We start from the raw sequence: 117,510 nt of genomic DNA, 5'->3' as shown, positions 1-117,510 counted from the left end.
GCCAAGGCGATGGCCACCCTCCCCACGCCCCCCTTTTCAGAAACTGGTGAGGGCAGCCTAAAAATGTCAGTTCTGACTACATCTAGTAGCAATGGCATGTAAAAGGTCTTAAAAACTGAGTTTTGCGACTGTTTAACGACAAATCCATGGGTTAGGGAGATTATAAATCTCCACATAATTGTCCTCTTTTGCAGCTAATTTCCTTTCATTGACCTAATCCAATATGAAAAATGAAGCAACCTTGCTGATCGGATTAATTAATAATTAAAATATCCTGTTCTGTGGCTATAGCTCCCATGGAGACCTATGGGCGAGATTTATCAAAACTGGTGTAAAGTAGAACTGGCTTAGTTGTCCAAAGCAACTAATCAGAATCCACCTTTTATTTTTCAGAGCTCCACTGGAAAATGAAAGGTGGAATCTGATTGGTTGCTATGGACAACTAAGCCAGTTTTCCTTTATATCACATTTATAAATCTCTCCCTTTGTGTCTATGGACACAGACTACAAACCCTAGGTAGATCTGATCCTGCAAGCATACTGCCATCCATCTGTACACTAATTCTGGCTTACCTTTCGAAATGTAGTAAGAAATAAAGGACAGATGGGAGAGTGACCGCAAGATTAGACTATTTAGTGTCTGTAGTCTGGTACCAAGGAGATTTATATCTGCATAGAAATTATAGACCCAAATGATTAATAACTTCACTTTCACAACCACTGTTGTGCATTTAAAGTGAACTTTACCTTTTAGATCCCCTCTTTATCTGAAAAGTCTCTCATCACTGCTCAATATGTACAGCTTGGAGACATGGTATGTAAGGAAACTCAGTAGAATGGCAAGTTGGTTGGAGAGGTTCTCAAAAATCCAAACAGCAACATGATGCTAATTCTTGTCTTTTTATTGTGCAAAATACAGGAAACTGAGATAGATGAGTAACGTTTCAACACATGTAGTGGTTGGGTCTTTTCAAGCTGAAATGTGCACAATAAATAAGACTTGAAAAAGTATGCTATAGCCATTTGGCTTTTTTGAGAACAGAAGTGGGAAATGAGGACCATCCCCCTAGCATCCTTTTGTACAATTAAAGGGGTTTTCCGAGATTTTGACACTGATGACCTATACTCAGGATAGGCCGGGGTGCTCACAGGAGCGCTGGTGCCTTCTTTAACAGCTGATCGGCAGGGGTGCTGGGTGTTGGACCCCCACCAATCAGATATTGATGACCTATCCTGAGGATAGGTCATCAGTATCAAAATCTCAGTGGCAAAGGGAATAGTACTACCCAGTTATCAAGGCATTTGTAGTTTTTCAGGAGAAATTCAATTAAGTCAGCATTGTTACATTTAGGGTGCCTGCACATGGTGCGGATTACATGAGTTTTGTTTGTGCAGATTTCACCCTTTTCAATGGGAGAGTGAGATCTGCAGAAAAACCATATCGAAAACCACACAAAAACATGATAAATTGTACAGATTGGTGCATTATTTTGGTGCAGATTTTCTGCACAATGTGCAGCCAGCCTTAGGCCTCTTGCCTTGGCAGTCATCCATTTTGATTTGCGGACCGTCGTGTGCATGTAGCCTTAGTGATAGATTTTTCTGCAGGCAAGAAGGTAGGACTTGTGAACTACATAGAAATACCTCTGCATCAGAGCCTGCATTCAGCAGGAGCGCAAAGTCCGCAGGATCACTGATCTGTAAGTATGCAGCATTTTTCTGGTAGGTGCATATTGTAAAGAAATGCAGTATATGTGTATATTCTACTCAGAGGTGGTAGGACTAGAGCAGTGTACAAGTGAGCGGCGTTTATCAGCCAGCATTTTTATGAAAAAATTTGAATAGGGACACAAAGTATTAGTTTTCTCTGTTTGCTGGGCAATTATAGTGGAATTAATAATAGGAAGTTGAGGACAATGTTGTACTTTAAAGGGAACCTGTCATCAACTTTATGCTGCCCATACTAACGGTAGTATAAAGTAGAGACAGGTGAGTTGATTTCAGCGGTCTGTCATTTATAAGTTAATAGTAAGTGGTTGCCGAGAACCAACATCACAATCCTTGCAGACTGGGCCTGGAAAAGAGTCACGCCCACCTGAGAAGAGTCCTGGTTATCCATCAGTTCCTGCTCTCCTGCCCACCTGCTAATGACTGACCGTCTTCTACCTAGTTTTCTCCCTTTCTCTCTAGGAGAGAACTGCCAATCATCAGCAGATGAGAGTGCAGGAGATTATGAATAACCATGACTCTTCTCAGGTAGATTTGACTCTTTTCCAGGCAAAGGGCTGCAATGATTATGATGCTGGTTCTCGGCAACCACTTACTTTTAGCTCATGAGTGGCACACCACATAAATCAGCATTTCTTTTACTAATTTATGCTGCCCTCAGTGAGGTCAGCATAAAGTTGATGACAGGTTCCCTTTAAGGGCTCATGCACACGACCGTATGTATTTTGCGGTACGCAAATAACAGATCCGCAAAAAATATAGTTGACACCCATGTGCATTCCGTATTTTGCCGAACGGAACATCTGGCCCCTAATAGAACAGTACTATCCTTGTCCGTAATGCGGACAATAATAGGACATGTTCTATTTTTTTGCGGAACAGAAATACGGACATACGGAAACTGAATGCACACGGAGTAAGTTCCATATTTTTTTGCGGACCTATTGAAGTGAATGGTTCCGCATACGGTCCACAAAAAAACGGAACGGACACAGAAAGAAAATAAGTTCGTGTGCATGAGCCCTAAGGCCCTGAGCCCATGTGGGACTGATTTCCTGTTATGGAAACTGCTCCTTTCACAGGACCGCACGGCATTATTATTTATAATGCTGTGTGTCTCTAGTCGGCTTGCATGTACTGAATTATAGTGACGGCATTATGTCAGTACAATTCAGTAGACGCATGGTCAGGCAGAAACACACAGCATTATAAATCAGCATATTGCTGTGTAGACCTGTGAAAAGAAATTACGCTCCCATACATAACGTTTTCAGCAGTGGCCACACTCGTCTGAATTTACCATAGCCTAAGGGCTTGTCTGGGATTACAAAAAGGGTCTTGCCACTATTGTAAATGGTCCATGTCTGTTACTACAGCTCACACTCATTTACTAGAATGGGGATGAGCTGCAGTACCAGTCAATGGTCAAGGCTAACTGTTTCTGGAGGGAAAGTAAGCAGTTCTATGTGTACATGCACCAGCAGGAGACACTATAGCAGGGCTGGCCAACCTGCGGCTCTCCAGCTGTTGCAAAACTACAACTCCCAGCATGCCCAGACAGCCTACAGCAGGGCATGGTGGGAGTTGTAGTTTTACAACAGCTGGAGAGCCACAGGTTGGCCAGCCCGGCACTATAGACACAGAGGCTTCTTGACATGATTGTGACACCACTTACTTCCACCCAAAGAGGGATATTTATCAAGCTCTTTACGCCATTATTGTGGCATAAAAAAAAGTTGCAGATTATGAAGCATGCTATGTTCCTGACAGGAATACATTGGCTAAAGTCTCAGTTCTTAACATCAGCTTGAGGGATTAGCCAGTGTTGTCAGTTGCATATCATTGTGGTGCACCTTTCGCAGTTATTTTTGTATTTTTATATTTAAATCCACACATTATTCCATCTTGTGTAGGATGCCATTGTGGTGCATGTGGTCCGCTGCCGACATCCTCCACTGTATGCATTTTTTGCTGGGGACTTCCGCTAGCAACGGATCACATGCGGAGGAATTGCTCCCCCGGGTAATAAACACGCCAAAGTGTTTGGGGTTTTTGAACATTTCCTTCCATTTAGGCCACTTTATTTCAGTTATTTTTCTTAGCATGCTATGTGTGCACCATAATTTGTGACTTTTTGAGCTTCTCTGCACTTTTCTAAAGTGCTCCAAATTGGGGTGGCGCTTCACACCGCCCACCGCATTTACTAGAACTTTTAGCAGAAGCTTTAGCTGAAGCCTATGCAAACCTGTAACTGCCATAGACACTGCCATTTCTGGCGTACAGCAGGGCAGAGATGCACCTAATTTGTTAAGAGGCATCTTAATAAACTAGGCACATCTCACACCAGTGCAGGGAGATCAAGACTGGCGTATGGAGGAGCCAACTCGGAAGGAGGCCATTTTAGATTTAGTATTCACAAATGGGAATTTGGTATATATTACTGTAGGGGAAAGCTTGGGATCTAGTGATCACCAGTCAGTGTGGTTTACTATAAGTACAGTGACTGAGTCACACCACACAAAAACAAAAGTTTTAGATTTTAGAAAAACCGACTTTTCTAAAATTAGATTAGTGGTATACGAGTCCCTATCAGTTTCATTGGAGTCCAGGAGAAATGGGACTACTTAAAAGTGGCACTTTTGAAGGCAACAGAAAATTGCATTAGGCTTGTCAGTAAAAGCAAAAAAAGGAAGAGACCACTGTGGTACTCAGCAGAAGTGGCCAAGATCATTAAAAACTAAAAGATTGCATTTAGGAATTATAAAAAAAAAACTAAACGAGGATGACAGGCAAATTTATAAGATTAGGCAGAGAGAGGCCAAACAAGTTATAAGAGCTTCTAAAGCACAGGCAGAAGAGAAATTAGCTCAGTCAGGGAAAAAAGGCAATAAAGGCATTCAGATACATAAATGAAAAAAGGAAACTAAAACAAGGAATTACCAAATTAAAAACAAAAGAAGGAAGGTATATGGAAGAAGATAAAGAACTAGCTGATTGTAAAAACTGAACAGAAGTATTCATTGAGGCAAAGGAAAATGAAGGGAAAGGACCTCAGTTAGGAAAGAAGACTAATGAATCTTTTGATGCATGTGTCTTTACAGAGGAAGAGGTTCTAAGTCAGCTGTCTAAAATTAATACAAATAAGTCACGGGGCCTGATGGGATACACCCAAAGCTATTAAAAGAGCTCAGCAGTGAACTAGCAAAACCATTAACAGATTTATTTAACCAATCACTGGCAACAGGAGTCGTCCCAGAAGATTGGAAATTAGCAAATGTTGTGCCCATTCACAAAAAAGGTAGTAGGGAGGAATCGGGCAACTATAGACCAGTAAGCCTGACATCAATAGTGGGGAAATTAATGGAAACCATACTTAAGTAAATCCCATGGATTGAATGATGAAAAACAGCATGGGTTTACTTCAGGGAGATCATGTCAAACTAATCTTATAGATTTTTTTGATTGGGTGACTAAAATAATAGATGGAGGAGGTGCAGTAGACATTGCTTATCTGGACTTTAGTAAGGCTTTTGATACTGTCCCACATAGAAGGCTTATCAATAAATTGCAGTCATTGGGCTTGGACTCCCATATTGTTGAATGGATTAGGCAGTGGCTGAGGGACAGGCAACAGAGGGTTGTAGTCAATGGAGTATATTCAGACCAAGGTCTTGTTACCAGCGGGGTACCTCAGGGATCTGTTCTGGGACCCGTATTGTTTAATATCTTTATCAGCGAAATTGCAGAAGGCCTCGATGGTAAGGTGTGTCTTTTTGCGGATGACACAAAGATTTGTAACAGGGTTGATGTTCCTGGAGGGATACACCAAATGGAAAAGGATTTAGGAAAAATAGAGGAATGGTAAAAAATCTGGCAACTAAAATTTTATGTTGATAAGAGCAAGATAATGCACCTGGGGCGTAAAAACCCAAGAGCAGAATATACAATTAGTGATACGGTCCTAACCTCAGTATCTGAGGAAAGGGATTTAGGGGGTCATTATTTCAGAAGACTTAAAAGGTAGGCAGACAATGTCATAGAGCAGCAGGAAATGCTAGCAGAATGCTTGGGTGTATAGGGAGAGGCATTACCAGTAGAAAGCGGGAGGTGCTCATGCCGCTCTACAGAGCACTAGTGAGACCTCATTTGGAATATTGTGCGCAGTACTGGAGACCATATCTCCAGAAGGATATTGATACTTTGGAGAGAGTTCAGAGAAGAGCTACTAAATGGTACATGGATTGCAGGATAAAACTTACCAGGAAAGATTAAAGGACCTTAACATGTATAGCTTGGAAGAAAGACGAGACAGAGGGGATATGATAGAAACTTTTAAATACATAAAGGGAATCAACAAGGTAAAAGAGGAGAGAATATTTAAAAGAAAAACTGCTACAAGAGGACATAGTTTTAAATTAGAGGGGCAAAGGTTTAAAAGTAATATCAGGAAGTATTACTTTGCTGAGAGAGTAGTAGATGCATGGAATAGCCTTCCTGCAGAAGTGGTAGCTGCAAATACAGTGAAGGAGTTTAAGCATGCATGGGATAGGCATAAGGCCATCCTTCATATAAGATAGGGCCAAGGGCTATTCATAGTATTCAGTATATTGGGCAGACTAGATGGGCCAAATGGTTCTTATCTGCCGACACATTCTATGTTTCTATAAATACACCAGTCTTGATAAATGTCCCTCAAAGTGTTTACATACACCATTATACAACAGTGCCTGTTACCAGTCTTTATTAGAACTGGCCAACTCTTAAGGCCTCGTTCACATCTCCGTCAAGCAAATCCAGCAGGCTGTTGCACTTTGGTGTGGTTTCTGAACTCCGCTATATGGGGCTGTACTGTATATTGTCACTTAGGAGACTAGTTGTAGACATTTCTGCAGCTGTCTATTTCATCTGAATGGGGCTTGCAGATATCCACATCCTCCAAAATAACCCCATTGAAATAAATAAGTGAAACTGATTTTCACACAGAGAAATTTTCACCCAACAAATCTGGCACTCGGTGATCTTTTATTTCAACATTTGAGGAGATGAGGCTGCAGAAGGCAAGCTAAGCTTGGAAGCAGAAAAGAAGCACATGACAGCCATTTGTTCGAACATATCTGTAAAGTAAACCTACACTACTCTAAACCATCCTCTAATTTCTGTAACTCATATGGGAGCACTAATGCACTTTTGGTCCTGAAAGATGTTTCCCTTTTTAATGTAACAGTGAAAAGTAAATTAAATGCACCTAAAGGCATTTTTTTCATATGTTCCTGATTGTATACTGGACACTTGTGTTTCCAGCAACATTATGTACTTATCCACAGGATATACCATAAATGTCTGATGCAGGCCCTACCCCTGCAAGTCACTCCTTTATCTAGAACAGGGGTCTCACAACCCTGTCCTGTCACTGAGCGGCTAGAGAAGGCCAGGAATACGAACGAGCCAAGCTAGCTGATCTACGTTGTTTCCGTAACTCCCACTCACTTCTATTAATGGAAACCACACAGCATGCCAAGCTTGGTTGTTTCTGTACTTACTACGACCTCTGGCCACTGTATATCATACAAGATGGGGTCTGGTCTAGAGAAACGTGGGTCCTAGAGATGGGCATTTATGGCAAATATGGGCTTTTTTTTATTACAGAAGTGGCAAAAACAGAACATCTAGAACATACTTGGCTTAAGGTTTCAGAAGACCTCAAGTTCATATACACTGGTAGTGGAATGGACATGCTCCTAGAACTGCTTCTGTGAATAAATGCTCTGCAGTACTAAAGGTGTAGGTGGGATTTTTTTGTGTTGACTATAGCACACTGTAGCATGTTAAGCCTGCATTTAAGGGATTTGTTCTGCAGTACCTTGGGTGCCACGCATACGTAAAAATAAAAAAATAAACCTACTCGCGTCAAGGATTCTATGCCAATCCTATACCAATGATACCCAGTCCCTGTCTCCCTCTGCTTTCTAGTCTAACAATGGTGTTACAACACTAACATGTGACTGCTACGGCCAGAAAATTACAGGGAACGTGGGAGCAGAGGTGGATTTGTGAGGCAAGTGCTGCTTTAAGCTTGCTCAGCACTATAGAACTTTAAATGGAATCCCTTTAATTAAATAATATGGTATGTATGAATTCATCCATACAACAGTTCACATGCTCCTGAAATTTCCACAACAGTGTGCATGGGACTTCGCCAGTATCAGTACAATGGATGCAGTCTTCGGGATTTCTGAAGGTCATCCACAATGGACAGGGCATGCTCTATACTGTAATTTTCACAGTTTTCTAAAATGCCATGGACTTTTATTGTACACTTGTAGTGATGTGCAGCTTTGGGATATATGTACTGGATAGATTTTCATTAGCAAAAATTTCTTGTGTGAACATGAGTGGGGTTGCTTCTGTGGCATGTGTATGAATTTTTACAAACTCCATTTAGATAGGACTGTTGCAGAAACTTCTTTCCATACAAACAGAAATGTAGACATAGCAAAACAGAGCCTCTGTTCTCATTAGCACCTTGCTCAATAAACTATGCCAGATCAGTTTTCAAATGGAACTAATTCTGAAATATTAAAAAAAGATATCAAATATAAAACAAGACCCATCAGAAAGCAGCTTTATTAGAGACGTATTACAGTGCATACAAAAGGCAGTTCTGCTAGGCTAGACAAGTATATATACAATCTCCTGAGAACCTCCCATTATTCTCAAGTTTGTCATTTCTTAAGCTGGCATCTTGTAGAACGTTGGAGATCTCATGGAACAAGATCTTAAAGAGGAAGTTTCATGTTTTTTTTAGTTTAATTAAATACCTTTTCTTCCGGGGTACTACTGCCACCCTGCCTGTTTTTTTCAAATATCGCTCGTATGCCCCGCTGTGCCGCCCTGCAGTTTTCCTGCTCAGTATGTTAATCCTGAGCATCGGTACAGGGAGGAGGAGACGCCAGGGTTTCTCAATGGGTGTCTCCTTCTCCGTGGCTGTGCCGTAGTCTAATCACAGCGGAGAGCGTCACAGCCAGGGAGAGAAAAAAGCTCACCTTCTCCCTGGCTGTCACGCTGTCATTGGACCACGGCACAGCCAGGGAGAAGGCGACACCCATTGAGAAACCCTGGTGTCTCCTCCTCCCTGTACCGATGCTCAGTATTAACATATTGAGCGGGAAAACTGCAGGGGGGGGGGGGGCATACGAGTGATATTTGAAAAAAACAGGCAGGGTGGCAGCATCATCCACTAGGAAAGGTATTCATCTAAACAAAAAAAACAACATGAAAGGTCCTCGTTAAAGAGAATCTGTCACCAGCAACGTCCCTATCCAACTGTTTGCATAGACACATAGCTGTGGTTCACCCAAACTCTGTTCTTTTTTTGATCTGAGGCTGTGTTCCAGAGTTAAGCCTCATGAACACGAGCGTTGTTCGGGTCCACATCCGAGCCGTAGTTTTTGCGGCTCGGGTGCGGACCCATTAACTTTAACGAGGCCGCAAAAGATGCGGACAGCACTCAGTGTGCTGTCCGCATCCGTTGCTCCGTTCCGTGGCCCCGCAAAAAAAAAAACAAAAAACAACAACATGTCCTATTCTTGTCCGTTTTGCGGAATAGGCATTTCTTCAATAGGCCGCCCATTCCGCAAATTGCGGAAGGCACACGGGCGGCTTTCGTTTTTTGCGGATCCGCGGTTTGCAAAAAACAGAACGGTTGTGTGCATGAGGCCTTATAATACTTTCTTAATATGGAATTAGGTTTTTAGTGCAATTAAGGTGTCACCATTGCCCTTGTTGCACCAAAGCTCCTCTCCTTTCTGTGTCCAACCCCTCCCTCTCAGTTTTGATTAATAGAGCCAGGTAGTGGCCAGAAATGAGTGAAGCTTGGGTGTAACAAGAGCAACGGTGACATCCTCGTTGCACTAAAGACCTAATTTGCACATTAAGAAAAAGTACTCGGAAACGGAGTCTCGGATCAACAAAAGACAATCAGGTGAACGACAGCTATATGTCTATGCAAGCACTTGGAGGTTGCAGTTTCCTTTAAAGGGGTTGTCAAAGTTATTTTTTATTGATGACCTATCCTCAGGATAGTTCATCAATCTGATCAGCAGGGATCCGACACCTGGAACCCCCGCTGATCAGTTAGTGAAGAGAGGCGCATGCCGTGCCAGTGCAGCCTTCCCTTCATTATTTACCTGCCCACCATCGCAATAGCAGCGGTGAGCAAGTGTAATTACAAGAAGCCATCCCATTCACTTCTATGGGGTGGCTCCTTATTCCAGTGAATGGAATGGCTCCTTGTAATTACACCTGCAAGCAGGTAAACAATTAAGAGAAGGATTCCCTCGCCAAGTGCACATTCAACCAGCTAATCGTCAGGGGGTGCTGGGTGTCAAACCCCGGCTGATCTGGTATTTATGACCTATCCTGAAGGACAACCCCTTTAAGGACACCGACTCAGCTATCATTACTGGTCACTAAACTTGTTGCTTTCATGTTTGTTTCCAGCAAGTGACCAGTCTATTCAGCGTCTCAGTGGTCATGGCACCCAAGTCCGTCATTAAAATGTAAAATAATTCAATTCATTATTGCTTCAAAGAGTGCTCTCGAGGAACTGACAAGTTTTGTCTTGTGCAGCAAGAATGTGCATGATAAGAGGGAGGACTATGAGTAAGGGTCCATTCACACATCCACAAGTATTTTGCGGTCCGCACATGGCCGGCACTTTAAATAGAAATGCCTTTTCTTGTCCGTGTCTGCGGACAAGAATAGGACATGTTCTACTTTTGTGGCCTCATTGAAAATGAATGGGTTCGGATCAGTTCCGCAACATTGCGAAACAGATCCGGACCCATTTTGCAGACGTGTGAATGGACCCTTATATTCGTAACAGCAGCAGCAGTTGTAGTAGAAGCACACAATGGGCATGTGTTGCTGGCGTCACGGAAAACAAAGTGAACTAAGTGATCCATAACGTTGTATTAGATGTAGAAAAGAAATACATTTGATGGGCTTTCTTTGACACTGGATGGACAAGCTGTTGAGCAGTCACCTGCAGAGCAGAAAAGATAAGTTAATCTTACCAAGCAAACACTGAAAAACATCTATTAGGCCTCTTTCACACGAGTGAGTTTTCCATCTAGATGTGATGCGTGTACCAAACGCATAGCATCTGGAGGGAATACTGACCCATTCATTTCAATGGGTCTGTGTACATGACTGCCATTTTTCACACATCTCTGCTTTCAGGAGAAATTGCATAACGTTTTATATCAATGATGGCTAAGCTCCGGCACTCCAGCTGTGGTGAAACTACGACTCCCAGCATGCTCCATTCATTTCTATAGAGTTCTGAGAACATCTAAGCAAGGGGGCATCTTGGGAGTCATAGTTTTACCACAGCTGGTGTGCCGGAGGTTATCCATCAGTTCTATATTGTGTTTTCACAGCCTTGACACACTAGAAATGAATTGGGCTTGCATGAAAAACGGACTTGTGTGCATAACCATGTTTTCCCTGAACAGACCCTGACTCATTCCATATCACTCATGGACAACAGGCCTTCTAGTCTGTGTCTGTGACATAGAAGCTACTGAATCTATTGCCTATGGGAAGCTAGTTTCACTCTGCCTCCCTATACTGAGTAATGGCAGTATGGATACTGGGCAGGTATTCATTAGAGAATGGTTACTGAACCATATAACAAAAATGGATTAGGAAGCAAGAGCTGCACATTGTTATTTTTCAGGGACGGGATCCACAACATTGGTTGCAAGCCAAAACTGTGGGATTGTCAGAACTGTGCCACAACTTTAGTGTTTTCCAACTAGGTCACATTTTTATAGTGTGTAAGGATGACTTTTTATACCTAAAGAAATACTGGAGCCCTAGCCTTAAAGGGTCATTCCCATCTAGAGATTTATGGCATATCTACAGTATATAGCTAGGAAGCATGCTTGGCTATTTTCAGAACTCGCATAGAAGTGACTAGAGAGAGACCTAAATACACAACCACTACTCCATTCACAGCAGCCATAAGGTGGGAATTGGGGAGCCCCATGTCGAGATACATGCAGATCCCAAAGGTGGAACCTGAACCTACCGGACATTAGTAGCACATCATTTAGATATTTGATAAAAGCCTATAAATATATTACTCAAATGCTATAGTAATCACAGCTATTTCTTAAAGGTTTCCTGGGACTTCCTAATGGCCTATATTTAGGAGTATTTCTGTGCCTGGTACTGCAGTTCTGTCTTACTTGAAAAAGACACAACAGCAGTATCAGGCACTGCTACCCATAGGGGTGAGCCACGGTACCTGCATAAACAAAGGGACCCTTTCTAATCAACAGGGGGACTCTGTGGTCCAACCCCCCCATCAAAACAAACATTGATGGCCTATTCCTAAGGATAGATCAATAATGTCCAAGCCTCAAAAACACTTTTAAATGATATGTCCTCCTTTGAATGTCATATTGGAGACTTGACTTGATACATACACTAAATTAACATACACATTTCAGGAACCTTGTAATTCTATGCCTTATCTTATACTGTGTTACAGTTTGATTTATAATCCAGAGCTGCAATCCTAATTCTGGTGGTTGCTACTGGAAATAGTCAAGAAGCTTGTGAAAAAGAGTCATCCCTAACAGCCAAGTATAATGCAGTGGGCATGTTGACCATTTTGGCAAACATTTGCAATGGCCAACTACTGTCTTCCTAAAATGTGGTCTGTCAGGTTAGTTTTTTTTTTAAACAGTTTCCATGATCTGCCATGTTGATGGTCAGATAATTCATACCAACAATCCTATGGACAGCTGATTGGCCACAATCTGGTTGATCACAGCTTAATACAATGTACTTACCAAGTTACTCAAGCTTTCATATATGACACCTAAACCTTTGGCTGTTGATTTTTAGATATTCTTTCATGTGTAATATTAGGCTCTTGGTGGTCTCATACTGGTTTTGTCAGGAGAATTTAATGGTCAAGAAGGGTTTTGGAAGGAACATCATGCAGTAGAAGCATTAGGTCATATGAAAACATGTCTGACTTGTTGGGAGATTTTCTGTATGGATTCTACAGTGAAAATGCCTAGTTAAAGTAAAATGGAAATGCACAGGGGCTGTCCAAAAATCACATTTTCCCGTGCTGCAGGGATAGAAAAATCTACAAGTTAAAGCATGTTGAAGATTTGAGAACGCTTTAGTCTGCCACATATTTGCCCTGGATTTCACTGCAAATGTCACCCTTGGAATTTCAATGGTGGAATCTAGGACCACATCCAGTTGTTTGCCGATGTGCTGTCCAGTTTCATCTGCATATGAACATGGTCTTATGGTTTGGGACTGATTTGTTCTGTCATTATTCTATTAGGTTCTGTTTAGATCTGCAAGTCACATTAGGAGTCTGAGTCACAGGATCTGTCATTTTTGAGCGGAGAAATGCATGTACTATGTCTCCAGTCGAGGGACAACTCAGCAGAACCTTACAGATCCTATTATAAGCCATTGGCAACACAGATGTGAACAGCGCCTTACTAACCAAACAAGTGTCTAAAAAAGAAACCGATTCTAGAGCTGGTTCACCAAAGCTGCCTTCCATTCAGAGCCTGTGTTTGATGTGCTGTTTACATGCACACCCATGTCTTATTATTTTACGTAAGCAGCAGCCAGTCTAATATATAAGGCAAGTTGTCATTACCTAGCTTCGGTCATGATTTATCATCGGTAATTTGAGCTCTGCAATTTCTGTGTCTGGAGAACTGCTCCCACTTCTGTCACTGTACGTATCTCTGAAAAGCAAACGGCATTATCAATTTGATTCCTACTGATAATGTGAAGGCTTATTTGTTCTTAATGCTGAGAGCACGACACTGTGCAGTATACTGTGTATCACTGCATCATCAAGAAAATCCCTCAGACTGCACATTCATCGCTGTGCGAGAAAAATATATTCAACCCCAATTCCAAAGATGTTTGGATACTGTAAAATGTAAATTAAAAAAAAAAAACAATGATTTGCAGAGCTCATACCTATATTTTATTCACAATAGATCATAGAACACATCAGATATTTAAAATGAGACAATTTACCATTTCATGAAAAAAATTACTTATTTGATGGTAGTAACACATCTACAAAAAAAAAGTTGGGACAGGGCAATGTCTACCATTGTATAGTCTTTAAACATCTGGGAAGTGAGGAGACCAGTTGCTGGAGCTTTGGGAGAGGAATGTTTTCCCACTCACATCTGCTGCGCCTCAACAGTCCTTGGTCTTTTTTGCCAGATTTTTCCTTCATGATATGCCAAACGTTTTCTATTGGTGAAAGGTCTGGACTGCAGGCAGGCAAATTCAGCAACCAGAATCTTCTTCTGTTGTGATGGATGCAATATGTGGTTTAGCATTGTCTTGCTAAAATATGCAAGGTCTTCTCAGAAAGAGATGTCTGGATGGGGGCATATGTTGTGGTAAAACCTCTATATACTCTTCAGCATTGATAGTACCTTTCCAGATATGCAAGGAGCCCATGCCATAGGCACTAATGCAACCCCATACCATGAGAGATGCAGGCTTTTGAACTGTACATGGATAATAAGCTGGATGATTCCTCTCCTCTCGAGTCCGCAAGACACTATGTGGTTTCCAAATTTTCATTTATCTGACCACAAAAGAGTTTTACACCTTGTCTTAGTCCATTAAATGAGTTTTGGCCCAGAGAAGAGGACTGTGTTTTTGAGGTTGTGTTGACACATGGCTTCTTCTCTGCATGATACAGCTTAAACTTCCATTTGTGTATTGCACAGTGAACAGTGTTCACAGACTATGATTTCTGGAAGTGTTTCTGAGCCCGTGCAGTGATTTCCAGTACAGAATCATGCCCATTTTTGACACTGCCATCCGAGGCTCCATAAAGCACCAGCATCCAAATTCAGTCTGTCTTGTGTGCACATGGATTTCTCCAGATTCTCTGAATCTTTTGATGTAGTCATATTTTGTGTAACATAGATGGTGGGATGTTCAAAGCCTTAGCAATTTTACAACAAGGAATATTTTTCTGAAATGTTGCAAAATATTTAGACAGTTTTTTAGCAGACTGGTGAACCTCTGCCATTTTTGCTTCTAAGAAAATCTGCATCTCTCATATGCTCTTTTTATACCTAGTCCTGTAAATAGCAAATTGTTCCACTAGCTGTTCTTTTTTTTTTTTTTGTTTCAATCATTTTTATTGGATTTTCAAAATTTAAAGCATAATTACAATAAAGATGCATTTCAATAACATCTGTGGTAGTTGGGTTATTTAGAACAAAATAACATTACAATGACATAACTATTGTCAAGATATAACACCACTAATTTGCGATGATCACAATCCACGACTGGTGCACATTTTTATGTAGATACTTAGAAGCTGACCAAGAGCAAAAGCCAAATATAACTGGTAATTAGAGGACCACCACCTCCAAAGTTACTTCTAATGGATAATTGTAAAAAAGATCGGGGAATCCAAAGCGCAAATATGTGCATAGCGAGAAACAAAAAACACATCCCATTCATATTTCCTCATTATAACACTTTACAGTGTGGAGATGTCATCCAAAATTGCCACTGTTTTATAAACTTTTGGAAGGAACCATTACCCAGAGCTATGAGTAGTGTTAATGGCAGACAATAAATCCCCTAGTTGCAGCACTTCTTGAGATTTCCATCTCCGCAATAGCATCAATTTGGCCAAAACACAAAATATGCATACCAGTTTCCTACTTTCTACAGGGAAATCATCCGCACCAACTAGAAGTAGGGCAAGTTGCGGGGTCCACCTAAACTTCTGTGGAAGTAATAGGCCCAACAATTCTCCACATGCTTTCCAATAGCTTGTAATCAATGGGCATTGCCAAAGGATGTGGAGAAGCGTCCCCCTACAACCACAGCCTCTCCAACATTCACCAGACACCCCAGGAAACATATGTTGTAATGTTTCTGGTGTGTAGTACCAATGCAAAATTGTTTTAAGAGCCGATTCTACATGAGTGGAACATTGTAGGTGAGAATGGATCGCCTTGATTGTTCTCAGCCAATCTGTGTCCGATATAGAAATATTCAAAAATCTTTCCCATTTACGCATGGGATGAGACTTCTCAAATTGGACTGGTTGGAGCAATGCTTCATATAGCGATTTTAGCCCTTTAGAGTTGCTAGAGAGGTAGATCATACCCAATTGGTTACAACCTAATTTTGCAGGGCGTAATGCTTGTAGCAGATGCCGGATTTGTAGGATATTTAAAAAATTCCGACGTAGGGAGCGTCAGTTGTTCCTTCAAAGATTGAAAAGACTTCAGCGTCCCGTTCTCATACAACAATTCCACTGTGCACGTAGCCTGAGTGCCACAGATAAATCTGTGTGCGGGAGTAAAGCTCTAATAATAGAAAACGGCAATGAGGCTAGTGCTGGCGGGTTCCCCCAATGGCTATGCTATGAAATTGGTTCCAGGCTTTTATGGAAGCCCGCATTGCTGGATTTAGGTTGCCTGGGACTGGGATGTCCCAAAAGGGCAAATGCAATAGGTCTGACAAGGTGAAAGGCGATGCTTGTGCCTGTTCGACCTGTACCCAAGGGATCCCCACCCTCTCCTGCTTCCAATTTCTGAGCATGGAAACTAAAGAGGCTATATAATATAATTTCATGTCCGGTACTGCAAGACCTCCCATTCCACGGGTCCTCCTAATACCTCTAGCTACTCGCGGTTTCTTGTTCTGCCAAATATAATTAAACATTAGAGACTGCACCTTACTGAAAAAACTATTTGGCAACAGGATCGGGAGAGTGCGGTACAAATATAGGAAACGGGGGAGAATAAACATCTTAAATGCTGCAATTCTGCCTAGCCATGACGTTTCATGTTTGTGAAAGTTTTCCAGATCCCTACCAATCGCTAGTAGCAAAGAGTAATAATTGAGTGTATATAGTCTTGACAAAGAGGGGGTCATGTTGGTACCCAAGTATTTGACGCTGTCAGTACACCAATCAAAATCCAATTTTTCGCGAAAAGATAATGTTAAGGCCCCTGGAATGTGGATTGGCAATGCTTGGGTCTTGGAGAAATTAAGGTAATAGTACGAGATGTTACCGTAAGTTTCTATCTGACCCATGACCGCTGCTAGGGAGGTCTCCGGATTTGTTAATGATAGGAGAACGTCATCTGCATATAGTGAGATTATATGTTCCTGACCCCCAATTTTGACTCCAGAAATGTGGGGATTCAACCTTAATGCTTGAGCTAATGGTTCCATGGCAATAATAAAAAATTAAAGGGGACAGTGGGCAGCCCTGCCTGGTACCGTTCGTCAAATCAAATGCCCCAGACAGGGCTCCATTCACATATACGCTGGCTGTGGGGTTGCTATATAGAGCCTCTATTGCAAGCATGATAGGACCACTAAATCCCATAGTAGAAAGCACCGAGAAGGCAAACGACCATATGATCCTATCGAACGCCTTCTCGGCGTCCAGAGCCAGGACCAGCAGAGGGCAGCTCTTTTGCTTGACCTGATGAAAAATACCCAGCATTCTTCTAGTGTTAAAATAAGACTGGCGGGATGGAACAAAGCCGGTTTGGTCTGTATGGATTATAGATGGGCTAACCGAAGGGCTAAAAGTTTAGCGTATATTTTAATGTCTTGATTCAGCAAAGAGATAGGCCAAAAATTTTGGGGTCTGTCAGAAGGCTTACCCGGCTTAGGTAGGGTGATGATAATGGCCTGTAGGTTTTCTTTAGGAAAGACTCCGGAGGACAAGGCGGGCTGACAAAAGTCACGTAAAAATTTACTTAGAATATGTTTAAACCATTTATAGTAGTGACTAGCAAATCCATCCGGGCCTGGTGCTTTATCCCGGGGTAAGGAGGCTATTACGGTTTCAACTTCCTCAGTGGTTACCTGGGCATTAAGGGTTTGGAGCTGTACATCTGTTAAAGTAGGTAAGTTTAGAGAGCTGAGGTATTTATATATCAAGTCAGTTAAATTTGGGGGAGTTGGTATTGAGTAAGTTTACCTGCCTTATTCCCTTGGGAGTAATAACGCGCTGTGGTTTTAGGAAGCCCTTTCTCAAAGGACTCTAACATGTGATTCCTCAGATCCTGCCTTACTTGTTTCAGAGCATCTGCAGTTGAGGGTGAGGGGTGTGTTTTATTACTGTCCTCCAAATGTTTTAGTTTGGCGAGCAGTTTTGATGTAACCTCCTCCAATTTCCTCTTCCGCACCGCACCTTGTTGTATGAATGACCCTCTAATGTATGCTTTGTGGGTATTCCATAAGACCACGGGGTTAGTAGAATCTAGCTTATTTAGGCGAAAGAATTCTTTCAGGTCTGATTCAATGCGCCGACCATGCTGGGGACAAGATAGTAAAATGGGGTTGCTCCTCCAAAGATATCTTGGGGAGTAATTGTTGTCCTCTGAAAATGTCATGGTAATTGCAGCATGGTCGGACCATTTAATCTGCTCTATCGCCGTATCCACCGTCCTTGAAAGTGCTGACCTGTCAGTGAGGAACATATCAATACGGGAATAAACATTATGTACCCCTGAGTGAAACGAAAAATCTCTGACGGATGTTGGATTCGCCAGATATCAAATAGTTCTGCCTTCCACAAAGTGTCAGCTAAAGATGGAACATTCCTACAGGAGGAGGAAGAGGTATCTAGTTTAGGGTCTGAAGTGATAGTAAAATCTCCAAACATTAGTAATTGGTCTTTCCGTTTCTTATTGATCAATTTCAATAATCTAGTAAAGAAGCGGATTTGGCCAGTATTAGGGGCGTATATGGATACTAGAGTAAAAAACGAGATTTTTGTATAACTTACCAGTAAAATCTCTTTCTCGCTCTTCCTTGGGGGACACAGGAAACCTTGGGTATAGCTCAGCTCCCTAGGAGGCGTGACACTAAGTGGAAACTGTTAAGCCCCTCCTCCAGCAGCTATACCCTCAGCCTGGAGAGAGAGACTGCCAGTTGCGTGTCCAAGTAGTAAGAAAAGTCAATGTCCAACAAGTGGAAACAACAAGCCAACTACCCACGGGGTAAACCAAGTCCGGAAACCGTGTAGAAAAAAAAACAATGCTGTGTCCCCCAAGGAAGAGCGAGAATGAGATTTTACTGGTAAGTTATACAAAAATCTTGTTTTCTCGCCCATTTTCTTGGGGGACACAGGAAACCTTGGGACGTTCGAGAGCAGTCCAAGAAGGGGGGGGGGGGGGAACCACAGCTCCAAGGCGAAGTACCTGAAGGCACCAAGGAACCGCCGCCTGCAAAACCCGGCGGACCAAGCAGCATCCGCCGAAGCCCGAGCATGCACCCTGTAGAACATGGTAAGGCGTGCAAGGAAGACCGGTGGCCGCCTCGCACAATTGCACGGCCGAAGCTCAATGTCTCCGCCCCAGGAGACACCGACTGCTCTGGTGGAATGAACGGCGACACTGAAGGCGGAACCCTGCCCTTGGCGCGGTAACCTCAGCAATAACCATTCCGATGAAGCGGGCGAAAACCACCCTGGAGGTCGTCAAACCGTTGCGCGGACATCCTAGAACCACAAGAGCCGGTGATCTCCAAGTAAAACTGCAAGGCCCGAACAACGTCCAATCGGTGAAGTAGGGACGGGATGGAGAACAGCCCTGTCCCGGGGAAGGACAGGAGGCCCGGAACAAGAAGGGCCGCCATTCAGACACCCGTCAGAGACACGATAGCTACAGAAAAACAACAGTACAGGACAGAAGTATAGAGAACTTCTGTAACGGCTCCAAAGGTTGGAGCGCCGAGAGCTCAGTATGTAGTTCCCAGGGCGGTACCGGGGACGGTACAGAGGAACCAATGAGCCACTCCGTGGAAGAATAATGTCTTGACAGGCCCAAGAGGGGCCAGGAACGCTGGAAGATGATTGACAGCGCCGATACTTGACCCTTCAAGGAACAGAGTCCCAGTCCCAGGTCCAGGCCGGACTGGAAAAGGACAGAACCATGGGGAGAGAAAGGCAGAGTGGGGAAAGCTCAGCTTCCCACAGAACCTCAGGTAAGGACTCTAAGTCCGATAATAGATCCTGGACAAAGCAAGGCCGGGATCGAATACTAGAGCGCCCGCTAGAAACGCCTGGGCAAGCGGGGGAAAAAAACCAATGTGATCAGGCGCAGACCAGTAACACAGGCACAAGAGTCCGGCAAAAAACTGGTCCCGTCAGCCCCCGAGCAACGTCATCCTGTACCCACCCGGAGTGGGGGAGCAAAGGACAGACGGAAGGAACCGAAAGGGTCATCCCAGCATCCGACAGATGTTAGGACAAGACAGGCTAAAGTCCACGTCGATGTTGCCTCCAGAGGAAGGGGTTCTATAGTCCCGGTGTGGAAGATCTAAAGACAATCTGGACCGAAGGGTAGTTCTCCCAAGTTACCGAGAAGGTAAGTCTACAGCAGAACCATCGCCAGGAATGGAAAAAACGCAATCTGCACCCAAGCGGGAGGACAGAACGCGGTAGACCCGATAAATGGGCGCACAGCCAGTGTGAACGAGGGAGACGGAACGAGGCCGCAAGAAACACCGGAACCATCCAAGCGAACAACCATGCTCACCCCGGAGGGGAGGGCAGTGAAGTAACAGCCTCTGAAGCCTGGCTGGGGCAGACGCCACATCGGAGTGATATGCCCCGAGCGGGAGCCAAAACAGAGCAGGCGAGAAAAAAGGTTGAGACAGAGGCTGGCATAACACCCTCCGACGGAAAGGAGGAGTGGGCAACAGAGAAGTCATAGTAGGACAGCTCAAATGCAGAACACCCGTCACACTGTGAGACGCCCGGCTCACCGCCTCGCAGAAGGCGATTACCCTGAAGAACCCAAAGTAGAGGTCCGCCGGACCTGGACAACCGAGCACCCAAGAGAAGTTGGGTGACCTTCCTGAGAAGAGCGACCTAAACCTGGTAGCAGAGCAGAACTGAAGCGCAGAGGGCACCAATAGAAAAGACTCATACCACACTGCATCCGAAACTGAGGAAATGGTAGTAGGCGAGGGAACCGTAGTCCCGCTAGAGTCAACGTAGTATTTGAGGGGCGCTGCAGACAGCACTATCGCCCATGTGACCGCTTGCACAGGAAGGCAATGCCGCGGGAGGACGAATGGAAACGCATCTAGGAACCACGAACACTCCTCAGGTGGAAGGGCCAACAAACGTGGTGGATACAGTCGCAACGGAACCCCAAACCCGAAAAACGAGTACCGCCTAGCTCGGTGCAGTAGAGCGCAAGTAGAGCCCATCCGGGTCAGGTGGAAGCAGAATGATCTCTTCAGAAAAGAATGCAAGGCTGCGGCCAGCATCGTATCCCAAGAGAAACAAGTATGTCGCAGGAGGAAGGGAGGCATACGTACGAGCAGCCCCGAAGCAGTGAGAAGGCCAACCCACCTACGGGAGGAGAAGGCATACACGGCCCAAACAACGTACAGAGCGCACAAAAATGTCCGCTCACTGCAAAATAGTCACTCAGCGAAGGGGGCTAGACACAGAGTCACACAGTATCTACGGGAGTGCAAAGTGCAGCCTGAAAAGGAGTCATGCACAAGACTAGTACGGCATGCGATGGAACGCAGGCAGTCCGCCCAGAAAGAGGGGAACATACCTGGCAAACACTGCAGTTGGCAAGAGTGCAAAGGCCCGCCCCAAAAGGGGGTGATGCCCAAGGTCAGTACCAACTTCAGAGAAGTAGAACATACTATATTTCGCCCGGAAGAAAGGGGGACATGCACGGGGTTATCCTAGCATTAAGTGATTGTGCAATAATCCACCTAACACCGAATTCCGTGAGAGTGCAACTACTCCGCCAATGAAGGGGAACATGTACGAATCCAGTACAGCATATACAAGGACAGCCATGAGTCTCGTGAGCATGCAAAATTCCGCCCATGGAATGAGGAGGGCAATGTTCATGGCCAGCAACGTATCCGGCGAGAGTGCAGTAATCCGCCCCGAAAGGGAAGTCATGCACATGGCCAGCATTGCATCCAGTGAAAGTGCAAGCACCCCGCCATGGATGAGAATCATGCACATGGCCAGCAACATACTGGCGAGAGAACAACCACAGTCAGTGAGAATGAACGTATGCCGCCTGAGGAAAGGAGGCATGCCCATGGCCGGAAGCAAATCTAGTGAGAGTGCAACACACCGCCTATGGAAGGGGGGTCATGCACATGGCCAGCAGCGAATCCAGTGAGAGTGCAGCAATCCACCTATCGAAGGAGGTCATGCATATGACCAGCAGCAAATCCAGCGAGAGTGCAGCATTCCACCTATGGAAGGAGGTCATGCATATGGCCGGCAGCGAATCCTGAGAGCGTGCAGCATTCCACCTATGGAAGGAGGTTATGCATATGGCCGGCAGGGAATCCTGAGAGAGTGCAGCATTCCGCCTATGGAAGGAGGTCATGCATATGGCCGGCAGCGAATCCAGCGAGTGCAGCATTCCACCTATGGAAGGAGGTCATGCATATGGCCAGCAGCGAATCCTGAGAGAGTGCAGCATTCCACCTATGGAAGGAGGTTATGCATATGGCCGGCAGGGAATCCTGAGAGAGTGCAGCATTCCGCCTATGGAAGGAGGTCATGCATATGGCCGGCAGCGAATCCAGCGAGTGCAGCATTCCACCTATGGAAGGAGGTCATGCATATGGCCGGCAGCGAATCCTGAGAGCGTGCAGCATTCCACCTATGGAAGGAGGTTATACATATGGCCGGCAGCGAATCCTGAGAGAGTGCAGCATTCCGCCTATGGAAGGAGGTTATGCATATGGCCGGCAGGGAATCCTGAGAGAGTGCAGCATTCCGCCTATGGAAGGAGGTCATGCATATGGCCGGCAGCGAATCCAGCGAGAGTGCAGCGTTCCGCCTATGGAAGGGGGGTCGTGCACATGGCCTGCACCGTATCCTGTGAGAGTGCAGTATTCCGCCTACAGAAGGGGGTCATGCACATGGCCGGCACCGTAACTGAATAGGGTGACGAATTCTGCCTACAGAAAAGGCGGCCTGCACCTGGCCAGCACCATATCCCGGGAGAGGGTAAGGGTCCGCCTAGAAGGGGAACATGGACGGGGCATGCATATGGCCAGTGCTACTGAGGCCAGGCTATTTTACTTTTTTATATATATTTTTTATTATTTAAAAACACAGCCTCTCTGAGGCAGGAAGGGGGCCACCATATAGGGGCACAGCCTCTCTGAGAGGCAGGAAAGGGGCCAGCCATCTTAGGGTCCCCTCCAGATGGGAGCCAGCCGGTACTCAGAAGGTTAATAGGGATCCGGCCAGGGGGCGGCGCAGCGATCCCCTGGAGGCGGGGGAACCTCCAGGCGGGAAGAATTTGCGCTTGGAGAAGTTCCCGCCCCCTCCAATCGAGGCCAGAATTTTGCGGCCTAGTAGGTCGCGAGCCGGGGCCTAAATTTTAGCGGTGCCCGGGAGTATCGGCCGGGATCTGGAGGGAGCGGAGTGGCGCATGCACATACCGGCCGCGGGTGCCCACCCCGCGGGCCGGAAGAGGCAGGGGGCCCGGAAAGGAGCGCCGGAATTGCGGCTCAGCAGGCCGCAAAGCCTGGGTCAAAATTTTGCGGCGCCCGGCCGACCGGAATGCACCGACGGTCGGCCGGGGTCTGTTGGAGCACCACCCAAGTCCATGCCGGCCGCGGGTGCACACCCCGCGGGCTGGAAGCGAGGTCCTGCACGTGGGCCGTCAGTTGCGGGCCCCTGACCCTGCGCACCGGCAAGTGATATGGGGAGGGATCCCGACCGGGTACCCGTGAGGACAGAGGCAGCTCCCCAGGAGGCGCGACAGGGACGCCAGCATAACCCCTCCGTCATGCCCCGCAGCAAGTGCAGCATTCCTGGCAGGGAGAAGGGAGGCCGAGCGGCTGAACCCGTCTCTGCAGCTGCCTTCAGAAGCGGTGGGACAAAGCCCCATGGAAGCCAGGAGGGGAGGAGAGGGAGAAAACGTGCAAAATGACATCCCCCACAATAAAACAAGGCTAACATGACTATAGTGGGCAACAGAAGAGCTCAGCCGATGGAGGTCAGGATAGGAAGACAGCCCTCATGATCCAGAAAATGTCCGCCCACCCACGGCACCCCAGGGACCAGCCTAGGTCCAGCAGGGACAGAAGGGTTCAGCAGAGACCAGTATGGGGGTCAGGCACGCAGGAGACCGGGGGAGGGGGGGGGGGGGGGGGGTAGGGCTGGAGAAGCCACTCTCTCACCATCAGCCGTTTTCACCCTCGGTCCGTTCCAGCAGGGTCGCCCCTTCAGCTTCTGGCACCGTAGTGGCAGGACACTGGAAGAGGGATTTGGCGTGCGGGTGACCCTTACACTGGCGGGATGCAGGGGAGCTGGGCTGCCCTGGTCCACCTTGCCTTCTGTGGGGGAGGCAGCAGTGCAGGTGACCGGCACTGGCGCAGCTCAACCCCGGGAGAAACAGAGAGGTCTATTGAGTCTCTGTTGTCCCTGATGGTCTGGAAGAAAAAGAAGAAAATAAAACAAAATTTAAACAACAAGGAGAAAACAGCCCAGAGCAGGGAGTGTCTTGCCTCCTTGGACACTAAGCAAAAAACTGGCAGTCTCTCTCTCCAGGCTGAGGGTATAGCTGTGGAGGAGGGGCTTAACAGTTTTTCACTTAGTGTCACGCCTCCTAGGGAGCTGAGCTATACCCAAGGTTTCTTGTGTCCCCCAAGGAAAATGGGCGAGAAAGTATGGTATTCAGGGTGCATACCAAAATCACAAACCTCCCTTTAGGATCACTAATGTTGTCGATCAGTGTGAACGCTAAAGTATTTTTGATGGCTATCAAAACCCCTTTAGTTTTAGAGTTGGAGTGAGATTGAAAGATATGGGGGAACTGTGCATGTTGTACCCTATGTGCGTCTTTGTCTAATAAATGGGTTTCTTGTGCCCCCAGGACATCACATTTAAGAATTTTGGCCTCTTTCCATAAGTGTGATCTGCGCATTGGACTATTCAATCCATTCACATTAAGGCTAGCAAATGAGATTACCATAATAAAGCAACTTAAAACGTAAAGTAAAGAGGTCGCATAGTAAATTGTAAAAGAGGTGCAGGACGCCTCCCAGCCAGAGCGTCCGCACCCATAACACGAAGGTGGTGGAGCATTGTACAGGCATATTTGTGGCACTAATCACGGATTTAGCATCATATAACAGTGGTAGAACATAATAACATAGAACCAAAAGCATGAATACGTAAGGTGTATCCGTAAGAGCCAACAGGCTCTCTGAAAAATGAAAAAAACTTAGGTTGTAACTTGTACCGACAGTCACTCAAACCTAGCAGAAAGGCAATAAGAGCATTAGCTTCTCCCGGTGAACCGGCTCAGCGGGCGGTATCCCAATTTTTCTGAACCTTGTCAGGAGGGGCCCGACAATGTTCCTTCGTTGGATCAATTGGAATGTCCCAGCTTTGCAGCACTTTTCTGCTCTCTTCCATGGACTTGATTATGTGCAGATCCCCCAAATGATGTATTAAGAGGCGTACCGGGAACCCCCATCTGTACTGTATCTTGGCTTCTTGCAAGGCAGATGTAACAGGGAGCAGAGCCCGTCGTAGCCTAAGCGTGGTAGCTGATAAATCCGCGTACAGCGATATTTTGTGGTAGGGAGCGGGCAGTCCTCCATTTTGCCTAGTAAAGGACATCAGTTGCTCCTTAATGGAGTAGAAGTGGACTCTAGCCAGAACATCCCTTGGCACATTTTCCTCCAGGTGTCTGGGGCGTAAAACTCTGTGTGCCCGGTCAATCTCTAAATCTTTGTCGCTGCAGTGGGGCAGAGTGCTTTTTATCAGCGATTTCACATAAGAAGGAATGTCTTTAGCCACAACAGACTCTGGAATACCTCGCAGCTTGATGTTATTGCGTCTGCTGCGGTCTTCCAAGTCCGCCATCTTGTTTTTAATGGCCTCAACTTCTGCTTCTAAAGCATAATGAGCATCGATAAGGTCATTGTGGGAGCCTGCAAACTCTCCAAATTTACGCTCCAAATGGTCTGTTCTAGCCCCAATGTCCTCCAAATCCGCCCGTAAAGGAGCCACTATAGAGCGCATATCATGTAGAAGAGAGTGCCTCTGGATTAAAAGCATATCCCTCATGCTGGTGTCTGTCAGGGCCATGTTATTAACTGGCAGAGCCAGGATCTCCGCCTCACCCGTGTCCTGAGGGCCCCCCTTGTAGTCCCAAAGTACCTGCATGAGTAGGGTCCTCTTCAGATAATCGGGTACGTTGTGAGGTATGCGGGGGGGTCTGTATCCTCTGCAGCTATCTCTCTCCCGTTTGTCTGGGTTGGAGCAGTCGCGCTGTTTTCACCCTCCTGCCCGAGAGACAAGTCCTCGTCATCATCGGGTGCAGATCTCGGGGGAGCCAGTGTATCCGACCCCTTCTTAAAAACTGAGCTTGTAGCTGAGTGCGGGCCTTCCGTGTAGTCTCGTATGACGGCAGTTCTTTCCCCGGCGCCATCTTGAGATTTGCCAGCTTCTCTGGTGAAGTAGAATTTAGTCAGCTGCGGGTGCTTCATCACTTTTTTCGCCCCGTCATGTTCAGATAGGGTTCCGTGACTGTTCCCTCCAGCTTTGGGTGGTTCACCGTTGAGTTAGTCGCTGTATAAGTCGCTGGTTTGCAGTGCCATCACCGGAGCTGCAGCACACTACATCCGCGAGCCTCGGCAGCCAGACCACGCCCCACTAGCTGTTCTTTTTTATTAGTTCCTCTTACTTTTCCAGCTTTTTGGTGCCCCAGGCCTAACTTTTAAGAGTTAATTTTTTCAGGAAACGGTAAAATGCTTCACTTTCAACTAGGGATCGACAGATTATCGGTTTTACCGATATTATCGGCCGATATTATCGGCCGATATTGAGGATTTTGACAGTTATCGGTATCTATTTTGCCGATATACCGATAACGTATTGCGAACACAGAACGCGCTGCTGTCAGCTCTCTCCGTGTTCCCTCAGCAGCACAGGGGAGAAGGAAGCATTGTCTCCCTCCCCCTGTGCTGCTGCTGCCGCCAATTAGAGGAGAGAGGACAAAAGAAGGGGAGGGACTGTGGCCACCGCTCCACCAATGAAGATAAGTCTTTCATTAATTCATATACAGGAGGCGGGAGCTGGCTGCAGAATCACATAGCCGGCTCCCGACCTCTATGAGCGGTAGCTGCGATCTGCGGTAGTTAACCCATTAGGTGCCGCGGATCGCAGCTACCGCTCATAGAGGTCAGGAGCCAGCTATGTGATTCTGCAGCCAGCTCCCGCCTCCTGTATATGAATTAATGAGAGATCTCTCTTCATTGGTGGCGCAGTGCACTCCCCCAAGCCCCCCAGTATTAATCATTGGTGGCGCAGTGCGCCCCCCACCCCCATCCCAGTATTAAAAACGTTGGTGGCGCAGTGCGGCCCCCCAGTATTAATCATTGGTGGCAGTGGCCACAGGATCCCCTCTCCCCTGCTCCTCCGATCGGAGCCCCAGCTGTGTAATCCTGGGGCTCCGATCGGTTACCATGGCAGCCAGGACGCTATTGAAGCCCTGGCTGCCATGTTCAGCTCCCTGCTGCTGTGTGCACAAAGCACAGAGCAGCAGGGACAGTGTGAGATCCTATTCACCCTGATAGAGCTCTATCAGGGTGAATAGGACAAGGGTTCTAGTCCCTAAGGGGGTTAAAAGTTAGTAAAAAAAAATAAAAAATTAAGTATAAATGAAAAAGAAAGATTTATATATATATATATATATATATATAAAAAAAAAATACACGTTAACAATAAACATATTAATTTTCAGCAGATTTGTGTAGGAAAATTTTTTTTTTTTTAAAAAATGAAAATTCCCAGAATATCGGTATAAATTATCGGCTATCGGCCTGAAAGTTCACAAATTATCGGTATCGGCCCTAAAAAATCAATATCGGTCGATCCCTACTTTCAACATCTGATGTGTTCTGTGTTCAACCTTAAAAAAAATATGGACATAAGAGATTTGCAAATCATTGCATTCTGTTTTTAATTGGGGTTGTACGTTTTTTTGCATTCTTTCTAAATTACAAATAGTTTTCTACCATCTTTACCCAGTCAAAAGTAAGAAAAAATAATTGTTCTTCACTAATTTCAACAGCCATTCTGTTCTTATTTATGTGAATGTTGCTGTATGAGACCTTGGTTCTTGATGAAATTATTTAGAAGCCATTTTGCACTACAAGTACGTTAACGTTTCACTTTATTTATTTTACTCACTTATATAGAGCTGACATATTCCGCAGCACATTACAGACTTTAGCGTCACACAGTCCTTTATGGGGCTCACAATCCAAGTATACTTTGCTTAGTATGTCTTTGGAGTGTGGGAGAAAACTGGAGTACTCAGAGGAAACCCATGCAAACACAGGGAGAACATACAAATTTCAGGCAGATGTTGTCCCCAGGACCCCAGCGCCTACTAATGAGCCACGGTGCTTTCCCACTGACCATAAAAAGAGATATCAGATGTCAGGTGCATTTATTGTACTTTTTTGCACAGTAGGTTTTCTATTTAGAGATGTTAATGTTGAAAATTTTTAAATACCTAGGTATTCCAGTTTTATATTAATTATCATCACTATATATTTATGGAAATTAAAAATCCTACAGTTGGGGAGTGCGGCATATGGCTCACTGCAAGTCCTCCACCCCCGTCAAGAGAATCGGGTACCAAATCTGAGCGCAGCCCAAAAAAACAAAAAAAAAAAACAACTGAGTGCTAGAATTATTAAAAGGCAACCTCGACACTGTCACATACGTGCAAGGAGGGTTCCTTACCCTAGAGAAACTACACAAAAAATATGAAGGAGAGAACACAGTAGTGTGACTTGGGAGATATAAAATATAAAAAATGCAGCATCAGGGGGCCTCAGCATTTTCTCAACCTTGGCCCTGTATATATTTTTAAATCTCACCTGGGGGATAACCGGCATCCTCTTTCAATATACTGAGATAATCTTCCTGCAGAAGCCAGAAGTAAACCAAAATATGGAGGGGAGGGTTTGATGGGTCGAGATGTGAATTCCGGGTGATACTGAACACCAACAAAATATGGGTGATCTACAATACAACAGACATCTGTTTAATAAGATGAAAAAGGTCATACTGCGTAAATGTGAAGACACGGTTCGGTTAAAGAGGTTGTCTCATTTCAGAAATTTTTTATTGCAATATTTCACTTTATTGTGGGATTTGCACCAAAAGCCTGTAGGTGGTTTCCGGGAACTTAAGAGTGTAACTAAACTTTTATTCACTTTTTTTTTATGTCCCAAATACCATAAAAAAAAAGTTTTCCAATATACTGTATTAACAGATCTTGATTTCAACTGCGTAGTATATTCGCACATCACTGACTTCTCAGCGGTGTACGGATTCCTGCTCCAACATAGCTAATCCTGGCATAGCACATTGTTACAGGGTACTGGTGTGCTTTCACAGCATTTAGCCAAGCTGAGGGTGCACAGGCAGGAACAGCAATGTGTGCTCCTGCCAGTACACTGTGGGTCCCATTGCTACAGTGCAAGGAATCCGTACTACATACACCGCTGAGCAGTCAGAAATGTGTGAATATAGTGAATTTAAAGTGCGGTAGAAATTCAGGACTTTGGGTGTTTAGTAAAAAGTCAAAATCTGTTAATGAAATATTAGATAAATTATAATTAGGAGGGAATGCTCACTGGGAAAATCTGACATTAATCAGTGTTGGAGACTGGATAACAAGTCTTGTGGAGCCATACACAGTGTGCAATTAACCCAGCTTTCCCAGGACCCTGAAATGCAAATCTGCCTAGCTATGACACTATTTAGTAATGGGGAGGGGGATTTATCTTGGTAAACTTAGTATTCTCACTGAAAAAAGTGGCCTAAACAGGTGGAAATGCTCCAAACCCAGACACTGTAGCGTGTCTATAACCAGGGGAGCAATTCCTCTGCATGCGGTCCGCAGACAACAGCAATCCCCAGCAAAAAAATGCGTACAATGGAGGATGCCGGGCGGACCGCATGCACCACAAGGACATCTTACACAAAATAATACTTTCCCAGGAACCTGAATGAGAAACCCATCTAGCTATACTACAATATGGAGGATTTGTCACTGGGATTCTCATTTCCATGACCCTGGCAATCGAGCGAGGATTTACCAATTTACAAACAGGCTGCTCTGTAATTCTGAAGTCGGGTAAAGCTGGGTAACAATCTCTGTGGGGGCAGTGATGGGGACATACTTGTTATATAATACACACAATGCCATCCTGATCTGCTGAGTGCGTCTATCATACGATACCAGGACACCATTATCTGTACAGCTGCACAGTGTTGTCAGCCAGTTTTTCCAGGACCCTGAATGGCAAGTAGGTCTAGCTATATGAAGAGATTTATCACTACATAACTAGGCAGATTTGGAAACCAGCAATCTGGGAAATCTGGGAAACAACTTCTGCAGAGATGTAATGGAGGCTACACTTGGTATATACATTCTGTATACGCTACACCCATAAATATAATATCAGGACAGCCGTGATTCTATACTATATATATATGTAGTTTGGTCTTCAGCATACCTCCACATGCTACTGAAAGGCAAGTTTGCATAGTTATGCAGTGAGGGAAGAACTAGGCAGATTAGCTATTTAGCTGTATGTGTCATGCCTGGTACTATGTATATACTATGGCTGGTGCAGTTACCAAATCTATTTTGTACTATTACTAAGAGATTCTATCCAACAATATCGCCATGTTCAATGTACAGCCTAACCGTGCCCACTCCTCTTAAACTTCCTGACTCATGTGCACTAGCATCAGAGGGGGAAAAAAGACATGGCTGCAGCCTGAAAGAACATTGCACTGCTTTATGGTCTGTAATTGTGATATCTGACAAAACAAAGGCAAATAAAGACACATAAGGAGATTATGTTACAGTTTGTTGCTTGTTCTTTTTTCTCTGTATTCTGGGTTTTAGTGGCCCTTTAAAGGGTTTCTGTCATGAGAAATAACGTTATGCAACTGACTGCGCCGAAGGAAGGAAGCCGGCAGCAGGAGCGCGTCCTTCACTCACTTCGCCGAATACTAAAAGGGACGGCGCAGGCGCGGGATTTATGGGGCACTGAGGAGAACTCGAAAGTCAATCAACTGGACTGGGGCGTGCCAAAGGGTGCGTAGACATCACACACAAACATGATGAGAAGCGCATGAATTGCGCTGACAAGACGGAGCCTCTAGGTGCTGCAGCAACGCCCTAATAGCACCTAGAGGCTCATTAGCAGCGGCAGGCAGGGAGTTATAAAGCATACTGTTATGTACTGACTGTCAGTCAGCTACATAACGTTATTTCTCATGACAGAAACCCTTTAAGAAGGATTAGTTTTAACAACAAACCACAAAAAATTTGATAAAGAAAAGGTGCTCACATGCAGTTCTTTTAATAAGAAAAATAAAATCATGAAGAGCATGATAAATTGCTTTGACTGAACAAGTCCACAAATAGCCTTATATTAAATCAGCAGCCAAATGCATGAACTTACTTTCTAATTCTACAACCTCCATCCGTTCCCCTTCTGTGTCCTGACCTACAAAGGTCATACCTCGAGCCTCTAGCTCATGTCTGAGTTCTGGATTGACCTTAAAGAAAAAAATAAAAGTTAACATTTAGATTCATGTAACTAACAAAATAATGTGAAGAGGAAAAAATGCAAGGCTGGTTTAATCTAATACATGCTCATTTTTGCTTCCATATCATGCCTGCAAATCCTGGCCTAGATCTTTAAAGTACTTAGACCAGTGGTCAATGGGGTTTATAAGAAGTGAAAAAAATGTGCCTGTAAGGGCACTTTCACACTAACGTTTTTCTTTTCCGGCATAGAGTTCCGTCCTAGGGGCTCTATACCAGAAAAGAACTGATCAGGTATATTCCCATGCATTCTGAATGGAGAGTAATCCGTTCAGGATGCATCAGGATGTCTTTAGTTCAGTCTTTTTGACTGAACAGGACAGAGATAAAACCGCAGCATGCTACGGTTTTATCTCCAGGCGTAAAAAAAAACGGAACACTTGCCTGAATGCCGGATGCGCCGGAATGTATAGGCATTCAAAAAACCGGAATGCCGGAACCGTCCTTCCAGCCTGCGCATGCGCAGACCGATAAAAAATTTGAAAAAAAATTTATGCCGGATCCATTTCTCCGGATGACACTGGAAAGACGGATCAGACACGTTTTGACGGATACGGCAGGCAGTTCTGGCGACGGAACTGCTTGCCGGATCAATCTGCCACAAGTGTGAAAGTACCCTAAGATAGTTGCCTAAAATAAAAGTGAGAATTTAAATTTGGCTTGGAAATAATTACTAGAGAAAATGAGAACATGGCAGAATGGCAAATACAAGTAATAAAGCCCAGGGGATGAGTACTACGGTTGATACTAATCAATGCTAAACCTAGTACCTCATATCTATGCCGATGTCTTTCTTCTACAAACTCCTGGTCACCATACAGCTTCCCTGCAGTAAGGAAAGGAAATATGAAAACAAATGAAGTTGACCATAATCATACCTAAGGTTCCCATACACCTTCAATAGCAGTCTTCAGACTCCCCTATGCCTGCCCGGTTCAGCCAAGCATTTACTTGTTGCAACAGGGATTGAGGAGAAAGTCGCAGACAGAAACTTCTAGTGTAGGCTTATCTCCAGGAAGAACAAAACGATTAGGCAAAAAAGATCCAGTTCACTCGGTTCTTCTCCCCCCGATATAATCTGTTGGGAGCTCCCCAGGAACACTAGACTGACGGCTGAACCCGCTGTTCTCGGCAGGTTCAGCCAACAATATACTAAAGTGTATTGGGGGCCTTTATACTTTAATGACAGATTCCCGTAGAGTACCATTATGCTTGACATTCTCATGAGTCAACAGAATTACTAAATACTGTACGCAAAAATACCCAGATGCACAAATATGTGGAACTGATTAAGTGCAAGTAAAGCAACATTTTGTAACCCATTAGGCCAATACCAACAGTTAATTTAAGACTATGGACACCTTTGGGGTAATTTTGTTTACCACTGCATTTTACTCAGTTTGTCCTCTACAGGTTTCAGCTTTAGTGCATCTACGGAATATTGCTTTCTGCCTCACACTGAAGCCATCAGGTAGCTGCACTGACTGTGGCATCTAGGGGTTTAAATGCCAGGGATCCGAGTTACCTCAGATCCCAGCAATTACAGCGGGAGCTCAGCTGTCAGTTGGTGCTGGGCTCCCATTCATGGAGGCTTTATGAAAGCCTATCCATAAATTACAATCATGGCATGGTAACATTATGGTAGTTTAAAAAGGTTGTCCAGCTTTAGGGACTTTACTGTCAAACCTAGCCTGCTGTACCTGTTAAAAAAAATGATATGCACCTGCTCCCTGATGCTCAGTTCCGATTTCCTTCAGTGGTCTTCCAGTCCTGTAAATTTCTAGATCAGGGATCAGCAACCTTTGGCACTCCAGCTGCTGTGAAACTACAACTCCCAGCATGCAAACATACTCCGCTGTTCTCACAACTCCCATAGAAGTAAATAGAGCATTCTGGGAGTTGTAGTTTCAGAACATCTGGAGTGCCGGAGGTGGCTGATCCCTGTTCTGGATGGAATGTTACATGCTCCTCTGCAGCCAAGGACTAGCCTCAGCAGTGATGCGTCCCCAAGCAGTGCATCACTGCTAGGTCAAGTGCCACCTGGTGACATATCACCATGTCACTGGCTGTGCACATGACCCCGTCTATTCGGAAGTGTACAGGACATAGACTGGAAGATTGCTGAAAGAAGCCAGAGATCCTTAATGGAGTAGTGAGGAGCAGACAAGTGTGATTTTTTTCAACAGGTACAGCAGGCTGAGTAGGACAGTTAAAAAAAAAAAAAGCCCCAAAGCTGGACAACCCCTTCATAGGCACAATGGTACATTGCTATAAACAAACATACTCAAGATGGAATTCTGTGAGTGGAAGATTGTTCTCCTCTTTCCCAGTCTCATGGTTCCTCCCATCTGGCCTGGGTTGTGTTCAGGCATATCAATCACCTGCAAAAATAAAAAGCAAAGTATTACAAGGAGATAAAAAATAAAAATAAATGTGGTGGTAACAAAGTGCTTTCAAGCAACAAAGATTCAGTTACATAACTTGTAATACTAGTTATAAACAAAGAGCAAACACTTTCTTTGCATTGCAATTTTTTCCAAAAATAAATTTAAAGGGGTTCTCTGGGAATAAAGACATTTTCTGTAACGCCTGCAGCCTGCCTGTCTCTTTAAGGCCTCATGCACACGACCGTTGTTTTGGTCCGCATCCGAACCACAGTTTTTGCAGCTTGGATGCGGACCCACTCACATTAATGGGGCTGCAAAAGATGCGGACAGCACTCCGTGTGCTGTCTGCATTTGCTGCTCTGTTCCATGGTCCGCCAAAAAAATATAACCGTTCCAATTCTTGTCCGTTTTGCGGACAAGAATAGGCAGTTATATCCATGACTGTCCGTGCCGTTCCGCAAATTGCGGAACACCATCCGTGTTTTGCGGATCCGCAATTTGCAGACCGCAAAACACACAACGGTCGTGTGCATGAGGCCTAAATAGAAGACTCAGTCCTAGTCCACACTTCAGTGATTTCCATCAGTGATTTTTAAACCAAAACCAGGAATGGAGCCTCCATTGATGAGGTAGAATGGAAAGATCTGAACTTGTTCTGTGTTTTGGACCCACACCTTGTTTTGACTGAAAATCACTAGCCAAACACTGAAGTGTGAACTAGGCCTTATACGTAACTAGCCCCATTAAGTACATTTATGCAGATTTCCTTTATTTACTAGGATCTGCAGAAACTATTTCACCTGGCAGCAGTTTGTTCCCTTATCCTCACTAAAAGGAACAAGTATGCTTTGTATAAAATTTCCCAATTTCGATAACATTCACCATGAAAAACAGGCATTTAACCCGTAGAGGACCGGCGCCGTACATGTATGGCGCAGATGTCTGTGACTTAAGGAACAGCGCTGTGATTGGGTGGGTGCAGGAGATGCACCCGCCCGATCAGCGGCAGGAGTCCGGCAGTCAGTGATAGCCAGACCCCTGCTGCATGCGCCGGCATCAGTGAAATCACCGATGCCGGCGCATTAATCCTTGCTGTGCCGCGGTTAGCGCTGACCATGGCACATGCGGTGTCCTTCCGGGTATCGGAGCTGCCATCGGGTCCCCGTGCTGCTGTGACGGGGACCTGATGGCATGGAAGGCAGCACGATGCCTTGCTTAGGTATCATGGCTACCTTCCGGGAGAGCCTGTGAGATTCAGCCCCCTGGATCTCACAGGCAGGAAGGCTGTAAGTGTATTACAGTATGTATAACACTTACAGGCAATGCATGACAATACAAAAGTATTGTAATGCATTGTAAAGGGGATCAGACACCCAAAAGTCCCAGAGTGGGACAAAAAATAAAGTAAAAAAAAAGTTTTAAAAAAATAAAGTTTTCCCCATTTTTTTAAAAAAGTTTCAAGTAAAAATAAATAAATAAAAAATAAATAACCTTTTGCCAAAATAAAGGGGAAAAAAAAATAGGGGGAAGAAGAAAAGTACACATTAGGTATCGCCGCATCCGTATCGACTGGCTCTATAAAACTATCACATGACCTAACCTCTCAGGTGAACACCGTAAAAAAAAAAAAAAAAAACACCTGTGCTAAAAAAAACATTTTTTGGTCACCTTACATCACTAAAAGTGAAAAACCAAGCGATCAAAAAGGCGTATACCCCCCAAAATAGTACCAATCTAACCGTCACTTCATCCCGCAAAAAAATGAGCACCTACCTAAGACAATCGCCCAAAAAATAAAAAATCTATGGCTCAGAAATGGAGACACTAAAACATCGTTTTTTTTGTTTAAAAAATGCTGTTATTGTGTAAAACTTAAGTTAAAAAAAGTATATGTATTAGGTATTGCCGTGTACATAACAACCTGCTCTATAAAAATATCACATGATCTAACCCCTCAGGTGACCACCGTAAAAAAATAAAAATACGGTGTCAAAAAAGCAATTTTTTTGTCACCTTACATAACAAAATGTGTAATAGCAATCAATCAAAAAGTCATATGCACCCCAAAATAGTGCCAATCAAACAGTCATCTCATCCCGCAAAAATCATACCCTACCTATGACAATTGCCCAAAAACTGAAAAAAACTACGGCTTTCAGAATATGGAGACACAAAAAAAATCACTTTTGGTATTGTCGCATCCGTAACAACCTGTTCTATAAAAATACCACATGATCTAACCTGTCAGATGAACATTGTAAATAACAAAAAATAAAAATGGTGCCAAAACAGCTATTTCTTGTTACCTTGCCTCACAAAAAGTGTAATATAGAGCAACCAAAAATCATATGTACTCTAAAAAACTACCAACAAAACTGCCACCTTATCCCCTAGTTTCCAAAATGGGGTCACTTTTTTGGAGTTTCTACTCTAGGGGTGCATCAGGGGGACTTCAAAAAACCAGTGCAGCAAAATCTGCCTTCCAAAAACCATATGGCATTCCTTTCCTTCTGCGCCCTGCCGTGTGCCCGTACAGCAGTTTACGACCACATATGGGGCGTTTCTGTAAACTACAGAATCATGGCTCTAAATATTGAGTTTTGTTTGGCTGTTAACCCTTGCTTTGTAACTGGAAAAAATGTATTAAAATTCTGAAATTTCATCTCTATTTTCCATTAATTCTTGTGGAACACCTAAAGGGTTAACAACATTTGTAAAATCAGTTTTGAATACCTTGAGGGGTGTAGTTTCAAAAACGGGGTCATTTTTGGGTGGTTTCTATTATGTAAGCCTCACAAAGTGACTTCAGACCTGAACTGGTCCTTAAAAAGTGGGATTTGGAAACTTTTTTAAAAAAAATCAAGATTTGCTCCTAAACTTCTAAGCCTTGTAACATCCCCAAAAAATAAAATGGCATTCACAAAATGATCTAAACATGTAGTAGACATATGGGAAATGTAAAGTAATAACTATTTTTGGAGGTATTACTATCTATTATAAAAGTAGAGAATTTGAAATTTGCTAATTTTTCCCAAATATTAGTGTAAATTTGGCATTTTTTTTTTTATAAATAAAAATACAGTTTATCACTCAATTTTACCACTGTCATGAAGTACAATATATGACGAGAAAACAGTCTCAGAATGGCCTGGATAAGTAAAAGCGTTTTAAAGTTATCGCAACATAAAGTGACATGTCAGATTTGCAAAAAATGGCCTGGTCCTTAACCGCCTCCGGACCGCCTAACGCAGATTCACGTTCCGGAGGCGGCAGCCCTGCGCAGAGTCACGCATATATGCGTCATCTCGCGCGAGCCGAGATTTCCTGTGAACGCGCGCTCACAGGAACGGAAGGTAAGAGAGTGGATCTCCAGCCTGCCAGCGGCGATCGTTCGCTGGCAGGCTGGAGATGTGATTTTTTTAACCCCTAACAGGTATATTAGACGCTGTTTTGATAACAGTGGTGGTCCCCTTTGTTTGGATCGACCACCAGAGGACACAGGTAGCTCAGTAATATGTTGCACCAAGCACCACTACACTACACCCCCCCCCCCCCTGTCACTTATTAACCCCTTATTCACCCTTGATCACCCCTGATCACCCCATATAGACTCCCTGATCACCCCCCAGTCATTGATTACCCCCCTGTCAAGCTCCATTCAGATGTCCGCATGATTTTTACGGATCCACTGATAGATGGATCGGATCCGCAAAACGCATACGGACGTCTGAATGGAGCCTTCCGGGGGGGGGGGGGGGGGGGGGTGATCACCCCATATAGACTCCCTGATCACCCCCCTGTCATTGATCACCCCCCCTGTCAGGCTGCATTCAGATGTCTGTATGATTTTTACGGATCCACGGATACATGGATCGGATACACAAAACACATACGGACATCTGAATGGAGCCTTATAGGGGGGTGATCAATAACAGGGGGGTGATCACCCCATATAGATTCCCTGATCACCCCCCTGTCATTGATCACCCCCCTGTAAGGCTCCATTCAGACATTTTTTTGGCCCAAGTTAGCGGAAATTTATTTTTTTTTCTTAGAAAGTCCACTAACTTGTGTCAAAAAATAAAATCTCACATGAACTCACCATACCCCTCACAGAATCCAAATGCGTAAAAATTTTTAGACATTTATATTCCAGACTTCTTCTCACGCTTTAGGGCCCCTAGAATGCCAGGGCAGTATAAATACCCCACATGTGACCCCATTTCGGAAAGAAGACACCCCCAGGTATTCCGTGAGGGGCATATTGAGTCCATGAAAGATTGAAATTTTTGTCCCAAGTTAGCGGAAAGGGAGACTGTGAGAAAAAAAAAAAAAAAAAAATCAATTTCCGCTAACTTGTGCCAAAAAAAAAAAAAATTTCTATGAACTCGCCATGCCCCTCATTGAATACCTTGGGGTGTCTTCTTTCCAAAATGGGGTCACATGTGGGGAATTTATACTGCCCTGGCATTTTAGGGGCCCTAAAGCGTGAGAAGAAGTCTGGGATCCAAATGTCTAAAAATGCCCTCATAATATATGTAAAAAGACACCCCAAAACACATTGCCCAACTTCTCCTGAATACGGCGATACCACATGTGTGACACTTTTTTGCAGCCTAGGTGGGCAAAGGGGCCCACATTCCAAAGAGCACCTTTAGGATTTCACAGGTCATTTACCTACTTACCACACATTAGGGCCCCTGGAAAATGCCAGGGCAGTATAACTACCCCACAAGTGACCCCATTTTGGAAAGAAGACACCCCAAGGTATTCCGTGAGGGGCATGGCGAGTTCCTAGAATTTTTTATTTTTTGTCACAAGTTAGTGGAAAATGATGATTTTTTATTTATTTTTTTTCTTACAAAGGATGTCGTTTTTTTTGCAAAATTTTACAACTGAAAGTGAAAAGTGTCTTTTTTTGCAAAAAAATCGTTAAATTTCGATTAATAACAAAAAAAAGTTAAAATGTCAGCAGCAATGAAATACCACCAAATGAAAGCTCTATTAGTGAGAAGAAAAGGAGGTAAAATTCATTTGGGTGGTAAGTTGCATGACCGAGCAATAAATGGTGAAAGTAGTGTAGGTCAGAAGTGTAAAAAGTGGCCTGGTCTTTCAGGGTGTTTAAGCTATGGGGGCTGAGGTGGTTAAGGTGAAAAATGGCAGGGTCCTGAAGGGGTTAAAGAGTTTGTTTCATAAAAACAAACCCTATTAACACAGAAACCAGCACAGCAATCAGCTGTTTGTCACAAGTCTGGTTACTCTAAGCTGCATCTGATTTTCCCTTCAGTGGCTGCTGTATGAACAAGGCAGAGATGCTCTTACAGACTTGTCAGCCTTCCATGAGCTAATGCATAAACTACCTGCTATGATGTATTTTCTACACTGCATACATTGAAGAGGATATTCTGCTCCCTTGTCTCTGTAACACAGCTCATATGCAGCATTGGAGCATTAGGCTAGGTCTACACAACAACATTTGTCGCGTGACATTTTGTTGCACCAATGTCGCGCGACAATTTTTATAATGGCAGTCTATGGAACATGCTGCGACTGCGATGCAACGGTCGCAGAAAATCCATTCGAGGCTTTTTCTGCTACTGTCGCGTCGCAGTATGTCACATTTTGCAGTGCGACACCCTAGACTGCCATTATAAAAATTTGTTCTGTAGACCTAGCCTTATACTGTAGCTGTGAACCCAGCAATGGGTTGAGACAGAGAAATTACTAAAGGAGCTCCAGTGTTTGTGTGCCTGTACCTGTAGTAACTCCCTCCTCCACTCTTCATAGATTTCCATGGGCAGCATGAAACCTGATCTTTCAAATCCATCTAAAATTTACTTTTACTATTGAAATGCAAAATTTGTATAAAGTACAGTTCCCATGTAAAGAAATATACAGTGCTGCCCATAATTATTCATATCCCTGGCAAATTTTGACTTAGTTACTTTTATTCAACCAGCAAGTAATTTTTTACCTTTGCAAAAGCTCATCTGGACAAAGAAGACGACTTCTGGTCTTCTGTGTTATGGTCAGATGAAACAAAAATTGAATTGTTTGGTCACAATGATATTTCCTTCATTTGGGGTAAAAAATGAGAAGCCTTCAACCCAAAGAGCACCATCCCCACTGTCAACCATGGTGGTGGGAACTGAATGCCTTGGGGGTGTTTTTCAGCCAATGGACCAGGGAACCTAATCACAGTAAGGGTCCATTCACACGTCCGTAAGTGTTTTGCAGATCTGCAAATTGCGGTCCGCAAAACACGGACACCTGCAATGTGCGATCCGCAATTTGCGGATCCACACATCAGACACTATAATAGAAAATGCCTTTTCTGGTCCGCAATAGCGGACAAGAATAGGACATGTTCTATTTTTTCCAGGAACGAAATTGCGGATCCCGAAAAAACGGATGCGGATCCAGGAAATGTGGATTTGCATCCGTTCCAGCCCCATTGAAAGTGAATGGGTCCGCAAATTGCGGAACGAATGCGGACCCAAATTACGGACGTGTGAATGGACCCTAAACGGCACAATGAAAAAAGAGCAATACATGAGGATTCTCAACGACAACATCAGGCAGTCTGCAGAGAAACTTGGCCTTGGGCACCAGTGGACATTTCAGCATGACAATGACCCAAAAGACACAGCAAAAGTGGTGAAGAAATGGTTAGCAGACAACAACATTAATGTTTTGGAGTGGCCCAGCCAGAGTTCAGACTTGAATCCAATTGAGAATCTGTGGAGGGAGCTAAAGATCAGGGTGATGGCAAGAAGACCCTCCAACCTGAAAGATTTGGAGCTCATTGCTAAAGATGAAAGGACAAAAATACCTGTGGAGACATGCAAAAAGCTGGTCTGCAATTATAGGAAGCGTTTGATTGCTGTAATAGCCAATAAAGGCTTTTCTATTGATTATTGAGAAGGGTATGAATAGTTTTGGACTGGACACTTTGCTAAAATGTAAATAAAAGCTGAGAATTTTTTTTTTTCCACAATAATGCCTCTTGTACATAGTCTTATTATCTTTTGGGAGACACCTATGTCATTTCCCATTCAAAAATTACTTGCTGGTTGAATAAAAGTAACTTTAAGTCAAAATTTGCCAGGGGTATGAATAATTATGGGCAGCACTGTATTATCAGACTTCATACTTACTACTGGATGACTGGTTTGGGGATTAAACTCTGTAGAATTGGCATCTGTTTAAGAAAAATATATGTAAAATTACTGGAGAAATGGTACCCCAGACATCTGTATTTATTCACATCCATAATAATAGTCATGTTCTCCATTTAAGACTATGTGGATATCTTGTTCTATAAAATGGCCATCTACCCCCTACCCATTCAAAGGCAAACAAGAGAAGCAATACAACAAATGTATCACTAACATATTACTTTGTGTTGAAAGAAATAAATTTACCTTTCCAGCCGAGTATGTCTCTGGCAAATTCAACTACTGCCAACTGCATCCCCAGACACACTCCTGCAAGAAGACATTGTGCCATGAAACCACAGGAGGACTATCATGACTTGGAAGTTGCCTGTTCTCTAAATTTTCAAGTCTAGATTGCTCACCTAAAAAAGGCTTCTTCTGTTTGCGTGCCCAGTTTATAGCCTGGATTTTGCCCTCTGTTCCTCGTACACCAAATCCTCCAGGAACCAGAATACCACTAAAGGAAAGACAAGAATATTAGTAGCAACAGATGTCAGCAGGTACTGTTTATTTTGGTGGGATCCACCAGCAATCTTTATTTAAACTCGAATTATTGAACGTCAGAACTTATTATCATGGTAATTATCATGAGTGGAATAACATTCAGATAACATAATAAAATGAGATACAAATCCAAAGAAATAGAAACTTCTCAGTTGCAAACAAAGAACTGAAGTAGTCAGGGCAATTGGTGGGTACACCATCAAGGAGGATGAGCACCATGCACCTTCATGAATTTCTGTAGGCATCCTCTATTTTCAAACCCAACCATGGGGACTGGGAACTTGAAGTAGCCCTGGAAAAATCCTAAAAGTGGCCCCCATGTTGTTGTAGGTGGTTCCAAATTGATAGAAGGCCTGGCAACACAAGTAGGCATGGCTAATGCAAATAGATGGGACCGACACAAGTGGAAAAGGGGGTGGGTCAGCAAAACTGTAGTGTAGCACAAAATACCACAGTGCAGCACTAGAAACTGTCCCAGAAGCTGTTCCTCTGTGGTGGCCATCAACAGCTGCATGGTCTAGCCTCCTCCAGTTGTCTCTAAGATATAGAGCCATCAGCAACTATGCCTTGCGGCAGTATTCATCACGAGGACAGCCATATAATTGAATTCAGGTTTGCCACCGCCAGATACAGGAGTACCTGATGCTCCCAGTATTAATTACTGTTGAGAGCATCAGATCATTATTTACTTGGCAAGCAGGGCAGAGCCCTGGGCATCAGCCCACCGTTAAATTTCCCTGTAGAGTCTATGGCCAGCCCAGATCCGAACACAATATTTTCATAAGGGATGATATGATTAACTAAAGTCTCTACTTAGATCGGGTAGGAGGATGGATTCCCAGCCATAGCAAAGCTATTGCCTTCCAGGCTAAGAACAGCGTCTCTCTAAGAAAGGTTCTACTATAGTGGGGCCAGTTGTTTTTTTGGGTAAAAGACCAAGTGAAGAAATTTCAGGGGTAAATGGCACTGGCTGAGATATAACATCAGAAACTCCCTTCAAAATGAGTGGAGATAGGTGCAGTCCCACAACAAGTAACGAAAGTTAGCTTCTGGCTCTTGACATCTATGGCAGTTAATACAATAGACGCCCCATTCTATAAAGCGGGGGTAAAGGTAACTACATGTAAAATACTTAAGTGAATCAGCCTGTTAGACTGACCAATATGCAATAGGGACGCCAGTGCTTCCGCTTTTAGAGAAGATATTGAATCCCTCCATTTAGACTCCATGGGACATGGAAAGGTGGTTAACCTAGATTCTATCAGGTAAGTATATAAAGTATGTAAAGTTGGATTTGGATGAAAAGATAACACTGAGCCACATAGCTCACAGTAGATATCCCATGGGCCATGGCCCCTCCAGTACTCAGCCCCTTTTAAGTTTATTATGTCAGGGAACATTAAATTATCCAACAATATAATAGCATCAGTATATCCTTATTTTGTACATGCCTATATTAACCCCTTCCCGACTGCCATACGGCTATATACGTGCTATTTGCACATGCCTCGTGCAGCTGATCAGCGCTGGAATTAAAGCTCCTGCAATCTAGCAGGAGCAGTTCGGGTCCTGGCTGACAGACGCAGCAGGGACCCCGAGGAGAAGATAGGAGCAGTTTACTACCGCTTCTGTGCTGATAGGAGGACAGCGCTGCACGAGTGCAGGGGGAAGGAAGCGGCGGGGGTGTTTAGAGCAGCGGCAGTAACAGAGCTGCAGGGTCTAAGGAGACCGCGATCAGCTCTGCCTGAGTGTCATTCCCCCTCAGGGGGCTGTTTCCTGTGGATGCCCCAGTTACAGTGGAAACTGTGAAAGGTCTTTTAATGACCTCCGGGGGACAGATTATGTGTCAAAAAATGTTTTAAATATAAGTTAAAAAATAATAAAAAATACAAATAAAATAAAAATAATGTTAAAAGGCCGTGGCTAACAGAAACTGTCACCATAGTTGCCCCGTTCTCTCAAACACGTTATATATGAAAACGATCGTAACAAAATAGGTAACCCATTGCAATAATTAATTTTTGTGTGAGTTTTTATATTTAAGAAATAAAAAGCTATAATTAAAAAACTTATTTTTAATTTGGAGGAAAAAAGCAGTTTTCCTCCAAATTAAAAAAAGATGATAAAAACCTCCAAAAAAAATAAATTCTAATAAAAAGGAGTTCTAAGATATTCAGGCCTTTTTGGGCCCAGTCATGAAAGGGTTAACTCACCCTCATGTGTGCTCATGGGCCTGTATATACCTCCCGTAGCCAATATGAAGTTCTATAGATGGCTATCGAGTTTGTATCTAATTATTCTGAAGCTAAAATGTTATATATGGGAGACCTAAATGTGTTATTAGATCCTGCACTAACTAAGTTCAGGGCAAATGCTCCTATGAGCCATTCATGCTCCCTAATCTCTGCATTGTCTTATAGGGATAGGGATGGGGTAGGTGGATATCTGGTGGGAGTGTTATTCACTCCCACTAGGTGGGCCTGGTCTCAGATTGATAATCTATTTGGTACGCCTTTGACATATTAACTATCACTAGTGTATAACGTGGCACTGCTGGGGCTGGTATCGCTAGATTACGTATTCGCCCTTTTTGGGTATCACTACTAGGTCCCATATTCCTGACCAACAAAATGTTTTCCTGGAGATGCATGATTGAGTCTGATGATCTATTATGCTTGGACACGCTGAAAGTCTATTTACGATGCTGCCTTAAAGAGGACCTTTCAGGGGTCCGAACATTGTAAGATAACTATCTGGACATGTAGAACGGCGCTGAGGGATCTCACTGCACTTATTATCCCTGGGCGCCGCTCCGTTCTCCCGCTGTGGCCCTGTTACCTTCTCCCGCGCTGTATGGTAATTGCTACTATCGGTTCACCAGGGAGGAGTCTGCCCTGTTTCTCCCTGGGCAACTCCTTCTCCCTGGCTGTAGCGCTGTCCAATCTCAGCGCAGAGCTCACAGCTGTGAGCTCTGCACTGCGATTGGACAGCGCTACAGCCAGGGAGAAGGAACGCCCAGGGAGAAACAGGGCAGACTCCTCCCTGGTTTACGAAGTTGGCATGCCCAAAATTTATCTACCTTCCGGATCTACAACTGTTCTGGTTGCCTCCCAGCATACAGCTCATTGGACCAAGAAAGGTACATACGGGGAGTAGAAAGTGTAATAGGTAGGCCTAGCCTATTGCACTCAGTTTCAGCTTTGACAATGTCGGGAGTCAAATGAGTCTCTTGTACATAGAGGATGTGAGGGTTGTATCTGCGTATATGAGAGAAAAAAGCCATATGTTTGTTGAGACCTCTCAGTCCCAAAAAGGTTCCAAGACATAACAGTTAGGGTAGCCATACTGAGGGATAGGCAATTGGTGTAAAGGATCTGAACCATATCTCATGTTCAGGTACAAGGAAAAGAAATGGCCAAAGGAGAAAAGCCAGCGCCAAAGGACTGTGCACTCGAGCCCTAACATTTCCTTCTTTAAGATTAATTTGTCGTTGTGGCTTTGCCACACCTCTATTAGAAAAGTGGCGAGGACAGCGAAAAAGGGGAGATGCGACAATTTTTTTTAAAAGTCACTGTTAAAAAGTTGCAGTTGCAACTTTAACGCCACTTTTCAGGCGTAAGGTAATGATAAAGCCCCACCCATAACTTCCTTGCTGGATCCAAAATGAATTTCTTGATTTTTCTTACTCTGAGCTGCAGAGCTTCTGCCAGGCTTCATGGTACCGCACGGGCTCCTGCTGCAGAGTGCTGGGCTCCAAATCAGCAGAGTCTATATACTGCCAAAATAAACGTAAAACAGCTTACTGAACAATGAGAATAAGCACACTCTAATTAATAAGACTACATCATTAACGTGTCCATGAACACGAGACAAAACTTGGCGAACCTGGCAGAATAGGCCAACAATAGCGTGTGAGTGTTTGATTGACAGTTATCTGATGTGTATGTCCATCTTTACTCACACCAGGGTGTCTGTAGGGTGGTAATTTTTATTTACAATTGGTCACTAGGACCATTAATGTCCCTAGGTTGACACGTGTTACTAGATATAAAATTTAACATTTATTCCTTGTCCTTAAAATAACTAGAACTCTACAATTAAAATAATCAGCTATGCCTGCTTTGTATGTATTGATAGTCACAGTCTGTCTGATTGTTAGGTGAATCCACTAGGGGGCACTCATCGCTTGTAGCTGTTTTGTCTCACTTTCCTTTTATGGCATCATAGTGCTCAGTTAGTGCGCTCTGTTATTTTCACAGTGCGCTACTTCCTAACAGCAAATGTCCTCGTGGGATACACTACTTGTACTGATATTTCTACTGGACCTCTATCTTAGCTAGGCATGCGCTGGCTAAAACACACTAATAACACTTTCTGCCCCCCGACATGTTTCGCCAAACATTTGGCGTCTTCAGGGGTTTGGGCAGTGAAGTGTGTGTTGGGGGCAGGGCCAACCTTATAAAACCTCCCTGTGAGCGTAACAGTTCTGTTATCCAATGTGTGTCTCTGTTACTGTGAACCAGGACAATCGACCAATCCTAGTGTGTCTACCAATTAAGGTTCAATAGCAGCTCCTCCCAGTACCTCATTGACCAATGAGCATTCATCTGCGCTGTCTATGTTGCGCTGACACTTAGTACAAATTGCTGGTATTATTGATTAGTTGCGCATGACCGGGCACTTAGTTGCTGACTAATATTAGTCATATATGTGCGCGCACTTCCGCTCTTGATGACGTATGGGCTGTGCGACTGTCGCATATTTGCGCATGTCATATGACTTAGTCTTTTCTCTTTCCGATCTTGGGATGTACTGCGTCTGCTCAAGATGATAGAGCAGGTATCTCGGGTGTCTATTGCGCATGCGTAGGACTCAATTTCTAGCTGTCAACCTAGGGACATTAATGGTCCTAGTGACAAATTGTAAATAAAATGTATGTAAAGTCCCAACACGTGTTAGGGAGCTATATGCAAAGTGATGTAGGGTGGTAACGACTCTCCAGCTAGACAGGCAGAACGACTATCTAAAATGTATTGACTTTATTATACATGAATAATGACATAAAATAACAGCAATGCCAAGGTATAGTCTCAGGACTATATAGTGTAATCAGGAATTTGACCAACCCTAAGGCCAGGTTCACATGTGCGCTGTGAACTCCGGCAGAGGAACAGACTGCCGGAATTCACTGTATATGGCGTACATGCTGGACAAAAAAAAATAACGCAGCATTTTTTGTTCATCCGAAAGCCAACATAGATGCCGGAAAGCGGCCAGATCCCATTACAGTGAATGGGGATCCGGCAGTGCACAGTGGTATCAGGCTATGCTGGATACGTGAACTCCAGCAGTCTGCTCCTCCACCGGAACAGACTTCCAGAGTTCACAACGCAGACGCGAACCCGGCCTTAGACTGATTATTTTGCTGTGCCCGAGGTGGAGTTTCAATGAATTCGAAGGAAATGACAAATAGTGTCAAGCATTTCATATACCAGTAGTTCAGGCGAGTCAGTGGGCATTTTACACTAAAATCCCATCAAATTGGTTGTTTCTTAAAAACAAAACTTTATGCCTACTCAAAGAGGACTTGTGAGGTCTCCTGACAGGTCTGTTTTAGTAGCAACTTGCTTTCTCCATGTCATAACAATACTGGAGCATCAATTGTTTCGACTCTACATTGTGCCATTCCTGTATTATTCCTTCTAGAAGTTCTGAATGAATTGCCAGCAGTTTGCAATAAAGCTCCATCAAGGTGTTACTAGTTGAGGGTATGTCCCTGCACCGTCTAAAACTGACAGCACTGATTGGATAATGTCAGCCTGGGCAGGAACACCCCCAACTGGTAGCACCCTTCTGGACTTTTTATTTTTTGCAGACTTCTGTCACAAATTCAGAATTATTGCTTAGGGAATGCAGGCATTCAGTTTGTGGTGTTCACCGTGCAGCATAAATAACCTGTTACGAGAAGTCTATGGTTTATTTTGTGTGTTGCCACATTCCAAAAGCTTTTTTGCAGGAAAAGATGTCGTTTTCATTGTACTATTTTGGGGTATATGTGACTTCTCAACCAACTTATTTTTGGGGGATAGAATGCCATCTCCATCAGTCCCATAGATATGAATGGAGCAGCAGTGTGCATGCTTAACCTACCACTCCATAAGACTAGTCAGTGGCGGGCCAAGCAGTCGGACCTCCATTGATTCCAGTCACGGTATTCCCTATCCAGTGGATAGAGGAAGATTTGTTCTAACTAAAATAACCTTTTACTTGTACATTCACACGGAATGAATAATACTACAGAAAAGTCTGCTGTGGATTTTCCACAGATCAGAGGCAAAAAAAGGCAAGAATTATATGTGGTTTTTGCCACTGAAACGGCAGTGGATTACACCCTCTACATTGCAAAAGGTGAAATCCACAGTGGAGATCTGCAGCATAAATAGACATGCTGCACATTTCAAATGCACACGGCAGGTCAATTTATGCTGCAGATATTCTATTCATCCATTTTGCTGGGACTGTACAACGCTGTAGATTTGCCATGTTTATGCTGTGTGTCAAACCCACCCTAAGAGTACCTGTGCGGATCATGCTTGGGGTTTCCTGGGACTTTTACCACTTGTGCAGTTAGCCTAAAGGCTTCAAGCTTTAAAGAAATAAAAATAAAATGACGTACAAGTGCTGTACAATGATGATGGTTTACCTTGATTTCCAAGCGGTGGTTTATAGCTAAAGCAGAATGCTCTAGAGCTTTGATAACAGATGCATAGGAATCTGAAAATTTGATGTACTTTCCTACCAAAGCAATACTGCAGGACTCCAGCAGACGATCATACCTGCATCAATAGAACACATGTGCCCTTAATTCAGACAGAATGGATAAAAGGAATACAAACTCTACTCTTGTCATATAAACAAGGCTGACATATAATTTTTATAAATACTGAAAAAGAACTTAAGTGTGCAAGAAAATGATTACACTTACCGGTAATCAGATTTTCCAGACCCCACGACAGCACCACAGAGAGAGGATACGCCCCCAGGGACAGGAAACCTACAGATTAAAAAGGTGGAGACTCTTCCCCTTCAGTGGATTTCAGAGCAAGAGAGGGACTCCTACCCTAGTTAATCATATACCAAACAAAAACATACTTTTTTTTTTGCCACACCCAGTGCTTATAAGAAGGCATAAAAGTAAGAACCCAGTGAGGGAATATGGAAGGGTGCTGTCGTGGGGTCTGGAAAATCCAATTACCGGTAATTGTAATCATTTTTCCCTTCACCCACGACAGCACCACAGAGAGAATTACAAAGAAGAGCATCCTTCCTTAGAGAGGGACCACTGCTTGCAGGACCTTTCTACCAAAGGATAGACCAGAGGAAGAGTTGAGATCCAAACGATAGTGCCGGAAAAATGTAGAGGGAGAGGACCACGTGGCAGCTCTACAGATTAGTTCAATAGTTGCACAAGTTCTCTCCGCCCAAGAAGTCGAGACAGAACGAGTAGAATGAGCCTTCATCGAGATTGAAGGAGACAGACCAGCCTTCAAGTCAGCTTGAGATATACCAAGTCTAATCCATCTAGACAAGGAACTTTTGGTAGCCTTCTTACCCTTATTTAGCCCAGAGAAGAGGACAAACAAGGCTGAAGACTTTCGCCAACCCGCTGTAGATTTAAGATAATGCAATAAACATTGTCTCACATCCAATGTATGAAATTCTCTTTCTTTTCGGGTTTTAGGATTTCCACAGAAAGGGGGAAGCACTATCTCCTGGGACCTATGAAATTGGGAGGAGACTTTAGGTAAGGCCGGGTCAGGTTGGCTAACGACTCTATCCTCCAGAATAGTAGGAGCGAGGATTTTTGGAAATCGCATGTAAGAGGGAACTTTTGGGGGTATAAACCGGAGCAATCCTATCCGCTGCTCTAAAAAAATCTTACTACCCATGGATCTGAGGCAAAGTTTTTCTCAAAAAGCATCAAAAGGACAGAAACCTGCACCTTTAATGTACTTTTAGCTAATCCTAAAGTCAGCCCTTTTTGAAGAAATTCCAGAATATGGGAAGTAGGTCACGGAATCAGGCAGACTGTCAGGATAAATTTTACAAAATGCTATAAAGTTCCTCCATACCCTAGCATAAATAGAGATCGTCACAGGTTTTTTACTCTTAAGTGTTGCAATCAGCTCCTGTAAAAAACCCTTTTTTGCTAATAGGTTCCTTTCAAATTCCATACTGTTAAATGCAGACCCTTTACTGCTGGATGGTAAACAGGATCCTGGGACAGCAGATCCGGGATCTCTAGAAGTATCCATGGATCGGACAATGACATTATTCTGAGAGGAGTAAACCATGCTCTTTTCGGCCAGAAGGGAGCGATTAGAATTACTCTCACCCTGTCCTTTCTGATCTTCTTCAGTATCAATCGAAGTAACTGGAATGTGGGAAAGGCATAAGCTAGAGTGAAGTCCCATTTCAGGAGAAGGGCGTCCACCCCATAAGGGGATTCCCTTGGATCTAAGGAACAAAATAGATCTACTTTCTTGTTTTGACGGGAGGCGAACAGGTCTATCACAGGAATGCTCCATCATTTTGTGATCATGGAAAAAACGGATTTGTTTAAAAACCATTCCCCCTGCCTTAGAGGATACCTGCTCAGGAAGTCTGCCAGAATATTTTCTTTTCCTTTTATATGTAGTGCCGAGATTGATCTGCCCCTCCAATTTTTCAACAAACGATTTGCTTCCAACCAGAGGGAGACTGACTTTGTCCCCCCTAGTGATTTACATAGGCTACCACCGTCTGATTGGACTCTGACATGGCCTGAACCTATTAGGGACTGAGAAGCTTTTATCGCCAATCTTACAGCCAAGAGTTCTTTTCTGTTGGAGGAAAAGCGCTGTGACCACTGACCTTAAAAACTATAACCCCAGACATGAGCCGCCCACCCCCAGGGGCTTGCATCAATAGTTAGGACTATAGGAACCGGATAGGTCCATGGGACACCCAGTATCAAATTCTGTCTGTCCTCCCACCAGGCTAGACTTCTCATTGTCGTGATCAAGATTTGCAGCCGGACCTCTAGGATTCCCTTGCTCTTTTTGAAGGCCGTCAATACTTCCATCTGTAATTGTTGAGAGTGCAGTTGAGCCCATTCAACCGCTGGAATGCAGGATACTAGAGACCCCAGGATCGAAATCACCTTCCGAATCGTCAGGGTGGGAGATGCTAAGGATTTTATTTGACTGAAAATTTTGCTCATCTTTTCCTCCGGCAAAAATACTTTGAGATTCTTGAATTAGGCCAAGAAATCTCTGACACTTTTCCGGCTTTGGTCTGGACTTTTTGTCGTTGACAATCTAACCCAATTCCTGAAAAGTGTTCACCACCATCTGAACTACTTCCCTGCAACTGCGAAGGGATTTTGCAATTATTAAGAAGTTGTCCAGATACGGTACTAACGTCACATTTTTCAGTCTTATGAAGGACACCATTTCCGCTACCACCTTGGTAAAGATCCTTGAGGCCATGGACAGACCAAGAGGTAATGCCTGAAATTGGAATTGCTGCAGTTGACCCTCCATAATTTCCTTTTTTATGGGGAAGGACCCTTTTACAGCACAATTTTTTGTAGTTACAAATCTTTGAGGCGGCAAGGTGTGAAATTCTGGTATCAGGCCGTGATGAATAACTTCCAAAACCTATGGCCCTGCTACTTTTTCCCATGCAGAGAGGAAAAACCTTAGCCTTCCTCCCACCTTTGGCTTGGCGTCATTGTTGGGACGTTTTTTTATTTGACGAGGAAGAGTTTCCAAAGAGGAAACCTTTCCCTGCCAAATTTCTGGACCTGTATCTCCTCTGGTCCTCATCTCTAAACTGCCTCCTTCCCGTGTTTCCTCATGAGGACCGAAAGGACAGTCTAGGCCTAAAAGAAGAAAATGCGGAAGGATTAGGGGGAGGAATCTTTTCTTCCTATCCGCCCCCTTATCTAACAGATCATCTAGATATGGGCCAAAAAGAAATTCACCCTGACAGGGAATACCGCATAACTTTTGTTTTGAGGCCACATCTCCTCCACTCTAATTCTTAAGCCAAAGGGCTCTACGAGCAGAGTTAGTAAGGGATGAAGCCTGAGCGCCAAGCCTAACCGCATCTACAGAGGCATCCGCCAGAAAGTCAGCAGCTTTTTTGCAAGGTGTGCAGGGAAGATAGAATTTGCTCCCTGGGACACCTCTCCTTCAACTGAACCTCTAACTATTCTAGCCCTAAAGCTAAGGATCTACAGTTACCGTGGCCGCTATGTTGGGACGAAACGAGGATATGGACACTTCCCAGTACCCTTTAGGAAGGACTCAGCCTTCTTATCCAAAGGGTCCCCAAGAACATCCGTTTCCTCAAAGGGAAGAGATGATCTTTTAGAAACCTTAGAAAGGGTGACATCTATCTTGGGAGCCTTGTCCCAAGAAGATGAAGGCTCTTTTTCGAAGGGGTATTTACATTTAAAAGTTTTGAAAATAAATACCTTCCTATCTGGTTTCTTCCACTCTTTGTTAATTGGCGTAAGAACACTATTATGAACGGGAAAGTATCTACTCTTTGTCCTGCAACCCTTCAAACATAGAATCTACTACCGACTTATCTTCCTTAACCTCTTCAATGTTCATAGTAGATCTAACAACTTAATAGTCTTTCCGTATCTTCTGGAGGAAAAGAGGCTCTTCCTTCAATTTCTTCCTCTGAGGAAGATTCCGAAGAAAATGCATCCAGAAGGGGGTCAATGCCATCAGAAGAGTATTTTTTTAACTTCCATCCGAATTAGTGTTTTTATATTCTTTAAAAAGGACTGAGATTCCTCTGTAACCGTATTGTCAATACAGTGCTGACATAACTTTTTGTCATATGAGGATGAAAGAGTTGTCCTACATAAGGCACATTCTTTATTTTTTCTTTTAGCCAGCATTTTCTTAGGCTTACACTAAAATACAATCATAGAAAAAAAAACTGAGAAAAAATGCCACAGCAATATAACTCACCCAGAAAAAACTGTGTCCAAAGTACTGGAACCGGTGCTACTTTCTCTTTCTCAGCAGATTCTTGTGTCTTGTCTTCTTCCATAATAGCTGGTGACAGCAAGGAAAGCCTGCTTATGGGTCAGAAAATATAATAATTCAGACCAGCATAGAGCTTCATGTAACCCCTTTCTGCCAGAAGTTATGGCCAGGGAAATAGGGAGAGAGAGGGAGACCATTATCATGCCTCCATATCCTGGAAGCTTCTATCACGATGAGCCGCTCCTCGGATCACAATAAGCTGTCTGTCAGTGCCTCTGCTTCTCCGGCGGTAAGAGACGCTCTATGAATAGCGCGGGCCGGAAGAGCATCACCATGTGCCCCCGGAGGTACGTCACTCGCTTCTCCAGCTACCGGAAGTAGCCACGCTACTCCGTAACCTCCTACACGATGGGATAGCAGCGTGGCATTACTTCAGTAAAAGATGCCCACGCGCCTGCCGCAAGACCCAGGGGAGCCCCTGGAGCTCCCTTGAATCCTAGGATCCTGTCAGCCTGCACCTGCAGCAAGATTGACCCTGGCAGGATACCACCAGCCCTCTAGGGACGGACCAGCAGTAAGAACCTGAAAAAGAACTGTAAGTCTTATACTCCAGGGACAGGAAACCACTGAAGGGGAAGAGAGGGTCCACCTTTTTATTCTGTAGGTTTCCTGTCCCTGGGGACGGATCCTCTCTCTCTCTCTCTGTGGTGCTGTCGTGGGGGAAGGGAAAAAATAATCCAGAAAATAGAAAGGAGTTATCTTCCCTTTTTCCACGAAGGAAGCAGTTAATCAGACAAGCTGACAAAGGGGAGTAAATCCAGTTAAATAATGATTTCCCATGTTTCTTTACTAAGCTAATTTATCCGTCTATTCACTGTGTAACATAGTAAAATGAGGCTGGAATGGTACACCAAGGGGGTCAGGCATGATAAAAAGTTTTAGATGAGACAGTAAAACAGAGACCCAGTAAACATCGGAAGAAAGCAGCGGGGGAAAATCAGCCGGTGAGGTAGTGCTCTTTTTTAATCCATTTATCCCCATTTAGGGTACTCTCACACTAGCGGTTAAGTTTTTCGGTATTGAGTTCTGTCACAGGGGTTCTATACCGGAAAAAAACGCTTCAGTTTTATCCCCATTCATTGTCAATGGGGACAAAATTGAACAGAACAGAATGTTCCAAAATGCATTCCGTTCCATTGAGTTGTGTACCCATACCGGAGAGAAAACCGCAACATGTTGTATTTTGCTTTCCGTCCTTGGATGCGAGTGAATGGGGACGGATCCGTTTTCTCTGCCACAATAGAAAACGGATCCGTCCTCCATTGACTTCAGGAGAACTCGTACCATTTTGCAAGCAAGTTCAGTCAGTTTTGTCTGCGATTGCGTTCAGTGGTTCAGTTTTTTTTCGCATAGGTGAAATGCGCATTTTTCATGCGCATGATAAAAAACTGAAGATTTACAAACAACATTGCTTAGTAACCATCAGTGAAAAACGCATTACATCCGCACTTGCTTGCGGAGGCGATTTTCACGCAACCCCATTCACTTCTATGGGGCCAGGGCTGCGTGAACAACGCAGAATATAGAACATGTTGCCGTTTTCACGCAACGCAGAACTGATGCGTGAAAAATAACGCTCATGTACACAGACCCACTGAAATGAATGGGTCCGGATTCAGTGCGGGCGCAATGCATTCTCATTACACATTGCGCCCGTGCGGAAAACTCGCTGAGAGGGGCCTTAGTCACACAATGAGGGAAACCCAATAAATGCACATTTTATGGTCCAGAAACTTATGCCGCTTTCCTCTGACTTTTACTATAGTTGGTCTTAGTTCTAAATGTACAACCAAGTGGAATTCTCAGACTAAGGACAGACAGAAAACCCAGGGCTAGATATACACAAAGACTGCACCAACCAGGAATCTTAACTCCTGTAATTTACAAGAAATCTGTAAAAACTAGATTGTTTTTCAGATTATCTTCTACAATTTCTAGTGACATGTATACTAACAAAAAGGTTACCAGACCCTCCTTACAATGAACATGGTATGACTATTTCTGAGCTGTGACATCCTAATAAATAAGCAGCAATACACCGTCATTAACAGCACTGTCTTATTACCTATCTGCCATCTCTTTCCACTTCATCAGCAATTTGCGAGGCTGGAGCCCAATGGGAAGATCTAATCGTTTACGAAAATATTCCACCACCCCCTGCTCCTCCAGCAACAGTGGAACTTTGTATATAGAAGATACGTCATGCACACAGATCACCTAGAAGATTTACAGATGAATTAGACATATAATCAACACTGAACGGTAAGTGATCATAAGAAAAGAGGAAAGGGCCCAGTGTCCTAAAAATTTATTTATAGAAATACAGTCATGGCCATAACACATGTTTTGCTAAACACATGTTTATTCCCTTTGTGTGTATTGGAACAAAACCAAAAAAGGTAGGAAAAAAAGGAGACTTTTGTATTACTTACCAGTAAAGTCTCTTTCTCGCTCTTCCTTGGGGGACACAGGAAACCATGGGTATAGCTCTGCTCCCTAGGAGGCGTGACACTAAGTGAAAGCTGTAAGCCCCTCCTCCATCAGCTATACCCCTCAGCCTGGAGAAGAGACTGCCAGTTGCGTGTCCAAGTAGTGAAAAATAACCACCAACCGGAAAAAGAACCGTCAAGCCCCAACGGGGGCAACCAAGCCGGAACCACAACTGTAAACCCAAATGAAGGGCGGGTGCTGTGTCCCCCAAGGAAGAGCGAGAAAGAGACTTTACTGGTAAGTAATACAAAAGTCTCCTTTTCTCGCCCATATTCCTTGGGGGACACAGGAAACCATGGGACGTTCCAGAGCAGTCCCAGAAGGGAGGGACCAGAACAAACTAGACCAACACCGGAGGCATCAATCAACTGCCGCCTGCAACACCAGACGGCCTAAAGCAGCGTCAGCCGACGCATGAGTATGCACCCTGTAGAACTTGGTGAAGGTGTGCAAGGAGGACCAAGTGGCCGCCTTGCAAATCTGCTCCGTAGAAGCCCGATTTCTCTGAGCCCAGGAAGCCCCGACCGCTCTAGTGGAATGAGCGGTAACACCGAGGGGCGGAACCTTGCCCTTGGCGAGATAAGCCTCAGTAACAGCCATCTTGACAAAACGGGCGATAGCAACTTTGGATGCCGCCAACCCTCTGCGCGACCCCTCCGGAACCACAAAGAGCGAGTCAGTACGCCTGAAAGAGCCGGTTACCTCCAGGTAAGCCTTGAGCGCCCTGACAACGTCCAGGCGATGAAGTTCCCTCTCCCTAGGGTGGGAAGGGGAAGGACACAAAGAGGGGAGAACGATGTCCTCGTTCAGATGAAAGGCGGAGACCACCTTAGGAAGGAAGGAAGGGACCGGACGAAGAACTACCTTGTCCTGGTGGAACACTAGGAAAGGTTCCAGACAGGAGAGTGCAGCCAATTCGGACACCCTCCGGAGAGAGGTGACTGCTACAAGGAAAATAACCTTGCAGGACAGAAGTCGCAAGGAAACCGTCCGCAGAGGCTCGAAAGGAGAAGCCTGGAGCGCTGAGAGAACCAGGTTCAGGTCCCAGGGCGGTACCGGAGGCCGGTACGGGGGAACCGCGTGAGCCACGCCCTGAAGGAAGGTCTTGACAGGACCAAGGGGGGCCAGTGGGCGCTGAAACAAAATGGACAGCGCAGACACCTGACCCTTCAAAGAACTAAGACCCAGACCTTGGGCAAGTCCGCTCTGCAGGAAGGACAAAACGGTGGGGAGAGAAAAGCGGAGCGGAGGAATCCCTAGATCGGCACAGAACCCCAAATAGGTCCTCCAGGTCCTATAATAGATCCTAGAAGAGGACGGCTTACGGGCGCGGATCATGGTGCGGACGACGTCCGCAGAAAAACCCCTACGTGTCAGGACGGTGGTCTCAACAACCACGCCGTCAAACGTAGGGACCTTAAACGCGGGTGGAAGATCGGTCCCTGAGAGAGAAGATCTTCCCTGGCGGGCAGCGGCCAGGGCGCGTCTGCCAGGAGCAGCATGAGGTCGGCATACCAAGACCGGCGGGGCCAGTCCGGAGCGACCAGAATCACCGAGACGCCTTCCGCCGCGATCTTCCGAAGGACCTTGGGCAGGAGTGGGATGGGAGGGAATATGTATGGACGCGCGAAGCCTCGCCAAGGAAGAACGAGGGCGTCGGCTCCGCAAGCTCCCGGATCCCTGGCCCTGGACAGATAGGCGGGGACCTTGTGATTGAACTTGGAGGCCATGAGGTCCACGTCCGGTATGCCCCAACGAAGGCAAATGGCCTCGAATACCTCCGGGTGAAGAGACCACTCGCCGGGGTCGACAGTGGTGCGACTGAGGAAGTCCGCCGCCCAATTGTCCACCCCTGGAATAAAAATTGCCGATAGGGCCGGGACGTGGGCTTCCGCCCAACGGAGAATGCTGGAGACCTCCCTCATTGCAGCAGCGCTGCGAGTGCCCCCCTGGTGGTTTATGTACGCCACAGCCGTGGCGTTGTCCGATTGTACACGAACTGGATGACCCTTCAACAGATGAGTCCAGTGTCGTAGAGACAAAAGGGCCGCTCTCAGCTCCAGGACATTGATCGAGAGTTTGGACTCCGATGGAGACCAAATGCCCTGGACGGATCGGGGAGGAAACACGCCTCCCCAGCCCAAGAGACTGGCATCGGTTGTAACCACCAACCAGTTGAGTGGCAGAAAAGACCTGCCCAGAAGAGGGGACTGTAACCACCAGCGGAGAGATGACCTCACCGGAGGCGATAGATGGAAGGGATGATCCAGAGACTGCGGCGATTTGTCCCAGGAGGAGAGGATCGCCCGTTGGAGAGGGCGGGAGTGAAACTGCGCAAACGGGATCGCCTCGAAGCAGGCAACCATCTGCCCCAAGACCCGCATGCAGAAGCGGAAGGACGGTCGACGGTGGAGAAGGAGACCCCGAACCGCCCCACGGAGGATCAGACGTTTTTCCGAGGGAAGACGTACTTCCGCCGCTCCCGTGTCTAAAAGCATTCCCAGGAAGACCAGTTGTCTGGAGGGGGGAAGGGAGGACTTGGGGAAGTTGATGACCCAACCGAACCTCGTCAGAGTCTCTAGAGTGAGATCCACGCTGGCAACCGCTTGAGAAAGGGACGGAGCCTTGATGAGGATATCGTCCAAGTATGGTAGCAGAAAAACACCCCTGGAACGGAGTAAGGCCAAAACCGGGGCCAGGACCTTGGTGAACACCCGGGGGGCTGTTGCCAGCCCAAAGGGAAGGGCGACAAACTGGAAGTGGAGGTCCCCCACGGCGAATCGGAGGAAGCGATGGTGACACCGGGCTACCGGAACATGGAGGTAGGCATCCTGTATATCGATGGAAGACATGAAATCTCCCTGCTCCAGGGAAGCCACCGCGGAACGGAGGGACTCCATCCGAAACCGTCGAAGGAAGAGAAAACGGTTGAGCTTTTTGAGGTCCAAAATGGGCCGCACCGAACCTCCCTTCTTGGGAACAACAAAGAGGTTCGAATAGAACCCTTGGAACCTTTCCTCTAGAGGAACGGGGGTAATCACCCCTCTGTCCAGTAAGGCTTGAACAGCCGCGGAGAACGCAGCCGCGCTTTTCGGGTCCCGCGGGGGGCGGGAGCGAAAGAACCGATCTGGAGGGAAAGACGCAAATTCGATTTTGTATCCTGAGGACACAATTTCGAGAGCCCAGGCGTCGGAGATGTGAGCCATCCAGATGTCCCTGAAAAGGAGGAGCCGGCCCCCCACCCGGGTGGGTGGGGGCGCGCCTTCAGGCAGAGGATTGCTTTGCTGCGGGTGTGCGGGCAGCCTGCGGCCTGCGCCAGGAGGGCTGTGCCCGAAAAAACGGCTTCCTACGTTTATCCTGGGGAGGGGCCGAAGCGGCAGCTGCGGGGGGAGCCCCAGAGGTCCTGCGGGAGGACCGAAAACGAGACGCACCGGGGCGTCCGCGGGGGGCGCCCCTGGCTTGGGGTTGAGGGAGATGGGTGCTTTTACCACCCGTGGCCTCCGAAATAAGCTCGTCTAGGCGGACCCCGAAAAGGCGGGAACCCGCAAACGGTAGCCCCGCCAAGGAACGTTTGGAGGCAGCGTCCGCTTTCCAAACTTTCAGCCAGAGCTCCCTCCTGACGGAAACCGCCAGGGCGGAGGAGCGTGCAATAAGGGCTCCCGCATCAAGGGAGGCCTCACAAACAAAATTCCCGGCCCGAATAATAAGCTGGGCCAAGGAACGTAGGTCCTGGATGGGGACGTCCGAGTCCAACTCCTGTTCCAGCTGCGCACCCCAAGCAGAGATTGCTTTACCTGCCCAAGCAGAGGCAAAAACCGGTCTGAGAGCAGAACCGGAGGCAGCAAAAATGCCCTTGGAAAGGGTCTCCATGCGACGGTCCTCCGCTGACTGAAGAGAGGACCCGTCGGGAACAGGGATGGCCGTGTTTTTTGACAAACGGGCCACAGGGGGGTCCACCTTGGGTGGGGACGACCAGGTGGCCACGACATCGGCTGGAAAAGGATAGCAAATGTCCAGCTTCTTGGGATTGACAAAACGGGCGTCCGGGCGAGCCCAAGCCTTAGACACCACGGAGGAGAAATCAGAGTGGATTGGAAAGACTTTTGAGGCCTGCCTGGGTCTGATAAAGGAGACGCTAGCTGCGTCAGAGCTAGGGGGGTCATCCTGCACCTTAAAGGTGTCACGAATATCCGAGATGAGTTGACTCATCGCTGAGGCTAGCTTGGACGGCAGGGCCGAGTCCATTTCCAAATCTGAAACCGCCAATTCACCTTCAGAGAGCGAATCCTTTGGAGAGGAGAGGCTCGTCTGGGTGCGCACGCGTGGCGGGGAGAGGGAGGCATCCGAGGAGGAGGCTCGCTCTACTCTAAGACGCTTCTGAGAGTGCCTGGCTCGGGAGGGGTCACTAAGAGGGAGTGAACCCGCTGCAGCGGCAGAAGCGGTGGACCCGGAGGGCGCGACAGTAAAAGTAGCGTCCTGCGGGGTAGGTGGCCTGTCTATTAGGCGGCCCACAACATGAGTGAGGCTTTCCACGGCCTGGGACAGGGATCTAGCCCAGTCAGGCGGGTCAGAGGAAGCAGGGAGCGACACAGCGGGCGACTGAGGCTGCGGTGGAGCTCGGCATGCAGGACAGTGCGGATCAGACTGCCCCCGGGGAAAAGGTTCCCTACAAGCAGTACAGGCATGGTACCAAGGCTTGGCAGCTGCAGAAGGGTCTGACATGGTGGAAATGTTGCCTTATGGGAGACCCCAGGGCAAAAGGAACGGAGATTACACCCAACAACAGTACTGGCACGGAGGGGGTTAACAGTCCTACCAGACCCTGCAAGCGGCAGCAGCAAGGGAAGCAGACAGAAGGAGGCTGTGGAGGGGAGGCAGCCGGCACGGGGATGAACAGCTTCAGGATCGGACGTAGAGGTATGCGATGTGGAGCCCGACGAAACCGGAAGTAGCGGAGCGCTATGAAGCTCCGCCCACCCCTCGCCGCGCTGAAGAGACGCAAAGCCGCGCGCGCGCGGCAAAATGATTTTAACCCCCAAGATTGGATGAGTGCCGGCCAGCTATGGCGCCTGTTCGTGCCAAGGAAAAACGGCCCCCAGCCTACAGCCGTTCCCTGAAGGGAACCTCCCTTCTATGAGTTCGTGCCCTGCCGCTAATAAAGTGGATTTTTGCCCTGACAAAGTCCCCCCCAAATGATACCCGGTAAGGTGCCGGTAAGATATGCCCATGGGGGGGGGGGGGGGCTCGATGTAGCAGCAGTGGGAAGGAAGGGGAGGCTGGAGCAGCCACTCTCACCATACGCTGTCTTCGCCCTCAATCCATCCAGCAGGGTCGCCCCTTCAGCTACTGGCACCGCAGTGGCAGGAAGCCGGGGGAGGGACTTGGCGTGCGGGCGACCCTTGAGCTGGCGGGACGCAGGGGAGCGAGGCTGCCCTGGTCCACCTTGTCTTCTGTGGGGGAGGCGGCAGTGCGGTATTACCGGCACTGGCGCAACTCAACCCCGGGAGAAACAGAGGGGTCTAATGCGCCTCTGTTGTCCCTGTAAGTAGAAAAAAATCGAATTAAAACAACAAATAACGCAAAAAATTAAAAATTATAGGAAAACAACCCTGCATAAGCAGGGGGTGTCTTGCCTCCTTGGACACTAAGCAAAAACTGGCAGTCTCTTCTCCAGGCTGAGGGGTATAGCTGATGGAGGAGGGGCTTACAGCTTTCACTTAGTGTCACGCCTCCTAGGGAGCAGAGCTATACCCATGGTTTCCTGTGTCCCCCAAGGAATATGGGCGAGAAAAGCAAATTGGACATAATGTCACACAAAACTAAAAATGGCCTGGACAAAATTATTGGCACCCTTTCAAAATTGTGGATAAATAAGATTGTTTGAAGCATATGATGCTCCATTAAACTCACCTGGGGCAAGTATCAGGTGTGGGCAATATAAAAATCACACATGAAAGCAGATAAAAAGGAGAGAAGTTCACTTGTAGTCTTTGCATTGTGTGTCTGTGTGCGCCACATTAAGCATGGACAACAGAAAGAGGAGGAGAAGAGAACTGTGAGGACTTGAGAACCAAAATTGTGGAAAAATATCAACAATCTCCAGAGATCTAGATTTGCCTTTGTCCACAGTGCGCAACATTATCAATAAGTTTGCAACCCATGGCACTGTAGCTAGTCTCCCTGTGCATGGACGGAAGAGAAAAACTGATGAAAGGTGTCAACGCAGGATAGTCCGGATGGTGGATAAGCAGCCCCAAACAAGTTCCAAAGATATTCAAGCTGTTCTGCAGGCTCAGGGAGCATCAGTGTCAGCGTAAACTATCCGTCAACATTTAAATGAAATGAAACGCTATGGCAGGAGACCCAGGAGGACCCCACTGCTGATACAAAGACAAAAAAGCAAGAATGAACTTGAGTAAGCCAAAATCCTTCTGGGAAAACGTCTTGTGGACAGATGAGACCAAGATAGAGCTTTTTGGTAAAGCACATCGATCTACTGTTAACTGAAAACGGAATGAGGCCTACAAAGAAAAGAACACCGTACCTACAGTGAAATATGGTGGAGGTTCATTGATGTTTTGCTGCCTCTGGCACTGGGTGCCTTGAATGTGTGCAAGGCATCATGAAATCTGAGGATTACCAACGGATTTGGGGTCGCACTGTAGAGCCCAGTGTCAGAAAGCTGGGTTTGCATCTGAGATCTTGGGTCTTCCAGCAGGACAATGACCCCAAACATATGTCAAAAAGCACCCAAAAATGGATGGCAACAAAGCGCTGGAGAGTTCTGAAGTGGCCAGCAATGAGTCCAGATCTAAATCCCACTGAACACCTGTGGAAAGATCTTAAAATTGCTGTTGGGAAAAAGGCACCCTTCCAATAAGAGAGACCTAGAGCAGTTTGCTAAGGAAGAGTAGTCCAAAATTCAGGTGAGAGGCGTCAGAAGCTTATTGATGGTTATAGGAAGCGACTGATTTCAGTTATTTTTTCCAAAGGGTGTGCAACAAAAATATTAAGTTAAGGGTGCCAATAATTTTGTCCAGCCCATTTTTGGAGTTTGGTGTGACATTATGTCCAATTTGCTTTTTTTCCTCCTTTTTTGGTTTTGTTCCAATACACACAAAGGGAATAGACATGTGTATAGCAAAACATGTGTTACTACAATACTTTTCTGTGAGAAATACTTCATTTTCTTGAAAAATTTAAGGGGTGCCAACATTTATGGCCATGACTGTACATGGTATGGTCAAATGGGTTTAAAAACAAATCTCAAACACACAAACCCTCAATGTGGTTATATAGAATAAAAGAACATGAAGTGCCTGGACAACATCAGAAATTACTTCCATTTTTGACAATACCTGTGATTCAGAAATATTTCAGCCTACTTTGGAAAGCCGATGTGAAACCAGCCCTGGTCATGCGTTACAATCTTACCTGCTCAGGTTCAACATGACAAAACATTGATATCTTCTCCTTTACAGAGGTGTCCAAAGGTGTGGTGCACCTACAAACTACCTGAACAAAAACATGGATTGGTCAAGTCCACAAGGAATTCACCATTTAGATGTTTGCTTATATATGCATAATCACAGGATTAATAACTTACTAGATCTGGTGAGAGGCCCAGTCCTCGCAGCTCTCGCACACTGTTTTGAGTGGGCTTGGTTTTCTGTTCACCAGTGGCACTTGGCTACAAGTAAAAAAATAAATAAAAATTATTTCACACTAGCATTATTCTTTTCCGGCATAGAGTTTCGTCCTAGCGGCTCAATACCGGAAAATAACTGATCAGTTTTTGTTCCGGCAAAACAGATCCAGAATTGCGGTCTGCGCATGCTCAGACCGCCAAAAAATGTGAAAAAATAAATAAATGCCGGATCCGTTTTTCTGGATGACACCGGAGAGACGGATCAGGCATTTCAATGCATTTGTCATACGGATCAGGATCCTGATCCGTCTGACAAATGCCATCAGTTTACATACGTTTTGAGGGATCCAGTAGGCAGTTACAGCGACGGCACTGCCTGCCGGAATCCTCTGCCGCAAGTGTGAAAGTACCCCAAGCCATTCAGACACTGCTGGAGGTGGCGTATCCCCCATGAGAACAAAGGATCGAGCAAGTTGAAAGAGGGAGTTGAAACCTTGAAGGGGTTTTCAGACATTTTAACACCAAAAATTGCATCCAATTGTGAAGTACCGTCATGCAAATTGGAGTAAACGTACTTTTTGAGGCTTATTTATTTCTTATAAATTGACTGGTGTGGGTTTTGCTTCAAGTACGCTGCAAGATGGATATATTTGACTTTAGAGCTAATCTGAGGTTTGATATAGAAACAGCTTTTTCGGTGAAGGAGGATTTAAAAACGATTAATATGTTGGAGGTTCTGTTTTCTGATCTGGAGCGATACCTGATTAAGGAACTCCGAATCACCTGGGACATTGCATCTCTGGAAAAATACCTTTGTGAAGGAAAAATTCCTGAAGGTTTGAGATGGCAATTACCATTAAATTCAGATGACCCAGGTGATTTAGGAGAATGGGAACAACTAATGAATGATTGCGGCTTCAGAGCCATGCGGGTTATTATTTTAAAGAGGAAAAACAGATTGAAAATGATTAAGGATAACAGATTGCCTGCAGAGCAAGCTGGAACCTTTTAAAGATCAGGAAGAGTATGCTTTTTTTATGTGAGAAAAATAAGAGAATGTTATAATGAAAGTTGAGAAAGATGTGATTGCAAAAAAAACAGAAAAAGTTTTTTAAAACATGTAATGATTACAAAAGCAATAGAATCTATAAGTGGAAAGCAAAAATGGAGGAACAGAAAACCGCAATAGAGAAGCCAGAGGATAAGGATATGGGTTTACCGACACCGGAATATAGCACGGGTAACCAAAGAAATTTGCAGACAAAAGTGACAGGAAATAATAATAATTACTATAAGGGACACAAAGGTAGAGATGATGACTATAGATATAATCAGAGAGAGGGCTTTAATGCCTATAGACCACAATCGTGGATGAATACCTATCAGGATCCAGAATATCGGGGAGCCCCATATGGGCAATATAGACCACAGTATTATAGGAATTTTAACCACAATAGGAATCACTACCCACCGCAGCAAGGAGGTGAATTGGCTGAACAACATCATGTGATGTGGGGGAGTTGCCGTTTTCATGAATGGAGGAGGGCGGGCTAAGGATAATTTGGTCTGCGATCGGTCAGGAGAGACCATGTGATGTGGGGGAGTTGCCGTTTTTATGAATGGAGGAGGGCGGGCTAAGGATAATGTGGTCAGTGATTGTTCAGGAGACATATTAGAGGAAGTAGGTGGAGTACTGTGGCTACGGTATGTGTGAAAGGGACGGAGAGGGAGTAGTATGGATGAAACGGATAGTAAAGGAACATGAGTAGTCTTAGACCGCTACAGGAGGTTTTATACCGATGTACGATAGACCTATGTGAAATGTCCTTGTTTTATGTTTTTTATGTATTTGCTATTTTATGTACTTTATATTGGATATGTATTTGTGTGATTTGATGTCTTGATTATTTAAATCTATAATTGATTGGATCATGTGTGAGTGGGTAGGCGGATGTAAACCAAACCCACACCAGACAATTTATAAGAAATAAATAAGCCTCAAAAAGTACGTTTACTCCAATTTGCATGACGGTACTTCACTATTGGATGCAATTTTTGGTGTTCCATAGAAGCTTGGAAAGGAGGGGAGGAGAGGCTTTGACTGGCCTGTTTGCATCCCCATGTCCGTGATTATTTTGCTGGCTTCGATCGTAGATTTCCTGTGACTTCTGACTGAGGCAGCGCGGTCCAACCAAAGAAACGCTTTCACCTGTGTGAACTGTATCCCTTTCACCACTGGGACCTGCGACGCCACTGAGCAACGTACTTTTTGAGGCTTATTTATTTCTTATAAAAAAAACAAAGACAGCTGCGGTGCTCACAATGCCTTCTCAAACAGATGATCAGTGGGGGTCTTGGATGTCGGACCCTCCCCAATCAGATACTGATGACCTATCCTGAGTATAAGTCATCAGTATTTGCAATCTTGGAAAACCCTTTTAACTACATAGAACCTACAATGCCACAGTCACGAAAAAATCAGGGGAACAACTGGGGGGTTTGTTATGTGCTGATTGACCTCTGAATTATGCACTTGGTCCTGTACAGAAACGCGAAGATGTACATGTCCATCACAGACAAGATGCAGCTGTACTTCCCAGACTTTATATATAAGAACTTGTGTTATATGTATCAGTTATCTTTATGAATTTCTCTATTTTTCATTAATTTTGGATTCACACCCAAGGGCTTTGTAACCAGTTACTAGTTTACCCATAGATTTATGATCTCCAGTTACAGTATTTTCATCCTGGAGACGATTCACATTGTAACTTGAGGCATCACTGTAATGATCTCTTAATTAGAGACTACATTTTTCTGCTGGCTGATGACTACAAATTCTGAAAAGGCTTTAACAGGGTTTTCGGGTAATTTTTTTTTTTTTAACAAGTGCCCGCAGCCTGCCCCCTGAAACAAGATTCATAGTTACCTGCTCTAAACCACCTCCACTGTGTCCATAGTCTGTTCCCAGCACTGTTTCCTTCCTGCGTGGCATGGGCATGGTCACATGCACCGCTCTAGCCAATGATGGGCTTCAGCGGTGATTTGCTGCTTGTGGCCACATCGACATCACCACTGAAGCTAATCATTGGCTGGTGTGGTGGCGACCATGCACCGCCACATATATAGACATATAGACAGTGCAGGGACCGCAAATAGAGACAGTAGAGGCAACTAGAAGGACCAGAGTGGCAGAGAACGGGTAAGTTTAAGTCTTCTGTTTCAGGGGGCAGGCTGCAGGTACTTGCTAAAAAAAATAATGATAATTTTACGAAAACTCCTTTAAAGGAAGGTATAGTTTAAAGCCGTTTTGGATCACATGGGTCCTAGGCTTTATAACTGCGCCTTTCTAACTCTGATGCCAGGCTGTGAGAGAGAGCTGGGAACCTTGAGGAGAAGGCAGAAATGCTTTATAACTGCTTCTGTCTTGTCTTTTCCAGCCTACACAGCGTTCAGTGGGCTATAGTAATGTTACTGCCCGTTAGTTCTTTGGTGACCTCTTGGGGGACATATTATTAAACAAAATTATATATACAGACATATTTTAAACAATGAGAGCACCTTTCCATCATGGTTAGGTTATTTTTTACAGAAAATAAATAAAGACGGCACTTTTCCTTCTCCAAAAATAACAGGATCCTGACGGGACACTAACTGAACACAACCAATGCTCAAAATAACCCATTCAAACCAATGGGAACTTTACCTGAGCAGTTTGTCTGTGAAGGAACAGAAATCTAAAAAGCCCAGCGCTGATGTGAACTGTCACCATAGCTACTCTGTTCACCCAAGACTCTACAAAATAGGGAACCTTTTTAATCTGTTTTTAGTTTCAGTGGGATGAGGCTTCATGGGAAAGGGGTGAAACCTAACAAGAGCCATTTAACGCCAATATTGTGCCACAATTCTGGTGTGAAAGTCTGTCTCAACTAATAGTTAATATAAAGTGCGTATCCCCGCACCACATTTATTATCCAGCCTGAGCCCCTGTGATAAATCTAGTGCAGGTCTACAGTCTGTCTGACTTTACTCCATTTACAAGATCAGTAAATCTGCCAAATTATTTTGTTAACCCAACACGCTTAAAAGAAAAAAAAAAAAAAGAGATTTTTGTATAACTTACCAGTAAAATCTCTTTCTCGCCCAGTTTCCTTGGGGGACACAGAAGACCTTGGGTATAGCTCATCTCCATAGGAGGCGTGACACTAAGTGAAGACTGTTAAGCCCCTCCTCCACAGCTATACCCTCAGCCTGGAGAGAGAGACTGCCAGTTGCGTGTCCAAGTAGTGAGAAAAGGCAAAGTCCAACAAGCCAACTACCCAACGGGTAACAAAAACTCGGAAACCGTACAGAGAAAAAAACAATGAATGGGTGGGTGCTGTGTCCCCCAAGGAAAGAGCGAGAAAGAGATTTTACTGGTAAGTTATACAAAAATCTCGTTTTCTCGCCCAGTTTCCTTGGGGGACACAGAAGACCTTGGGACGTTCAAAAGCAGTCCAAAGGGGGAGGGACCACAGCACCAAGGTGAATCACCCGAAAGGCATCAATGAACCGCTGCCTGCAGACCCAGGCGGGCCAAGGAAGCATCTGCCAAAGTCAGAGTATGCACCCTGTAGAACTCTGTAAGGAGTGCAAGGAAGACCTGTGGCCGCCTTGCCCAAATGCATGGCCGAAGCCCAATGCCTCCGGCCCAGGAGGCACCGACCGCTCTGGTGAAATGAACGGTGACACCAAAGACAGAATCCTGCCCTTGGTGCGGTAACCTCAGCAATAGCCAATCTGATCAAGCGGAGGAAAACCACCCTGGAGTCAGTCAACCCTATGCACAGACCTCCTGGAAACCCAAGAGGCCGAACGTCGACAAGAGTCGGAGATCTCCAAGTAAAAAACGGCAAGGCCCAAACAACGTCCAAATAGGTGAAGTGTTGAAGCAAAAGGCAAACACCACCTTCAGAAGGAAGGAAGGAAGAAACGGGATGTAGAACAGCCCTGTCCTGGAAAAGACAGAAGGCTCGTAACAAAAAAAGGGGCCATTCAGGCACCAGTCAGAGACACGACTGATACGGAACACAACCGTACAGGACAGAAAGGGTAGAGAGAACTTCTGTAACGGCTCCAAGGACAAGATTGGAGCGCCGAGAGCTCAGTATATAGTCCCCAGGGCGGTACCGAAGGACAGTACAGAGGAACCAAAGAGCCACTCCGAGGAAGAAGGTCTTGACAGGCCCAGAGGGCCGGGGAACGCTGGAAGAGGAAGAACAGCGCCGACACTTGACACCTCAAGTAAAGGAGTCCCAGGTCCAGGCCGGACTGGAAAAAAGACAGAACCATGGGGAGAGAAATTCAGAGTGGGGAATGCACAGCTTCCCACAGAACCCCAGACAAAAAAACCCTAAGTCTTACGACAGATCCTGGACGAAACACAGCCAGGAGCGGACAGTAGCGAACCCGCTGGAGTCGCCTGGCAAGCGGGCGAAAACCCAATGTGATCAGGCGCAGACAAGTAACACGGGCAGAAGGGTCGACAAAACTAGTCCCGTCGGCCCTCGAACAACGTTGTCCCGTATCCACCCGAGTGGGGGAGCAGAAGGACAGACGGAAAGAAACCAAAGGATCCGCCAGATGCCAGGACAAGACAGGCTAAAGTCCATGCTGATGTAACCACGTTGTACAGTCCCGGTGTGGGAGATCAAAGGACAATCTGGACCGAAAGGTAGTCCCCCCAAGTTACCGAGAAGGTAAGTCTACAGCAGGACCATTGTCTTAGAATGGACCACGCAATCTGCACTCAGCGGGAGGACAGAACGCGGTAGACTCGGTAAATAGGCACACAGCTAATACAGCCAGTGTGAACAAGGGAGACAGTACGAGGCCAAAAGGAACACCGGAACCATCCACATGAACAACCATGCTCTCCCCAGAGGGGAGGACAGTGAAAGAACAGCCTCTGAAGTCTGGCGGGAAGCCACATCGGAGTGATCTGTACCGAGCGGGAGCCAAACAAAGCCGGCGAGATAAGGTAGTCGAGACAGAGGCCGGCATAACACCCTCCAACCGAAAGGAGGAGGAGTGGGCAACAGGGAAGCCATAGGACAGCTCAAAAGCAGAACCCGCTACACTGTGAGACGCCCGGTTCACTGCCTCGCAGAAGGCGAATACCCTGAAGAACCCAAGGCGGAGGTCCTCCGGACCTGGGTAATCGAGCACCCAAGAGAAGTTGGGTGACCTTCCCGAGAAGAGCGGCCCGAACCTGGTAGCAGATCAGACAGAAGCGTAGAGGCGCCAAGAGGAAGGACTCATACCACACTGCATCCGAAGAGGAGGAAATTGCAGCAGGCAAGGGAACCGCAGTCCTGCCAGAGCCAACGAAGAATTCGAGAGGCGCTGCAGACAACAGCACTCTCGACCATGTGACCACTAGCGCAGGGAAGCAATGCCGCGGAAGGACGAATGGGCATGCATCTAGGACCCACGAACACTCCCTGGAATGAAAGGCCAACTAAATGAATGAGTACCACCCAGCTCGGTGCAGCAGAGAGCAATAGAGCCTGTCCGGTCAGGTGGACAGAATGAACTCCTTAGAGACGAGTGCAAGGCTTGCGGCAAGCATCGTATCCCAAGAAAACAAAAGTATGCCGCAGGAAGCAGGTGAGGCATACGTACGAGCAGCCCCGTAAGCAGCGAGAAGGCCAACCCACCTAGAAAAAGGGGGGCTCGCCCCAGAGTGCCACAGCATGTACGGAATTGCAAAGTGCAACCTGAAAGGGAGTTATGCACAAACCTAGTATAGCATGCGATGGAACGCAATCAGTCCGCCCCGAAAGGGGGGAAATTGTACCTGGCCAACTGCAGTCGGTAAGAGTGCAAAGGCCCGTCCCAAAAGGGAGTGATGCCTAGGGCCGTACCTACTTCAGAGAAGCAGGACATACCCTATAATCCAGCAGGAACGCAGGAGGTCCACCTAGTGAAAGGGGAACATGCACAGGGTTATCCTAGCATTAAGTGAATGTGCAATAATACACCAACACTGAACTTAGCGAGAGTGCAACTACTATGCCAATGAAGGGGGACATGTACAAGTCCAGCACAGCCATACAAGGACAGCCGTGAATCTCATGAGCGTGCCAAATTCTGCCCTTGAAATGAGGGGTGGTCACGCACAAGGCCAGCACCGTATCCAATGGAAGCGCAAGCATTCCACCCATGTTAGAGGGCCATTCTCATGGCCAGCAATGTATCCGGTGAGAGTGTAGCATGCCGCCCAGAAAAAAAGGGGGGTAAAGCACATGGCCAGCATCTCATCCAGGGAGAGTGCGAGCACACCGCCATGCATGGGAGTCATACACATGGCCAGCAACGTACTGGCGAGAGACAAACACAGTCAGTAAGAATGTGTGTATGTCGCCTGAGGAAGGAAGGCATGCCCCTGGCTGGCAGCGAATCCAGCAAGAGTGCGTACACCGCCCACGGAAGAGGGGTCATGCATATGGCCGACAGCGGATCCAGCGAGAGTGCAAGCACCCTGCCATGTATGGGGTACATGCACATGGCCAGCAACGTACCTGCGAGGAAACAACCACAGACAGAGGGATGTATGTATGCTGCCTGAGGGAAGGAGGCATACCCAAGGCCGGCAGCGAATCCAATGAGAGTGCAGCATACCACCTATGAAATGTCCGGCAGCGAAACCAGTGAGAGTGCAGCATAGTAACATAGTACACAAGTACATCATAGCATATCAGTGAGAGTGCAGCATTCCGCCTATGGAAGGGGGTCGTGCACATAGCCAGTACCGTATCCGGTGAGAGTGCAGTATTCCGCCTAAAAAAAGGGGGTCATGCACATGATCGGCAACAGATCCAGTGAGAGTGCTGCGTTCCGCCCAGGAAGGGGGTCACGCACATGGCCGGCAGCGAATCCAGTGAGTGCTGCGTTCCGCCCATGGAAGGGGGTCACGCACATGGCCGGCAGCAAATCCAGAGAGAGTGCAGCGTTCCGCTTATGGAAGGGAGTCGTGCACATGGCCAGCACCGTATCCGGTGAAGGTGCAGTATTCCGCCTAAGAAGGGGGTCATGCACATGGCCAGCCGGCAGCCAGGGAGAGTGCAGTATCCCGCCTAGGAGGGGGGGGGGGGATGCACATGGCAGGCACCATAACTGGAGAGAAGATGAATGCTGCCTACGGAAGGGCCGCATGCACTTGGCCAGCGCCGTATCCTGGAAGAGGCAAGAAAACCGCCTAAAAGGGGAAATGCCCTAGCAGCGACGCAGGCTGGGAGCGCAACACCATGCCGCCTGTGGAAAGAGGTCATGCAGACATGCAGCACTACTGATGAGGCTGCAGCGTCCTGCGCAGTCCAATAGAAATCAGTGATTTATTATTATTTATTTTATTATTATAATCTTTTTTTTTTTTTTTTTATATATATATTTAAACAGACCCATTTGGGAGCCGGCCTGTACCGAAAGGGTTAACAGGGATCCGGCCTGGAGGGCGGCGTGCGATCCCCTGGGGGCGGAGGAACCTCCAGGCGGGAAGAATTCGCGCCTGGAGAAGTTCCCGCCCCCTCCACCAGAGACCGGAATATTGCGGCCTAGTAAGCCGCGAAGCCGAGGGCTAAATTTGCGGCGCCCGGCCCGTTATACCGCCGGGACCTGAGGCGGAATGGCGCTTCAAACCGGCCGCGGGAGCCCACCCCGCGGGCCGGTCGGAATTGCGGCCCAGCAGGCCGCGAAGCCTGGGACCAAATTTGCGGAGCCCCGCCGACCGGCACCGACGGTCGGACGGGGCCTGCTGGGGCATAGTCAAGCCCAATGCCGGCCGCGGGAGCCCACCCCGCCAGCCGGAAGAGACAGGGGCCGGAATGGCGGTTTGCCGGCCGCGGGAGCCCACCCCGCTGCCGGAAGAGACAGGGGCCGGAATGGCAGCTTGCTGGCCGCGGGAGCCCACCCCGCCGGCCGGAAGAGACAGGGACCTGGAATGGCGGTTTGCCGGCCGCGGGAGCCCACCCCACCGGCCGGAAGAGTAAGGGGCCCGGAATGGCGGATTGCCGCGGGAGCCCACCCCAAGCCGCAGGGCCTAAAATTTTTGCGGCGCCCGGCCGCACCGGAATATTAGTGCTGGCCGGAGGCGAGGCCTTACTCCACTGCAGCGTCCTGCACACTCCGGTAAGGCCCAATGTGATCAGGCGAGATGGGGGGGACCCAGAGACGGGGTGCCCGTGAGGAGAAGGCAGGCGACGGCTGACAGCCACTAGCTGCATGTACTATGAGGGCCAGGAAAAAGGGAGGGGAGGCAGGGAGCAGATTGCCGCTCTGCGGCACCCCAGGGGCCAGCCTAGGTCCAGCAGGGGAAGGGTCCAGAGGCCCAGTATGGGGGGGTCAGGCACGCAGGAGACCATTGGGTGGGGGGTGGGGGACGTAGGGCTGGAGAAGCCACTCTCTTACCACAGCCGTCTTCACCCTCGGTCCATTCCAGCAGGGTCGCCCCTTCAGCTACTGGCACCGTAGTGGCAGGACGCTGGAAGAGGGACTTGGCGTGCGGGCGACCCTTGCGCTGGCGGGATGTAGGGGAGCTGGGCTGCCCTGATCCACCTTGCCTTCTGTGGGGGAGGCAGCAGTGCGGGTGACCGGCACTGGCGCAGCTCAACCCCGGGAGAACAGAGAGGTCTAGTGCGTCTCTGTTGTCCCTGATGATCTGGAACAAAAAGAAATAAAAAAGTAAAAATCTAAACTTTAAACAAGGAGAAAACAGCCCTGCAGAGCAGGGAGTGTCTTGCCTCCTTGGACACTAAGCAAAAACTGTCAGTCTCTCTCTCCAGGCTGAGGGTATAGCTGTGGAGGAGGGGCTTAACAGTCTTCACTTAGTGTCACGCCTCCTATGGAGATGAGCTATACCCAAGGTCTTCTGTGTCCCCCAAGGAAACTGGGCGAGAAAAGCTGTTAAAACCACTTTGCTGAAACGTGTCTGGTCATTCAGGGCCAAAACACAAGGGAATAAATAATAGGTAACCAAATACAAAATGATCTTTGATCACATAGGTAACCAAAAACAAAAGGGTGAGATTTATCAAAACTGGTGTAAAGGAAAACTGGCTTTGTTGCTCATAGCAACCAGATTTCACCTTTCATTTTTCAGAGCTGCTCTTAAAAATGAAAGGTGGAATCTAATTGGTTGCTATGGGCAACTAACCAGTTTTGATAAATCTCCCCCAAAGTCCTGCCTTTCCTGTAAATCAGTAACACCTTACCTGGGGTACAAGACTGACATGAATATTACAAAAGTTCTCTCTTCGAGCTTTGAACTGGAACTGTCGGAAAGCTTCTATGAAGGGCATACTTTCAATGTCACCCACAGTTCCTCCAAGCTGCAAGGTAAAAAACAACAAATTTACATTCTGTATCTGCGTTAATTCTATAGCAAATGGTGGCAGATACATCCACAAGGATGAGTTTTTGCCCTGATCACCACATGCCAGAAACGGATTGCTTAGCAATATCAGATGACAACTATAAGAAATGTCTCGCCTACTAAAGACACGTTAACAAAACACAACAGGTACACTGGTCAAGTAAATGAATCCCCAACTAAAAGATCTTATGAAAAATTAAAAAAAATGAAATCGGTGTAAAGCTACTTTCACACCTGCGTTTGGTGCGGATCCGTCTTGTATCTGCACAGACTGATCTGCACCGATAATGCAAACGCTTGTATCCGTTCAGAACGGATCCGTCTGCATTATTCATAAAAAAAAAAAGTCTAAGTCAAAACTGATCCGTTTTGACTTACATTGAAAGTCAATGGGGGACGGATCCGTTTTCAATTGCACCATATTGTGTCAGTGAAAAACGGATCCGTCCCCATTTACTTACATTGTAAGTCAGGACGGATCCGTTTGGCTTCGCATCGTCAGGTGGACACCAAAACGCTGCAAGCAGTGTTTTAGTGACCGCCTCAAAAGCGGAACAGAGACCAAACGCAGCCAAACTGATGCATTCTGAACGGATCCTTATCCATTCAGAATGCATTGGGGCTAAACTGATCCGCTTTGGGCCGCTTGTGAGAGCCCTGAAACAGATCTCACAAGAGGACCCAGAAACGCCAGTGTGAAAGTAGCCTTAGCTGACATCATCTATTCTTTATTGCAAGTCGATTCCATCAGTTGTCCCATTTCCTCTTGAAACCAGACAACCTATTTAGGGTACTTTCACACTTGCGGCAGAGAGATCCGGCAAGCAGTTCTGTCGCCGGAACTGCCTGCCGGATCAGGCAAAACGTATGGCAACTGATGGCATTAGTAAGACTGATCAGGATCCTTATCAGTCGAAAAAATGCATTGAAATGCCGGATCCGTCTTTCCGGTGTCATCCGGCAAAACGGATCCGGCATTTATTTTTTTCACCTTTTTTTCAGTCTGCGCATGCGCAGACCGGAAGGACGGATCCGGCTCTAATACATTCCTATAGGAAAAAATTCAGGCAAGTCTTCAGTTTTTTTCGCCGGAGATAAAACCGCAGCATGCTACGGTTTTCTCTTTTGGCTGATCAGTTAAAATGACTGAACTGAAGACATCCTGATGCATCCTGAACGGAATGCATGGGGACATACCTGATCAGTTCTTTTCCGGTATAGAGCCCCTGTGACGGAACTCTATGCCGGAAAAGAAAAACGCAAGTGTGAAAGTACCCTTAAAGAAAACCGAACACTTAAAATACAGCACAATCTGAGCAGAGCAGATAGATGTATAGTTTTGTGGGAAATTATCCAGTATAGCTTGTATTTCATTCAAATAAATCTCTGCTCTTTTTGTGCCCAGGAGTGCAGTGGGTGTTTCTATTCAGTGACTGACAGCGTTCCCTGCATGGTTTTGCACAGAAAGATAGCTGTTAGTCATTCCTTGACTAAGCAGGAACTTCAATGAATGAGATACAGGTCATAATGAACCTTTTTCTTATAAACCTATATTAACCTGCTCGGCTCCTCCTGCTCTACAACATGCTGCCTGCAGACTGCGCTGAATTTCCAATGTAACAAGTTCATTTTAAGAAGGTTTTGTAAGAGATGGAGACAAAGGAGAAAAACTGGACGCACCTCTATTACACAGACTTCTGGTTCCACGCCATCCTCATCTACAGGAATCAAGGCCTGTCGCATCACCCACTCTTGGATAGCATCTGTGATGTGAGGGACCACTACAAGCAAACAAGAGATGTCAGAAGAATGTCCATCATTGACAATCTTTGTACTGGACAGTCAACGCATCACATTCACAATCAACATTAGTGAGCTGGTCAGCCATTGTAGACAGCAGCGGAAATAAGGCCTACAGGAGCTCCCTTCACTGCACATCAATCAAATAGCGGATAACGGTCTCACATGACTGTAAAGAAAGAGCTCACTAGAGATGTCAGCCTGTCTATGCATGAAAGACGCTCCAGAATAAGACAGCAGGTCAGTGCTGGGAGCTACAGGAAATGATTTATGTCAACTGCACAGGATGAAATTTACCAGCATATCCTCAACCACAAATAGGACTGGGCGTTTAATCAAATCTCAGGTGGCCCCTGTACGGTACCCATCATGGCCACCGGTGGCCCCTGTACCGTACCCATCTTGGCCACCGGTGGCCCCTGTACCGTACCCATCATGGCCACCGGTGACCCCTTTACCGTACCCATCATGGCCACCGGTGGCCCCTTTACCGTACCCATCATGGCCACCGGTGGACCCTGTACCGTACCCATCATGGCCACCGGTGGACCCTGTACCGTACCCATCATGGCCACCGGTGGACCCTGTACCGTACCCATCATGGCCACCGGTGGACCCTGTACCGTACCCATCATGGCACCGGTGGACCCTGTACCGTACCATCATGGCCACCGGTGGACCCTGTACCGTACCATCATGGCCACCGATGGACCCTGTACCGTACCATCATGGCCACCGATGGACCCTGTACTGTACCATCATGGCCACCGATGGACCCTGTACTGTACCATCATGGCCACCTATGGACCCTGTACTGTACCATCATGGCCACCTATGGACCCTGTACTGTACCATCATGGCCACCTATGGACCCTGTACTGTACCATCATGGCCTCAGATGGACCCTAAACTGTACCATCATGGCCTCAGATGGACCCTGAACTGTACCATCATGGCCACCAATGGAGCCTATACTGTACCAAGATGGACCCTGTACTGTACCATCATGGCCACCGATGGAGCCTATACTCTCAGTACAGGGTTCATATGTAGACATGATAGTATAGCACAGGCTGTGAAGTTGGCTAAAATATATTAATATATGTTAAAATTATTTAAATAAAGAAAATAGTTAATTTACTTGTGTTTTGGACATGTTTTATAGTTCAAGGGGTTCACCGGGCTTTTAATATTGATGACATATTCTCAAGATAGGTCATCTATATCAGTTTGGGACCACTCATGAGACAGCCTTGACGCGGTGAGTGGCTTACTATGCTTTGGCCAAAATATAAACCAATGTCTCATCCAGCATGGAGGGCAGAGTGCTGGATGTAGTGTGCGATCACATTTGCATTTTCCGTTTGTATATCAGTTTGGTGGTGGTCCGACACCTGGCACCCCTGTCGATCAGCTGTATGAAGAGAAGGCACGCATGCCGTCTTCCTTCTCTCTTCCTGCTCGCTGCCGCTACGTCTATGCCAAGCAGGGAGACGGACTTCCCTTCCTAGAGCTGATCGTGGGGGTGCCGGGTGTTGGACCCCACTGATCTAATATTGATGACCTATTCTGAGGATATCCTGAACTCCTTTAATTTAGCAAGAAAAAAAATTAGTTTATAATAATCATCCATACAAAAAAAAATGTTGCCATAATCTCCCAGCCCAAGTTACAAATCTATTTTCATTGCAGTCACCTTGCACAGTTTTCCCTAAATAGTCCCCTTTTCTTTCCTTGTTAATGACCGACTGATAAATCTTTCCAGTTGTTAAATTGTTGTCTTTCGTTAGTCGGATGTCCAGGAAACGCTCATAATTTCCAAGGTCCAAATCAACTTCACCTCCATCATCAAGTACAAACACCTCCCCTAGAGGAAAGAAGAAAATCCTGTCTCAAAGTCCAACAGAAATACCAGTTCTATAGTAATACAGTATCTGAAAGAGTCATCTATAAAGGAGCTTCGATAGGCTGCCTATGGTAGCCTGTGAAGACCAGAAGGGGAAGCAATCATGTGTAAACCTGATCATGCACATCAAGACAGGGGAGGCAAAAATGCTGCGCACAATTGCCTACATTCAATGGATTTATTGTAATGGACCCAACAGTTATCTGACCAGGAAGAGGTGGCTGCAACATTAAAGGGGTTATCCAAAGTCTAAAACATGCCCCCTAATGCCCAGCCCCCTTATATAGATTATACTTACCCCGCTCCCCAGCAACCCGCGTCACTCCTGATCCCACACGGCCGTCGCTGCATCTCCCCGCCGCATGGATCAAAAACCCGGCCAAGGGGGTGGAGCAGCCAATAGCAGGATGCGACAGAGGGAGCCTACCTAGCATCGCAGGTGAGGGGCATGTTCTAGACTTTGGATAACCCCTTTAAAGTGAAATTAATAAGGTGACAAATAAATGCTTCACAACATTTTAGGTTTAGGTCCAAAATTCTGTGTGAATTAATTGAACAATTGACAGTACTGTGCAAACATTTTGGGCAGGTATGAAAAATGCTGTAAAGTAAGAAGGTTTTCAAAAATAGAAGTGTTTATAGTTTACATTTAAAGGGGTTGTCCGGGGTCAGAGCTGAACCCGGATATGACCATATTTTCACCCATGCAGCCCCCCCTAAGAAGAGTATCGGAGCATGAAATGCTCCGATGCTCTCCTTTGCCCTGCGCTGAATCACGCAGGGCAAAGGCATTTTCAGGAGTTCCGTGACGAACCGGGCTCTCCATGGGGCTGCCAGGCTGAGGCTTCCGCCCAGCAGTGAGCCTGGTGACGTCACCGACACTCATGGGCGGGCTTTAGCGCTGCCCTAGCCTGTAAAACGGTTAGGGCAGCGCTAAAGTTGGCCCATCAGAGCCGGTGACATCACCAAACACACTGCTGGGCGGAAGCCTCCGTCTAGCAGTGTGCGGAGGCAAGAAGAGCATCGGAGCATGAAATTCTCATCTCAGTGGGGCTGTCTGGGTGAAAATGCGGGTATATCCGGGTTCGACTCTGAACCCAGACAACCCCTTTAACTTTATTCTGCGGCAGGACAACAACCTCAGACATACAGCCAATGTCATTAAGAACTATCTTCAGTGTGAAGAACAATGAGTCCTAACAGAGCACTGATTTCAACATCGATTCTGTTTGGGATTACATGAAGAGGCAGAAAGATCTGAGGAAGCCTACATCCAAAGAAATTATGTGGTTGCTTCTCCAAGTAGTTTGGACAACTTTCCTGCAGAGTACTACAAAGTGATCTGACCAATGAATATGAATGATTAATTTTAGGTTCCAAACGATTATAGGTTATATGATTGTTAAATGGTTTGGACTGTTATAAATAAAATTGCGGGTGTGAAACTGGCGTGACCCGCCAGTTTTCTGAAGCTGCATGCTGGTGCAATACAGCTCCATGTGAAAGACACATATTTAGAAGAAAGGACATGATTGGATGGGTCCCATCCTTTGTAATTAGGACAGTCTGCCCCACAGCACTTCTGGGAGCATTGTCCTACAGCTGCTCACCCACTGCAGTAAGACTGGAGTCATATATCTGAATCTGTATAAAATGGTGAGTGGTGCAGGAGCTGGATCCCCACCATCTGATATTGATGATGTATCCTGAGGATAGGTCATCAATATTTGGAGCCCAGAAAACACTTTATTTTTTTTATTTTTTAAGTAAATTGACATTGCAGTTTGTGATGCGTATATATTTTTATTTTTTTATAGGTAAAGCCAACTTGGCTTGTAAGGACTGGAAATGTGAAATACTTCTCCTTCCTGTGGATCCACCTCTGGCTTTGGCTGCAAAACCTGCCATGTGGAACCACCCTGACAATTCTACATACCGTGTTCATAAGGTGAGAATGTTCCAGCATCAATGTTAATGTATGGGTCAATCTTGATGGACGTGACATGCAGGGAGCTGGATTTCAGGATCGTCCCTATGCTGCTTGCAATGATCCCCTTTCCAATACCAGATATCACACCGCCCGTCACTAGGATATACTTCATGATGTCAAATGAGGATGTTAGAGAATCTAGCGAGAGGAAAAAAAACGGGAAAGGTTATTGCGCCTAGTGTAAAAAAAGGGGTGTGGCTTCGGAGGAAAAGGACCCTGAACTAAAATGTGAAATTCTGTGCCACAATTCTATCAAAGTAAGCCAGCCAAAAGTTGGTATACAGTCAGAGAAATGTGTCTATCCCTTCACCAGATTCATCATCCAGCCTGAGCTCATAAATCTGGCGCAGGTCTAGACGGACTGTCTAAGCTTACACCATCTATAGGATTAGTAAATCTGCCCCGCTGTATGTAGGCTTCCTATAGAGAAAAGAAAAAGGAGAATGATAGGCATTATAGATTTATATACACATTACAGAACCAACAGTATCTCCATCTGTAACCGCACAACTTAATTCCTTGGCAACATGTGGCACATGCGGTACTGCCGCAGGGAGCTAAGGCCAGCTGCTGTAAGTGTGTGTTTATCTCCCCTCCGAAAAAATAAAAAATAAAATAAAAATGTAAAAAAAAAAAAAAAGTCAAACTTTTATAGGTTTCCCCAAAAACACTCCAGCTCATCCCACAAACATTGATCGAAAAATAATAATGTTATGGCAGGTGAGGCGGCCGCCTCAGATGGCACTATCCAGAGGAAAGCGAGGGAGGCGATTTAAAGAAGTATAATGACAGCGCAGTACTCAATGCACTAGTGAAAGACTTGCCTCAGCACCAGTACTGACAGCTGCAGCCTCCACTGCCACCGCTTGTACCCAGTTCACATCGAGCACAGTACTGATATACCATACGCTGTGTCATGTCACCCACTCCCTCCAGATCCGCATGTGCTGCGCGGCACACTGCTCTATTGAGGAGCGCAGCAGCACTACTGAGACTGCTCGGTCCTGTGATAATAGGAGTGGACGGGCCGGCACAGGCGTTCGGGAGCTGCAGCATGAGAGGAATCCTGTGTCTCTTCATGCTCAGCGTCGGGATCAAGAGGAGGGGAAGCTGCAGACAACAACACTGAAGTTCTGTCTGGGCTGCCATCAAAAAAGGTTAAGTGGAAATATCTGTGTAAATGTTTGTATATATGTGTTTATATGTTTCTGCATATATGTGTCTGTACGTGTGTGTATGTGTATATATACACACACACACACTGGCATCCACTATTACATACTTCTGTACACTATTATACGCTGCTATATGTGCTGCCATATACTACTATACGCTGCTGTATGTGCTGCCATATACTACTATACGCTGCTGTATGTGCTGCCATATACTACTATACACTGCTGTATACTACTATACGCTGCTGTATACTACTATACGCTGTTAAAGAGCACTGTTATTTCTGAGGTGTGATATTAAGGGACATTGGGGAGCACAGCAGGTACAATATTGGGAGTAGCAGCAGGATAATATTGTTGGGGGGACCAGGTTGGGAGAATGATAGAAAATTCAGGAATCTAAGATGTCTGTGTGCCAAACTCTGCAGAGACGAGACTCTGCTGAAAGAAGTCATCATGGCTTCCTGGTCCGAATGGAGAAGAGAAGGTCTACATCAGAGGAGACGTCACTGGATATAAGAGGTGTGTGGTGCTGTAATCTCCATAAATGTATTTAACAGTAGGGCTAAGGAGAAGAGTTAGAATGAGAAGTGGCCCCATGGAAGAATTGGGGGTGCACCCCTGGACACAACTGGGGTACTGGAGATTGCTGACCCCTGATGCAGCCTGAATTACCCTTGTTACAAAGTTGCTAGGTTCCGTTTTGCGCTACCTAAAGCTACATACCCCTGAGCTGCCCTCTATGGACATCTCTTGTATCCAGTCTGCATTGTTAGTAAACAGCGCCTGGGATGTAGCATTGTATGGAACATTAGCGTTATATACACACACGTATTACTGGCCAGAGCAGTCTATTCATGACCGCCTAGTCCGGTAGCTCATGCCGTGCACTAGGTACCAACCCTACCCCAGCTGGAGGACGGCAGCTCACCAGGTACACACGATGCTCACAGCCCGCGGATGATTGTGCCGGTACCACGTGGGGGAAGGACTAGACACCATCGAGTGTGAACACTGGAGCAGAGCGCCCCCTTCCCTCACATCCGGGGAAGTGCAGTGCCGCTCCAGCCCCCGGGTACTGTCATACAGTCTAACACATGATACCTGACGGGACAGGGTCTACGTGCTACCTCCAGCTACCTAGGAAGGACGCCGTCATCACTGCTTGTTTTTGTTTTTTTCTAAGACTTTACGCAAACTATCCTGCTCACGTGTCCTGTGTGGGCGGAGCTCGTCGGCTTCGCGCTGCCTGGCGTGTCGCGCTGAGTTTTACGTCAGAGGCGAGCGCTGCACGTGCTTGAACAGCTGCTTAAAGGAGCCCGGCGCGGCAAACCGGCAGAAGGAGCAGCGCGGTGTGAGAGGTGAGTGCATTGAGGGTGGCGGGGGCACGACAGCCATTAGACTGGCTCGTGTTAACGCTTGGTCTCCCGGGCCTCCTCCCTTCTGATGCCCTCCCAACTGGCAGATTTGTCCACAGGCTTCAGTAACTGAAAATCGGTGCCAGTGATTAGATTGGCGTTGTTCCCGCAAGTCTTGTTCAGGTCGATGGGCAGTCCCTGGGGTTTCTGCAGTGTGGTTGTGTAATAACCAGTGACTTCCAGTATAAAGAGGACTGTACTGTGTGGCTGCAGGACATGGTAGTCCACAGGTCTCTGGATCTCACATAGATGGATGCAGCAGCACATGCATGTTTGATAAGCTGCTCCATTCATTTGGGGGGTACAGGGCCCCACTGATCTCATAGTTATAACTACTCCTTGTGGGAATTTTCTGTTGACACCCCCCCCCCCCTAATGGACTATTTTAGGCCTAAAGGGCCTTTCCAGCTCTTTAAGTATTGATGACCTATCCCCAGGATAGTTTCAGTATCAGAGTGGTGGGGGACCAATAACTGGGACCCCCAATCAGCTATTTGAGGAGGCCACAGCGCTCACCATTGGACAGTGTTTGTAGCTTGGGCCCATTCACTTAAATGGGACTGAGCTGTGCCTAGACCATGTGAGAAGGGTGTGCACCAGCCTCTTCAGATGGCTGATCTGCAGCGGTCCTTGGGGGCCAGATATTGATGACCTTCTCTGACACCCATTGTCATATCCCTATAACTTGATTTGAGAGACTGAGGCTATATTACCTTACATCTTTATGTAATAGTTAGCTGTGTTCGTAGGTATAGTGGAACCCATATTATACTATAGGAAAGCTACCTGTCTTGTTTAAAGGCTTGTATTGCATCCTCTTATGTAGGAAAACTACAAACCAGTGTTTTCTTCCATAGAAACAATAAGATTTAACATGAAAGGAAAGAAGAACCTGAAAAGAAGCTCTCCTGTCGAGGAAAGCAACGGGACTGAAGAAATCAAGAAACCTAAGCGTAAGTGGGAAACTTTGCGGAAAACCATAGCACTACCATTTATCTGGAGTAAAGCTGTGTCCTTCTCTCCTTAGAATACCCCATAATGGGCAGTTTTTTTAAACTATTATGGCCTCATGCACACGACCGTTTTATTCCGTGTCCGTTTGCGCTGTTTTTTGTGATTTTCTGCGGACCCATTGATTTTCAATGGGTCCATTGAAAACTCCGCTAATGCACCATTTGCCATCCGCGTCTGTGATCCGTGGTTCCAGTTCGTCAAAAAAATATCACCTGTCCTATTATTTCAGTGGAAAACGGTTCGCGGACCCATTCAAGTCAATGGGACCGCTAAAAAACGCGGAAGCACACGATTGTCATCCGCGTCCATTTTATTCCTATCACTTGCATGGCAAACCTGTCTTAGACTTTTTTTTACATTCATTTATGTCTGGTGGTCCTCCAAAAATAAAGGAAAACACACTGAAACGGATCACAGAACGGAACCCCATTTTACGGAACACAACTGTCCTGTGCATGAGGCCTAAAGCAGTATTCCAGTTGGTTGAAATTGCCTATCCACATGATGGTGGATAACCTACCACTGGGACCCCCACTGATTATTAGAATGGGTCCCCATAACCCCTGAAAAGCACAGAGCAGCTGGTCGCACATGGGTGTGACTGCTCCATTCATTTCTATGGGAATTCCAGAGATAGCAGAGCACTGTACTTTGCCATCCCCAGAACTCTCATAGAAATGAATGGAGTGGCCATCTACATGTGCAACCGGCCATTGTGTTTTTTTCAGAGGAGGTAAGGGGCCCCCATTCTTGTGATGGGGGATAACTTTAACCAACCGGGGTAACACTTTAAGGGAACCTGTCCCCAGGATTTTGTGTATAGAGCTGAGGACATGGGTTCCTAGATGGCCGCTAGCACATCCGCAATACCCAGTCCCCATAGCTCTGTGTGCTTCTATTGTGTAAAAAAAAAAGTGATTTGATACATATGCAAATTACCGAGATGTGTCCTGTCCCTGACCCATCTCAGGTTAATTTGCATATGTATCAAATCGCTTTTTTTTTACACAATAAAAGCACACAGAGCTATGGGGACTGGGTATTGCAGATGTGCTAGCGGCCATCTAGGAACCCATGTCCTCAGCTCTATACACATAGGCCAGAAGTCTCTAACCCTTTTTTTTTTTTTTTAGCTGCAAGCCACTTTCATATGAGACAGGCAATCATTAAATAGTAAGAGGAAAAGCCTATTAACCCTTTACTGCCGAAGAGTTGTGTAATTCTTCATGACTTTAAACGTTTGCTGTGATATAGGGGCTCATAGCTTTCAGGGGATACCAGGTGCAGTATTTGGGGCACAGCACTCTTTTACAGTCAGGGAGCAGCATTGGAGTTTATACTTGGTTCTGTGTGTGACATTAGGAAGAAGGAACTTCTCTGCTTCTATTCAGCCACTAGTGACCTGGTAAGGGTGGATATTAGAACTTTTTCATGCCATCATCCCTTTACCAATCAGAATATATAGATTGGGTGATTTTTATTCCCCCCCCCCCCCCCCCCCCCCCCCCCTAGTAAAGCAGTGAAGATAAGCATTTGTTCATCACCCCCTGCACCTAATTGGTACATATGTTATCTCCATTCTTTTATAATCTTTTAATTTTTGTGAATTGTACTGACAGATGTCTTAAAATAAGACTGATATGTATATAACCTTACTATTGTGCACTTGCATTTAATAATCTGAAGCTGCCGACTGGTAGGGAACCTGAGAGAAGCACGTGGCTTCCTGAGCCACTGGTTGGGAGCACTGACCAGCCACAGAGGGGCTTTGTTTAATTTTGGAGTTGGACAAAAGTTTGTTCTTCTAAAGTAAAGTCTTTCCTGTTGTAACAGACTTGTGATCAAAGGTCTGAAGTGTTTAAAGTACAAGTTATCAGCACTTTGTTTAAGCTGCATTTCTTCTATTTCAGTAGTTACTCATAGTTCCCACAAATCTGTTGGAGGCATTGTGCTGGCTCTTGGCCAAGGTGACGTAGGTCAGCTGGGTTTAGGAGAAGATGTCATGGAACGAAAGAAGCCAGCACTGGTGACTCTCCCAGAACCAATAGTCCAAGCCGAAGCTGGAGGAATGCACACCGTGTGTCTTGGCGCCTCTGGGAGTGTAAGTGTACTGCTACACACTACAGCAGGGATGACCAGTCTGTGGCTCTCCAGCTGCTGCAAAAGTACAACTCCCAGACTGCCTACAGCAGGGCATGGTGGGAGTTGTAGTTTTACAACAGCTGAAGATCCGCAGGTTGGCCATCCCTGCACTAGAGGATTTGTTGTACCAGTTCGCTCAATTTGTTAACATCCTTTCTTGCCTATCGCTTCTGAAATAGATTTATACTTTTGGCTGTAATGATGAAGGAGCTCTGGGCCGGGACACCACAGAAGAAGGTTCAGAAACTAAACCAGCAAAGGTCAATCTGGCTGAAAAAGTGGTGCAGGTTTCAGCAGGAGACAGTCACACTGCAGCATTGACGGAGGATGGTCATGTGTTCCTTTTTGGATCTTTCAGGGTAATTTGCAGCTATATGGTCTGTCTGAAATGTTTTGTTGCCTGCTGGCTTCCACTTTCCCTCCAAACATGTATAAACTTCTACTGCAGAATGTTTTCTCGTTTGCCTTGGAATTGCACTTGGTTATCTTTGACCTGGAAGCCCATGGAAGGTCTTCTGGGTCCATGTGGCCATGTCGCAGAAGATAAGACAGGTCCAGTCTTTGGTTGCATCTTGTAGATTGCGGACCCATTGAAGTCAATGGGGGTAGAAATGGCCTGTGTCTATGTTTGAGGACTGCAGATCCTCAAAACGGACACAGTTGTGACTGGAGCCTTATAGAATGACTCGTATCTCACTTAATCTTAATACCTAGCTGGATTTACTAGCCAGGAGCCTGTAAAAACTAAGTAAGAATCCCAGTGACAAATCCTCCATACTGTAGCTCAGCTAGACAGATTTGTCATTAAGGGTAGGAATCTGTAGTTAGGACTGGTAAATAAGTCAATGAAAAGAGAATCCTTTTCCTTACTCCCAAATGGTGCCATTGTTGCACAATGTTGAGGTAACATATGTACAGTGTGTACAGCTCCACAAGACTTAATCCAGCTTTCTGACACTGGTTAATGTCACTTAACTAGACAGTGAGAAATTCCTCCTGACATATAGTCAAAACCAGGGTTGATTTGATTTAAATCACTAGTCAGTAAGGCTTGATTTGAATCATGGTTAGAAAGGCTTGATTTAAATCAAGCCTTACTGACTAGTGATTTAAATAAAGACTAATTCTTGCTGGTATAACTTATAATATGCAAGTAGATTAAGATTTTTAGAATAACTTTTCATATTAGGTTGATTCTGTATTCATAGGTTTGTAGAAGTTAGGATTAAGGTCTTTTTCTCAACTCTGTTCATGTTATAACATTTTTTTGCTGTGAAGAGGCATGTGATCTCTGCTGAGTCAAATTCAGTTTTGAGAACTGCAAAAGTAACCCAAGCATCTGTGATATCTTGTAGGCAGAGAAACTGCCCAATAATCTTACAAACCTCCTGGAAGAGCATGACATTGTGAATGGATTAATGGAATTTATTTACCAAAATAATTACACCTATAGAAACATAGAATGTGTCGGCAGATAAGAACCATTTGGCCCATCTAGTCTGCCCAATATACTGAATACTATGAATAGCCCTTGGCCCTATCTTATATGAAGGATGGCCTTATGCCTATCCCATGCATGCTTAAACTCCTTCACTTTATTTGCAGCTACCACTTCTGCAGGAAGGCTATTCCATGCATCCACTACTCTCTCAGTAAAGTAATACTTCCTGATATTACTTTTAAACCTTTGCCCCGCTAATTTAAAACTATGTCCTCTTGTAGCAGTTTTTCTTCTTTTAAATATTCTCTCCTCTTTTACCTTGTTGATTCCCTTTATGTATTTAAAAGTTTCTATCATATCCCCTCTGTCTCGTCTTTCTTCCAAGCTATACATGTTAAGGTCCTTTAATCTTTCCTGGTAAGTTTTATCCTGCAATCCATGTACCAGTTTAGTAGCTCTTCTCTGAACTCTCTCCAAAGTATCAATATCATTCTGGAGATATGGTCTCCAGTACTGAGCACAATACTCCAAATGAGGTCTCACTAGTGCTCTATAGAGCGGCATGAGCACCTCCCTCTTTCTACTGGTAATGCCTCTCCCTATACACCCAAGCATTCTGCTAGCATTTCCTGCTGCTCTGTGACATTGTCTGCCTACCTTTTTAAAGGGCTTCTGTCAGCCCACTAAACTTTTTTTTTTTTTTTTGTTTAATAATAATCCCTACACTGCGATCTCTGCATACATAAGTAAAATAATAATTTTCGTTCAGTAGAATTTGATAAAACGCTATTTTTATAATATGTAAATTACCTTGCTACCAGCAAGTAGGGCGGCTACTTGCTGGTAGCAGCCGCATCCTCTGATCCTAATGACACCCCCTCCGCATTGTGATTGACAGGGCCAGGGAACGGAATCGTTCTCTGCTGGCCCTGCCTGTTTTCATTCAATATCTGGTGCCTGCGCCGCGGCCGTACCCATCTTGAATCTGCGCAGGCGCACTGATAGGCGGCCGCTCGCTCCTCAATGCGCCTGCGCCGGGTGTAGATGTGACGTCATCGGCGCAGGCGCATTGAGGATGGAGCGGCCGAGTGAGTGGCCGCCTCTCAGTGCGCCTGCGCAGATTGAAGATGGGTACGGCTGCGGCGCAGGCGCCAGATATTGAATGAAAACAGGCAGGGCCAGCAGAGAACGATTCCGTTCCCTGGCCCTGTCAATCACAATGCGGAGGGGGCGTCATTAGGATCGGAGGATGCGGCTGCTACCAGCAAGTAGCCGCCCTACTTGCTGGTAGCAAGGTAATTTACATATTATAAAAATAGCGTTTTATCAAATTCTACTGAACGAAAATTATTATTTTACTTAGGCTACTTTCACACTAGCTTTCGGAGCGGATCCGTCTGTTTCATCAGACGGATCCGCTCCGATAATGCAGACGTTTGCATCCGTTCAGAACGGATCCGTCTGCATTATAACTTAGAAAATTTTCTAAGTCTGAAAGTAGCCTGAGCGGATCCGTTCAGACTTTACATTGAAAGTCAATGGGGAACGGATCCGCTTGAAGATTGAGCCATATGGTGTCATCTTCAAGCGGATCCGTCCCCATTGACTTCCATTATAAGTCTGGACGGATCCGCTCGCCTCCGCACGGCCAGGTGGACACCCGAACGCTGCAAGCAGCGTTCAGGTGTCCGCTCACTGAGCGGAGGCTGAACGCTGGCAGGCGGATGCATTCTCAGTGGATCCACCTCCACTGAGAATGCATTGCGGCTGCGTTCAGGACCGCTCGTGAGCCCCTTCAAACGGAGCTCACGAGCAGACACTTGAACGCAGGGGTGAAAGTAGCCTTATGTATGCAGAGATCGCAGTGTAGGGATTATTAGTAAACAAAAAAAAAAAAAACGGTTTAGTGGGCTGACAGAAGCCCTTTAAGTCTTCTGAAATAATGACCCCTAAATCCCTTTCCTCAGATACTGAGGTTAGGACTGTATCACTGATTTTATATTCTGCTCTTGGGTTTTTACGCCCCAGGTGTATTATCTTGCACTTATCAACATTACATTTTAGTTGCCAGATTTTTGACCATTCCTCTAGTTTTCCTAAATCCTTTTCCATTTGGTATATCCCTCCAGGAACATCAACCCTGTTACAAATCTTTGTGTCGTCAAGTGAATGCAAGGATTACTAAACCTTATTGATCCTAATAAACCCGTATGGGCGAGTGCTGTGCTGGCCCTGATGAGCCTAACCACTTTTCAGGGTGAACCCTGTCCAGAACTTGACTGTGGTAATAAGTAAGCCTTAGCTGCACCTATGGCCCTCGGAGCCCCCTCTGTGCGCTGGATAAAGCCTATGGTGTACTAATATGCCTTACTTTTCCTGCCATCCATCAGAGCAGGGCACACTATGAACAGCACAGGCAGCGCACTGACTATAGAAAGGCTATTACAGCTACATAATAAAGTACATGGAAGATATACTATACTGGACTGTAGTATTGAAGTTAAATTGCCATGTTGGCACTTTGCTATAAATAAGTGGGCTTTGGGTAACAGTTTGAGCACTCTACCTTTTAAACGGTTCGCCACCACTGCCCTAGCCCATCGTCCCTACATGCCATGTTCCGCTACTCGCTCTTCAGGGCTCCTGGACAGGCAAAGTACAACTGTTATCTATGGACGAGTAAGATGGCAGAATAAGGGCTAAAGTACATACTGCATACTGACAGATGGACAGCATCAGAGTTTGACATTGAGGCGAACGGTTGTATATTTACAGCTGTGTTGTCTTGTTTCTTGTAAAACAATCGGGCACACAGGAAAGCTGGGTAACAGTCTCTGTAGTGTCGGTGGCCTGGTACTATATACTATACCTGCACTCAAACGGGGAGGTTTTATAAGAAACTGCTGAAGTTTTGCAACTTCCACTTCTCTCAGTACTGTGTCTGTTAGGCCTCTTTCACACGACGGTATGGCTTTTTTTAGTGTTTTGCGGTCCGTTTTAAACGGATCCGTTCCGTTTTTTGTTTCCGTTCCGTTTTTCCGTATGGCCAATACAGTATACAGTAATTTCATAGAAAGAATTTGGCTGGGCATAACATTTTCAATAGATGGTTCCGCAAAAAACGGAATGGATACGGAAGACAAACGGATGCATTTCCGTATGCATTCCGTTTTTTTGCGGAACCATAGACTTTAATGGAGCCACGGAACGTGATTTGCGGCCAAATATAGGACATGTTCTATCTTTCAACGGAAATACGGAAACGCAATGCATACGGAGTACATTCCGTTTTTTTTTGCAGAACCATTGAAATGAATGGTTCCGTATACGGACCGCAAAAAACGGCCCGCAAAACGGAAAGAAAAAACGGTCGTGTGAAAGAGGCCTTAAAGTGAGTGCAGTGTTAAGCCCCGCCCCTTTCCCAAACTTCCTGTTTGCCTTCGAGCTCATGCTAGCAGACAGTCTGCCTCCGGTCGAAGATGCAGAGGAAGAGAGAAATACACTTCTCTGAATGCAGGATACGTGTGTAACTGCTCTGCAGCAGATGTCATGAAGATTTATGAAAACTAGCATAGTTGCCCATAGCAACCAATCAGATTCCGCCTTATATTTTCTGAAGGAGCTCTAAAAAATGAAAGGTGGAATCTGATTTGTTGCTGTGGGCAACTGTCAGTTTCCCTTTACACGAATTTTGTATAAATTCTTGGTTATGATCACCCTGCAATCCATCAGTGGTGGCTGGAACCGTGGGGGTGCACATAGGCTGGTGCCTTTTCCTATAGTGTGCAAGCTCTGCCACTGCTGCTGGATTGCAGGGTGGTCTGTAACCATGGAAACGGGCAGTGTATAATGTGATGGAAAAATATCAAGCCTGCAAAGGCGGCAATATGGACAATCCCAATACATTAGTAAGTGCCTTGTATTAACTTAGCGTTTATTATGTACAGAAAGTATTTGCTGAAGTGACAACCCCTTTAAAGTTGGCTCCATACTCCTCAATGGGGGTCATTTAGGTGGCAAGTACATGGAGTTCTGCAGGCTCCATTGACATGAATTGCCCAGTCTCGGAAACGGAGTGGTCTAGCTATGTGTTGCATAGAGCTGTAATAAGGCATGCATGGGGGTGCATGGGTACTTTATACACTTAAAATGGAGATGTACAGTATAGCCTGCTCCATGTATGGCACTAGCTTATACGAGAAGGATGGGTCTATATATGCTGCACACAGAAGCTGTACAACCTTAAAGAGGTTTTCTGGTTTCTACATTAGAGAGTGCCTTTTAAAAACTTGGATTTTGTATAAAAACAATTGAAACCTTATTTCTTGAATTTAAATCTTTGTGTGAAATTACACTTCCCAGCCCATTTTACAATTGGGCTGTGTTCAGCCTGTAGCAGGGGTTCAGTTAGGACAGTTGCAGGTCCTCGGGGGACCTAATGCGGTGATATTATGTCTAGCAGGACGATGGAAATTTGATGGATGCCATTGTAGTCTGTCATATGCCTCGTTTTCAATACTGGAACAGACAATGAAATTGCTCCCCACATGTGAACCTAGCCTTAGCATTTTACTAGCCAAATATGTGCTCGTCATCCATGGAGTCTGCTTGTGTCCTCACTGTAACTTGGCTTTTTTCTGTTTAGGATAACAATGGTGTCATAGGTTTACTGGAGCCAATGACGAAAAGTATGGTGCCCATACAAGTGAATATAAATGTACCAGTTGTCAAGATCGCCTCAGGTGAGTGAATATCAAAGATGCATTATGCTCATTTCTTCAGTGCCAGTCTTAGTGTGGAAAGTACGGCTATAAAAATTCAGTACACCTCAGAGGGAAAGCTCCTCAAAGTAAGATTCTTCTGAACACACTACCCGTTTTTGTACACCTTGGGCGTTGGCACGGATGACTGGTCGGCTTCCCAAGAGACCTGGAGCTGCTGCTGCTGCTTAGCTGTATGTGCCCTTCACGTTTGTCAGTAAAATCGCTTATTGGCAATTGTGTGAATTTAACCCTAGAAACTCAGGTAGAACACCTGACCGCTCATGCAGCAAATTAATGGTTTATGCTGGCGGAACTGCTGGCATGCAGACTGCACTGAGGTGGTCGTGTTACAGCAGTTTTGATGTACTACCGTCCAACCTGATCTACACTGCTGTATTTTTTTTTTTGTCCATGTTTACCCTTTTTTTTTTTTTTTTTCTTCGATCTGAAAGGGAATGATCATCTTGTGATGCTTACCTCTGACGGAGATCTCTACACATCTGGCTGCGGAGAGCAGGGTCAGCTTGGCAGGGTACCTGAGAGATTCACCAATCGCGGAGGGCGTAAAGGCCTAGGTTAGTCACTTACCTGTGTGGCTGTGTCCACATTAGAACCTGAGTGTTTTGGAATCCTTTTTTTTTTTTCTTCGTTAAACTTTATTTGTTGAGAGATGTACTTTGTGTTGGCATATTGTTTGCAACCAATGTTAATGAGATTTCTTGCTGATGGGCTTTTTGCCTCTTTGTCACTTTGCACTGAACTGTATAAAAAAAAAAGAAACGGGATTCTATTATCTCGCCAGCAGAATATTCCTACCATGTGTTTAAGCATTAGAAGTCTGTACTATTCTGCCCTTAAAGGAGTTGTCCGCTTTTTACTGTTGATGACCTGTTCCTCGGGATAGGTGATCAATATCTGATCAGTGGGGGTATGACACCTGGCACCCTCACCGATCAGCTGTTTAAAGAGTGAATAGGACTGAGCTGTCGCATAAAATTGAATAGGGGCACCACGCTTGTAATTACACTGCTCGCTGATGCAATTGCTGCAGCAAGCAGAGAAGGCAGTGCTCATACGAACACTGCCATGTCTTCCAACAGCTGATCGGTGGGAGTCCTGTGTGTCTGATCCCTGCCCATCAGATATCAACTTCTGAGGTAACTTCAGTAGTAAAAAATCGGACAACCCTCTTTAAGGCCTATTCCAGTCTTGTGCATATAAGTGTCCCTATCCACCAATGTTCTCTACTTCCTGCAGAGAGACTACTAATTCCTCAGTGCATCCACTTGAAGGCAAAGGGGTGTGGGCGTGTTGTGTTTCAGGATGTATTCTGCGGTGCATACTTCACTTTTGCAATCTCACAGGAAGGCCATGTTTATGGTTTTGGCCTTTCCAACTATCATCAGTTAGGTAAGTAGTTTTTGTCTTGCTAGTCTTGCCATCCATGCTTCTATTTAGCATACACTTGAAGTAGATTTTATGGTGCATGTTTTTGTCTTTTTTTAATCTTAAAAGCGATTTGTTAAAGCTGTTAAACTACCACTCCCAGCATGCTCCATTCATTTCTATGGGGTTTCCAAGGATGGTATACATGCTGAGAGTTGTGGTGTCAGAAGTTGGTGTATTGAGAGCTGCACTGCTGTTGCAGAAAAATGCTCGATGGGCCATGGTGTTGCTTTCTAAACGGTGTCGCTTACATGCTACAGGGACAAAGACTACAAACTCCTGCTACGCACCTCAGAACTTGACGACATTCAAAAACTCCACCAAGTCTTGGGTGGGATTTTCAGGAGGTCAGCATCATACAGTTTGTGTGGACTCTGAAGGTAAGATACTTGTTGGATTTTTGCATATGCAGCTTATAAACCAGTGTTTTAAAGTAACTAATTTAATTTATTTATCACCTCAAGGAAATGCGTACAGTCTTGGCCGGGCTGAATATGGCAGACTTGGCCTTGGGGAGAATGCAGAAGAGAAAAAAGAACCTACACTCATTCCTAACCTACCCAAGGTTGCCTCTGTGGCCTGTGGTGCTTCTGTCAGCTTTGCGGTGTCTAGAGATGGTAGGTGTTTGGGAATGGCTAGTCATCTGGGGCATATAGAAGAATTCTTAGAATTTCTCATTGCTAAATGCTATAAAATTAGAAGATATAACCTTGTTGTTTTCTACACTTGGTATTGCTGTTAAATGGGTTGTGCAACAAACTACTATAAAGTGTATTTTGATCAGGTACTCTAGCTCCCATAGTTTTCTCTATCCCTATACTTGAATCCTGGTTTGTCATGTGTCTGCCGTCCCATCATGCCTTAGGGCAGTGAGATGTGTCCTGACATCAGCAGATCATGTGACACTAACCACTCCCTTGGTTCGCGCCAATGCAGGATGTGACCTATAGAGACTACATATCAAAACAGATATAGACTAAAGATGTTAAAATAAGGTCTCATGCACATGGCCGTTGCCTGACTGTATTGTGGCCCACAATACACATGCACCTCATCACGGATGCTGACCCATTCGCTTGAATAGGTTCGGAAAGTCTGTGTAGAGGCACCACTGAGTGGGGTTTCTGTCCGTGCATACACTTTTTTTTTTTTTTTGCGGTGCAGACCCCATCCAAGCGAATGGGTCCGCATGCGGCAGCCTTATGTTCGGTGCCTGTGCATTGCGGACCGCAATTTGCAGCACGGGCCTGGCTCGCCTAAGGCAGGTTTCATAAATGGTGGTGTTTGGGGAAAGGGATGCAACAGCGATGCCATTATCTATTGGGCGGGATACATTTATATTAGTTGCGCAACCCCTTTAATATTTAAGCTTAACCACATTGCTCATTTGATTTTAACTCTTTACCAGGTCATGTCTTCTCCTGGGGTATGGGCACCAACCAACAACTGGGCACAGGTGAAGAGGAGGATTTGTGGATCCCATATGAAATGACTGGGAAGCAGCTGGAGAACAGAGAGGTTTTGACTGTGTCCAGTGGAGGCCAGCACACTGTACTTCTAGTTAAAGATTGTAGCTAACAAACCTGATTTTTCAGGACCATCGGTTGGCTGAATAAAGACCTCTTAGCCACGTCCATTTATCTCGTTGCCACTTTTGAACTTTTTAATTGGCTCCTGATTGTAATAATCAAGTCCTTGCTGGGGAGGTTTTGGACATCTGCTTCTACTGTTCATGTATTCTCTTCCTGTGTACTGTCCAGAAATGTATGAATCTACTTGGAGTCACTGCTCCCTCTCAATTTTAACACCTTTAATCCCCCATGTTGAGCCCTGTCCCCATGGCACTAACATATCTTATCAGACTGCAATCCATTGCTTGCTATGTTCTTTAGATTTATTATACTTGTTAAATAATTTTATTTTTTAATACCCAAAGGTATAAAAGCAAATTGCTTTATTTTTATAACTGTGTGGTATGGATGTGCATGACTATAGGAAACTTAAATTTCCTTTGCCATTTAATGTTTGATTAAATTTTACCTGACAGGGATGTAAAAAAACTGTCTTTTGGAATAAATCTGTTTTTTCATAAGCTGTTTGTTCTTCTGTTGCAGTTCCAGCAGTAATTGAACAAATAATGTACAGCTCTTTCCTTAAATGGTTTCTACTAATGCCATAAAACTAATCCTATGTTAAGAATTCTCAGTCAGTAGTGGAAAAAGATGGCAAATACCACATGCAATCTGTAACTTTCTCATGTAATGAGATTTCTTTTGAGTAGATGTAGTATGGCCATGTGACTTTGTTCATGTCATGGATGGTATTCCCCAGAGCTGTGGATTTGGGAACAGCCACGGGCGTACAGACTGGCCAGTTCTGTATCAGTGATGCATATATTCCTATAAAATATTAAAGCTGCACGGTTTCTTTTATATATCAGCAATGAAGATTTGGCCCTTGAAGGCACACCGCAAGTGTATACTGATACGGTCGATCATTAGATTGAAAACCTGGGCTTCAACATAAGTCAATATGCCTTTCTTCTTAAGTAATAGATTAACTAAGAACTTGTGGTACTTCACCATGTCGAGCTATTTCTTCTAACTTCTTTATTATACTTACAAAATTCCATGTAAAACAATTGCGCATAAAATATAATCACTCTTTTCCATATGCCCGACCTGGGTTTTGCCTCTGCTTCATCAGGGGCGTTTGCATATCATCCTAGATTTCCTTTAACCACCCCCTTCCTCTTTGCAGAAGGAGAAAAATTAAAGACTAAAACAGACTATAAACCCACAGACGTAAACGCGTATATAGGAACCCCAAGTTGTCACACTGAACTGTGGTTAAACATTCCAAAGGGTCCATCGTAACTGTACTAACTTGCAAGATTATGAGGAGCAAAGTATATTGATAGAGCAGAGATTTTTGGAGAAGGGATATAAAAGTGTCTTAAATAAACATGGGAGAAGTAGCTAAAGAAGGGGAGGAAAATAAATAAGGAGAGAACTTTGAAAAGAAAAGTACCTCTATGAAAGACTTTAGACTAGCCTTTACCACACCATATAGCAGCAATGCAGGCTTGATAAAGTGCTATAACCAAGAGTTGGTCGGTTCTCAAAAATGACCCTGTATTTGGGGGTGGGTAGGTAATACCTTAAAAAAAAAATAATAATTTCAAAACAGCTCCTCATGTCAAAGATAAGCTCCAATTTATATGGTGTGTTTTGTGTACCTTGCAAAAACTGTACAAATAGAACAAACTGAGGAGGTGGTGTCTAAAAGTAATGGCACACAATGTAAAATGGGAGAACTTAAATGTGAACATATGGGGGTTGTCTACATGCTGGAGTGCACATGAGGAAGTTAAAAACAAGGGTGCAGGAAAACCTCCTTAATATTAAAAGAAAAGTTTGGAAACCCAAAGCCTAACAAAAATCCAGAAGGTCTGATTTTTGTAGGATTAGAATTGGTACGTACAAGGTGGAGAGGAGAAGATCCAGTAGTGAAAATAAATAAAAATGAAGTCAAGCGGATCTATCGGTTAGGTACGTTACAACCAGACAGAAGGAATGTAGAGTTTGACATCAAAGCATGTATAACACAGAACCAGTAGACCTTGCTCTGCTTATCATAAGGTAGTACAGATACCTAATAGTACCATTTTTTTTCTACTATAGATGAGAAGGCTGTGGGTGAGTAGAGGAGCTGTTCACATGACCGTGGGATCCTGGGTGCATGTGATCGCTGTTCCATTCATAATTAGAAGAGGTTAAACCGTCCCCATAGTGGTGGTTGGATGAAATGCACCATGTGATCAAAAAAGAGGCCTGGAGGATCGGGTCAGCCATCTGATATCGGAACAAGTAATGGATGTGATCTGTAGTGAAGGGCTGAATATTGGGGATAATTTGGTCTGGTTGAGTGAAATTTAGTATAGGGTGACTGGTAACTTTAGGGTTTGGAGATCGCTAATTCAGGAATGTGAGAAGCTAACGTTAATTGGAGGAACCACAACATGTGATTGACAAGTAGGGGGAGTAGTATCTAAGAGGCAGTCGCGAATTATATATAATACTTCTGTAGAATGAAACAAAATGTGTGAATTATAAGGATGTGTATTTTTAACTGTTTTATTTATTGAATCATATTGTTTTTAATAATATGCAATTAAATGTGTCCGCAAAGAAACCTTTACGGGTAACATCCGTATCACTACACTGCGTGCAGAATTATTAGGCAAATGAGTATTTTGACCACATCATCCTCTTTATGCATGTTGTCTTACTCCAAGATGTATAGGCTCGAAAGCCTACTACCAATTAGGCATATTAGGTGATGTGCATCTCTGTAATGAGAAGGGGTGTGGTCTAATGATATCAACACCCTATATCAGGTGTGTATAATTATTAGGCAACTTCCTTTCCTTTGGCAAAATGGGTCAAAAGTAGGACTTGACAGGCTCAGAAAAGTCAAAAATAGTGAGATATCTTGCAGAGGGATGCAGCACTCTTAAAATTGCAAAGCTTCTGAAGCGTGATCATCGAACAATCAAGCGTTTCATTCAAAATAGTCAACAGGGTCGCAAGAAGCGTGTGGAAAAACCAAGGCGCAAAATAACTGCCCATGAACTGAGAAAAGTCAAGCGTGCAGCTGCCAAGATGCCACTTGCCACCAGTTTGGCCATATTTCAGAGCTGCAACATCACTGGAGTGCCCAAAAGCACAAGGTGTGCAATACTCAGAGACATGGCCAAGGTAAGAAAGGCTGAAAGACGACCACCACTGAACAAGACACACAAGCTGAAACGTCAAGACTGGGCCAAGAAATATCTCAAGACTGATTTTTCTAAGGTTTCATGCACTGATGAAATGAGAGTGAGTCTTGATGGGCCCGTGGCTGGATTGGTAAAGGGCAGAGAGCTCCAGTCCGACTCAGACGCCAGCAAGGTGGAGTACTGGTTTGGGCTGGTATCATCAAAGATGAGCTTGTGGGGCCTTTTCGGGTTGAGGATGGAGTCAAGCTCAACTCCCAGTCCTACTGCCATTTTCCGGAAGACACCTTCTTCAAGCAGTGGTACAGGAAGAAGTCTGCATCCTTCAAGAAAAACATGATTTTCATGCAGGACAATGCTCTATCACACGCGTCCAAGTACTCCACAGCGTGGCTGGCAAGAAAGGGTATAAAAGAAGAAAATCTAATGACATGGCCTCCTTGTTCACCTGATCTGAACCCCATTGAGAACCTGTGGTCCATCCTCAAATGTGAGATTTACAAGGAGGGAAAACAGTACACCTCTCTGAACAGTGTCTGGGAGGCTGTGGTTGCTGCTGCACGCAATGTGGATGGTGAACAGATCAAAACACTGACAGAATCCATGGATGGCAGGCTTTTGAGTGTCCTTGCAAAGAAAGGTGGCTATATTGGTCACTGATTTGTTTTTGTTTTGTTTTTGAATGTCAGAAATGTATATTTGTGAATGTTGAGATGTTATATTGGTTTCACTGGTAAAAATAAATAATTGAAATGGGTATATATTTGTTTTTTGTTAAGTTGCCTAATAATTATGCACAGTAATAGTCACCTGCACACACAGATATCCCCCTAAAATAGTTAAAACTAAAAACTACTTCCAAAAATATTCAGCTTTGATATTAATGAGTTTTTTGGGTTCATTGAGAACATGGTTGTCGTTCAATAATAAAATTAATCCTCAAAAATACAACTTTCCTAATAATTCTGCACTCCCTGTATAAAAGAAAGTAATCTAGGATGATATGCAGATGCCCCTGACTAAGCGGAGGGGAAACCCGGGTCGGGCATATGGAAATGATTGATTATATTTTATGCATGACTGTTTTACTTGGAATTTTATAAGTATAATAAAGAAGTTGGATTAACTAAGAACTTGCGGTACTTCACTATGTCGCGCTGTTTCTTCTATTTAGCTTACAGTCACAATCGCATTTTGTACGGATCCGTTCAGATAATACAACTGTCTGCATCCGTTCAGAACTGATCCGTTTATTATCTTTAACATAGCCAAGATGGATCCGTCTTGAACACCATTGAAAGTCAATGGAGGACGGATCCGTTTTCTATTGTGCCATATTGTGTCAGTGAAAACGGATCCGTCCCCATTGACTGACATTGTGTGTCAGAACGGATCAGTTTGGCTCAGTTTCGTCAGACGGACACCAAAACGCTGCAAGCAGTGTTTTGGTGTCCGTCTCCAAAGTGGAATGGAGACGGAACTGATGCATTCTGAGCGGATCCTTTTCCATTCAGAATGCAAACTAATCTTTTTTGGACCGCTTGTGAAAGCCCTGAATGGATCTCGCAAACGGAAAGCCAAAATGCGAGTGTGAAAGTAGACTTGGGCCTCTTGCACATGACCGTATGGCATTTTCAGTATTTTGCGGTCCTCAAAAAAATGGATCTGCAAAAAATACGGATGACGTCCGTGTGCATTCTGTTTTTTGCAGAACAGAACAGCTGGCCCCTGATGGAACCATACTATCATTGTCCATTATGTGGACAATAATAGGACATGTTTTATCTTTGAACGGAAATACAGAAACGGAAGGTACCTTCCGTGTGTTTTATTTTTTTTGCAGATCCATTTAAAAGAATGGGTCCGTATATGGAAGGCAACGTAAACGGAAAAAAAAATGTTTGTGTGCAAGAGGCCTTAGGAAGGTAAGACTATTGACTTATCAAGTCAAAGCCTAGGTTTTCTATCCAATGATCGACCGTATCAGAAAACACTTGCTGTGTGCCTTCAAGGGCCAAATCTTCAGCTGATATTAGAGCTGTGCGGTTTCTTTTATATATTTTAAGACTGAGTGTGAACTGAACCCCACTTCACCAAGAACCAGCTGCGCTCAAAAGATATTTGCTGTTTGAGACTTTAAAATTTTATTTTTATTTTTATTATTTGGTTTGTTTCTATTCAAATGTGCATATATTCATATACTTTGTAACAACTATTTAATTAGCCTAATTTTCCACTCTAAGGTGTTGCACTCTATATGGAGCTCTCCTACCTGCTGAGCACATGCCATCATGCACTTACAATCTTTTTTATCAGGTGATCCAACAAACTCTAACACCAGTCTTCGTATATCTTCCCCACTAACGCCAGTCTTCATATAAAGTCCATCAGCGCAGAACGCTCCAACTTTATTAAGGGGCACAGGACGCTCTTAAATATGGTGCATCTCTAGGCAGTCTACGCACCAGAAACTCAAATCTACGCCAGTTAGGAGCTGGTGTAGGTTTGAACAATCATTTACGCTGTTTTCTGGTATGTGATATATGTTGGACTGCTTCTGCTAAGTACCAGCCACACTTGAAATGTGACAAGAGAAGTGAAAAGTTGCAAAATATGGCATGCGCCATAGTTTGCTACATTTACATCTCAGTCATGGCATAAATCGGTTGATAAATTGCATTCTCAAACACTGGTGCAGATTTACAGATGGGTCAATTTTAAACGAGCATATGGGAAACGTGACGGCTGTATTTCCTGGACTGACCACTGCTCCTCTGATCATCATAACGATTTGTAATGCTGTGTTTCCTGTCTGACCATGGGTCTACTGCACTGTACTTACGGCATTATGTAGTGCCTCATTACTACTGAGAGCAGTGTTCAGTCTGGGGAAATACAGCAGTCACAAGGTGCATGTTTCCCGCACTGAGTATGCTTGTATAAAAATAGGCTAGTCTGAGTATACACCACCTATCCTTTCATATAGCTTTACTCTAAAAACACACCCAAATTTTGGTTCATGGTGTAATTTTTAACCCATGCAACCTTGTTGCGCGAGGTATAAAAGGTTAAAAGTATCTAAAGCACTTAATGATTGCAATGAACAGTATGCACAAAGGTTTGTTTGTTTTTTGTACATTTTCAATAGAAAATGGCCCCCCTTTTTCTTAGGCCTGCAAATGTTCATTTAATGTTTACTGCTTTAAACCCTTCGCCACGTGCAGTGCAAGTTGGGTCTTTCAAATATGGCTCCTGATCTGGAACCCAGCAGACACCCGGAGTAAATGTCTGTGATCAGAGATGATGCTGATCAGACACTTAGGCCTCTTTCACACGGGCGTCATGTTTTTGGCCCGGATAAGATGCGGGAGCGTTTTGGGAAAATGCGTGATTTTTCCGCGAGAGTGCTAAACATTGTAATGCTTTTTTGCATGCGCGTGAGAAAAATCGGCATGTTTGGTACCCAAACCCGAACCTGGATTTCTTCACAGAAGTTCGGGTTTCGGTTAGGTGTTGTGTAGATTTTTGTATTTTCCCTTATAACATGGTTATAAGGGAAAATAATAACATTCTTAATACAGGATGCTAAGTAAAATAGGGCTGGAGGGATTACAAAAATAAAATTTAACTCCCCTTAATCCACTTGTTCGCGCAGCCCGGCTTGTCTTCTGTCTTCATCTTTGCTGTGCACAGGAAAAGGACCTTTGGTGATGTCACTGCGCTCATCACATGATCCATCACCATGGTAATGGTTCATGTGACAGACCATGTGATGAGCGCAGTGACGTCACCACAGGTCCTTTTCCTGTGCACAGCAAAGATGAAGACAGAAGAGAAGTCGGGCTGCGCGAACAAGTGGATTAAGGTGAGTAAAATATTTTATTTTTTTACCCCTCCAGCCCTATTGTACTATGCATTCTGTATTAAGAATGCTATTATTTTCCCTTATAACCATCGGTCCCCATCCTGATCGTCTCCTAGCAACCGTGCGTGAAAATTGCACCGCATCCGCACTTGCTTGCGATTTTCACGCAGCCCCATTCACTTCTATGGGGCCTTCGTTGCGTAAAAACGCACAAAATGGAACGTGCTGCGATTTTCAAATAACGCACAAGTGATGCGTGAAAATCTCCGCTCATGTGCACAGCCCCATAGAAGTGAATGGGTCAGGATTCAGTGTGGGTGCAATGCGTTCACCTCACACATTGCACCCGTGCGGAAATTTCGCCTGTGTGAAAGGGGCCTTAGTCACTCGGAGGTCACCACGGCACCTGAGTTTTTTTTCCATGGGAATGCTGCACTCCCGGGGCCCAAAATGGCTCCCATGCACTGAGATCAGGGAGGCCGTTTGTTACTTGTACAGTGTTTGGCCCTTTTAAAGAGGTTTTAGAACAAAGATTTGGATACAGACTGCTATTGAGGTTTTTGCCCCTCATCAGTGCAGAGCAGGGTACTGGCTTGGTGAGAGGGTTAGGTTAAAAATAAGTTTCACCTTTTAGAGATCACCAAGTTAATATGGTCCATGAGGAAAAGGGAATGCAAATCATTTCTTTTCCTTGGCAAAATCTGGCTCTCTAGTGCCATCTATTGGATGTCTACTCTGTAAGTCAGTGGAGGAGATTTATCAGAACTAGTGTAAAGGAAAACTCCTTATTTTTTTTCAGAGCTCCTTTGGAAAATGAAAGGTGGAATCTGACTGGTTGCTATGGGCAACTAAGCCAGTTTTACTTTACACTAGTTTTGATAAATGTGCCCCCAGTGTCTGCACATGCTAAACTCCCCCTACATACTACAGCTTTACACCCCCATACCAGAGAGAAAAACAACATGCCACAAGGGTTGCTGGAAAACTTTATTTGTTACATACCCACATTGCCACCCAGCCCAAATCGCGGCACCTCAATCAGCCATACCTAGTGTCTGAAACTGGTTTATTCACTCAATGCTGGCTGAACTTCCTTATCTGAAACTGGGTTTCTGTGTCAGGCACGGGCTACCTGTCGCTAACTGACCCCCATGAGGGGGCATGCCACCACCCTGTCGTGTCCCTCCCCCCAGACAGCTGGCACACTGTTCAGCAATGCCTAGCCCTGTTACATGGGTCCTCTAGATAACACTAGCTGGTTGAAAAACCCTGATTCTGCCAACAAAAAGTAGTGCATCCCAACTGTCTTACTTTCTGCCAAACCGCCTTAAGGGTCCATTCACACGTCCGTGTGTGTTTCACGGATCCGCAAAACACGGACATTGGCGATGTGCATTCTGCATTTTGCGGACCGCACATCGCCAGCACTTAATAGAAAATGTCTAATCTTGTCCGCAATTGCGGACAAGAATAGGACATGTTCTATTTTTGTCCGCAATTGCGGACAAGAATAGGACATGTTCTATTTTTGTCCGCAATTGCGGACAAGAATAGGACATGTTCTATTTTTTTCGGGAACGGAATTGCGGACCCAGAAGTGCGGGTCCGCAATTCCGGATCCGGGCAGCACATCGTGCTGCCCCATAGAAATGAATGGGTCCGCAATTCCGTTCCGCAAAATGCAGAACGAAATTGCGGACATGTGAATGGACTCTAATACCCAGCAGGCTAAAAAACTACTTACCTTTTTGCCTATAATGAGGCTTGACTTCACCATATTTGATGCTGCTACCAACTTACCCACTCCAAATGCTCCTGAGAAAGCCATTATGTAAGCTTTGGTAAATAGACAAGATTCGTACTCATTTTTGCCTATTCCCGATAATTCTCCATAACTGACCCAAATGTGCTGAATCTATGGCTTTTGCACCTATTGTTTACCCTAGATTGTTGTCTGGCCCAACCCTTCAGTACTCTTTTCACTGCGAAGGGTGTGCCCAGATCTTCATCACCTCCTAGTTTTGTAAAAAAATTTAAGACGACACTGCAGCAACCACTGTTGTGGCCAAGGGTGGACTGGCCATAGACCTTACAGAGAAATTTCCCAGGGGGCGACTTGCATAACAATCTGATGCTATCAACATTAATTAATTTAGGACCATTGGGTACTTATGTACCTGGCTAGCAGCACTGTGGTATTTGGTTCTTCTAAGGTAGTATTTTGTGCCGCACTGTGGTATTTGGTCCTGCTAGGGCAGTATTTTGGTGTCCAGCTCTCAGGTGGCGAGGTCAATTGACCAATTCAGCACGGATCTGGGTGGTATTTACACTCTGAAGTAATTCCAGAAACAGACATAGGATCCAGTGAATAAAAAAATAATATATATTTATATATAGCATGTACAAAGGTCCCTCCTGCACATAAGATCTGACGTGTTTCAACCTGTTCAGGTCTTAATCATAGATCAAGTAAAATAAAATGAGAAGCATGGCTAGGAATGGAGAGCTATTTAAAGGGACTGTGAAAACTGAGGCTATGTAATACAGCTGTAGAGCCTGCTCATTTAACTCCATAAATGCCATTGCTAGCCACGCCTGATTCCACACAAAAAAAAATAACACAACCAACAAAAATCAATGAAAAAATGGCATAAATTAAGAAAAATTTCTGGATCTTATGTAGACAAATACCTTAGAGAGACATATATATCTGGAAACAAAGGTACAGATAAAAAAAAAAAATTCATACAAATATATATAAATAGATTGTATATTAGGGTGGGTTCACATCTGCGTTCTGGATTCTGTTATGGCTTTCCGTTATAAAATGGTTATAACGGAAAGTAACAGAATCCATAGACGGAAGGACGGATCCGTTATGCTGCCCATTGAAGAGAAATGTGACTCCATCTTGTCTTCTCTAAATATGTAAAGAATTGTTAGAACATCTCACCCACGCACTGTTTCACCTTCCCCCACTGTGAGTTAGGTTTTCTTATCTGTCCCAGGACAGATTCTGTGAATCTCTTAGAACTAGTACAAATGTTCTTGTCTTATTCAGGGTCATTCGGCACAACTGCGTACATTCTTATATGTGACTGATTAAAAACTATTCTTTCTGCTTACTGCACGTACACATACCATATAAGGATGTTCCGGTAGTATCTGTATGAGCACCAATGTTTATCTTTTATGATTGGTTTAACAAGCAATTATTTTATGATTGGTTTATCGCTGTTGTTATGCAAACTTTTCTACTGCCTATATAAGGCCAAGCGATAGCATAATAAAGTTAGAGTATTTCTCAGTGATACCTGTGTGTGTGTGTTATGTTATTGTTAGCTGAGAAATATCTCTCCTGACGTCAGTGATATCAAACCAAGGTGGTCGTAGAGGTCCAGAAAGGTCCAAATCCTTTCAGTTTGGGGGCTCCGTCCGGGATAGAGAAGGCCATCCTCGTATCCGGTAAGAGAGACATCCCTTTTGTCCACTGCCCGGTCCGAGGGCACTGGCCACATCTCTACCCGTGAGGTTTTTTTTTATTATGTGTCCGGGATACATTGTTAAGCCTTAAAAATAGACTCATCATCGTATCCGGTAAGAATAATAATAAGTACTTGGAGTACTTTCATGAATGAGGCCGGCACTTGGAGTGCCACCCCCGGCATAGAGTCTCAGGGAGATCTACCCGTAAGTTGTTTTGTGTCAGGGACACACCATAGGATCTCAGGGAGATCTATTTACTTTATCTAACTGTCGACAGAGATATTTTAGTACCAGAGGTACATGTAAGGCTACTTTCACACTTGCGTTAGGAGCGGATCCGTCTGGTGTCTGCACAGACGGATCCGCTCCTATAATGCAAACGCTTGCATCCGTTCAGAACGGATCCGTTTGCATAACTGTTTATTTCAGATCTGATTTTTCACTTCGGAAAACTCAGATCCGACAGTATATTCTAAACACAGAAGCGTTCCCATGGTGATGGAGACGCTTCAAGTTAGAATATACTGATAACTGTGTACATGACTGCTGCCTGGCAGATGCTGCCAGGCAGCAGGGGGCAGACCCCCCCCCCTCCTGTATTTAACTTATTGGTGGCCCCCCCTCCCTCCCCAGTATTAATTGTAACCAGTGCGGCCCCCCTCCCTCTATATTCATCGGTGGCCAGTGCGGATTCCGAGTATTAAATATGACCAGTGTGGCCTCCCCTTCCCTCCCTCCCCAGTATTAAATATGACCAGTGTGGCCTCCCCCTCCCTCTATATTCATTGGTGGCCCGGCCAGTGCGGATTCCAAGTATTGTGACCAGTGCGGCCTCCCCTCTCCCCCCCCCCCCTAATTAAAATCACCCCCCCATCATTGGTGGCAGCGGAGAGTACCGATCGGAGTCCCAGTTTAAATCGCTGGGGCTCCGATCGGTTACCATGGCAGCCAAGACGCTATTGCAGTCTTGGCTGCCATGGTTACTTAGCAACAAATAGCAGCATTATACTTGCCTGAAGAGCTGCGATGTCTGTGTCCGGCCGGGAGCTCCTCCTACTGGTAAGTGAAAGGTCTGTGCGGCGCATTGCGACCTTTCACTTACCAGTAGGAGGAGCTCCCGGCCGGACACAGACATCGCAGCTCTTCAGGTAAGTATAATGCTGCTATTTGTTGCTAAGTAACCATGGCAGCCAAGACTGCAATAGCGTCTTGGCTGCCATGGTAACCGATCGGAGCCCCAGCGATTAAAACTAGGACTCCGATCGGTACTCTCCGCTGCCACCAATGATGTGTGGGGGGGGGGGTGATTTTAATTAGGGGGGGGGGGGAAGAGGGGAGGCCGCACTGTTCACAATACTTGGAATCCGCACTGGCCGGGCCACCAATGAATATAGAGGGAGGGGGAGGCCGCACTGGTCATATTTAATACTGGGGAGGGAGGGGGAGGCCGCACTGGTCATATTTAATACTGGGGAGGGAGGGAGGGGGAGGCCGCACTGGTCATATTTAATACTGGGGAGGGAGGGGGAGGCCGCACTGGTCATATTTAATACTAGGGAGGGAGGGGGAGGCCGCACTGGTCATATTTAATACTGGGAATCCGCACTGGCCACCGATGAATATAGAGGGAGGGGGGCCGCACTGGTTACAATTAATACTGGGGAGGGAGGGGGGGCCCGCACTGGCCACCAATAAGTTAAATACAGGAGGGTGGGGGGTCTGCCCCCTGCTGCCTGGCAGCATCTGCTAGGCAGCAGGGGGCAGTCATGTACACAGTTCTCAGTATATTCTAACTTGAAGCGTCCCCATCACCATGGGAACGCTTCTCTGTTTAGAATATACTGTCGGATCTGAGTTTCACGATGTAACTCAAATCCGATGGTATATTCTAACATAGAGGCGTTCCCATGGTGATGGGTACGCTTCAAGTTAAAATATACCATCGGATTGGAGAAAACTCCGATCTGATGGTATATTAATAGGGACTCCTGACTTTACATTGAAAGTCAATGGGGGACGGATCCGTTTGAAATTGCACCATATTGTGTCGACGTCAAACGGATCCGTCCCCATTGACTTGCATTGTAAGTCTGGACGGATCCGTTTGGCTCCGCACAGCCAGGCGGACACGAAAACGCTGCAAGCTGCGTTCAGGTGTCCGCCTGCTGTTTGGAGCGGAGGCCAAACGGTGCCAAACTGATGCATTCTGAGCGGATCCGCATGCACTCAGAATGCATTGGGGCAGTACGGATCCGTTCGGGGCCGCTTGTGAGAGCCTTTAAACGGAACTCACAAGCGGAGCCCCGAACGCTAGTGTGAAAGTAGCCTAAGAGAACAGTCTCAGGAAGACTGACCTACCTTAGTTTGATACATATAGATAAGATTACTATTACTATAAAGTGATAAGATACATAGTGTTAAGATTCATCTGTTTGTGTGAGAGCTATTGTTCTGGTGGTAAGTGTAAGAACTTATCTCACTGTAATATTATCACTCTATCATTTGGTGAATTTTCTTACTGTGGGTGGAGGAAAATCTAAGTGTGAGTTTTCCCCTCCCAACTAGGGACTGCAGACTGCAAATAGGGACAGCCTAGTTCTCCTTCCCAATCTAATGCTGACTGTTAAAGCAGAGTGTTTCCTCATGGACCGCAGACAAAATACAAGACTTTGAGAAACACTTATATGAGAAGGAGGCAGCGGGATGCTTTGAGATCAGGAAGATACAGACCCCCACACATAGTTACAAAAGTTCAGGAGCCAACACCGTGAGTAAACAGAGACAGCTGAGACATTTTTCAGTTGCTTTCAGCCATCCCTTCAGATGCTGTCTGTTTCAGCGTGATAGACTTGAAAAATGCTTTCTTCTCTATCCAGGTTGACAAGCAGACCAGACTCCCTTTTTGCTTTTTCCTTTGAGGGTTGTCAACTCACCTGGTGCAGGATGCCCCAGGGATATGCTGATTCACCTGTAGTGTACAGCATTGTCCTCCAAGCCAGTTTAAAACCATAGCACCCCCCCCCAGGGTTCTGTACTCTTGCAATACGTAGATGATTTGTTATTGTGCAGTGTCACGCAAGAAAATGCAATGGTGTAAAAAGCAAGTTGAATACTTGGGCTTTGTTCTCACAAAGAGAAAGGAGAATCAGCACAGAAAGAGTCCAGTCTGTTGCGGGCCTGGTCACCCCGCACACCAAGAAAGAAATGTTATATTTCCTTGGTATGATAAACTACTGCAGACAATGGATTCCTGATTGCTCCTACTATGACAATGTAATGAGACAAGCCACTCTGGCAGACATGCCAGATCTCATCAGGTGGTCTGAGGAAATGTTTAATGCATTTGATTTGAAATGTTCTTTAATGACAAGTCCGGGTTTGGGCCTCCCTGACTACAAACTCACATTCCACGTATATGCTCGACAAAATTGTAAAACCATGGCGGGTGTGCTGACACAATATCACGGAGGCAAGTTACGTCCTTGTGCCTTTTTCTCAAAGGTGGTTCCGGCATCCGTCCAAGGAATGCCGGCCTGTCTGAGATCTCTTGCAGCCTGTGCTATGATGGTTGAGCTTGCAACGCCACTCACAATGGAACATGAGACTATCCTGTACACCACACATGATGTAGTTGGCCTTCTCGGGGGCATACACACACAGCACATGTCCACACAGAGACTGTCTGGATGTGAGATTCTACTCCTCAGCAATCCCTCCCTCCAAATCAAATACGCAACACACACCTCAGGTCCATCACCTATCTTGAATGCCCTATTAGGACTTAAAGGACCTGAGGATCACTTGACAGAGGCACATGATTGTATACACACCATACAACATGAGACATCACCCCGCTCTGATTTACAATCTGTACCAGTAGAAGGGGCTCCTGATGTTTTTGTTGATGGATCCTGCAGCAGACCAAATGACAACACTTATCATGCAGGATATGCTATTGTTATGCTACCCGATGTTGTCCTGGAAGCCAAACCCATCACATACCAATCTGCACAAGCAGCAGAATTAATTGCACTCACGAGAGGATGCATGCTACATGAAGGCAAGCCAGTCACCATTTACACTGTCAGCAGGTACGCACATGAAGTGGTCTGGGACCATGGGGTCATTTGGCAAAGGAGAGGATTCATTGCAGCTGATGGTAAGCACATCTCACATTCACAACTTGTCATACAACTTTTAGAAGCCATAAGATTTCTCTCACAGATTGCAATTGTCCACTGCAGGGCGCATACTGGTGGTAAAGATCATGTGTCCCAAGGCAATGCCCTGGCAGACGCGGAGGCCAAGAAGGCTGCACTGATGGCCCTGGCCACATTACAAATGGTGAATTTAGTACCTCCTTCACTCAGATGCTTGTGGATCTCCAGTCCTCAGCTACTGACGATGAAATGGCCGATTGGTGTTATCCAATCTTGCAGAAGAATCCTAGGACAGGATTAATCTGCAAAGAGGGGAGACCATGCATACCACAGCATAGCTCCCCTCTGTTCATTGCACATTTTCATGGAGTAGGACACAACAGCATTCAAACAACACACATGCTGCTAGCACAGAATTTCTATATCACAGGCATTAAACAGTTAGTGTCAGATTATGTGGGAAGGTGTATCACATGTTTGAGGAACAACCCAAACGCCAATGTAACCAGATTGATTAAAGCCCTAAGTGAAATTGAGGGAAAAGTTGCTTGTAAGTCTCCTTGTCTTCCATAGGAACCAACTCACCCATTCCAAGTGGGAGATATCGTGCTGATAAAGAAATTAAAGAAAGGAAAATTCGCATGAGACTTCACCTACGGACCACCGACTACAGTGGTAGCCGCGACCCGCACAGCAGTACTCACGGAAGAAGCACCTACTTGGATCCACGCCACCAGAGTAAAACTGGTAAAGGAGGCACCCCAAAAGGAGGTAATAACGGGGACAGACAGTCCTGACCTCGAAAAAGGACAAAGTGAGGTACTAACGGGAGTAGACAGCTCTGACCTCCACCAGGATGCACTCCCTCAATTCTGGAAGATCGTACAGACGATCCACTTAGACTGTGGGATTACTAACGATCCTAATGACTCTGCCGGAGGATAACAAAGCTGAAGTTGCTATAACTCAGAAAGGTGGAATCACTACCTTCTACAAATCACTATCACTACCAATTCCTCCAGTACTCACGTTGCAACTTACTCCTTCTGTTTATGCAGCATAATGAAGTGTAGTCCTTCCACGAGATGCGGCAACCACTATAAGAATGGACAGGCTTATATCTGTATTACTGACCCTTATTGGGGTAATAGATGCGCATACTGGGGGTCAGTAGGATGGAATACAGGAGAAGACTGGGCGTATAAACCACAGAATGCCCTTAATCGAAAGGATAAGAATGGTAAATCCTTGATTAGTAGAATGACAATTTTCAACGGAGGGGACTGTCACATAGATGTTAGCCTATATCCTACAGGGTGGGCATGCCCTAAGATGGTGTCTGAGATGAAAATAATTATAAACATAGAAAACCCCAACAAAGGTGATGGAGACATGGGGGGGGGGGGGGGGGGGGGGCAGAGATTTCAATGGTCACCAAACACTTTGAAATAAGAGATATGTGTCAATCCTCAGAATCTACATACCCTCAGAAACAAACATACCTTCTAAAAACCCATATACAGTCCCTAGGAAACATACTGGCTATTTCTGACCCTACCTATGAGGATATCCTGGCAGCAGAAACTGGGTTCTCTGATGCCAACCTATGGTTAGAATGGATGAAGTACAGTGCAGCTTCAGTAAATAAAAGTAATTGTTATATATGTGGGACCGCTAAGCCTCACCTAGGTACTGTGCCCTTAATATTGCCCTCTTGTGTTGAGGAGTGTTTTTTGCAATTATTCTCAAATTCATCTAGTAACCAGTCTTCATGTGAAGAATGGAAGCAAAAATACCCACTCCTCATAAAAACTCCCCGCCCTGGTGCAGACGGGCTTAGATGGTTTTGTACAAAATGCATTGTCCAAGCATCTCGCTTTTATAAATAAGCGTAGTATTAGCACCATAATTTTTGTAAGCATTGTTGTACTTTGTCTGATTTGCAGAGTGCTGCTGCATTGTCTCTTTTTTTCCTCTAGGTCTTTGCCATGGCAGCGTGCACCTGCGCACTGGGAGGTGCTGACTAACCCCCTTTTTTGCAGATTTACAATGCTGGAGATGTGGCACTCCAGCGAGTCGTGCACTCCTGATTAGCCTGTCTGCCCCATAGGCTGAATTTAATTACTTTCAGTATAAAGCTGTAGCCTGCTCTCACTACATTCATTGGAAGCTGTCTAGCACCAGGAAGGGTATAGAGTGGGCTCAGCATGCATGTTGGTACCTGCATCCCTTGTAATGGAGGCCATTTTGGCACAAAAAATGGAAAAAGGCAGAGTGGATCCAACATGCATGTGGGTCCAACACTCCCTGAATTTTATGGCGGTCATTATGGCGCATAACAAGTAGTATTTAGTGTTAGGACCCGTCTAACAGAGATCGCCTTGACGTTCGGCAGACGGGCTTAGATGGTTTTGTACAAAATGCATTGTCCAAGCATCTCGCTTTTATAAATAAGCGTAGTATTAGCACCATAATTTTTGTAAGCATTGCTGTACTTTGTCTGATTTGCAGAGTGCTGCTGCATTGTCTCTTTTTTTCCTCTAGGTCTTTGCCATGGCAGCGTGCACCTGCGCACTGGGAGGTGCTGACTAACCCCCTTTTTTGCAGATTTACAATGCTGGAGATGTGGCACTGCTGCATTGTCTCTTTTTTTCCCCGCCCTGGTGCAGGTATACATATCTATCCTGGTAACTATACCTGCCACAGAGGGGGAGATCAAGGAAGATCCCTGGGTAATTTCACTGAAGGATACTGTGCAACTTACAGTGAAACAGATACCTCCCTCACACAGAACCAAGTATACTCGATTGGAGATGTATATTGGATCTGTGGGGATGGAAAGATAAGATCTAGACTAGAGGGTTCCTGGAAAGGTGAATGTGCTGTTGCTAAAGCCATAATGAATATACACATATTTAGTGAACAAGAGACCCCTAGTGTAGGAAGAGTGACAAGGACCAAAAGATCACTCCCCATGGGTAGTTTTGATCCTCATGTGTATATAGATGCAATAGGCGTCCCAAGAGGGGTCCCTGATGGATTCAAGGCCAGAGGTCAGGTGGCAGCAGGATTTGAATCCATAATTCCCCACATAACAATCAACAAAAATGTAGACAGGATCAACCATATTTACTATAATCAACAAAGGTTTGTAAACTACACCAGGGATGCGTTACAGGGTGTAGCAAAACAGTTACAGGCAGATTCCATTATGACATTTCAAAACCGCATGGTACTCGAGTATCAAATATGTCATTTTATGAGACTCTGCTGCCTAATCCTGAAGACAACTCACATGAAGGATATAGAAAATATCTGGCGGTATACAGGGAAAAGGGCAAGGGTAAGAACCATGTTATCTAAGAAATTTGGTTCTAAGAGGGGATTGAAGAGAAATGTGACTCCATCTTGTCTTCTCTAAATATGTAAAGAATTGTTAGAACATCTCACCCACGCACTGTTTCACCTTCCCCCGCTGTGAGTTAGGTTTTCTTATCTGTCCCAGGACAGATTCTGTGAATCTCTTAGAACTAGTACAAATGTTCTTGTCTTATTCAGGGTCATTCGGCACAACTGCGTACATTCTTATATGTGACTGATTAAAACCTATTCTTTCTGCTTACTGCACGTACACATACCATATAAGGATGTTCCGGTAGTATCTGTATGAGCACCAATGTTTATCTCTATGATTGGTTTAACGCTGTTGTTATGCAAACTTTTCTACTGCCTATATAAGGCCAAGCGATAGCATAATAAAGTTAGAGTATTTCTCAGAGATACCTGTGTGTCATGTTATTGCTAGCTGAGAAATATCTCTCTATGAGGCTATGAGCTGTGCGCTGCGATTGGCCAGCGCTGCAGCAAGACACGCCTCATACAAAAAATCAGTCAGAGGGAGCGCAGACACCGGAGCCTATACCGGGCGAACAGAGCGGCGCCCAGACATACTAGTAAGTGCAGGGGGACCCCTGGGCGCCGCTCTGCCCACTGATCTAGTTAGGTTTTAGTTTCTACAGTTGTGAAAGGTCCTCTTTAAAAGGCATTCTGTTTTGCTTTCCATCTTAAAGGGTTTCTACCACCACATTTTGGCCTAATTAGCTGTCAGACACTAGCGATCTGCTAGTGTCTGCTCTACCTAACCATGCTATTGTAATTCCTTTCTCTGCAGCGGTTACCCTAAAAAACATAGATTTATTGGTATGCAAATGAGCCTCTAGGTGCTATGGGGGCGTCTTTTCAGCACCTAGAGGCTCCGTACACTCACCATTTCTGCCTCCCAGCGCGCTCCAGCCCGCCCCTCTCCTCTAGATTGACAACCTACTCGCGCCTGCGCTGTGTGCTTCTGTATTCGGCGCTGGCGCAGAGACTGTTGGACTGCTCCCTGCGCCGTAGTCGGCGCAGGCGCAGTGAAGATGCCGGCGCAGGGAGACAGTCACTGCGCCTGTGCCCAATACAGAAGCACACGGCGCAGGCGCGAGAATTCAGCCGAGATGGAGAGAAGTAGGCTGTCAATCTAGAGTAGAGGGGCGGGCTGGAGCGCGCTGGGCGGCAGAAATGGTGAGTGGACGGAGCCTCTAGGTGCTGAAAAGACGCCCCCATAGCACCTAGAGGCTCATTTGCATACCAATAAAACTACGTTTTTTAGGGTAACCGCTGCAGAGAAAGGAATTACAATAGCATGGTTAGGTACAGCAGACACTAGCAGATCGCTAGTGTCTGACAGCTAATTAGGTCAAAATGTGGTGGTAGAAACCCTTTAATAGAAGTCTATGGGGAAGCATAACGGATCCATCTGGTTTCCGTTATGCAGAAAGGAGAAAAAAGTCCTGTTGACAGGACTTTGTTTTCCGTCTTGCATAACGGGACCCAGATGGATGCGTTATGATTCCCATAGACTTCTATTAAGACGGATCAAAATGGAATGCCTCTAAAGGCTTCCGTTTTGACTTCCGTCTTATGGATTCCGTTATTTTCCATTATAATGGAAAGCCATAACGGAATCCAGAACGCAGAAGTAAACCCACCCTTAATGGTGTAACATAATATCTGGGCGAAAATTCATACGATGTGGATTGTAGAGTATTATGCAAATATATGTTCTTTAATATATACATATACAGTATATATGTTGGCCCTGTGTGGCCAGTATATGTGGGGATAGATTTGTATTCCCCCAGGTTGTGGCCATGCATTGCCACAGGTATGTCTTGGTATGTGTGTATATATATATATATATATATATATATATATGTATGCAGTTATTGCATACATCTGTATTTATATAATATGCCCCAGGTTTATATTGGGTATATATATGTATATGGATGTGCCCCAAGCATCCATATAGATATATATTTATAATTGTGGCCAATATGCCCCAGTCACGGCACCTTCCCCCCCCAGCCTCCTCCCACATTCCAGCTCCAGGGTTTAAATACCCCAGCGGCGCTGCGCTTAGGAGTTCTTGAGCCCCGCAACCCCCCCAGGATGAGAGGAGAACGCAGATCCGGGACACCCCCTGCAAGAGGCACAGCGCTGTGCGGCGCTCACGCCCCAGAAGGAGAGCACAGCAGACGCTCTGAAGAGACCCCCTACCCGCCTCCTGGCAGAGCGCATCCGGCGCTCAGGAGAAAAGGGGGCACCGCACAGCCCCAGAAGAAAGCGCAGGCAGCCATCTGCACTGCGCTAGAGAGAAGATTTCCCCCACATCCCTGCCCAGAGCAGCAGCGCTCACGAAGAGGCAGAGCTGCGCTGACCGAGAAGCCGAGGGGGAGGCATCACATGGCTAAGTACCCTTCCCCTGCATTAACCCCTGCCCCTACCCATTAACCCCTTTCCCAGTTACCCCTGCATTCATTGTTAACCCTTTCCTGGGTTACCCCTGCCCTGTATTGCTACCCCTGCAGCAGTAACCCCTTCACTGCTGCTGCCTTGTACCCCTACATTTCTCTTACTTTCTCCATTTATAGAAAATTTGTCTTACCGTGGACTGATGAACAGCCAGGCTTTTGGAGATACTTTTATAACCCTTTCCAGCTTTATGCAAGTCAAGAATTCTTAATCGTAGGTCTTCTGAGAGCTCTTTTGTGCGAGGCATCATTCACATCAGGCAATGCTTCTTGTGAAAAGCAAACCCATAACTGGTGTGTGTTTTTTATAGGGCAGGGCAGCTGTAACCAACAGCTCCAATCTCATCTCATTGATTGGACTCCAGTTGGCTGACAACTCACTTCTATTAGCTATTGGAGATGTCATTAGTCTAGGGCAGGGATTGGCAAACTGCGGCTCTCCAGCTGTTGTAAAACTACAACTCCCAGTACGCCCAGTCTGCCTACAGCTATCAGCCTACAGCAGGGCATAATGGGATTTGTAGTTTTACAACAGCTGGAGAGCCGCAGTTTGCCCATCACTGGTCTAGGGGTTCACATACTTTTTCCACCTGCACTGTGAATGTTGACATGGTGTGTTCAATAAAAACATGGTAACATTTAATTCTTTGTGTGTTATTAGTTTAAGCAGACTGTGATTGTCTATTGTTGTGACTTAGATGAAGATCAGTAAAGATGAAGAAGGTCACGGCACTCCAAAAGCTTGTTCAATGTTCTTTAATACACCAAAAAATTCAGCAGCAACGTTTCGACAATAGTCTTTATCAAGCTACATACTAGTTTACAAGTGACTCACATTATATTATATAAGGGTACTAATTCATACCTAGCTGGATATATGAAAAGCGGAAATGTGAAATACCACACATAAACATAAAGGGGATCCTTTCATAAAGGCTCGGAGCTGTTCAAAAAGTGCGACCCTACCAACGTTCCTATATAAGGGACTAAGTTCAGAGATGGCATAAATGGTGGAATCCCGTGCTATGCACGGTACAGAGTAATCAAACCCCTACCCCCCATTGGTAAATACCCAGGGGTGTACCGGTATGATATACCCTGGAGATGCTAAAGAATACTATTGGACAGGGGATACTAGGGCCACAACCATCACCCCCCTCTGTCAAAAGAGAGACCACCGATATGAGCCCTTGCCTGGTCTGGGCCCCACCGCCAAGTGGAAGACCCCTACCACGCTTATCCCCCACTGTCTCCTATAGATATAAAACATTCTATCATATTTTATCTAAACATCACCCTACGCCACCGAACCTCGATATAGCCCGCATACAAAGATCAGCTCCCCAGGTGAATAATTTAGGGTTTGATAAATCCACCCGTTATATATGTGGTCCACATCCGCCACGCATATCCAGTCTATGGAATCAAACCTGACACACAATTCGTGCGATAGTATAATAAACCTGCTGGGCGGCTCCCAGGTCACTGCTCCCAGAACACCTTAGTCCATCCCTCGCCCATATCTCGCTTGGCTGCCTTATCTATATGTGATAAACAAAAAAAGAGAAAAGAGGAAGAATAAAATTTGTTAATTCATCCGGAAATTGTTTACAAGGATGGAGAATAGGTCTCAAAGTCTGGAAAGTGAACTCCCGGTCCCGGAACATTTTTATAGATCTAAACACAGCGTTGCACAATTGAGGTTCAGGATTATTGATGGCGTCCCCGCACCACAGAGAGGTGGTGATCGGGAACGACTATTAAAACGTCTGGAACTCAGATGGATCTTTGAACTAGACGCCATTGAGCCTAAGGGACTCAATCGGGAGTTCAAGGTGGGTTCCCTCTTTTGAGTCGTCGTATGGGATGTGAAAATTAAGGGTTTTTATATGTATTAAGTAACAGTACCCGATATTGTATCGAGATTATTAACAAATTTTATTCTTCCTCTTTTCTCTTTTTTTGTTTATCACATATAGATAAGGCAGCCAAGCGAGATATGGGCAAGGGATGGACTAAGGTGTTCTGGGAGCAGTGACCTGGGAGCCGCCCAGCAGGTTTATTATACTATCGCACGAATTGTGTGTCAGGTTTGATTCCATAGACTGGATATGCGTGGCGGACGTGGACCACATATATAACGGGTGGATTTATCAAACCCTAAATTATTCACCTGGGGAGCTGATCTTTGTATGCGGGCTATATCGAGGTTCGGTGGCGTAGGGTGATGTTTAGATAAAATATGATAGAATGTTTGAAATCTATAGGAGACAGTGGGGATAAGCGTGGTAGGGGTCTTCCACTTGGCGGTGGGGCCCAGACCAGGCAAGGGCTCATATCGGTGGTCTCTCTTTTGACAGAGGGGGGCGATGGTTGTGGCCCTAGTATCCCCTGTCCAATAGTATTCTTTAGCATCTCCAGGGTATATCATACCGGTACACCCCTGGGTATTTACCAATGGGGGGTAGGGGTTTGATTACTCTGTACCGTGCATAGCACGGGATTCCACCCTTTATGCCATCTCTGAACTTAGTCCCTTATATAGGAACGTTGGTAGGGTCGCACTTTTTGAACAGCTCCGAGCCTTTATGAAAGGATCCCCTTTATGTTTATGTGTGGTATTTCACATTTCCGCTTTTCATATATCCAGCTAGGTACTGAACCGTAGTTATGATATGATTGAGTTGTTTGAGATATCCTGCCGGGATCGGCCCCTACGTCACTGTCAAACAAAACTGTGTTTTCATTAGGTGGTGTCGCCTTTCTGTTGATGTGCCCGTGGTGACCGGCGTCTTTGTATTTAGCTGTACGCGTTTAAAATAGTATTGGATGGGGAGCGCCACACGGAATGGTATATTTTTTCGGCAGGACCTGGGGTTACCATGACAGCGATTAGACGCTTAGGCGCGTCACCTGTCAGGTGACCGGCAATAGCGTCACTGATCATGTGACTATTCAGCTGATCATGCGATGCATGTGAATCCCGTCTGAACACTCGCGCAGTCGTATGCGGAAGACGCCGCGCATCATGGACA

The 117,510-nt window shown here is 45.4% G+C and overlaps 2 protein-coding genes across 3 annotated transcripts; one reads left to right on the top strand and one right to left on the bottom strand.

Annotated features, from left to right (window-relative positions):
- Nucleotides 1-10,576: 10,576 nt before the first annotated feature.
- On the bottom strand, nucleotides 10,577-81,195 carry CTPS1 (CTP synthase 1). Of its 2 annotated transcripts, none has more exons than XM_040424303.1 (19): nucleotides 81,043-81,195; nucleotides 78,883-79,074; nucleotides 76,737-76,907; nucleotides 74,921-75,021; nucleotides 73,080-73,196; nucleotides 62,788-62,871; nucleotides 62,616-62,696; nucleotides 54,757-54,908; nucleotides 48,284-48,416; nucleotides 45,267-45,355; nucleotides 41,439-41,533; nucleotides 41,284-41,346; nucleotides 41,017-41,060; nucleotides 33,757-33,853; nucleotides 32,243-32,298; nucleotides 31,327-31,423; nucleotides 28,720-28,864; nucleotides 13,430-13,520; nucleotides 10,577-10,771 (listed from the first exon to the last, which is right to left on the bottom strand). In XM_040424303.1, exons 2-18 carry the CDS (start codon nucleotides 79,046-79,048, stop codon nucleotides 13,430-13,432), a joined length of 1,782 nt encoding a protein of 593 aa, XP_040280237.1. In that variant the 5' UTR covers nucleotides 79,049-79,074; nucleotides 81,043-81,195; the 3' UTR covers nucleotides 10,577-10,771. The 2 variants fall into 2 exon arrangements, with proteins under 2 accessions (XP_040280237.1, XP_040280238.1); XM_040424304.1 differs by having other exon boundaries at nucleotides 81,019-81,084.
- Nucleotides 81,196-81,331: 136 nt separating this feature from the next.
- RCC1 (regulator of chromosome condensation 1) lies at nucleotides 81,332-94,421 on the top strand. The gene is made up of 10 exons (XM_040424305.1): nucleotides 81,332-81,472; nucleotides 82,387-82,482; nucleotides 84,454-84,644; nucleotides 84,865-85,044; nucleotides 90,772-90,868; nucleotides 91,342-91,464; nucleotides 92,147-92,299; nucleotides 92,596-92,715; nucleotides 92,800-92,952; nucleotides 93,744-94,421. The coding sequence occupies exons 2-10, from the start codon at nucleotides 82,404-82,406 to the stop codon at nucleotides 93,911-93,913; spliced, it is 1,266 nt and encodes a 421-aa protein (XP_040280239.1). The 5' UTR covers nucleotides 81,332-81,472; nucleotides 82,387-82,403; the 3' UTR covers nucleotides 93,914-94,421.
- Nucleotides 94,422-117,510: the final 23,089 nt, after the last annotated feature.

This window comes from Bufo bufo, chromosome 3, assembly GCF_905171765.1.
Source record: "Bufo bufo chromosome 3, aBufBuf1.1, whole genome shotgun sequence".
Lineage (NCBI taxonomy): Eukaryota > Metazoa > Chordata > Amphibia > Anura > Bufonidae > Bufo > Bufo bufo.
This window is presented reverse-complemented; position numbering and strand designations above follow the sequence as displayed.

Excerpts from the sequence above, each read along its gene's own strand:
- CTPS1 (XM_040424303.1), bottom strand. The coding sequence starts at position 79,048 with ATGAAGTATATCCTAGTGACGGGCGGTGTGATATCTGGTATTGGAAAG. Across the intron at positions 62,872-73,079 it reads ATGTCAGTCTTGTACCCCAG|CCAAGTGCCACTGGTGAACA; the intron begins GTAAGGTGTTAC and ends TTTTACTTGTAG. Across the intron at positions 28,865-31,326 it reads GGAGGTTGTAGAATTAGAAA|ATCACCCATATTTTGTTGGT; the intron begins GTAAGTTCATGC and ends GTTGTATTGTAG.
- RCC1 (XM_040424305.1), top strand. The coding sequence starts at position 82,404 with ATGAAAGGAAAGAAGAACCTGAAAAGAAGCTCTCCTGTCGAGGAAAGC. Across the intron at positions 85,045-90,771 it reads TCCTTTTTGGATCTTTCAGG|GATAACAATGGTGTCATAGG; the intron begins GTAATTTGCAGC and ends TTTTCTGTTTAG. Across the intron at positions 90,869-91,341 it reads AGTTGTCAAGATCGCCTCAG|GGAATGATCATCTTGTGATG; the intron begins GTGAGTGAATAT and ends TCGATCTGAAAG.